Source organism: Diadema antillarum, unplaced genomic scaffold (genome assembly GCF_040938485.1).
Source record: "Diadema antillarum isolate AM-2024a unplaced genomic scaffold, OU_Dant_1.0 seq00000100_RagTag, whole genome shotgun sequence".
Classification (NCBI taxonomy): Eukaryota; Metazoa; Echinodermata; class Echinoidea; order Diadematoida; family Diadematidae; genus Diadema; species Diadema antillarum.
The window spans coordinates 730,890-851,456 of record NW_027271188.1 but is presented as its reverse complement, the minus strand read 5'-3'; the positions used below and the strand labels follow the sequence as shown (position 1 = coordinate 851,456).

Below are 120,567 nucleotides of genomic sequence, written 5' to 3'. Positions count from 1 at the left end.
ATTTTTGAACAGTACTGATGCTCAAGATATCCATGCTACAGAGTGTGGGTGTGATGGCCACTGTGTTTTTTTAGGGGCATGATCAAACATCGAAATTTGATTTGAAGTAATACCATCATGAAAGAAGTATGGATGAATGCTTAAGTGATTTTGAACAGAAGCGTTACCACCAATCTCTACTTCAGTCTGAAATAGTGGCCTCTTGTAGTGATCAAGGAGTTATTTATAGAATTGTGAAGTCAGCATCTGTACTCAATAATATATTCAAAACATTGTCAGTACTATAGGTCAGTGTGGTATGATTAGTAATTACTGTTTTTGTAGTACATGTTTTTAATCAATGGTGAAGCTGCTACTACCTTTCCTGTCATATGTACAACTGTAACCCCCCCCCCAAAAAAAAAAAAAAAAAAAATGCAGTACAAACTACCCATTTTTTTTTTTCAAACTGAAATATGTTTTGCCACAATATTTTTACATTTAGGCTTTTTTTTATTGCAAGGTATATATATATGTATAGAGAGGTATCACAGTTGTATTTAAGAGGCTTTATGAGATATAAGATCATTCTTCTTGAGATGTGTTGATTTGAATCACATAAAAAGTTTTACCAAAGTAAAACTCTATAGAAAAATCTGTAGTATCAAATGCTTTGCAGGGGAAGTTTCAGGTTTGATTGATATGAATGAAGTTAAGCCTGGCATTGCAAAAACAACTCTTCAGTGCAGATGCAGTAAAGTTTAAAATCTCGCAACTTAACAACTCGATAGACTTTTTTTTGGGGGGGGGGGATAGTAATTGTGAGAATAATCTGACAAAGATGATACTTTGAGTAAAAAGTAAACAAAGAATAGAATTGTCACAACCATGACATTATCAATGCTCTGATATTTCCTAGTTTAGAGGTCAACATACATGTCCCATAGCAAAATATTCATCTTGACTGTCTCTGTGCAGCTGTATTAAAAGAGAACAGCAAGAGTCCTTCACTGTAATTTTCCTTCTTTTTTCTTTATTGCCTAAGGTTTAAGGCTTATTTGTAACTGGCACCAGAATTTTAAGTATTTTGTTTGAGATACAGCTTTTTGCCATTTCCTTGATTGCAGTGAGTGAAATCTTGTGCTCACTGATAGTGTAGAATGGCACATACCTAGATCACTGACAGAAAACGTTAAAATGCAATGCCCCATGGTATTGAAGTTGGGTTAACAAGTAGAATAAAATCTAACCAGCAAAATGACAGCAGTGCCAGAAAATTAGACCTGAGTATGAGAGCTATGGAAATTTGAAATTGCTTGTTTTCATGAAACAGTGATAGAAGGAACAACCAAATTGCAAATTACACAAGATAATGATGTAGTAGTCTCCAAATTTCCCTGTCGACCTATACAAATCTTCACCAGGATTTCTTGTTCACCATGAAATCAAAAGTTAAAGTATACCTATGCTTCATATCATCTTGTATTTGTTGTTTTGCAATAACCTTGCAGTCATGTCCTGTGCGGGGAGAAGGGCCATAGTTGTTATATTCATAATCATTGATGAAAAACATGATTTCTTATCCAAGGGAGAGTTATGAGTTGCTGATACAGTATGGAATGACACTTAAGTTTGCAAGAGATGTAAACCTCATACAATGTGTGATGAATTATAAAGTCCCACAGACTTGGTTACCTAGGGATTGGACTTTAGTCAAGGAATAAAAATGTGTTCAACTGTACTTTGATACAAGATTTGATGCAAGGTATTGTTGTGGTTAGAATGAAAGTCATAAATGCTGTGTGCTTATGAATAGAGATGGCCTTTATACGGTATGATATAGTGCACTCATGTTATAACGAACATGGCTATAATTACAAATTACAACGAAGTAAAAATTCAGGTCCCAAGATTATTGTCTTGGTCTTTTTATACTTTACATGTATTTGTTTGCCTTTAACAAAATTTTGATATAACGAAAGAAAACTGCCAGCCCCAAGGACTTCAAAATAATTAAAGTTGCCTGTAAAATGTGAGGAAAACAAATTGTTAGGGGTAATTTACAGAGAATTGTCATGTTGGATGTAAAGGAGAAGGACATTGTCATTACTTTTCCAGTATGTATTTCTGTTGTGCTGAAGTTGATACTCAGTTGACTATCTCCTTAACTGTATTCATTACTAACAAGACCAATGGCGTACTCGATATTGTAGAAATGTCAGGGTTGTCAGGCAGAGGTTTGTTTGTTTGTTTTTCCACTTTAAGAACACATTGTCATGCTCTTATCAAGTGTACAGTCTATCTGCAATGGAAGTTATGTAATAACTTGACACAACTTGCTGCTATGCATTCTTGCAAACATTTCTAACTAGATGAGAGGATATCTGACAGAATGAAGGTACAGTAAATAACTGTTATGAGATTTGTTATTTTGATTTGGATGTCAGCAATAGTTTTGGTTTATATACTCTTCCAGTGTGAACCCTTCTGTCTTCAAGGAACATGTCTTCAAACAGTTTGACTGACTGCTCACTTTAATTCACGTTCAGGTAATTAATGTGACTCTGCATCACAACCACCAAAAACTCGCCAGACATGGACTTTTAGGTACGGACAGATTCTGAAAGAACAGATTCCACGCTTTAAAATGATGTATTTTAAATGCAATGCAAATGGACTATCCTAACGTAACAGTCTGAAAGAATGTAGACATCCTTGAAAAGAGTTTGCTGAGAAAAAAGGCTCTCAAGTTTAGGGTCTTTTCAATGCTTAATCTCACCAAGCTGCGCTCCGTGCAATGAACGGAACAAAAGACAGGATGTAAAACTTTGGGGCAACCACAATGACGGGATTATCAGATTAAACTAAAATTTTGCACACTCTATTGGCACATTGTATTCATGACCATTACCAACTTTCAAAGCAATTTAATTTAAAGTGAAGAGCGTGTAAATGGTTTCTAAAAAATGAAACAGACCTTCCGAGATGTACCTTATCACATTTCTGCAAATTAAAGGTGTTCTTGGGAAACTGCAAAAAAAAAAAAAAAAAAAAAAAAAAAACGACAACTTCCCATTAGTCTTTATGGTCTGCAACGTGGATATATGTAGAAGAAAGATTTGTCTTTAAGAAAATACCCCACTAGAAATTGAATAGGTTCACCCATTTGACCTATTTTGAGTCCTCACATAAAGTCTTGGGGTGTGACTTTTTGTTGGTTTTGTGATGTACAGTCACAGATGTTCCTGTAAATCAGAGAGTGAGCTGTGCTTTTCATGTTATGTTTCATGTTATGGAGAAAAACAACAAATCAAATGTATGACCATTTTTTTTTATTGATAATATTGTGTGTGTGTGTGTGTGTGTGTGTGTGTGTGTGTGTGTGTGTGGATGGATGTGTGTGTGTGTGTGTGTGTGTGCATATGCATAACTCTATGTTTGTAACTCTCAACATGTATATGTATAGACAAACAACTCTTGTGAGTATTCTGGCGACTTTTAATAACAGGTGCTTTGTAGAGGCAGGTGTCCTCTTACTATTCCATGAATCTTGTTAACACTTTTTATTTTAATAAGCATATGAATGTATAAAAGTTTAGCTGTTATATTGAATAGACTGATATTCAAACATGTTTGGGAAAAGGTCATCTTAAGCCAATACATATACTGTCTGTGTCAAATGCCTGCAATATTTTGCATGCTATGGCTGCTAGCTTCAAATGTGCTAAAGATTTAGTCAGTGAAAATAATATCTGCTAAAACAGTGCCCGCTTTAAAAAGCTTACGTATGTGTAATTTCATTCTTACGCTGGAATACAGGTGTTCTTACTGTTTATACTATACTCCTGTGATTGAAATTAAAGTGCATAAGTGTCTTTCATTTGCATTTGTATTACAAGTTTGTAATGTACCTGTATTATGTATTGTAGTAATGGAATGGTGGTACATGTATCTACAATGTATATTCAGTGGTGATACAGTATATCTCAAGATGTTTTTCAACATCCCTGTTGCCAACTATGGTGCAATCTAATGTCAATCTTTTTCATTACTGTAATATTCATTCCTGTTGGATAGGTGTATTTTGATAAATTGGAATTTGTCCAATACCATCGTTCATGATATTTGAATAAAACCTGATATGGCTTTGCTACAGACATGGTTGTCACTTGATTTCTACTTTGCACTTCCTAACAATTTTTGTTCCAGACATTTATTTTGATGGAGGAATGTTATTCAGAAAAACACTTTTAATCACCTTTAATCCATGATTTGAAGCAAGACATGGATGATTACTGCAGTACACTCCTCATTGCATGATATTTTACATTGTTTATTTTGATACATGAGTAGTATAGTCCGAAAACTACTTTATCTTTCATATCCCCCTTTTTCCAGTCCATGAAATGGATCACTCCTGTCATGACCAGGACCAGTTCACCACTTGGATATGTAGGACCTAACACAAAAGGTTCTTTTAAAAAGATATGATAATAATACAAATCCTGGTAACCAGTACAGTAGTGGCATTGATTGGGGGTATCATTTGCCCCCTCCCCCATAAATAGTACATGACAAATTGTTAACAAATGCAGGGACGCCAAGTTCAAAATGTTTTTATGAGTGAGATTTTCATGACTCGGCATCTCGGCGAGCGAATGTGTGCGCAAGCAAGGGTGTTGGAGGATTCTCCAATCCAGAGTGCGTCAATTTCAGCACTTGAATTTTTCAAAATCTGACACATATGCTCTAAATTGGTTTCCAGATATGTGTAGATTTTAATAGCTCCCTCTTTCTTTGTCAAGATGCACCTCGATTTCGGAATCTTAAAGGCCATCAGAAAGGGGGGGGGTGGGGGGGGGGGGGACGCAAACCATCAGATGTTCGACACTAAGTAGTTTCCAAAACATTAAAGTTTAAAGGGATGGTACAGTATTGGTGGAGGCGAGGACACCAAGACACCACTTATGAAGTAGTACAGAGCATCACATTCTAGACAAATAAAATTATATTTGATGAAAATCGGTTTTGGAATGACTGAAACATCCAAAAACATAGTAAAATAAAGCAATCGTAATAAAAGGTGGGTCCCACCTTTTATTAGCCTTAGGATTACTTTGTTTTGGGTATCTCAGCAAAACCAATTTTCATCAAATAAATGTTGAATTCCTAGTGGAATTACATGATCCTTCATATTTCATAGGAAGTTTCTCATTATCTCACTCAAAAATGTTAGAAAAGTTAGAAAAGTGAAGTTAGGTCTCAACCAAAACTATACGATCCCTTAAACGCGCCGCCAGGGCGCTAGGCAGGGAGACGAACCGCCGGCCGCCGGGCGACGGGACACTGCGTTCGTGGTGCTGTTCCGTGGGTGCTGGCTCGCAGGTGATCGAATGGCTTGGCGTATATTGATATGCCTTATTGGTAGGAACGGCGTCTGGTCAAGCTAGGTAACAATGATGAGTGAATCATGTTTTAAAGTTTAAAGGTGATCTTGACTGTACAAATCATAAACGTTTTTGGAAAGGTTAACACTCAAACCTAGGGACTTTACGAGAGTACAGCATGTGTTTGTGTGTGTGTGTAATTCAAGTTTTCTTTATCTATTTCCCCTACAATGTGTTCATAGTCCCATGTCTGTGAATATGTGTAAGCACACCACGTATCGACTCTCCAGGGCACCACAGGGCCACATGTTTATGTTCTGCCTCCTGACTCGAGTTGAGAGTATGGTGGATGTGCTTTGCTTGATAATTTTTGCATTCTATATTTTGTATCGCCACTCCATTCACTGCCGTTTATTTCGTCGGCGCATGCAAGTGGTGACATTCGATTCATTCCCAGCTCCACCACAGACTTTCTAGTACTTTGTACTAACAAGTAACATTAAATTAAAATTGTAGAGACACCATTCTGATTTAAAAACATTAATTAGACTCCATATTTGAGAGAGGTGACACAACAGGGATTGAGCCATAATTCCCCTTGTATATTAGACTCTATCATATGTGGAAAATCACAAAGTGGGGCAGCCACCTTCAGTCTTTCATTATGTTACCTACTTTTTTTCTGAAAACTTTCTCATCAGGGTAAAAGAAAGAAAAACCTCATTTTAAGTTTAGATGTTCTCCGGATAAACAAGACGGTCTGCAGTGCAGAGTAGTCTGAACAGTTGTGATCCAGATGGCCAGCTCAACAAACATCAGACACATTTTCTTGACTGGCCCACCAGGTATGATGTAGAAGTATGTAATGTATATGTGATGGAAAGATGAATTGTGGCAGATTCATAATTGTACGCATACTGTATTTATATACAAAAATAAAGTTGATATGATATTGATTGTACTGTTATAACGGGTCTAGGGCAATTATCCCCTGGGCAATTACCCGTACCCTTCCCCTGACCCTAACCCTAATTTTAATCCTGAACCTAACCCTTACCCTAATTTTAGTCCTGAACCCAACCCTAACCCTAACCCTAACCCAAACTCTATACCCTAAACCTAACCTTAACCCTAACCTTTACTCTAACCTTATCACAAGGCAGAATTTAGCCGGGGAGTAATTGCCCTCGGGGAGTAATTGCCCTGATACGGACATAACTTGTAGTTGTACTGTCCCATAAGGTGTACCATGCTGATACGAGCTGGTATAACGTCAAAATTGCTCTTAGTTTCCTCTTAAAGGAAATATTTCTGTCACTGGTTACATGATCTATGATGAATTAGTGTAGAGGTGCAAAACCTCAACATAAAACACAGAAACAAAAAAAAAACACAAACAAGATAACTGTCTAAATATGTTTCTTTTTTTTTTCTTTTTTTGAGGGGGGGGGGGGTTGGGGCTGTTGACTTGCTTATGGCAACAAGGAAATTCTGGGGCCTGTCTTATAAAGACTTGTGATAGAAATCAATCACAAGTTTTGTGAGAGCTGCAATGCAAGTTGCGATTGATTTGGGGACTTGTGATTGATTTGAAGGCTTTATAAGAGTGATTGATTTGAAGGCTTTATAAGACGGGGCCAAGACTGTTCACTGATGGCCATAGTTTCCTTTCAATATGTTCTCAGGTTGATGTGTTTCTGTCATATGTTACTGGTACCCGTAGTTTATTTGTTTGTTTGTTTGTTTGTTGTTGGGTTTTTTTTTTTTTTGTCTGTGAATGACTGGCAGAGTGCCTTTATTAACATTTGTTGCAGGCATTGGCAAAACAACCCTTGTGAGGAAGGCATGCTCAGAACTAGGTGCCAAGTCTATTCCCACCCAGGGATTTTACACTGAAGAGGTCAGAGCGGGAGGCAAGAGAATCGGCTTTGATGTCGTGACACTTGACGGGCAGAGGGGGACACTGGCCAAAGTAGGGTTAGTCTTTTTTTTCCCCCTTGCTTCAGATAGCACCCATACACTATTTGCTGTTGCCATGGCTACAGCTTGACAGTACAGCCGACAAGTTGCAAGAACTCTAGTTGTTGTCATGAATGCTGTAACTACATTGCACTTTATTTAACTTATTATTATTATTTAAGCCAGTGATTAAGCAGATGTCCTCATGAAATAGTCAATTACAAATGATGCATTGTTAATGAGAGCGCTGCCAAAGCACTGCATGTCTGAATAGATGACTTTAAATGAATGAACAGAATTATTGACATCATTGCAGTACACTACATGCTAAATTCTTGCATTGTAGTATATAAATTTGTCATCCATTTTTGTTCCAACTTATGCCTCACAGTGACCACAAAGGGCCCAAGGTCGGTCAGTACACCGTTAATCTCCCGTCATTTGAACAGCTTGCGTTACCTGTAGTGTCTAGGAAGGTAAGATCTACTGATTTTTGTAGCTCTCATTTAGATGAGACATTCAATCATTGTGGTTTGGGCCAATAATTATAAGCAGAATAAGTTTCTGATATATATACAAAAAAGGTTCACAAGCCTCCAGGAAGAGCAATCTCTGTACTATCTTCTGATTCTGAGATATGTCTATGGTGCACATCACATGATACTAGAGGTTGTGAAATAGGCAAAGTGGAACATCTTCAGTTCAGAGGTGTATATCTTTACCTTTTTCATTTTGTAGTTTTGTAAACGATTTGTTGTAAGAACACTGTTTTACAAGCATACTGTGTTATCAATCTAAATACAGTGCACTCCCGTTATAACGAAGACGGTTATAACTAAATTTCGTTATAACGAAGTAAATCTTCTGGTCCCAAAATTATCACCATTAAAGTCTATGGTAAAAAATTCGCTTACAACGAACACGGTTATAGCGAAATTTCCGTTATAACGAAGTCTTTTCCGAGCGCCAGAGACAAAGAAAAACAAAAGAAATGTGCTCCGTTATAACGAAATGCGAATTGCTTTCGAAAATTCGTAGCGGAACAAGCATATATAGCTTCTCTGCATGGGTGAACGCTTCACACCACTGTGTGTTCGCTCTTTGTGTCACGCACAGTTTCTGAGGGGAACTTGCGTTTATTATTGTAATACAGTTATCCCATCACATTTCACATAGCTTTCCAGTGTATGACGAGTATTCAGCAAACAGAATATGATATATCTACGTGGTTTTCTTGTTTTCGTTATATATTGTATTTGTTCGGTTATAACGAAATTTCGTTATAACGAAATTTCGTTATAACGAAAGAAAATTGCCGGTCCCGAGCATTTCGTTGTAACGAGTAGATATTTGATGCAAAGGCTTTTTTTTCTCACGTCATTGTGGGTATTACAGCGGACTCCCGTTTTGTTTTTTGTTTCTTTTAATCAAATTTTTGTCATAACTTAACAAATAAACAATTAAAAACAAAGAGCCGGTAATGTCGCAGCCTGAATCTTTATTTCGTTGTAACCAGAATTTTGTTACTGCCGTGTTCATTATAACGGGAGTGCATTGTAGTAGATATTTGATGCAAAGGCTTTTTTTTCTCAAGAACAATGACATGAGACCTTCTGTGAGTAATCCATATGCCAGGCAATGTTATTTTGTTGCAAGTACAACATTGGTCTGTTCATTTAATCCACTGCTACATGTAGAAAGACTCTTCAGAGAAGCCCATCTTTGTGATAGACGAGGTGGGGAAAATGGAGCTCTTCAGCCAGGGTTTCATTCAGTCTGTTCGGAAGCTTCTGGACCAGCACTCCTCAACTGTTCTGGGCACTATACCCATACCCAAAGGGCGCCCCCTTGGCCTTGTTGAGGAAATCCGTAGCAGACCTGATGTGAAAGTTGTTACAGTGAGTCTATGTACAGTACCTCCATCTTGATGGAAAAACTAAGGCCTAGCTACACTGTTGTGACTATGATTTTATCGTATTCATTATCTTCCTTATTTTTTGGCCCATTTCTTTTGACACAAACATATATGCTCTCTACATGGTCCAATTTTAATATTATCCGTTTGCATACTTGCCAACATTTTGAAATCCTGAAGAGGTAGATTTTGCGAGGGAGCGAAGTGACCAAGCCCGAGCGCGCTTGCGCGTGAGGGGGGAGGGTGTGGGAGGGGGGTGTCCCCCTCCCGCGGTTTGGACTTTTTTTGTTTTTCAATATCAAAATATGAGATTTGGTGCATACTTTTTAACCTTTTTAAAGGGTTCTTGGTATTGATAAAAAAACATACAATCCATGTAAATCTATGAACTATTTTGTAGACTATGCATATAAAAATAAAATCAGACATATTGGTAAATAATTTTTGTAGGCTAAGCATATGTGAAAAAGTAATCAAACATATTGTTATCACAAGTTAGATATGAAAATACATGTACGTTTAATATAATCACGTACATACACGGCCAGCTGGGATCATGCCACACCGTATGCCGCATCGGCCGCACCACGCACACGTGAGCTACCAAAACATTACTATTATGCATGGTTCTATAGCTACACGTACACGTGTACAGTAAGTCTTGCACGCACGTAGATATGATGAGACTACTATAGTACGCCACTGCAGTGTGCATACATGTGTGCATATTAGAAGGCTGAATACGGCGTTTTTGAGGAACGAGTTCTTTGAAATTATTATTAGTATTCCAATAACTAGCTTATTTTAGGGAATCAACGCACAATGAAGGGAAAATATGACTTCTATTTCATTTCATTTTAGGTTTGCTACAAAATCGGTAGATCAGAAGAGAAAATCGGTAGCCGGTCAAAACCTCTAAAAAGCAGTAGTCTACCACCCAAATCGGTAGAGTTGGCAAGTATGCGTTTGTGTCATGATCAAATCAACACCTATACATTACACACTATTGGCATATGCCAAAACACATACAGGGATAGGTTTTGAATAAATTTTGTTGCCCTTACAGCAGTAGAAGTATAGCACATGCACATGTGTACCATACATTTAATTGTAAATTTGTCCCCCAGTTGATCTGCCGTCATTGCTCGAGTGTTGGGGAAAAAATTTATACCATTCTGCTCTTTTATTTAACAGATTTCTAAAGACAATAGAGATGCCATTCTTGGGGAAATTCTGGATTCTCTCCACCATGCCAGGAGCGGAGGACTTAGATGATGTATACCAGAAGTCTGTGCATTGGTCTATCAACAATGTCTTCTCAGAGACATCACTGGCACATGAAGCACTTGTGGGAATTATGTTATTTACTAAGACTTGTCTTCCACTGGACTTCAGATGTGTTAAATAATTGCAAATGTTACACCTTACAATGTCATGAACTTTGAGGTGCTTTTGTATGTGAGCAAAGAATGAGGTAGAGGTTTACATATGTACATCATTGGCACAGTGTGAAGTTGGAGGAAATTTTTGCATGTGAGTACAAGACTGCTTACATCACCAGCAATCAATCCTTAGAAGTCAATAGCGAGAAAGGGATATTAGATCTGTCGAATACATGAAAAACCTCAATATGGAAGTGGTTGTGTTTTTAACAGTGCAAGACTTCAAGCATGTGGGATCATCAAAGGTGTAAATGCATGAACTTGTGAAGATGTTGATAAGTTCTAATCCTGTGAATCTTCAGATTACAGCATAGAAGGTTGTAGCCCTCTCTTTCATGCCTTGCAGACCTGTTTCTAGGTTTTGTTTTAAAATGCCGTTTTTGTTTCATGACTGCATAAATACTTCAAAATATCAGCTTGTACTGCCAACATTTTAAGTGAGAGAAAAGTAACTCTAACATTTTATATTCTTCGCTTGCTAAAAGTTAGATACGCTCCTGGGAGAAGGGCGTTCTTCATTTTGTTTGTGAAATACAATGTAAAAGTAACAAATTAGGTAAAGTTTGAGCAGAATCAGACTGACAGTGAAAAAGTTATGACACTCGGAATGTCTGCACTATTATAAGTCATCGTCATGTTGAACAAAACTTAAACAAGGACCTATTAACCATGACAATGACGTTGTTATATCAGGTTTCTCATGATATCAGGGAACAAAAACAAAGAAATGTTAAGAGTTGAGACCTGCAATATGTTAAATGAGGGTCTTGTTATATCTAACCTCTTTATAACGAGGTTCCACTGTACATGTATTGAAATTGTGTAGAAATCCTGCTTTGTTGGATGTGCAAAGAAATTTGAATAGGACTTCTTCCTGAGTTTGCATGATAGCAACAACTTCTTGTTTCTATTTCTTCTTTCCTTCAAATGGCTATGATGTACTGTAAAAGTGGATATTTTTTCGCGACTAATTTTTCGCGCTTGGCCGGGTCAGAAGAGTTTTGCATGTTTTTAATTCCGCGGAATCAAGACATCACGCACAGGAACATATGGCATGCAAAAATATTCGCATGCTTTTATTTTCGTGCTAGTTTCTGGTTGCGCGAAATGCGCGAAAACTTCAACACCGCGAAAATTTCCACTTTTACAGTACATGTACATGCATCTTTTGTGTGGTCATGGTGACATCTTTCCTGTGAGAGGGAAAAGACTCGGTCTTGGCTCACTTAAAGGTGGGGTATACCCTGGTTGGTAATTTTGACTGCAAATGGAATATCATGATACATCTACCATTATGTGTTGTTATTCTAGTTTTCAATAACCAATCATTCCTGGTTGGGGAAACCCCCCAAATAAAACAGAATATTTGTCAAGGTCAATGATATGACCATATCTTAAGTACAGCATACCGATATTCAACATCCAGTAGTTGTAACCCCACAGTGTGAATAAAGGGCATCAACTGAATACATTGTACAGTGTACCAAACATTTGGCTTGAGGGTGAGCTAAACTGACTAAACAGTGCAGCTTGAACTTTTTCACTCATTGACTTGTCCGAATACTTCCCCTCATTCAAGTCATGTAAGATTGACTGCATTTTAATGCATGCTTATATATTAATGAAGTGCGAAATAACAAGAAAGACTTGAAGAAATAATGTATTGCAAAGTACTCAGAAGATTTTGAAATAAAGAGTGTTTGAAGAATATTTATTTTCCAAACAGTACAACCATATCATTGCATCCATGGCCATTCCAACTTATGCAAGAGCTGCTACAATTAATTGGCCACTGTACCACAGAACATGAAGAAAACAATATCCAGCATTCCCTGACCCATCATCAGCTTGATAATATCCAGGAACCCCAAAGGCATCTTTCTACAGATCATGGCCCCTCACTGTCTGCTATCACATTCTTCACCCAATCACATCTGTACATGTTGCTACGGAAATTGGCAGTACGTCACAATTTTTAAATTAAACTACCAGTAATTTGAAAATGAAAAATAACAGGCTCATGGAATTTCTCCTGCTAGGGAAAGGTTGGGGCAGGAGTACAATGTAGATGCAGGCTTGAGTGTTGCTTGATGCAAGTGTGTGAATCCTCCATTGATCATCACAGTGCTACCCAGTAGCAACGGGTACATCAGGTGTACAATGATACACTGCATGTTGTCAAATACAATGATGAATCATCACATGCATTCAAACATTAGCCTTCTAATGATTTACAGAAGAAGCTCATTAGGTCTACATTCAGGGTTATGCATTTCTCGAGTTCCATTCAAGACAATGATTGCTTGGATCTAACCCCTACCCTGGCATCACACACTGAGAGAGATATTAAAGTTAATTTAAAAAATGTTTGGACCTCTGCAATAAATGAAATAAATGTTTCACATACGGGCATGTTAAAAGTCATAAATAAGAGGTTCAGTCATAATATGCAGGACAAATATAAACTGTATGGTCTCGTTTCAGGACTACCAGTCTCCTAATTATACTTGTATACTGTAAAACCAGAAATGTTCGCGTGAATTTTAATTTTGCAATGTTAGTGAGAGCCAAGATTCAAGAAATTAAAATGCACAAAATTTTTGCCTACACTATACGCATTGAATGCCAGTGGCAATTTGCGAAAATTTAATGCTGCGAAACAGTTCTTACTTCACAGTATATACCAAATACATATGCATGTACAGTACATGTAATATCCAAAAGCCTCGAGTGAAGAAGCCTTTGTGCAATGAACGCCACACGATTCTTGTACTGTACCAACATTTTACTGCTTGTAACTTTAACATTGGGTCTTAATTTGTCCATCCCATTGTTGCATTTGTTGTCAATCTGCATTCAGTCATTGTGAAATGCTTCTCAGGGTACATTCAAAAATACAACAATTACACTTGATGATCTCGATCATTTCAGTCACAAAATAATGAATACACTCGAAGCTTCCATCAAGTGTAAAATTTCCAATTTCATTGTTGTGAACATTTTTATGTCTTCCCATTTTATACACAATTATTCCCTTCAAACTTGGAAGTAAATCGCCAGCAACTATCATCACTCCGTGTCTGCACAGATGAAATACCCCGATACACTTAAGACAATGCACACGACGAGAACATTACATATCAATTTGCCACCATAGCAAAGTTTGGATGATTTGCAGAAAGTTGTAACACTTATGAACACATATCCAGTGCCATTATGAGAGGGATGTATCAGAGAGGTACTGCACGATTGGGTAGGGAAACACGTGAAGAGAGGGTAAAGATAGACAGTAGAAGGGAAGACTAGACATGAGATGGCTGGAGAGGGATGGAACAAGGTTTACAAAGGTATTTTCATCCAAGGAAACTTCTCTGGAACATAGTAATTTGGACAGAATGCTCTCTCTCTCTCTACACCAAGCCCTCCACAGAGAGAGACTTTACAATGTACAACATGGATATTTGGTGGGCTTTTTTTTTATGGGGGGGGGGGGGAGGGGGATATATGCCAGCCATGGAGATGGAGACGCATATAAATCAGCAACGACCTGCTTTGGTCACCAAACAGGCATATTTTCCCTTTCTACATCTATTTCTAGTCCTACCTTTGGGAGCTTGAAGCTACTCGGGAGTTTCAATGTTCCACAGGTTTTTCAAACATTTTGGTGAGTACAAAGTACCATGGGTATTGACAAGTTCAAATTGAAAGTGGCAAAATGGTGACAGGATAGACAAAACCATTTTAAGGGCACTCATATGAGAGTTTTAAGGACTGATATGTAGGTCAAAGTAATTCTCACACCTGCTTTGACATTCCAAGCACTTTCTCCTTAGGGTTGATCTTCTAAATTCACCTAAACTTTCAACAACAACAAAAAACCCTGAGAAAAGAAATGGATATCATCTACTAGTATACTACTCATCATATGATAAGTACATTGTAACACAATGCAGCCACTTCCACTGCCAGCCACTCCCAAGTTTGTTTATATCTTCTGGCAGTCAGTTTCTTTACTGACATCCTAAAGACACTTTGTAATAAGATTTCTGTTTGTTTCCTCCTACCGAAGTACAAATTTGTACGAAAATACATGTATGCAGCTAACATGTAATATGTATATGTGTACAGGGGAGTCAAGCTATAGCCAGGTTGGATACACTAAGAATCCGCTTTCAATCCTCGCGTCCCAACTAACCTTTTTACATATCAACCTATTGGAATCAAAGTTTCTTCTAATGCAAGATAAATTTTAGGTCCCCCAAAACATAGAAAAATCAATGAAAAATTTTGTGCAGATAAAATAAAGAAAAGTTTTAGTACCAATCAAACAGCAAGCAATATCACACTCTCTATACAACTGCATTATTGATGTGTGCTTGCAGTATATAAAGTGATAACCCTTGGTGACGAGTGTCACATGCCTACACATGTGCTCCATATTACCTGAGCTCTGATTGGCCAATTGTATAAAAAAGAAACTTAAAAGGTAGGTCCTGTCTGTGACATGATTATTGTCAAATCTAAAACATGAAAATAAGCATCATGGCAGAAAGAGTTCATACAGTGAACATCAGTGGTTGTGTTCAAAGTGTATTGATGTGAGGGTCTGGATATAACAAGGTAAATTAGCCGGACGCAGCTACTTCATTATGGCGGGATTCCCCAGGATATCCATATACCTGTTTTGAACAACTCACTGCTGTACTTACATTCTATAACAGTCAGACACATGAACAACACAATATTACAAAACTGTCACTGCTTTTACATGTTTGAGCATTAAAAAAGATACCCTGGTACACAAGACATTGGGTCCTTATTAAATGGGATTTATGACAGGCCAGAGAATTTTGCAGATAATGAGGAGCACTTGCCGATAATGAGGAGCGCTTGCCGTTGGATTTGACTTCAATTTAATCAGCAAGGAATCTTCAAATGTGTAATGTTGCTCATGTAGAAATTCAAAGTCTACTGCATAAATCACACATTGTTGAAAATGGCATGTCTTTTCTCACATGGCATGATACAAAAATGTGTAATTGGGACAGCTATTAGCACTGCACATTATATCTCTGACAATATAGACCTACCAATTTAACACTCTATGTTTTAAAGAAAAGGACATTCCATACTGAAGGGTTTCTACTGTACAGCTGCTACTGTATAATCTTGCTCTAAAAATTTCTTCCTAATCTTACAGGGAAAGGGCACATGTGACATATATTTAATGCAGCATAAAAATCCACATTCAATATATTTGCTGTTGCTGGCACCAGTCCTTCATCCAATTCAAACTCCCCCAGCTTCTAACACCGTATAAGATTTATGTAGTCCATACCGGTACTCCCTTGCACCATTAACCCCAGTGAGGCAGCCATGTAACACTGCTAGAGTTCCATCGATACATGGCATGGCAGAGGTGATGACTGGTCGGGAGCATAACTTACATCAGCCTCTCGAGCTATGTACAGGACAGGCAACCACTGACCAGACCTAGAGCTAAAAGAGCACACCCACTGAATGTTGACAAGAGGATAGTGAGCTATTTTAATGAAGAGGCTAAAAGCTTGCTCTTCATTTACATCTGAAGAAAAAAACAAAACCCATGGCAGAAAGTGAGCTATTTTTGGTGGCATCTTCAACAGTGTGGCACAAGGCAGTTTGCAGGCATAACAGTTTTTAATCATTTCTGGTACTCTGGCCATATTTCTAGCTAAATTATGACCCATCTTCAATTTCCAAGCAACATCCTGCTGCCTTTAATCTTTACAAAACAGGCATAGAAGGTCCTAAAAATCTCAGCACAGTGTAAAATTCCACCCCTTTAGAGACAGCTATTGACAAAGTGATGAAGTATCTTCAAAAGAACATTTTATTGCAACTTGCTTTTCACTGTTTATCCATCATGATGTGGACACAGCATATTAAAGGACAAGTTCACCTTCATAAACATAAGGATTGAGAAAATGTAGCAATATTAGTAGAACACATCATTGAAAGTTTGAGGAAAATCAGACAATCCGTTCAAAAGTTATGAATTTTTGAAGTTTTTGTGCAGTACCCACTGGATGAGAAGACTACTGCAGTGTATGAATAACTTAGATGTCACATGCGTACAACAAAATAAGGAAAACATAAAGAGAATTTCACAAAATTCCATCTTTTGAAAAAAGTACACATTCCCCTGACTTGTTACCGACAAATGTTATGGGTAATATTATTCCCCCTGCCTTTAGAAAGAGGCATGTCAAGTGCTCTTTTATTATGCGAAAAAAGTGAAAATATGTTGAATTTTCTTTTACATTTTCTTTATACTGTTGTACGCATATGACTCAGAAGCTGTAGTAGTCTCCTCATCCAGCGGTTCCAACACAAAAATTTAAAAAATTCATAATTTCTGCATCGATTGTCCAATTTTCCTCAAACTTTCACTGATGTGTTCTACTAATATTGTTGCATTTTCTCAACCCACATGTTTATGAAGGTGAACTTGTCCTTTAAGGAGAGGAGGATACACAAACTTCAGTTTCTCAATGGCAGTTTCTTTCCCAGCATCAAACCCGTTAGCTTGATCAGGATGAACACAGAATTTCGAGTGAGCCACAAAAGTATTTCTTTAAATTTGCACTTATTTTAGTTTCTATTTTGGTCCCAACCCAGACATTTTCATGGTGTTCTGATCTATACATAGGTTCGACACTACTGTAAAAGTGGAAATTTTCGCGGTGTTGAAATTTTCGCGCATTTCGCGCAACCCGCAACGTGAATATTTTTGCTTGCCATATGTTCCAGTAGTTGATGTCTTGATTCCGCGGAATTAAAAACATGCAAAACTCTCCTTACCCCACAGATCCTAAAAAATTAGTCGCGCGAAAATATCCACTTTTACAGTATGTGAGTCTTTATGTCATTCATTCACTCTGATATCTGGAGGGACCGATCTTCCCTGGAGATACAGTTTCAACTCTTTATGTGCCATGCTGTAAACCCCGTGTGACACATTATTCTGAGACAGCAATGTTGTCGTGCTTAGGGAAAACTTTTATAGATTTTTGATACACTGGACATGTAATGAGCAAAGTTGCAGAGAAAATGCCAAGCTCCACATGATATAAATTGTATGACAAATCTGTGAGTGTTTTTGTGTCAAATGACCAGTAGCTGGATTATTGTAGAGGCATGATTTTGCACATAAGTGACAGAAACTGAAAATTTACTCACAAATCCAACAAGGAACACCGCATGATGATCAATCGCCACATAAAATGCCAGCTACATGTGACAGCATTACGATCACAAGAAATATTATTCTTTCATCGTACTGTGGCATTTGGCAATTTATTGATTGGTTAGGGCGGGTTTGTGCGTTTTAGCAGAATATGCGAACTTGGCATACCGTCGACTGATTCGGACGTGCGAACGTGGCACACTACTACTCCAGATTTTGCCTCAGTCCCAGGAAAAAAATGGAAGTGACAATGCATAGTTGTGTAACTCTATCTTGTAGAGTGAGTGGAGTCTGATACAACATACAAAGAAGGTGTAGTTGTATTACAGTAGCAGACATCATCTTTAGCATTTCACTTTTCACATTAGTTTTATAGGTTAATGCCCTCAGTTATTTAGAATGGTGAATATCTATCTCGACACAAACTGTCTTCCAGTTTTGAGGAAAAACAATAAAACTGGCCATTCCATTACTTGCATATGTTTTTGCAGACAAATTGTTACACTACTTTCCAGTCACACTTTAGATGAGGACACCTATTTATTCTGTGTGTGTATGTTCATGTGTGCATATGTGCATTTTGGGTATAAATATCTGATGTCGCCACATGAAAACTAGATACCCAAAAATGCCAAGGTACAGTGCGTTGATTACTGTGGCAGACCACCAGCAACCCTATTACATGCAGACAGCAGCTTCCAGCTCTATGATGCTTCACAGAGATCTCTTTGGAGCAAACTTATTTTTTGAGCGCACATCGTCTGGACATTTTCACTTTGCTTCCCACCCTCTATACAATACATCAATATGGTGGCCAGCAAAATCTTCCCAACTTCAATAGCACTGTCTGAACAGCTCAAGGCCCTCAATGAACAACACAAAACTCATCATCTGATCATAACATCCACAAACATCATGTACAAGCTGCAACTGGCAGACTTTCATCTATATATATCACAGGAGGGTCGTCAGCATTTCCTCAGTGCAGACGGGCGGACAGCCAGCCGAGCAAAGCATGGCCGCTGACACACTGAGTTTGGAAACAAAGACGCACACTGAATATAATCACATACACTGGTAGGCACGTTCACAGTCACGCTTGCATACAACAAACACACACACATACACACACACACACACACACATAGACATGCATACACCCCTCTCACACACCCACATACATGCAGACGCAAACGTTCAGCTATTATAGTCCTGAACCTCTGGTTATAGCCTTCATCACATGAATCCAAACATGGAGTTGGCATACGCCATCGGTCTCACATTGGGATGAGGCTGCGGACAAACAGGAAAAAGAAAGACACCAGTCAGTATTATCGCTGGACAACAGAACAAACAATAACTGCTCTGTGACTTACTTAAAGGGATACTTAAAAGGATGGTACAGTAGGCCTATTGGTGGAGATGAGAATTGGGCTTTTAACTTTTTGCGAGATACCAAGGAAACACTTATGAAATAGCACAGAGCATACCATTCTAAGAGGAATTCAAAATTTATTTGATGAAAATTGGGTTTGGAATGACTGAAACATCCAAAAACAAAGTAAAACAAAGCGATCGTAAAAAGTGTGGGTTCCACGCTTTATCAGAATCGCACTGTTATGGATATCTCAGCCATTTCAAAACCAATTTTCATCAAATAAACGATGAATTCCTCATGGAATCACAAGCTCTTTCATATTTCATAAGAGGTTTCTCATTATCTCACCAAAAAAAGTTAGAAACCCGAAATTAGGTCTCGACCAAAACTATACGATCCCTCTAAAAGATCCCACACTCTTGTTGACTTTAGATTCATTTTCTGCGGCCATCATAGAAGCAACTGATGCTTGTCAAAAACAAAGCAACCACATGACCTAGATATCTAAGTGCTCTGTGGAGGGCTAGGCAACATGACAGAAGTCTCATGCCTACAGATATGTCAAGATCAAGGGTATAACTGACGTCCAACGGCTCCTCATTCTGACTGCATTACTTGTATGTGATTCTACACAGATTCTTTGCATGAGAGTTCAGCTAAAAAGAAAACTCAATGTATGACTATGCACAGCTTTTAAAGGGGGAGGATTTCTCCCAACTACTTTCATGCAGCTATCAATGTTCCATTAATTCCTCCAAACCATACTATTTCACTTTGACACACATATGAATGCAAATTAAATACAAGACAGTCATGATGCACAATATAGAAGACTGCATTAGAGTTCCAGAGGCAACATTTGCTCTTCCATAAAAAAAGCTATGTGATACTCCATATTACATAATCTTTCTTAATAGGCATAGCACATGTAAGTAGGCTCTTTGCAAAACTAAGCAAAGTATGTGACACCTTGCACGACTATGTACAGTTTGAGACCACAAAACACTGCAGTAAAATATTGACAACATAATATGAACTTATTTGACTCAATAGAGATGCAGCAACCAAACAATAGTAAGTAATGCCATGATTTCAAGCAGATGGGCTTCTATTGGCCGCTGTATGAGCCGCCACAAACAGGAGGTCAGTAACACTGATTTTACACTACACATCATCACTACGATTTGCTGCAAATACTCACCACTGCTTCGTACGTCCTGAAATTGGGTTTGAGATCTGAGCCAAGATTGATGAAAGCCCCTTTATTGCCTATTTGGTCACTGTGAAAATGGCATAACAAAATAATGAAAGATAGATTTAAAATCCAGGTATACAATTATAGAATCAATGTCACGCCGTAACACTTGCTCTATGGTCAATCCGAGTCTGATGTGAAAGTAATGAAGAAAACAAATTTAATGTTTCATTTGATGCTTTTACGCGTTAGGACGTTATCTTCATGTAAGACTGAAAACATAGAATGGCTAATAATTGATGTTTTGTGAGAAATAATTTTTCTACAATAAAATCAACTCTCTGAGGCAAGGTATACTAGCAGAACACTGTCACATACAGCAAATGATTGTAAAGTTTATTCCCCTGCCCCCACCCCTGATCGTGATCACAGGATTCGCTTCTTGTGTTTACTCCAATTCATTTCAGTGGAAAGAGGATGTACTACAGTGCACTCCAGGACCTGTTATAATAAACATGGATGTAATGAAATTCCTGTAACAACAAAGTAAAAATTCAGGTCCCAAAATTATTATATATGTAGCTGCATATACTTCATTTGTTTGGTTATAACAAAATTTCAAAATAACAAAAGAAAACGGCCAATCCCGAAGCATTTGTTATAACAGGAGACGACTGTACAAGACTCACCAATAGTTTGGAGCCGAGAAGACGGTGATGCACTTGCCATCATGGGTGACCTCATAGCCCTCATTCTTGACCTCATGGCTGCGGACAATGTACTCAAGGCTGTTCTTCTCCAGAAACCTCTTGGTGATGTCCGGCCCAAACTGGATCCCCACCCCCCGTTTGCTCGGGGATCGGCCCGGCCGCAGCTGGGGGTCCGACCACAGCAGCTCACACATCGGTCCTGAAATCACAACCAGTGCTTTTCAGTTTCGGGAGAGGCTCAATGCTGCATGCATACAAAAGGCATCATCAGTAAAATAACGAACTAAAACACACTGCTTTCAAATATGAAACAACCATTCTTGGGAACACTACATTATGAACACTAGACTCCTGGCGATTGGGTGAAGGGATCAAATTTTCATTAAAATCTGTTACATTTGGCCTTATAACAGCATAGCGATCTATAAATCAGGGCTCGACACTAACGGTGGCCCGGTGGCCTGGGGCCACCAAAAACGCATGTCGGGCCACCAAAATTTCAGAAATGAAGATTTTGGTGGCCCGATCGGGCCACCAAAACGTCGGATGTTTGCCTTTACTTTTGGAAATGAACAGCGGTCTTTTGGAAATGAACAGCTGTAACAATCGGCTCCATAAGATGCTAAAATAAAGGTCAGATGTTTGCTTTTAATTTTGGAAATGAATAACGGTAATATTTGACTCCGTATGATACTAAAATAAATGTCGGATATTTGCTTATACTTTTGGATATGAATAACGGTAAGATTCAGCTCCGTATTACGGTGCTAGAATTAATGTCAGACATTTGATTTTGCGTTCGGAAATGAATAAGGATGACATTCGGCTCTGGAAGATGCTGAAATAAATGTTGAATGTTTGCTTTGACGTTCGGAAATGAATAATAATAATATTCAACTCCGTACGATGACAAAATAAATGCCGGATGTTTGCTTTTACGTTCGAAAGTACATAGTAATAACATTCCGCTCCGAAAGATGCTAAAGTAAATGCCGAATGATCCCTTTGACGTTTGGAAATGAATAACAATAATATCCAACTCCGTTCGATGATTAGATAAATGTTTGATGTTTGCTGGTACTTTCGAAAGTAAATAACAATAACATTCGGCTCCGGAAGATGCTAAAATAAATGTCAGATGATTGCTTTTACATTCGGAAGTGAATAGCAGAAATATTCTGCTCCGCACGATGCTAAAATAACTGTCGGATGTTTGCTTTGAAATTTCGAAATGAATAACAGTAACATTCAGCTGCGTTCGATGGTAAAATTAATGTTTGATGTTTGCTTTGACGTTCGGAAATGAATAACAATAGTATTCAACCCCAAACGATGATAAAATAAATGCCGGATGTTTGCTTTTTAAGTTCGAAAGTAAATAGCAATAACATTCAGCTCCGGAAGATGCTAAAATAAATGTCGAATGTTTGCTTTGGCGTTCGGAAATGAATAACAATAGTATTCAACTCCGTACGATGATAAAGCCGGATGTTTGCTTTTACGTTCGAAAGTAAATAGCATTAACATTCAGCTCCGGAAGATGCTAAAATAAACGTCGAATGATCCCTTTGACTTTCGGAAATGAATAACAATAATATTCAACGCCCTACGATGATAAAATAAATGTCTGATGTTTTCTTTTATGTTCGAATGTAAATAGCAATAACATTCAGCTCCGGAAGATGCTAAAATGAATGTCGGATATTTGCTTTGACGTTCGGAAATGAATAACAATAATATTCAACTCCGTACGATGATAAGATAAATGCCGGATGTTCGCTTTTACGTTCGAAAGTAAATAGCAATAACATTCAGCTACGGAAGATGCTAAAATAAATGTCGAATGATTCCTTGGACGTTCGGAAATGAATAACAATAATATTCAACTCCGTTCGATGATTAAATAAATGTTGGATGTTTGCCTTTACTTTCAAAAGTATAAATAGCAATAACATTCGGCTCCGGAAGATGCCAAAATAAATGTCAGATGATTGCTTTTACGTTTGGAAGTGAATAGCAGTAACATTCTGCTCCATATGATGCTAAAACAAGGAAAAGTAGAAATTACGCGGTGCGTAATATATGTCCCCGTCGGAAGTAGCATTTTGTAGCAAAATGTGCAATATAAGTCAACAATCAAGGTCAAAGGTCAAAGAAGTCAAAAGTCAAAATTCTGTGTAGAAGTTTTGAAGCCCTCACCTAGTGCCATCACATAAAGCAAACGGAATCGAAATCGGGTTAGAAATGGCGAAGGAGTAGCATTTTGTAGCAAAATGTACAAGCTAGGTCAAAAATCAAGGTCAAAGGTCAAAGAAGTCAAAGGTCAACATTCTGTGTAGAAGTTTTGAAGCCCTCACCTAGTGCCATCACATAAAGCAAACGGAATCGAAATCGGGTTAGAAATGGCGAAGGAGTAGCATTTTGCAGCAAAATGTACAATATAGGTCAAAAATCAAGGTCAAAGGTCAAAGAAGTCAAAAGTCAAAATTCTGTGCAGAAGTTTTGAAGCCCTCACCTAGTGCCATCATATAAAGCAAACAGAATCGAAATCGGGTTAGAAATGGCGAAGAAGTAGCATTTTGTAGCAAAATGTACAATATAGGTCAAAAATCAAGGTCAAAGGTCAAAGAAGTCAAAGGTCAAAATTCTGTGTAAAACTTTTGAAGCCCTCACCTAGTGCCATCACATAAAGCAAACGGAATCAAAATCGGGTTAGAAATGGCGAAGGAGTAGCATTTTGTAGCAAAATGTACAATATAGGTCAAAGGTCAAGGTCAAAGGTCACAACTGAAATTCTGTGTAGAAGTTTCAAAGCTCCCATGTAGTGCTATCATATAAAGCAAACAGAATCAAAATTGGCTCATAAATGACAGAGAAGTAGCAAATTGAACATTTTGATCACACACGGACGCACACACGGACGGACGCACGGACGGACGCACGGACGTATGGACGGACGCACGGACGGATGCACAGACACACACATGTACGGAGCCCGTTTCATAGTCCCCTGCTCGAACTCGTTCGGCAGGGACAATAACTGTCGGATATTTGCTATTACATTTTGAAATAAATAATAACAGTAACATTCAGTTGCATTTGATGGTAAAGTAAATGTCTGATGGCTGCCTTGTTCAAAAGACGTTCAAAAATGAAAAACATTAACATTCGGCTCCGTATGATGCTAAAATATTTGTCAGATGATTCATTTCACTTTCGGAAGTGAACAGCAGTAACATTCGGCTCTGTACCCCGTACGATAATGAAATAAATGTCGGATGTTTGCTTTTACAGTTGGAAATGAATAACGGTAATATTCTGCTCCATATGATGCTAAAATAAATAACAGATTGTTGCTTTACATTTGGAAATGATTAACAGTATCAATCGGATCTGTTAGATGCTAACATAGATAACGGATGTTTGCTTTCACGTTCGGAAATGAATAAGGATAACATTCAGCTCCGTAAGATGCTAAAATGAATGTCGGTTGTTTGCTTTTACATTTGAAAATGATTAACGGTAACATTACACTCCGTAAGGTGTTAAAATACTAGTAAATGTTGGATGATTGCTTTTATAATCAGAAATGAATAACGGTTACTTTCGGCTCTTTACAATGCTAAAACAAATGTCGGATGTTTACAAATGTCTGCAAATGCTCCCACTTTCTCATTTCAAACGGAAGTTTTGACCACCATAGGCATCAACTTTTATAACAATCTATAAGCCTATTTGCTAAATCTTAGAACTCAGAATAACGGTAAGCCGATTGAATTTTCTATTCATTTATTTTAGACATGGATACCTGTATCACTACAGTAATACTTAATATTTATTTTTCTATGTTTAGTAGGACCGATTTAGTTTTTCTTATGTTTTTCTTGATTTTCTTTTCGGGCCACCAGATTTTACTTTCGGGCCACCAGAAAATAAAAATCAATGATTTTGGTGGCCCGATCGGGCCATCAAAAATAAAAGTTAGTGTGGAGCCCTGTATATATGCATTTGTGACTCTCTTTCAGAATGGGGACAAAATGCTTGTGATGATTTGTGACAGTTCTGGGCAAGGAGTCGTTGCAAAGAAGGGTCAAATAACATATCCTACTCTCGGAGTGACTCCTGCAATCCATAAACACAGCATCAATGAGGTCTCAAATGACCTAGGTGGGTACTGATAATGATTAAAATGCTCAGACACAACGTAACAAGCATGCCTAAAAAAGACACATTTTGCTGCGTAAGGTGTTTTACCTGATTCTGGGGGCTGCATATTCCGCTTGATGGCTCGAAGGTCATCTAATGTGACATCATCCTGGCTGAATAATCCACCATGCATAACCTGCAACCAAATACAATGTATTATGGAATGTAATACAAATCATTAACTTCTGATTTAAACTGAGGATGAAATTGTCATGCTAAAATTTTCAAGGGTATCTCCCTCCTCAATCTACTCTACCCCCCAAAAAAAACCAAACAAACAAACAAATGAAATAGGACACTGCATTTAAGCAACTGCTCCACAAAATGCCCACCATGTGTTTATTTGAAAGTACTCATGAAATAGAACTCACCTACTAGTAAATGCTGCATTACAGCTTGAGTTGTATGTTTATTTTTGTTACAGCACTATGCATTTATTTCCTCTTTACAAGTCTATGCAGGGGTCTGTTTTCAAGATCCAGCAACATTGTCAAGATTAGTCACTGAAATGTTGCACTTTCATGCTAAAAAAATAAAATAAAATAATAATAATACAGTTAAACTCGCCTAAGTCGACATCGCATACGTCGAATAATCGCGCAAGTCGATGATTTTAAAAAGTCCTGATTTTTCCCCATTGAGTTACGTGTATTAATTCACTCACAAGTCGAATTTTTAAAGTCGAATACTCGCCTAAGTCAATGAAATTCCAAGAACACTTTCACGGAAAAACCATTAAATTCACTGTGCCTAAGTCGAATAAGATTTTATTGTGCAATAAATCACTGTCAAAATCAAGAGACTCAGTTTTTGTTTACATAAGAACTAGCCCGACCAGACAGGTGACAAAAAATGATCTAAAGTATCAAAATTCAAAGCGATCGCATGCGATTGTTGAACTCTCTTCGTGTTTGGAGGTCCGCTGGTACAGCCCTGTCGTGCTAGCACTACGTACGTACAGCGACTGGGCTGTGTAAACTGTAGTTGTGCGTACAGCGCAGTGACTGGGCTGTGTATAGTCTGTATATGTTTAATGCAGTCTGCGCTGTGCAGTGGATGGACGAAGCTGCAGAGTTTTCAAAGCGGAGGGTAGGGGGGCAGTTACGGGCACGGGTAAATCAGAATTACACCTCTACACGCATTTCAAACCACGGTATGGTAAACTGGAATCAATCACTGCTCAAATATCGTTCATATTCACTTCCCCAAGGTTTAACAAGGGTGTAAAGTAATCAGACCTGTGCCAATACTAATGCACTGTCCATGCAAAGTTAGCCGCGGCCCTGCCGGGCGACCCGTGCTGCTGCACACCTCTCCAGCTCTCGGCTCCAGAGTAGACAACATACATGTACATTTATACATAATGTACGTGTGGTGTAACTGTTGTTAAGTCGATTTTTTTCAACTTACGCACAAGTCGAAAATCGCCTAAGTCGATGTGTTTTGCTCAGTCCCGAGAAGATCGACTTATGCGAGTTTAACTGTAATAAGATAGGAGCCTCATTTGATGATATTCAAAAAAGTGAAGCAATAGAACATGAAGCTGCTGAGATGCATAGTATAAGATTCGTAATAGTTCAAATGAAATTTCAATACTTTTTAAATTCTGCATATATATATTATTCTGCTATTCATCACTCATCTCTGTGTCCGCGGGAAACTCAGTTTCCTATAGACAGTGGTTGTGTGTGACCCTATCATCAGCACCAGCACCTATGCTACATAAGATGTCCATGGTATGGGCAGAAATCAGTCATGAACAGGGGAATTAATCTCTCACCAGGACTTTGTTGTTGATGAGTTGTGCCAGCGGCAGCCAGTTGTACACCTCAGTGAACAGCTCCGCCATCACGGGCGTGTACTTTGACTTAACTTCACCATAGAAACCGTACATCTGGTTCATGGTATCACTCTCATGATTTCCTGCATCCAAGAAGTCGGTAACAAACAGAGCAGCTCTCTTTCAACAAATTTTTGGAACTTCCACAAACTTTAACCCACAATATTTCTCACCAGTTTCAGTCTAGATCAACTCAAGACCTCAAACTTGCACGATATTAATATTGTTAGGACAAAAGCAGCAAATGCTTTCACCAATCAATTCCATTAGAAACATGTATAGGATTGCTGTCTCATCTTGCTATTTATCTTGGAGTTATGAAAAGACCTACGAAATACAAACTTCAAAGTTCCATACCATTCCTCCTACGCAATTTGCTTCAATGTGATCTGAATGCATTAATTTTTTTTCCCCTTTCCCTTGGATTTTCGTCCAAATGTGTTTTCATACATATATGCACTACTTTACATGCAAATCAGTCTCCAACTGCAAAAATGCCCATAATTCGAGAAAATGGCAGAGACGTACTTGATTGTTGTACATTCCTATACTTTCACCATAATATGAATCAATCACTAATACCAGTACATTTAACCAGGTATATGTCTCGAAATGAGAAAACCTTGAAATACAATAAGATGAAAGAAAGAGACACCTTTGTTCGAATGATATAACTCCAGTAAGCTCACCACGTGAAGAAATTCTGCCACATTCACAGATATCACATCATTGCCACTAATTCATCTCTCACTTTGTAATATGCAGGTGTTTCTTCTAGAGCCTCCTTTGGTGATGCTGTAATAACTATAAGTGGCTCATTAACCCATTGAGGATGGGCTGATTTTGCTACAACACGCATTTTCCGTGGACACCTGCCATAGTATACTCGGGACTAGTCTATAATGGGTTAATCTGCAACCTTTAGGCAGGGTGTATTTTTTCTCACAGTAAGAGTCAGTGACTTACCTCTTGATAGGTGAAAGTGATCTGGATACAGCAGCTTGAAACCAAATAATGTGAAAATTACTTCTACAGAAAAGGATCCCCTGTCGACAAAGTCCCCATTGAAAAGCTGTGTGTTTCGGGTTAAGAAATGTTTGCAGCAGAATGACTATTAAACTTTCTATACTATTGGTCGAAACAAAATCCACTGGTGGTGATGCAGGTCTTGCTTATTTAGTATCAACATTACAATCATGCTGAAGCCTTGTTATGGAATACTTCCAGTTCCACTTTTTTTCTGTGTACCTTCAGAACTTGGTACATCTAGTATAATGGTATTAAAACAAAACATACTGTCATTGATATCTGGAGTGCAGTAGGCAAATGGTCACAATAAGAAAACTCTTGCCTAGATTCAGTTAGTCTTGATCCAAGACCTCATTATGAGTACATCCAGTTATGAGCCACATGCATATCCTGATCAAACCTTGAGAAAGGATACGTATGGATTGTCTTGTGAAGGCAATCCATTGATCTCAAATATATTGAGGAGATCGTAGAACTGGCCATGGATGTCGCCACATATCGTGAACTTGCTTCCTTCTGGTACAGTGATGTCACACAGAGATGGTAACTTCTTGAACACATCTAGGATTTGCATTAATATCTGGTGAGAGAAAATAAATAATCTTGATTGTATATTTGAGTCAAGAGATGTTGCACAAATATCACAGAGAACATAAAATGAATACTACCACATCTATTACGATCTTTATCATCATTATCACAATAACAATTTGTTGCCATCATTTCTATCACTACAATTTGAGTACAAAGATATGACATCAAGTCTCATCCTAATATTTCTATTCAGATTTTTGTAAAGCACCCTCATCTGAGGAAGTTGTCAGTTTTTGGGGTTTTTTTTTTTCATTCTATGTCATGGTTTCTGTCCTGAAAAGGGACCATCATCCAAAATAGAAGGTGAAATATGGTTTGCATGTGTGACCAAAAGGCCTAAATCAGAAAACATGTAGACAGAAACAGAAAATCGCAAAGATCCTGAAGTACAGGTAAGATACAGGTGGAACTCTACTGAAAACAAACAAACAAAGACACAACTAATATATCTGAATAGTGAAAGCATTTGATATTGCAAAGGAAAAAAGGAAAACACTGAATAAAAGACTAATAAAAGACTAAATATGTGTGTTCATTTACTTGCTATATGACTTACTGTGTAGGCATATCTCCTGTGTAGTATTTTCTGATTCTTGAAGTGATCCAACAGTTGCACCATGAAATCTTTTGTCACTTTGTCATTCTCCAGTGCAGGACCTGTGTACTCATCTTCAATGACTGGAAGACACACAATACCATTAATGTCCTTGAACATACGAAAATAACATCAAGCCTAGCCAACACATATCTACTTTGTGTAATCATTCTTCTTCCAGGAAGAAAATCTTGTTTCTATTTTGCAAGCCGCTATCCTAAAGTCTACCAAATTTTGTCCCCTGACACAATTCTTTTAACTCCTGCCTCTTTTACATTCCTATCTGATTATTTAGTTTTACCTTATCTCTTAACTGCTATACTAGTATTTTCTTTTTGTTCCCCTCATACAATACAGTTATAAATTTTCACCACTTTGCACTATGTTTTTAAAAAAGAATCTTATTCACAATATCTTAATTTTTGTATACATTGTAGTATTTCTTCACAAACTGCATAAACTGTGCTGCACTATACAGACCTGAAACACAGCTTACAGCTGATTGCAACAGTTGGTATACATTGATTTGATTTAAAATAAAGAAACCAATATAAATCACAAAACTATGAATTAAAAACAAACAAGAGGAATGGAATCTCTGCTTGAATTCTCAATAGTTGCTATTTTTATTTCTTTTCGTTCCTCTTCCTGAAAGAGAAATAAGGATCTTCCTTCAAGTTTGTTTTGATTATCTACCACCCATACCGAAAATTACAAATCAAAATAGGGTTATCCACTGAAAAATGAAGAATGTAACCAAAGCAAAATTGTCTCAATGTGTTGACAATGTCACTTGCACAAAGTATGTTGTTCAATGCACTATCATTTCATTTGACAATGATATACCCACTTCCAGAAATGCATGTATAGTTAACCTTCATGAACTCACTCATGTTATCCAGGTTAATTGCGTCCAAGATAGATTTCTTCTCATCAACCCGAATGGCTCTCTCAAAGGCCATCTGCTTTACAAGCTTGTTGCATTCGGTATACTTGGTCCGGGCGTCCTTGTCATTTGGCCGGTACTTGACAACCTTCCAGGTGAAAGATAGAAGGGTAAAATGAATGCAGAATGTTCCTTGAATGAAGAAATAATGATTTTCATGGGAAGAGTATCAGACTACTGATTGACTACTCCAAAGAAGACATTATTACTTACTATAAGAAATCATTTTCATCTTCTTCTTTTTTTTTTCAAAATTTGTAACCTTAGTACCTCTTTGAACAGCAGTCATGAGGTAAATTGATTTTTTCTTTCACTGTTCAAAAATGTCCCCTATTATCAGAATTCATGCCAAGTTGGATAGATATTTCAGAGATTTGTGTGTCACATAAAAGCATGCATGATGCACAGAGTATTACCGTTTAATTTCAAAATAACTGGTACACATTAAAATGTTATTTCTACTCTACTTGTTCCTCACTTGAATTTTACTTGAAATCATATGTTTAAAAAAATATCTTATTTTCTTCATACAGAAATGTGGTGATGAGAGGAAAATGTCTGAAAGCAAAATGAAAATTCTTACCGTTTCGTAGTCTTTGAGTGCTATCTTAAGCTTTCCAAGAGCCATGTTGGCTGTTGCTCTCCGGTAGTAGCCCTGTATTAAAGTCAATTTACAAACCCATGTAAAATTGTCATGCCAGATTATTATACCTCCATTCTTTTTAAAGGTCTCAACATATGTGGAGACCTACAACCCTTATAAGGAACTACACACTTTTTTCACATGAATAAAAGATGCAACATGTTTCAAGTAAAGCTCTTAAAGCATGAAAATTAAGTCAGTTATCTAAACAATGACATTTTTTTTTTTTTACGAAGGTGTACATGAAGCAAGGCTTCAAGCTATTTTAGTTAAAAAGGATATCCTTAAAAATCTAAAAACAGCCCCTTCCCCCCCCCCCCAAAAAAAAAAAACAAGACAAAAATCAACTTTTTGCATTGTGGAATAGAACTTACGTCAGAACTTGATAAAAACTGTGGTAGGCTAATGCACTTGCAGAACATGAAGAACTCTAAATAACACTTTTGTACCACTGCAACTATGCAGTTCTGCAACATGCATAGACAAGGTTACACATATGCTCTCTGAATTGTTTAAAATGAAAAATATAATAGTAACAAAAGATAGGCCCAGAAGTTTCTAGAACTTTGAAGCACCTTGATGTATGATTTGTCCAGCTCCAGAGCTTTACTGGCATCCTCAAGGGCAGAGCCAAAACATTCCGTCCTGAGATAAGCAAAGCTTCTGTTGCCATAGTAAGCTGCTACAGATGGATTTATCTCAATAGCTTCTGTGTAGAAGGTAATGGCTTCCTGGAAGTCTTGTGCTGCAAAAGGAAAGGAATGAGAACAGATACAATAACAATAAACAGTTTTAACAGAGCACAAATTACATACAGACACAATAACAACTAGAGAAGCACTCTAAGAGCGCAGACCTCCACCAAGCATGCAGCTCATTTCCACCACTGATCTTGTTCTTCCATAGAGATATCAGTGATTTCCACCCATACGTACTTATAGCATTGTGTGCCGAAAGCTGCCCGATTTCCCAATATAGAAGCCTTTGTTACGTCATAAATCCTCAGCTGCAACGCGCCTCGCCCTAGCAGAAACTAGAGCACGCACTTTAGTGCGCTCATGCAAATCTTAAATACGCGCAGCCTGAACTCCCAAGTTCATTGACCCTACCTGCCAAAATATCAAAAATCCTTCATAAATTCCCTAAAAATTCTCGGATCACTACCAAATGTTAATCGTTTGTTACTAGTGTCATTCTCAACCTTTCCTGCAAGTTTCATCCCAATCTGTTAACTAATTTTTTTAGTTATTTTGCAAACGGACAAACTATTACAAACGAACAAACGAACAAACAAACCAACGGTAACGAAAACATAACCTCCTCCCTTGGCGGAGGTAATAAAAAGTTTTTACAGAGCACAAATTACATTTAAGTCTTGTAAATGCTATTTACCAAGCTCCAGTCTTCTTCAATCATCTGATAAATAACAAAAAATATAACAGAATTGTTGTTGTTGTCTTTTTAATCCCACTAGTAAATACTGAAGTAGAATTCTCAAAACTAGAACCTTGATTGAATGATCTTCATAATACTAATACATAGCTTGTGACATGCCATGCATAGTAAATCTACAGTGGGATAGAGTCATACTAGACTTTAAAATGGTCTTTAATCATTGAAAGCAAACAACAGTGCAGTGAAGCAAAGTATACTATATACTTGACAGAGAAATTGGGCAGGAGATGACTAAATACATTTTTTTTTAAAGTAATTAACTATGAACGTTTGCACCAAAGTGCAAGTGTGACTCAGAATATGTCACAAGAACAAGCTAGAAGCCATTGGAATTGCATGAGAAGGAACTTTCTGTCAATAGTTCTAGTCTTCTAATCACTGATGAGATTTTGGATGACAAACCAAGTTTATGCCAAGACATACCCTAGTAAGAAATGATTTAATTTTGAGTCATACAATAATTGGAGATAGATGGATCATCATGGAGCCTGGTCATGACATTCACAGGTAAATTTATCCCTGAATATATCAGTATCACCATGATCACATTCACAAGATTCAAGAATTCTAGTTTGGATCTAAAATTTCAGCTTCTTTCAGGATTAAATTTTTGTGGAAAATATGAAAGTTTTGTTTTTTTTTTTTCAGTGCGAATTCTTACAACCCAAGCAAAATCACCACGTACAATAGAGATCTAATATGTTTGACTGCGTTATAACCATCTTAACTATAACTTAAACTAATGTTAGAGATGACGGGATAAAGTGCTGATGCTGGCTATGATGCAATTTCGCCTAGTCCCGTGCACGCTTAAAATTGTATGTCGTGCCTCACTTTCTCTAGCAAGATTTAGGAAATCGAATGGCAGTAACATGCACAATTAACAGCATTTCAGTGATACGTAGTATTAAGAGCAAAAATAATTTAGTTACCCTTGAAAAACGTGTTGGCCTTATCCTTAAGTGCTTCTGCCTTCTGTTTATCGTCCTCACTGATGGTGGCTTCATCGATTTTGATGTTGGGAATTACTCCCGTTGTTGTGGAATCGCCGGACTCGGCCATGGTAAATACTTGTACAATTTACTGATCCCACGTGATATGCGGAAATTACATGTTTATTCGTTGAGAGGGCGTACTACTGTTCACTTCCACAACACGTCCAAAGAGTCCCTTTCACCCTGGGTATTGCTTGCGGCCAGTTTGCGATCAGTTTGGATCCCTGCAGAATTACCGGATTTGCATTATCATCATTTTATTTATTCATTTTATTTATTCATTTTTTTATTTATTTTTATTTATCTATTTTTTGTTTATTTATTTTTCTTTTTTTTCTTTTTTCTTTTTTTTTTCTTTTTTCTTTTTTTTTTTTTGGGGGGGGGAAGGGTTCTTGTAGCTCGTAGGAAAAAGACAAGATGTACTACTTCCTGCTGGTATCCGACCGTTTTTTATTTCCAATTTGCAAAGTACAGCTAGAGATAAAACTTTTTTTTTAGGCCTATCTCATTTTTATGAATCCTAGATATGATTGGTCAAAGATGCCGTCAAAAGTTTTACTTATACACTTTTATGCCTCATTTGATGAAACCTCGATTCTGATTGGTCAGAGGTGCAGTTGATCAATAGTTTTCTTTAGTATACATCATTTAATGAATCCTCGATTCTGATTTAGTGGGACGCAAAGATCTCATGGTCTCTTTATAAATAAAAATAGACTTAGGGCCTATACATCTTGAAAAACAGACTGCTGGGCAGTAAAGTAGGCCTTGTATACAAAGTTACAAATATCGACTGCTTCGAGGGACATGGTTAGAAGTAATAGGCCTAGATCTTTTTTCTCTGACCGGTATCAGGACAATTTTATAATGCTTTAATCTGACATAACTTATCTTAGATCAAGTGAGATGCTTAACCCTATCTAGGCCGGGCTTTTTTTTTTCTTCTGTTCTGTGGCCGGGGAGGGTTCATGAATCATGAATCACCCCCCCCCCCCCCCCCCCATCCCGCCCTACCCCCCCCCCCCCCCCCCCCCCCCCCCCGATCTCGGCCGTCGATCGCGCAATCGCCATGAAAATTGGCATATAGTGAGAACCTGTGGGGTAATCTACCAAACTATTGGGGGAAAAAAGAAATTGAAATGTTCATCATATTAACTAATTATGCCAATATATGCATGAAAATATACATTTTGCTCTAAATCAGAAAATAAAGCTCCTAGAATCCAAATTTTTGGTGATAACATTCTTAGCGTTCCTAACAATGTATATCTATACTTGAAAAAAAAAAACTGGTATCAAAATTAATTTCTTACGTATAATATTTATGTTGTATTGGTTTATGGATTTCTTATGTATACCTCGACTACATTTCTATGTTTTTTGACCTTTTGTCTTATCATTTTCTCTCAAAATTTATGACAACCTATTTCAAGCATAATAATGCTAAAATTGATTGATTTCAGCCGATGAACATGAAAATAATCATATCTTTTTGAATAAGGTGCGAAAACTCCATTTGCACAGACTTTGTACACAAACCACGTTTTTGAGCCATTTTCGGTCTGACAAGCATGTACGGTGTATAGGTCGTGCAACGTTGTAACGGTACGCCCGATTTTCGCGAAAATGGTATCAAGATGTGCGAGACTTGAAAGTAAAAAGTCAGGGAGCGGCGCGGTCAAAAATTTCGCGCGGCGGAATAGTCGTGCAAAATGTCGAGGGGTTGATTCCTCCCCCCCCCCCCCCTCGACCGTTTTAGGGTTAAACAAATACCAACTGCTTCTTTTCTGGTCACTGTTAAAACTATTTGCCCTTAGTAGTGCATGTTGAAAATCACCTGAGGTTCTGGGCAATTATAGCTTTAACCGCGTGCCGATAGGCCCTATTCTTTGGTTTCATTATGGCCCCGGCAAGTTCAAAATCACGATGAAGTGAAGATGATAATGAAAAAGAAGAAGAAGGAGGAGGAGGAGGAGGAGGAGGAAGAAGAGGAGGAGGAGGAGGAGAAGAAGAAGAAGAAGAAGAAGAAGAAGAAGAAGAAGAAGAAGAAGAAGAAGAAGAAGAAGAAGAAGGAGAAATAATCGCATCCGGTGTATTCAGGATTCCGAGGATGCATACACAGCGTGTCTCCAGTCTAACAGTTTTATGAGGAGTTACCATTGACGAAACATTATAATGGAATCGTAATATTGGCGTCATCTGCAGTTTATTATCAGAGTACTGGTGTGTCGAATACGTTCAGGTCATTTCCTGCAACTAGAAAAATACTGTTAATGTTGTACATGTATGACACACTTTTTACACCTCATAATACTGTGCTACATCTTGGGCCAGTACCACAGAACGAATACATGAATAGATCGTTTAAATTTCAAAAACATGCAATAAGAATCATATTGAATTCTTCATGATTATCATGCTCATAATCAACCGATGTTTTCCTCTTTAAAAGCTTTGAATATTTATGATGTACAGATTTTCCAAATTGCTATTTCTATGTTTTTGAGTAAGCAGAACATTCTCCCTATAGGCCCTATTTCTTTGCAAGAATATTAGATTTGACTTTAAATCAGTCCATTCATATAATAATTTGACAAGAAATTCTTCTGATTACCATCTCCCTTCTGTACGAACCCCTATGCTCAAAAATTATGTTTTCTCTAGAGATCCCTTGATGTGGAACGACATGCCTCATGAAATAAAAACCATCTCTTCTTTAAATTAGTTTAAGAAGAGATTTAAGCTTTATTTATTAGAATCACTTACCTTGCTGTAATACTGCCACGTGTATTCCAAGCAATGTGTTAGCTTATAAAGTGTGAGTGTGTGTGGTGGTGTTTGTTTGTTTGTTTGTTTGCTTGCGTGTGTGTGTGTGTGTGTGTGTGTGTGTGTGTGTGTGTGTGTGTGTATGTGTGTACTAGTATTCTGAATGAATTATTTGTCATCAGGGCCTAACTTAAGGCAGTCTGCCTTCCTGTTGAGCCCTTATACAGTTTAATAATTCTCTTTCCATTATTTTTTTTTCTACCCTAATGGGAGGGTTGTGTCGTTGACAATGTGCCAATGTATTGTGTGTTTTTTTTTTGTTCATTTGTAGAGCCCTCATTATGTGTTGTTTTATGAAAGTTTTAGATAAAAGAACTTGAACTTGAACAGGAAGAAGATGGCGATAGCGATGGTAACGGATGAAATGATGTCAGGCCCTAAACATTGCTAAATGCAGATAATGATAGTCTTTAGTTTAAAAAATGACTTTAGAAAACCCTTTTGTTCCAATAGTAAGACCTTTTAATGTTTCTAACTTTATTCCACTGCATATATAGCTGGTTAATGATCTGACAAGCTAATAAAGTAATTGTTTGTCTTTCTTTGCTTTGTTTTGAAGGTCTTTTTTGAGGGGTCAAGGGTTACCACCCCCCTCCCCATGATGACAGGCCCTAAGATAATTACTATAGTGATGAATGATAATAACGATGCAGTAACTAATGATGGGGGAGGGGCGTTGCTGTCAAGTTGCACACCAAAATGGGCTGGCAAGCATGCAAGCAAGCAAGGTAGCAAAAAAATAAATAAAAAATAAAAATAAAAGATGGCTTAACATTTTCTGGTGCAACTTTCTCCGGGGTTAATATCGGCTGACAAGTTAGTCCCCGCCCCCCCCCCCCCAAAAAAAAAGAATGGTCTTTACATTTTTTGGGTGACACTTCTCTACTGGGTTCCATGACATTTGCTCCTGCGACACCGAAAGTAGCCCCCAAGAAATATCTGCACTCTAAGCCAAAGAAAAATTCTACCCACAAATATGCCCATAACCCTAATCCTATAATCCTAATCCTCACATCAAACTAAACCTAAAACCCTACATCAAAACCAACCCTAAATCCTTGGAGAATAAGACCGGAGCAATCGTTGCAGGGACAAATGTCGTGTAGCCCTCTATTGACATCGCCTGACAAGCAGAAAAACAAAGAAAAAACATCACCGTACATTTTTTTTTTCTGAAAAAAAAACCAAAACAACAGAAGTGGAGGAGGGCAAAAATTAAAACCCTAACTTCGTTCAATTACACACTGAGAAAAGGAATATTGAAATTAGACTTGCCTCACCCAAGAACGAATTTTAAGAAACGTAGTGTAACATATCGCGGAGCCAAACTATGGAATAATTTATCAGACGGTGTAAAACAAAGTGTATCTCTCTTTATATTTAAGAATAAGATAGATGAAATATATAGCAATTGTTTGCATTGAACTGTGACATTGTATGTCAATCAAATCTTTTTTTCAGTGTCTTAATTCCTATTTTTCCTTTTTAGTGATACGCATGATTTCGTATAACTTTGCTTTTGTGTGTGTGTCTGTTTATTTTTTCTTTCGTTTCCTAAATGTTGTATTTGTAACTGTATGATTTTTAAACTACACGTTCTCACAGGAAAAAAAATGGCTGAAGTGGCTTGACTCGTGGTGAAATAAAAATACTCAAATTCAACTCAAACTCAAACCTTGTTTTCATTGTTCTTGCATATTCCATGTGAGCTTTCCCCAGTTACTCGTTGCATTTGTTCTGAGCTTTGGCCTAGCTACGTAATATTGCTCGAATCCTCTGCTATGTCCCCGGGACTGTATATATTATACCGTCATCACTATGCCCAATTTGAGGACAGTAACTCGCTACTATAATAGCAAGTCAAAGAGAAAATTAGAACAAAATTAGGCCGTGTGGCGAGAAAAAACTATGGAGGAGCCACATTGGAGTTTTGGAAGAAAGAGGAGGAAGCGGAGGAGGAGGAGGAGGAGGAGGAGGAGGTGGTGGTGGTGGTGGTGGAGGAGGTGGTGGTGGAGGAGTGGTGGTGGAGGAGGAGGTGGAGGAGGCGAGCTATCTGGGAGGAGGAAACTAGAACGTGTAAAAGATGTAGGAGGAATAGGATGCGAAGGAAGATGGGAACAACGGACGACTGAGTGAAGGATATGTCATAGAACCCATGATATCATCCCATGACGACACCAACAAATCAATTTTGTAATGATTATCATAATTCTACTCTCTCCATCACTCCAAGCTCTGTCCATCACCACCCAACGGCAAGAACGCACAAATGTACCTGAAAGACCAAACAACAGACATACAGTCCTTTGAACCAGGGAGGTGAGCTCCCTGTTTGAACCCACATGTACACGCACAACGGGCATGCATTACTTGCGTGTACTCTACAAGTATAGTGTGTGTGTCCGCGTACTACGTAAATGTACATGCACAAACCGTAAAATGTTGCACTGCACTAACCCTATTAGCTCGCAGCAGTGGCCGCCTAAGCGCACCTCTCGTACTCGTTAGCTGTATTTGCCAGTAAATGCAAATTCTGCTCCAGAAAGACCATGAGTGCTGGAAGCAGTAGGCTGTCTGTAGCTTCACAATTTTTCCTAGACGATGACGGAGGAGATGGTCAAAGTATTTCTGATCAGGTATATCTCAACATGAGCATTCTTCCTCAAATCTTGAAATGTGACAGTACCGAGGGGCTTATAACAGTCCCATATGTTGATTTTTGCGTTACAATTAATAGAAGCCGATAGAATGGCACCACTGTCACACAGCACAATGTCAATGAACTTTATATTAGGCCTAGACTACGGCATGTCGTAAATTTACTCACAGATAAGCAAAATTGGGTAAGACTTGGCAAGACTAGAAAGACGCAATAATGATCGAACACATGGTTTAATAGATTAGTATCAGATCATGGTCAAGTACACAGAAGTAGGCAGCTAGCGCTAGATTAAAGGACAAGTTCACCTTCATAAACATAAGGATTGAGAGAATGTAGCAATATTAGTAGAACACATCATTGAAAGTTTGAGGAAAATCAGACAATCCGTTAAAAAGTTATGAATTTTTGAAGTTTTTGTGCAGTACCCGCTGGATGAGAAGACTACTGCAGTGTATGAATAACTTAGATGTCACATGCGTACAACAATATAAGGAAAATATAAAGAGAATTTCACAAAATTCCATCTTTTGAAAAAAGTACACATTCCCCTGACTCGTTACCGACAAATGTTATGGGTAATATTATTCCCTTTGCCTTTAGAAAGAGGCAAGTCAAATGCTCTTTTATTATGCGAAAGAAGTGAAAATATGTTGAATTTTCTTTTACATTTTCTTTATACTGTTGTACGCATATGACTCACAAGCTGTAGTAGTCTCCTCATCCAGCGGTTCCAACACAAAAATTTAAAAAATTCATAACTTCTGCATCGATTGTCCAATTTTCCTCAAACTTTCACTGATGTGTTCTACTAATATTGTTGCATTTTCTCAATCCTTATGTTTATGAAGGTGAACTTGTCCTTTAAAGAGGTTACTGCGACCAGCCCATACGCATTTGCGTATGTGATGGGGCTGCTGGTCGCACAGTTAGCCTAGAGGTTTTATTACAGTAGAGTAGATCGTAGATAGCACTTCACATACCTAGCTAAGGAAATATACATGAATAAACAAATCAGTTCTACAACCATGACCTTGAAATTCCAACAATATGACACAACACACAGCAGCATGCAGCAGCAGTGTCAGTGAACATGGAAAAAAAAAACCACCAACCTTTATACAAATGTCAAATGAAGTTCAACTTCAAAACAAAGATTGATAAATGGGCCTTTTGGCCTTGCGGTAGGCGCTATCAAGGTAAATTTATTTTTAATGTAAATTTTTAGAGCAGTAGTAAATGGTTATTGTCAAAACAGAGTGTAAATGAATAATTCATAATAAAATTTACACCCTATCATAGTAGTCCCTTAAATTTTAAGGATGGGATTAGGAGGGGGTGCTTCTCGTGAATCTTGATTCTAGAAATTAGAATTTGGGGTTGAACTTGCCTGTTGACTTTGTATGCTGGGAACGTGGAATTCTTTTATTTGTGCTATGACAAAAAAAAAAAATGTGTTTTATACAGTAGAAAATGCCTTTGCCCTTGATGCTTTTGTCATGATCAGAATTGGTTACCAATAGAAAGTTCTGCTCCCTCATATTGTAAATGTGAGCAGTGTGGAAAATATCATGCATGCTTGTACTTTTCTCGATGTGATTGCAGAACAAAGGTAAGTTAATACATACCAGTGTGTTTTAGTTCACTGTTTTGTTGAGGATGCCCTTTGAAATAATTTGAAATAACTACTAATGTGTTGACAGTTGGTTAAACTTAAATAAGCCATGAAAATTATCTTGGCTGTACATGAGTAATTTAGCCGGCAACATCTATTGCACAAGTTTTTTCAACTGTTGTACTTTGTTATTGTTTTTCTGATAAGGTTGTCGACCTGCTGCAGAAGACGCACTCTCTCCCAAAGGATTCACAGAAGATCACTCATCTCAGACATGTTCAAGAACTGATTGTCAACCGGGATCCGTCTCTCCTGGATAACTTTCTTGATGTGAGTGAAATATTGCTATCATTAAGTGATGTACAAGATCTGCAGTTTATCCAAGTTCATTGTACTGAAGAATGTGGTCAGAATTGTTTTGTCTTCAAAAAGGGGCTGTACGCATGTGAAGGATCGGTATAGAATCAACTTAAATCAGCAATCTGTTGGTCGGGAGGTACATGTAGCTCTACCAAGTTGATACTACTACATAAGGAGGCAGTAATGTTCACCCATGATATGTTGTGATGATGTTCATTTCTTTGATGTTGCTTGCAAGTCCTTCATTCTATTGAAAATATCAGCAGATTAAAAAAAAAAAAGAGATATGAGTATGGAATTACAACATGTTTCTTTTTACTGTTTTGGTTTCTTTGTCTTTTGACTGAGCATACTATTTTGGTTCTTTGTCTTTTGACCGAGCATACTTTTTTTTTTCATTTGATATTTCTATATCAAATTAATCAAGTTCAAAGTTTTATTTTCATTGTACTTGGCACAAACCAAATCAAAATATTACTGGGATTTTCCCATTAAAAAAAAATCAGATTACATCCTTTTACAAGTAACATATTTGTATTGTTTTTGTTTGGTCTGCATGGCTCTACTTATTACTGAATTCTTCAAAACAAAATTCCAATGACATTAATGAGTGTGATTTGGTTTGCTATTGATGATACTTTAGCAAGTGATGTGTTTCATCATTATTTCATAGACTATTTCAACAATGTATATTGCTCACATCATATTGGCTGGCTTTTGAAAAGGGATATGTATTTTTAAAAAAAGTAACCTAACTGTTATCCCACTCTTGAAACTAGGAGAATTGACAATGTTTATCAGTAAGAGTTTTCTTTTTCTTTGTTTTCCTGTGATGTTATCACTTGTTCATACCAGATTTCTGCATGGTACTTTTCCCCCTTATTACAGGAAGTACTGCAGTTCCAATTTGATCAGTCTGTTGAAGTCAGAAAATTTGTGGTCAGTTTTGCAGAGTATGCCTGGTGAGTACATCAGTAATTTAATGAATATTGAAGTGTCTTCTGTCACTAACAATTTCCAATGAAAGTTTAGATCGCCATTCTGTATCATTGTTGTAGTCTGGTCTCATGAATTGCAGGATCCACAATCTCAAGCGAAACAGTCAAGATTCACATGCAGGGAAGTAAGGGTGAAGGAATTTATTTCTTTCACAGCTTTGTGGAAGTCAAATGAACCCAGTCAGGAATTGGTCAGAAGACAGGATAAAAGCATGAAGTTTAGCTTCGCCTCGTGCAATTACTGTCACGAAGCTGTCCAAATTTCATGGTGCTCCACAGAGGTCCAGTGATCCCTGTTTTGGCAGTGATTGGATGAATTTGATGGCCGTTGTTGGTGTTGTTGGTATTACGAGTTAAACCAAAAGTGAGAAAGCAGATGACTGCTCATTTTGGTATATCCCACAAAACATTACAGGTAGATCATCGGTAAAGATTCATCTCAAGGGTCTGGCTACCTGGGCCAAAGACAAGAAAGCTCCTGCAGTCTCGTTTCAGGTGGCTTGAGTCTGTGCAGACTATATTGCACAGTCGGGTACAATAGGAGAGGGAAACATTTTCAGACTTCTGTGCATGCCTCATAAGTTTACATGGCCAGATGTAGTTTGTTATTGCAGTTGATAAAATAAGAGGGCCTTTAAACTGTTCCTGGACAGCACTTTGAAAGAGAGGCTTATGAGAGGTGTCCAGGAGAGACAGGTTCAACAAGAATTGAGGCGGGCAGCCCTTTTAGAAAGTGGTAAATCCTTCCTGTACATGCACAAGTCTGTCTTAGAGATACTCTAGGACAGGGACTTGGCATCTACCAAATTTGGAAGTCTAGGCATCTACCACATTTGGAATTATAGACTGTGAGTTTGAGATAGCACAGACATCTGTATCTAAGGGAGAAAAACATGTGTAGATCCTGACAATGTATGGGACCAGACGACAACTTTGTACAAAGTTCACCTGAAGAGACCACTGGGGCTAATCAGGGGTTCTCTTCTTGAGCACTAACCTTAATTAGAACAATGAATGCCTTTTGAAATTACTGCAAGTATCTACCACAGATATTGCTATATATATAACCCTTTTAAAATTCAGAATGTATTGATGGTATCACAAAATTTAAAGTTGTTAGGGCATCTATCAGTCTATCTATCTAGATAGAACAAATCAGTAAATCTATATGACTATGTATGTGGGTGTATATATGCATGTTAGGATTTGATCTGTATTCTGATTTGTCTTCCTGCAGTAAAAAGGACAGTGAGATCCTATGTACAGTCCTCCCTCGCCTCCACATGATGCTGACTGAGGAGAACCAGAATGTTGCTGTCTTGAAGAAGGTCATCCTTTGCTTCTCACAGCTCTTCAGAGTGACGCTTTTGGTAAGAGCATCACTGCTTTCCGCCCATTAGAAGAGATGGTGTTGGTTGCACAATGGCTTTTTTTTTTTAATGAAATGGTAAAAGATGTCATTGACAGCTTCTCTCCAAACGCAATCTATGTCACTGTATTTACATCATTCTTACAAAAATTAATAGTTATTGCAGAATGAAGTTATATGTACATTGTAAGCAGAGACTGTATACCTTTATCATTGCAGTTTTTAAGCGAGGAAGATATGTCTGATTAAAAAGACCTTATAATGATTGATTCTGCTTGGACTTTGCTTTAGGTTTGGGTCTTCATGGGGTACTGTATATCATATGGCAAATATTTCATGAGGTTTTTATTTTCGTAAATTTCGCAAGTCATGTGCTATTTGCAAATTTAAAAACGCACGAAAATATGAACTCTGATCCTGACATATGACGTACACACATACAATTCTCTGTTTAGTAGTAGGACCCTACTGTATACCACAATCGCAAATTTAACCACTCGCGAATGTGTCAGGAAATCCAGATTCGCAAAAAATTAGACTCGCTGAATATATGGCATATACAGTAATAGGTTGTGTTGAATTTTGTTTTTTATGTTTGTGATGTTGAAAGAATATTTGAGTCCATGCGACTGAATATGAAATGGTAGATCATTATCAAACAACATGATGACCATCAGTACTTGTTTCTAAGAGTGATATTAATGCGGAGTATACTTAGGTTTATTGGGATGCTGTGACTATTGTTATGTTCTCACCTGACAGTGGCTTACTGGAGTGAAGGTGATTAGAGAGGAGATGGAAGCAGGATGGGAGTCGCTGGTTTTGATGAAGAAGAAGATCTTGACTGAGCTACTTGATGATGACAATGATGGGTAAGATTAGAAATTCATGGAATGAAATTTCGTGTGATGTCCTTTCCATTTCACAGAAAAACTGATCTGGTCCTGCAAGTATTTGAAGTGGAGCTTGTAGATTATTTTATTCAAAGCAAATTTTCTGTCTAGATAAAATCAACTGAACACCTATTCTGCATCAATTAAATGTTTCGCAATCAGTATCTTCCATGAAGCACCATGCATATCAAATTATGATTCATACAGACAGGCTTAATAGTCTACCTGAAAAGAAAAACTCCTTTTCCATTTTGTTTCACATGCTATAAAGATATCATGTATGTCTCTTCTATTGCTGTCTTGTCGGATTGGTTATTCTCATCATACTGAATTGACAAGGTCCTCTGTTTCATGAGCTTAGTGACGTGTCCTATTCTCAATTTGTAATGGTGCTGGACCAAAACAAGTAACTAAAAGCAAAGACAGGGCAAGTTAGAGGATATTAGACTTCTCATCAAGTTACCTAGCATTGGCGGGGAATGCTTTAGACAAGCATTTCTTACAGTTTGTGCAGTATTTGATACAAGGTGAATGTGTGCTTGGTGTTCAGTATTTCTTCGTGGTGAGAATGCGATTTAGCAGACCTGACCTTAATGAGTTGGGCATTCCTCTTCTTTCCCTTTGCAGTGTGCGCACACATGCAATCAAGTGCGCAGAGTCTGTCATTGTCAGCCTGACGGAGCGGACCTCAGATTCAGAGGTACCTAAGCGAGCGGAGCATGAGATATCTCTCGATAAGGTGTGTACTTAAAAAAGAGTAATTAAAAGTTTTTGCTGTATTGACATAAGTTCAGCCTGCCATTAACATATGCAGCATTGTTTCAATTGATTTTTTTAAAAACTCTTTTCAGTACCAGTCATGTTCTCTTTTTGTTGATCTGTATAAATGCTGAAATATTTACAAGACACTCTTCATACAGTGGACTCCCATTATAACTAAGTGCTCGGGACCGGCCGTTTTCTTTCACTATATCGAAATTTTGTTATAACCGAACAAATGAACAATAGAAATACATAGAGCGGATAATGTTGCGGCCTGAATTTTATTTCGTTGTAACCAGAATTTTGTTATAATCGTGTTCATTATAACGGGAGTGCACTGTACCTGTTATATGATATAGACAGGGCTTGACACTAACTTTTCTCTCTTGTGTCTTCTCTGGAATCTTGAAATTTTAAATTTGAGTGACCTGAAAAAGAAATGTATTGTCCCGAAGTATAAGGAAACATAATTTATTTTTAAATTTAGATGCCCAATCAGGCCACCAAAATAAATATATTTTATTATATATTTTTTTTTTAAGGGGGGATTTGCTGGCCTGACAGCTATATTTTAGTAGCCCCAGGCCACCAGGCCACCACGTATGTATGGTGCTTTCAAAAGAAACATGTGTGAAGAATGATTAATTGAGAAGAGCTTCATTGTCGTGACCAAGCAAAGGATAATTGCTGTCGACCACAATTTGCTTCTTCTTCAGATCCCAGATGACCATTCCTTGCTTGTGAAGAAGAAACTCCTACACGAAGGCTGCCAGGCTCTGGATGCTCTTCTGCATATGCTTGTGACTGCCAGTATATCAAGGTAAGCTTGTTTTGTGCTTTGTGTTTTTTTGATGCCACCACACCACCCTCCAGTCGTCGTGGTGACCATTGTCTTTAGCATTGGCATTTTCATCATCATTATAATTTATTTTATTTTTTTCAATTTAGACTATCTTTAATACCTAACTTGGAATTTTCCTGTTGTTGAACATGCTCAGTAGTAGCAATGACTTGATGTGATTGTAACTCAGTACAATTGTCACTATCACAGCAACGGCTATTTAGCTTTCAGGATTTAAGAAATGGTGGCATATTGTAGTCTATTAGCATCAAATTAAGTCCTGCATACAGTGCATAGCTCAGGATGGACTTTTGAATTCAATGAAGTCTAAAGAATCTTTTCTTTATAAAATGGCTCTAATTTCATATCAGCATCAACTTGATGGTGTGTATGGGCTCCCTGAAATCCATTGCCAAGCAGCGACCAGAGTTCATGGGCAAGGTGATCCAGGCATTTGAAAATCTGCATGGTAAGTTCTCCTGCTTTATTTGTTTGTTTTGGTTTTGTTTTGGTTTTTTTTGCACTCCTTTTTCTTCTGTCTTGTAAATAGGCTTTAAGCACCAATCCTGTGTGGTTACTGTGAAATGATATTGCAAGGGAAGCCATGTTATAAATTTACAACCCCCATTTGAATTGCTTTGATGAGTATTTTGTAGTCGATGCTCTTGTGAAAGCATTTTCAAAAAGGTAAATATGTGTTTCATTATCCTTTTCAGTATGACAAAAATAGATTTTGCAAGGTAATAGTAGAGACAACAAGAAGCACAAGTAATGTTAAGACTTGCATTTGTTGTTGTTCTTGTTATGTTTTGGACGTGCTGTTCATTGACAGACTACCGGTATGTGCAAATATTTGTGGTAGTTTCAGTGAATGTGTGTAGTGAGGAATATGTGCACCTCTGGACATTCCGTTACCTACCCCATTCTTCATTGACACAAAGGCTGTATTCCCACATTTGCTCTCATGTACAGTGAATCTCCCACCCACGTTGTCCAAATCTCAAGTAAGCAGTGTCAGGAAAACATTGAAGGTAAGGCTATGAAGTGTCTGTAATCAGCACAACCTGTGTACACAGTATCCCAATGATCCATATACAGTAGATGATTTTTAAAATGGTGGACATGGTGCAGAAGGCTGTTTAAACAAAAAGACCACTGAAGTATCAATATTTGATTTATTTACTTCTCTTGTCTCAAATTGAAGTATCTTTTAGTGTGTGAGTGTATGTTTGTGTGTGTGTGTGTGTTTGTGGATGTTTATCATGTGAGGATAGTGATACATCAACTTCATTGACACAAGAAAGTCTTGCTCTCAATTCCAAGGCGAAGTAAATGTTTGATGGGTGAATTTTCATTTCAGTTGCAAGTAATTATTGTAATGCCACACCATGTTCAGGGTAACATGAGTAAATTGGGTAGCATCACCTGCGAAGAATGATGGAAGTTCCTTCAAAAATTGGGGTGAGAGAATTGATACCATAATGTAATGTTAGAGTTTTATGTTTCGATGAATAGTGAGATCAGTTATGACCCTCTTTATGCATGTAAGAAGAAGTAATAATGTCATCACCTTCCTACTCTCCCATTGGTTTGTCTACAAACAAATGTAAAGATCATGCATGTGGGTGATGAATTATCAATTTCAACCCCTGTCCACTTTAAAGTGCCACTAGGGTATTTCAAGACTGCAGTAGTTAGATAAAGAGAGCACAATATATCATTGTAGATTTCATGTAAAAAAAAAGAATTAATTTTTGTAAAAACTTATTTGCACGTCAGTGGCAGAATTCTGAGGTGGTGACATCATAACTCCCCACATTTGCATAAATGTGACCGTAACTGTCAATGTTTTTTGAAAACATGAGACAAGATTACATAACTACCTTAAGCCCCTGTTCCACTATGCCGTTCTCGCTACGATTTGACAATTTTCTCCGATCGGAAAGGATTGGGTAAAACCTGAGCCGATCTAGGCACAGTACGATGTTAGAACGCTCTAAGACCACAGCAGTTACGACTACCACGTGCTTGCTACGCTCTTGCTACGATGATCGGGAATGAGACATTAATGATCTCTGCCGCTGCAGTTACGCTTTAGAACGATGTAGCTACGCTGTCAGTGTGATGTTGCCGATGTTATCTGATCGACGCACACTGTATTTACGCACTGAACGATCTATACGATCTTATCATGCTGTTACCCCGTCCAGAGAGCTGAAAAGTGCCCAATGTGCAACGATTTCCCCCGATTCAATCGATCCTTGGTCAGTCAACTTATTATCATGCAGAACCAAAGAAATATACTGTGGACCTCGAAGAGGCTCCTCAACTCATGGTTCTTTTGCACCAATTCATTGTTAATCAAAGACGTGCTGATCTTCCCCAGGCTCTTCTTGATGTCCTTGCTTTTATAGTCCGTCTTCCTCCAGTTGTAGATGATTTCATATTCTTCAAAATTCTACTATGTCCTCTTGTTCCTCCTCTTTTAGCATCACGTGCAGTCTCTCTTTCTTCGCCTTTGTGTAGCTGTTTTGCTGCTTCTTCTCTTCTTTTTCTTCATTTCTTCTTCTTAGAAAATTTGAGCTCCTTCTTCATATTCTGCCTCGACAGGTGCAGCGACAATGTCCTCTTCGTCCTCAAAAGTCTTGCCTCTTGATCTCTTTGATCTTCTTCTAGCTGACATTTTGGCTGAGATTTTTCCATCGTATCAGCTGCGCCCCTTTTAGAGCAGCAAGAGCAGAAGATGTGATTAATTGAGTCTGGGAAGGGGAAGGAACAGCGTAGCTAAAGCAGAAACAGCATAGCTAAAGTGGAAACAGCATAGCTAAAGTGGAAACAGCGTAACTAAAGTGGGAATGAAGCGTACTGAGAGCGTCGTAGGAACGGGCCTTGATTATATACGAGAGTAGAGAACGTAGTGAGAGCGACGTTGAAGCAGGAAGATCGCGCTTTGATCAGGGAAGAGCGGCGCAGCAGCGGGACCACGTCGGTGTCTAAGTTTACTTCCTGTTCTTGTGCCGATGTTACTACGCTCAGAAAGATCTTGTTACGCTCATCCCGCAGTGTTTACGCTGTCACTACGCTCTCCTCGCTTGCTGTACGACTCAAAATAGGTCAATTTTGATCAGGGAGATGGGGAAGAAATTTTGAACAGGTTCAAATTTCTTCCCGATATAAGAAAATGCTCACTCCAACCCTGACTTCCAAACGCTGCTACTACGATGCTTCCGATCCCCGCACGCTTTTGCCACGCTTTTGCCACTCTCTTCCTGATCTGCTAGATCGGAACAGATTGGGGTCCAGATCGTGATAGTGGAACGGGGGCTTTATTAGGTACAAGTTTGAGGAAGTCTTAACCATAATGTTTGTCCATTTATCAAATCAGATCTGAACAAGCTGTAACCCTATGTCAGATTCACCCTGACAAATTAAGGAAGAGGAAAGATTAAAGGTGTTGCTAGAGCTGCTCAAGTCATTTTTGCTCCTTTGTAATCCACTGTGATTTATAGATGCAGCTGTTTGGTCTCCTGAGGCATCAGTCCTCTTTCGAGTTCCGTCGCAACATAGGAACCCTTCTGACTGACCTGGGTGCTTCAGATGTGGAGGTAATGAAAAACTCTTTACATGTATTTGGGTCGTGATCATGACACGTAGGATATTGCTGTTTGGTGCCTCTGCATCCAATCAAGATAGCATCTGTAAAAGGACCCTTGGAATCTGATCAAGTGTTGCACTAGTATGTTTTTTTTTCTTCTTTTTTTTTTTTGTAAAGCTGACTAGCTGGTAAAAAAAAACAAAAACAAACACAAGACATGGAAAGAGGTGGCAGATGTAGCACATTGGTTAATTCTTTATGCATCTGGTCATGTCCCTGAAAAATGAAGAACTTCTCTCAATGACTGGCAGTGCAGAGAACATCAAATCAGCTTGGTTATCAGAGGAGTGATTGCCCTAATGGCTTCATCTTGGGGAAAAATCTTTTAAATGAAAGTAAGGAATACATAGTAATTGAATTTCCTGACCTCAAATATAGAAATTTAACCAACAGTCAAGATATTGCAAATTTATCTAAAGATATCATTGTCAATATTGGTATGAAACTGCAAGGTCTGAGTAATGAACTAAACAAAAATGATTTACTTTAAGGTGATTTGGTAATATGTGCTGACTGATTTTATTGACTTACTTAAGAGTATGATTTTATACACAGACCATGTATTTCTATTTCAAAAAATATATCATTTAAAAGGGTCATGCAAATGTCATACACTGTGTGCAAATCCATGTTCTAGATTGCAAGAAATACTCCCAGAGTTGTGGAAAGACCTAAACGACCTCGCTCTGATGCTGGTAGTGAGCAGAGTAAACGCAAGAAGGCTAAGGTAAGAGTATGAACTCTTATAGGAAAAATTTCCATTGTCAATTATGTGAGGTAAAGACATTATAGTAATTGGTAATTGGAGAGTAGACAGTTTCAAGAGTGCCAGAAAGAATCATAGCTCATTAAATCATATTCTTTAATTGCTACATCTATATTTCAATCTTGAGTTTTTGTTCGTGAGAGACAGTGTTACTCTTCTTCTCACTTGTTTTCTCAGAAGAAAAGAGAAGTATGAATGATTTGTGAAATGTAGTATGAATGACTGTAGGTAATCTTTAATCTGATTTGCACATATATCCAGTGAAGAACATACATGTACATCACAGAAGGATTTCCTTGATTGCTCTCTGGAACCGTCATGAATTTGATGTCTGAATGATGGTGACCCTGCTTCTCTAGGGAACACCAGAACTACTTCAATTACGAGTGTTTTTGGCAAATCTGTTAATGTTGGATTGCTTGCAGGCAAATTTTTATACAAACATATATGGTGACAAGTGATCCTAACCTGAAATCTTAAATTGTATTTTTTTTTGTATTCAACCAGCCACAGGAAAATGCAATTTGAACGTTTCACCTCTGAGAGCCTACATTTTTCATGTATCCAATTACGTGACAAATTTACCTCTCATTAGCAGTGATATAATGCTCTGTGCGACTCGAAATACTTACCCATTGAGGACAAGCTGATTTTACTATAACACACGTTTTCCATAGACACCTATGTGGGAATATGCATGGGAGTGGTTTTCAATGAGTTTAAAAAAAATGTTCTTGAAGATAATATTTTTCCTACTTTTTTTTCTTCAAATTGGCAGATACTTGATGATGATGAGGACGATGAAAATGCAGAAAAGAAGAGTGCTGAGGCAGGGCCAAGCAAGAGGGTTACCAAGGCGACAGTGATTGACCTCCTGGCAGCAGAGATAGAGCCACTCCTGCGGAACCATGAGAATGTTGCCAATCTAGTGCTATTGAGCATGGTAGGTCGCTCAATTGTTGAATCCTCTCTTGCCCTTATGCGGTGTATACCAGTATCTGCTTTAGATGTGGAATACTGTAACAGTGGATATTTTCGCGCGACTAATTTTTTGCGTTTGGCCGGGCAAGAAGAGTTTTGCGTGTTTTTAATTCCGCGGAAGCAAGCCACCACACACAGAAACATACGGCAAGCAAAAATATTCACGTGCTTTTATTTTCGCGCTAGTTTCTAGTTGCGCGGAATGCACGAAAATTTTGACACCGCGAAAATTTCCACTTTTACAGTAATTTGTAGGGTTATTTTGTTTGTTTTTGCATGTGTATTTATTTACTGTGGTATGGGACCAACGCAAAGTGGATATAATGTGAATATTTTGGTCAGTTTATTACATGAAACAGAAAATTTGCATTGGCGAGTTATGTGTTGAATGTGCATTTGAGTTTGAAGTATGCCTTACCCAGTACCATAGGTAATCACACATTTACTACAGCTGGTTTATACAAGGGTGCTATTTGAATCTGATTTTCTTGTCCAGATTTGGGCTTACTTGCTTGATTTAAGCTTGAAATTTGTCTTGACTGTTCAACAAATTTAAACATGAAGTATTCATTGTACCTAGCTTATGTGTGGAAAGTTGTAGAAAACAAAATGCAGTCAGTTACCGTAAAAAATCTTTTGTTTTACATATCATATATAATCATGCATGATGAGTTGATGTAGAGAATGATAATACCTGCAGGATGCAATGTCATGAAGACACAGACTTGTCATATGCAGTATTAGGCTAGTTCGGTATTGACCACAGTGTGTGCAAGGTGCACATACCACATAGATTTTCCCCAACACAGAGTTTTTGCTTGCCTTCTCATCATGTGTGTTTATTTATATGTTATATCATATTATTGCTTTCTAATCAAACTCCTCCCCCTCCCCCTTCCCCCCCCCCCTCCCCCATACCGACAGGTGTCTCTCCCTGACAACATGCCCGCGACGTTTCAGGCCACCTACACACCCATCGCTGCAGCCGGCACAGACACGCAAATCTCTCACTTGGCGAGGATGATCAGTAACCAGCTGGCTGCCGCTGGTATGAAGCCCAGCAACTATCAGGTAGAGATCAAACAGACGTGAAGGATAAATAGATGAATCTGTAATGATATTTACGAGTGAATGGATACATAAAAACATAGATTACTATGTAGAGATGTAAATAAAAAGACAGTAAATTGGAGGTCCCTGTATGGTTAGCTAGGGTTATAAAATAATATTAAAACATAGAGTTGCACAGAGGTACAACCTACTTTGATCAAATTGTAAGATTTTTTGTTTTAATAAGAGAAATTTCCTTAACTTGATTATACAGATTCAGAGTTACAGTCTCATGTCTAAACCTTTGTTCTTGTTTAAAACACTCTACGTTGATCCCTTCACATATGCTTGAACATAAGATATTCTCCTTGTGAATTTGCAGGATGTGGAAGTGGAGGAAGAGGAGCAGAAAGAGGAAAAGATGGAGGAGGAATTCACCACCAAAGGTATCCCTGTCCTTGGGACCAGTGTCCAAGGTAAGAGGAACATGCACAGAAATGTAGTGAGGAGGGTGAGGCAGCTTCTGCTTCCCCCCCCCAAAAAAAAAAAAAAAGAAAGAAAGAAGAAAAACCACATCAGTTTTCTGTTTATTTCCTTTTGTGGTTTGTTTGTTCCATCTGAGAAGATGACTGTATAGCCCATATTCAGCTACAATAAACTAGTTTTCCGTGGGGTCCAGTTGGAAGTGAGGCGGGACCACTTCACTGGGTTAAACACCCTGCTCTGTGCGATGAATGAATGAAGCGGGATCTTTTACGTGCATGAGTTGTGGCTCTCTCACACACGGGACCTCCATTTTATGTCCTATTTGAGGTACAGAGTGTTTTGCCTCTTGCTAGAGGAGACGATATGATTACACACAACATTGCTCAGTGAGACTCGGGTATTGAACTCCGGTCACTTGGGTTGAAGACAGACGCGCTACCAACTGAGCCACCTTACTGTCCTTGTGATGTGGTCACAACATTTGAAATTTTCTCCTGCTGTTTAAGAGTCAGTGAGTTGTGGTCAAAGAATTCTTAGAGCACATCTGCAGAACATGGATCCAATGTCTAGACTGGAATTGCCCAGCTCTAGACTGGTAAAGATACCTCGACAGTGCTTACAGAAGGAAAGGGGGGGGGGGGGGCGGAATGGTGAGGGAGAGAAGAATTTAGAAATGGATGGACACAGGTTTAGATGGGAGAGAGAGAGGAAGAGATGTGGGCCTTGCATACAATATCAGTAGATTCAGTTCATGAAATTCTTCTGTCGAGATGTTTTTTTTTTTTATTTACGTCAATGATGGGCAATTTATAATCAGTTGCAATATAATTAGATAATTATTTAGATTCAGAAGAATTTTCTGGAAACAGCATCATCAAAATAATATCAAGCTTCAAGAAAGTGAAATACATTCGCGAGACATTTTCAGCTGAGGGATATAGTCATATGACAAAATTGCTGCTGTGGTATGAAAACTTTTTTCAAATTATTTCGTGAGTTCAGAGATGTGGTTCATGTCTGGTTGTGGACCCGATGCATACTCCCAAATACTCCCTGATATCTCTGTGTAAATTTGAAAATACCAAGAGTGGACGTACTTCTCATAGTCCTAATTTGCTGAAAGACTTGGATTTCTTCAAGTTACGCTATTGCAGCTTTTGCAGCAGCACTCATAAGCTTATCCAAGTTCTTGTTGCTTTGCTGTTGCCATGGTTTCTGTTATAATTTGCACTTATTGTAACTACGGAATCTTCATGAAATTGGAACTCTTATCTTACATTGTTGCCATTTGTGATGGTTTTGCCATGGCAATGGTCCAGCTAATGGAGACATCAATTAGTGGCCTATTTTTGGGGGGCATGATAACTATTTTAACCCGTTGAGGATGGTTTGATTTTGCTGCAACGCACATTTTCCATAGACACTTGCCCGAGTGTACTCGGGATTCGTCCTCAACAGGTTAAAGGCATTATTTACCATTTGCAGATGAAACAAAAACCCAGCTTTAGTGGTTGGTTCAAAATATTTCTAAAATGTAAGTTAGGGATAAAAACAACCAATTAAAAATGTTAATCGGTATAATCAATGTTAGGTATTGTTAAATAAAACAAAATGTGACCAATAGTGATAATGGAAAACGTTTTTAGACTAAACCGTTCACAATTATGGTTTATTGAGAAAACTAGTGATATTCCCGTATATTTTAGGCTTTATCACGAAATTTTTGTATAGTAGGATGTTTTGTGATATCACTGATCTACACATATGCATCAAATGTGATATCTTGAACATTTTTCAAAGCACTGCTCCCAATGGAACACAGGACCTTTAAGCAACAGGTTCTTTCATTTCTCCCTCTCTAGAGCAAGCCCCTCCCAAGGAGGAACCCAAGAAGAAGCCCCCACTGGTCATCGAACCTCCCGCCTCCAAGGGCGTCAAACGCCCCAAACAGTTTCGGCTGCGGGAGGTCACCAAGCTGCTAGGGACAGAGGAAGCCGACAAGCTGGCTGTTGGTGCCATCAGGAGGATCATGAATTCAGAGAGTATGCACCATTCTCATTTTCACCCTATCCCCACCCTCTCTCCCTCTCTTTCTCTTTTCATAGTCGCAACGATTGGGTTAATTATCCAATGATGTAGTTTGTATAATGAGTTACCATCCTTTAAATTACAGAATTGAAGCTAGAAATGTTATTCACTGCCTACCTCTCACTTTTGCTGCCAGATCTTGGACAGACTTCTATGACTCCGTATATTCGTGAAATGAAGACATTGTGGGCTGAACTTGAAATCGAGCCTTTGTATTTGTTCATGCATATTGCACAAGTCCACATATTAGATGATGTATCTTTCAAGATTCACAATATTGAGTTTGCCAAAAGAGCACATACATGGTAGCTAATTGATGGATAAGTCTGCTAGGGGAGAATGCATTTTGTGTAAACATTTATATATCAGTACATATTCATGTGTCAGTCACTCCCTCTATTCATTCATCCATGCATTCATCTCTTCTATTAGAATCTGTCCAACATGGGAGTGCAGTCAAGGCAAGAACCAAGATCCTGTCTGCGGTAGTTACACAGTTTGGTGGAAAACTATCATACCGTAAGTAAATGTTATATGCACAAAGGAAATTACCCTTTCATTATCTGTGATGAATTTTCACCAAACTTGGCAGGTACTGCCAGGTAGAATGCCTAGGGGGTTAGGATCTGGTGTTTGAATTAACTGTGGTCCTTGAGCAGAGAAACCAAAACTCTGAAAAACCCAAAACATGCTACACTGAACAAAGGAGATGACAAAGCAGGCTCACATATTCCAAAGATGCAACAATGTAATTCCATTACAACACCATGGGCTTAATAACTTCACCTATGCAGAATTTATGAATGCTTTCTTCTTTTGTTCTGCTTCCTTTGGCACTGAATAATGCATTGGAAAGCAGCAACGTCATATAATTCTTATTAATTTTTATTTGTTTTGAATTTTGAAACACTCTTATTCCTTATTTACTGGTCAGTTTTCTTCTGTTTGCATTTGTTTTTTTATTTTTATTGTATCCCCCGGCATGCATGCCGGAGGATACTTTGGATTCAGCAGCATTACGCCGCCGCCACCACCGTCTCCTCAACCATCGCCACGTCGTCACATTCTTGTGTGCACTCTAGCAGCCACAAATCTTGACGGATTTCTTTGAAATTTTGTATGGAGGTTCATATTGGTAATATCTCCACACCTATAACTTTGGGTGGTGCTGCCCCCAGTGTTCCATCTTTTATAGGGTAAAATGCCATATTTTTGTTTATAGTTTGTGTGCGCTCTAGAGGTCACATTTGTTAGCGGATTTTGTTCAAATTAATTCAAGTTAGTTCAAGTTAATTTCAGAAGCGAGCAACAATCCTTGTAGTAAGAGTTGTGCTTAATCTCTCAAACTTATTTTCATTTTTTATTTTTCACTCTACTTCTCCATAATGGTGATGATGATTGATGCTTTTGCAGTATTGGAGAGGCACATTCTGGAGGACCTTCGTAGCCGATGTGACCTCGCTCTGGCCTGGCTCTACCAGGAGTACGCCAACATCCAGGGATACATGCCACACACCCAAGGCCAAGACGTGACCACCCAGCGCTACGACAGCCTGCTCTGCAACCTACTCAAGAGTCTCCTCAACAGGACAGACCAACGAGATGGGTACGACTGATCTCGAGGGTGTCATGATGATGAGGATGAGGATGATGATGATGATGGTGATGATGATGATGATGATGATGATGACGACGATGATGATGACGAGGAGGAGGAGGAGGAGGAGGAGAATGTAGTGATAATTGAGATGTGGGCAATGATGGTTTTGGTGACTTACGGTAGTGGTGCTGATTGGGGTGATGATGGAAGTGATAAATATGATGGCAACTCCAGTGGTGATTTTGATCTTGAAGGTATCACAACAATTAATGACATGATGATGATGATAATGGCATGGTCTTGATTATGACAGTAGTAGTGATGGTGATGATTATTATCAGTAATACAGATGGGAGTGATGATGGTGGAAATGGTGTCTGTAGCTATGACAGTTGTAAATATGACAGTGATAGATCAATTAGTAAGGTAACATTTTTGGTATTGCTCGATCTAAGTGCTGCATTTGATACTATCGATCATGGGATATTAGTGAATATATTACATTCATCTTTTGGCATGAGTGAGTCTGTCTTTGCATGGATTGAGTCTTTTTAACAGACAGCAAAAGATTATGATAGAGGATGTAATGTCAAAGAATTTTGATGTTCCATACGGGGTGCCTCAGGGGTCACGCCTTGGGCCCCTTCTTTTTACACTTTATACAAGTAATCTGATCAAGGGTATTCAATGTCGTTTCCCAAATATTTCTTGTCATTGTTATGCTGACGATACACAGTTGTATATTTCCTTCAGTCCTGATGGTGAACAACACATTGATAGTATTTCAAACTTAGAATCCTGTATATGTTATGTCCGTTCTTGGATGTCCAAACATAAGTTAATGCTTAATGATGGGAAGATTGAGTTTCTTGTTGTTGAGACACCAAGACAAGTAGCAAAGCTGGATATTAGTAAGATATCAGTTGGAGATTTGGAAGTTTCAGCTCTGTGAAAAACCTGGGTGTATGGCTTGATTCTCGTTTAAACATGGAGAAGCATATATCAACCACATGCAAGTCTGCTTTTTATATGTTGCATAACTTGCGTCACATTCGTAGATATTTGAGCCAGGAAGATGCTGAAACTCTTGTTCACGCATTCATCAGCAATAGGCTTGATTATTGTAATGGGCTATTGTTTGGTTTACCAGATTCCTAGATAACCAAGCTTCGGCGTGTGCAGAATGCATGTGCGAGACTTGTGTCCAGTTCGTCAAAATTTTCACATATTACACCTGTTTTGAAGAAGTTACATTGGTTGCCAGTAAGACAGAGAATTGTATTTAAAATTTTGATACTTGTTTATAAAGTATTGCATGGTCAAGCACCTGGTTATTTATCAGAATTGATATCAATGAAATCACACTCATATTCTCATAATTTACGAAGTACACAGGATAAGTTGCTTCTAAAGCAATCTCACTTAAAAACGAAAGTAACTTCAGGGGATTGTGCCTTCAGCTGTGCTGCTCCAAAACTTTGGAATAAATTACCTGAGAAACTGAGGAAGGCATCATCACTTGTTGTCTTCAAATCTTTATTGAAGACTTATCTTTTTTCAGAAGCCTTTGATTAATTTGTTATCTATTTTTCATGTGTCTAATCAGTGACAGGAGCTCTGTTACATCACAGCGCAGTAGAGTATATTTACATAGTAGCAAATTTGTCTAATTATAGTAATTTTGCCATGGGGTGTATCATGACAATGATGAGAATAGGTAAGATGGCAGTGATTGTTGAAATGGTGTAGTGATGTGATGATTTGTTTGCGACTTTTTGAGTGACATCGGGGACACTGATAGGATGATGATGAGGAGGATATGCATTAAGGTTTTGAAAACTATGAAATGTTACAAAGCTGTGATCATTTTGGAGGTCAGTAATGTGAAAGAGTTATTGATAAATCCTTATTTATATAGTCACTCATGTGTAAGCATATGTAATGACTGTATAGAAATTAAGCTTAGACATGAAATGTGGGGTAATACAAAATAAACAAAAAAGTTGAGTTTTAAGTCAGCATCTGAAATGACAAGGGAGAGATGACCTGGTTCAATGCCTTTCTGTTTGATTGATGATACCATATTTGGATAAGTCGAAGGATAATAGCAATACTGATGCTTGCCTCTTTTTGTCTACTCAGCTTGTTCAACAGACTTGTCATGGAGGCCCCTGTGATTACGGATGATGCTCTGAAGGTCATCAGACAGTTCTGTGAAGACGAGGTGTGTAATTGGTAGAGTTTTCAAATGTAGCAATGTGCAGAGAGCCCGACCTATGGCTTCACAGTCTCCTGTAGAGATGCAGACATACATATTGTGTTATAGGGTTTGCATGGATTCATGTCCTGGTGCTGGAGATTCAACCCACAGTGTATTTTACTCTTCAGTCATTTCAAAAAATTAAACACAGGACCTTGCTGTTACTTTGTACATAATTTAATCCTTTACTTCTCAATTTTTTTTTTTTTTTTTTTACCCAAGGCCTACTTATGCTCTTGAAAATTTTTTGAGGTCCAGTTAGACCAACTACAAATATTTTTTAAATGTTTTGGAAGACATCTTGGCCCACCTGCAAGAGCTGTTTGTGCCTCACACTCTTTTTGATGTCAGTTAGCAACTAATCCTTTAGAGAAATGGTTTGAGTAGTAATCCACTTACATCTTTATCTGAATGATTTACTGGACGTCCAAACAAACAAGAAAACAGTGACTTACTGTATGTGATATGTTTTTGTGTGTGCTCAGACCCACTTCTACGCTGGTTTGCACTCGCTGCGAGAGCTGATCCTGAAGAAGCCGGCAGACCTGGAGAAGTATGTGAAAGAGCTTCTTGACCTGACCCAGCACGAGAGGACCGAGGTCAGGTCACAGGCCACTCAGTACATCAAGAGGTTCCACGAAAGGGCAGATCTGAAGCCCATCATCGAGGTAGGGTGAATCATTCAAATCTCTCTCTCGACTTAACCACATATTTGCTTGTGCTTTCTCTTTCGGCTGTGCTCTGCAGGTTTCCTGACTCCTTTATCTCATTTCCTCTTCCTCCTCATCATCATCCTCCATATCTCTCCCCTCCTCCCTTCTCCCCTCTCTCCTCCCTCTCCCCTCTCTCCTCATTATTGCTCCTCCATCCTTCTCCTCCTCCTCTTCGTCTTTCTCCCCTTCTGTCTCCTTTTTCTGCATCTGCCTCTGCATCATAGAAGAAGACAGTCAGTGTAGAGGATCATCTTGCAGTGATTGAAAAGACAATATGTGACCCGCTACAACAAAAGGATCCTAAAGTCGCTGACGGCTGAGCCGAGAAAATCGCATTTGAAGTCACGTCATCAAAATTGGTCAAAACAATCAGATTTCTGTTTCTGACATAATCTTGTAGTCTAATGTTTTGTCTATCATCTGCCGAAAATTTGAAGCTAAATGATAAAAAGGAAAGGCAAGAAATTAGCGTTTTTCTGGGCCATGATTTTCCGACTTTCAACTTAACAGAAACGTGTCCGAAGATTTGGATTTAGCGCCGCAGCTAGACTCCGCCCCTAGCAACGAGGGAGTGATCTTATTGGTCAGTGCGTGGCATCCTGATTACTGATTGGTCGTGCGCAGACCGCTGGCGCTAAGCTTGAATGAACATCGCGGAGGTCGCTAAGAGCATGCCCTCTATTGTCAAGCGGTGAAAACTGTCTCGCCTCCCCTTGATCATGATAGCGTCGGAAGGAAAACTTTGAAGGCATTTTTCTCTAGACTTTGATTTTCTCAACCACTTGACATGCGCTAATAAAAATCATCAATATCTCCGCAACCGAGTACTTTTATAAGTTGTGCTGTATATGAAATTAGAATAGAAGAGTAAGGGAATAATGTCATGCCATTTTCAGAAAATTGACCTCCCCCGACTTTCGGATCCTTTTGTTGTAGCGGATCACATATCTTCATTTAACCCATTGAGGACGAGTCCCAAGTATACTCGGGCAAGTGTCTATGGGAAATGCTTGTTGTAGCAAACTTAGTCCGTCCTCAACGGGTTATAACATAAGTTGATACATCAATGATTAATTTGCTGATTAGGGCATAGTGTCTAACGAGTCATTGACAGAAGATACCACCCTCTTAACCCGTTGAAGACGAGCTGATTTTGCTATAATGCTCATTTCCCATGGACACCTGCCCGAGTATACTTCGTACTACTCTTCAATGGGTTAAAGTGAGATCCGTTTGCTCTGATGTCTCTCCTGCAGGAGTTTGCCACGACCTTCCTTCGCAAGCTGCTGCTCCCCCGTCCTCCAGCCAATGTGGTGCTGCAGCTGAGCAGCAGCGAGCTGAAGGCGGCTGCCAGTAAGGGCTGGACGGAGGAGACGGCCAAGATGTGTCTCTACCTCTACCTGGCTCTGCTCCCTCTCAACCACAAACTCATCCATGAGTGAGTGATAGATCGGAAAACCACTAAACAATCCAAAAGAAGAAGGACAGGAGTGATATTCGTAGTGATAATGATGATTGTCGTGATGCTGTGATGGTAGTGGAGGTGGTAATAGTGATAAAGGTATTGATGATGATGATGATGCTGCTGCTGCTGCTGCTGCTGCTGCTGCTGCTGATGATGATGATGGTGGTCATGATGGTGATGATGGTGATGATGGTGATGATGATAATGATGATGATGATGATAGTGATAGTAATGTTGGAGAAGGTGGGCTTGATTGGTAATGTTGAAGATGGGATGGGGGTGCGATTGCACTGTTTGGCTCTGATCACAAACTACTGGTGTAGAAAACCTGATTGAAAATAGAAAACGTGCCAATACAACCAAACGGGATGATTTGAACTGAAATGAAAGGGAACATACCAACTGCAATCAAAGGTATTGTAATGATGAGGTTAATGATGAAGGCAGTGATCATTAGAATGATGAAGATGAGAATAATGCTGAGTGGTGAAGACAAAGCTGGTAGTATTAGTAATGATGTTTCTTGTGATGTTACCAATTATGGTGATGATTATTACAACTTTGGAGAGTGTCAGGATTAAGAATAGCGGTGAAAGTAACTTTGAAGTTCAGTTACGATGTATTGCTGTAACCATCCACAGTAATTGCATACTTGATATGGAATGCTGTCTTCCTGAGCTATGAGTAGTGCAGTAAAACATTTAGCCACCATAATGGCAATGATGTTTAACCCTAACTAGGCCGGGCTATTTAGGTAGTTGATAGAGCCGGGGGGGGGGGGCCTCCAAGGCCCCCCCTCCAGATCTCGGCCGTCGACCGCGCAATCGCGACGAAAATTGGCACACACATTGCCTATGATGTAATCTAAAATATCTTGAAGTTAATTTTTCAAAAAATTATCATTTGTGCTAAATTATGCTAATTTATGCATAATGATGCATGAAATCAGACTATTTGGTATAAATCACAAAATAAAGCTCAAAACAGGCACATTTTTTTGTGTAAATATTCTTTTTAGTGTCCTTAGCAAATGTAATAAAAAAAATGGTGATATCATAAAAAATTCTTAAGTATTTTATTGTTTTTTTGAATTTCTTATGTATTTCTTTGTGTTTTTCATTGTTTTTTCGATGAAATTTGTCCGCGACATCCGTCCGAACATGAAAATAATTCATGTTATTCATTGATTTTAATCAATAAAACACCAAAATAATCATGCTTTTATGAAATTTGCCTGTAAGCACAGTTTGCATTGAAATTGTACACAAATTCACGTTTTTTAGCAATTTTTGGTCTGACATGCATGTACATATTTATGCGTAACTTCGGAACCACGTGCCTGGGCGTCGCAAATTTGGTGTCAAAAGATGCGCGAGCCTCGAAAGAAAAAAGTCACAAAACGTCGCGGCGATAGCTTTTGGCGATTGCGATACATCGCGCGGAGCGTTGAGGGGGGGGGGGCCTCTGAGGCCCCCCCCCCCGGCCTAGTTAGGGTTAAAATGTTGATAGTAGTGATGATGAAGAGAATACAACTACCAAGGTACTCCAGTTTTTACCACTACTGCTTCTACAACTTCTGTTTGTAATAGTGACTATGCTAATAACAATAATTACATTGGTAATTATAATTATGATGATGGTAGGTATGACAATGATGTATACATGTAAAATCTAGGAGTGTTCAGAGTTCCTTTACTTTTGAATGCTGTAAAAAGAACAAAAAGAATATATGCCTTCCAAGATTTGATCTTGTAAATTATTTGTAGTGACCTGCTTGGGGACTAAAATAGCTAGTTCTTAAAAAAATGTATGACAGTGCTGTCTTTATACTTCCATTCTCTCAGACTTGCTAATGTGTACGTTGGTGCCACAGCAGACGTCAAGAGATCAGTCCTGAGGGTGCTTGAAACTCCGGTAATTTCATGATTTATATTAAAAAAGTGCACAATTTCTCTTAATACTTTGTAACCCTGGCCCAAGTAGTGGAAATTACATTGTGTTGTTTCATAATCATAAGTCCATTGTTGCATATTAATGTCATTGTAAGAATGAATATTGAAAATAATAGATGCTTTACCTGATTTAACTTGTACTCTCTCCCAAGTCCATCTTTCCCCTTAGTTTTCATTACAATGATTGACCCCCCCCCCCCCAAAAAAAAAAAGTTATAAGTCCACTGCATTTCTCAAAGAAGTTGCTATGATGGTAGCTCCCTACATTTGCAGTTATCTAATTTTACAATGAGAGGGTAAGTGCCTAATGCCAAATTAGTTGATTTTCCCTTTGTTTGTTACATTTATCAGATATGTCATGCAATAGGCCATGGGAACATATTCTATGTGATACGAAATAATGCATTTAAATGCACTTTGAGGACCACATATGGTGACAAAAGTGCTGTACAAACCAACTACCAGTACTGTTTACTGTCATGACAGTAATGAATTTGAGAAATTTGGCCTGTGCAGTAATTGAGAAATACCTCTGCCAATGTTTATGTGCAATGGTGAGGAGCACCATGACAATGCCCTGTAAGACATCACAAAGTGAGCTGTTCAAAAATGGAAAAAAAAAAGGGGAAAAAAATGGTACAAGTGCTATGGCACTGGATCCCTGTGGTATTTGTGACATGCCCTCTTTTTTATGCCTCCGCAACGAAGTGGCCGGAGGCATTATGTTTTCGGGTCGTCCGTCCGTCCGTCCGTCCGTCTGTCCGTCCGTCCGTCCGTCCGTCCGTCCGTCCGTCCGTCCGTCCGTCCGTCCGTACGTCCGTCCGTCCCGTTTTGTTTTTGTCGATATCTCAAGAACTGTGTGGTGGTTTTACATCAAACTTGGTATGAGGGTATATCCTTGGGGGATAATACTTTGTGTGGATTTTAGGGTCACAGGGTCAAAGGTCAAAGGTCACAGGTTTACTGTAAACGTCAATATTTTCGCGCGATTAATTTTTCGCGCTGAGCGGCTCGAAAACGTATTCGCGGGTTCTTAAATTCGCGCTCCGCAGCAGGTTACTTTACTGTAGTACACATTCACTGCTTTCATCCAAAGCCTCTGCTACATAGCTTGCTATGCCAGCGTACGACAAGCGACATAGCGAGCGGCTCGACTGCGAGTACAAGCACTCAAATACGTAGTACAGCTGTGACTGTAGTACCGTAGTCACGGGGGAATGTAGCATCGGTGCGCGCGGTGCACACTGCATGCTACAGTACACAGCAATCTATCGTCTCTTCGCACAGTACTAGTAGCGTAAACATGCCTGTACATTGTACTACGTAGCAGTATCATCGATGAAGCGCACACAATTCATCCCGTTCAAAATGTGCATAGAAAATTGTGAAGATATATTCGCGCGTTTTTGAATTCGCGCTAGCCGAACATAGCGCGAAATCCGCGAAAATTAATGTACCGCGAAAATTTCCACGTTTACAGTATTTTGTGAAAAAAAAATTGAAATTGCATGTTTTTCTCCATATCTCGCAAATGGTTCAAGGTATCTTCATGGAACTTAGTATATATGCTTGTACCGATGGGCAGTGATTATCTAGGGAAGTTGGGGGTCATGGGTCAAAGGTCAGGGGTCAAAGGTCAAGGTCAACTCCTCAAAATATCACTACTTTCCTTAAAATGCAATAGGCTGAAGGTTTTTTTTTTTTTTAACTTGATGTATGGCATGTATTACCCAATATATATTTTTGGGGAAGTTTCTTGCCAAAAGGTCAAAGGTCAAAAGGTCAAAGGTCAAGTGAAAGTGCTAAATTGCACTTTTTCCTCCATATCTCGAAAGTAACTCAAGGTATCATCATGAAACTTACATATTTATGCATGTTCAACCTAACAGTGATTCTCTTTGGAACTGTGAGGTCAAAGGTCAAAGGCCAGGTTTAGATAATGCTATTTTCCCATTTGATACTGATATTATACTTTTTCTCAATACCTTGAAAATTACTCAATGCATAAACTTATAAAACTATTAAAAGGGTCAAAAGTCAAGTAAAAATCATCAGTTCCCCAAATACCTGCACTCTGACATTTTAATCATTCATCCAATTGAACCTAGTTCTAGGAAAGTGAACATTCAGCACATTTGTGTCAAACCTGTCATTTTAATATTTTGCCAATTGTGTGAAACTGTCATCACACATTGTGAAGACATTGTACTATAGACCTATTAGGAGAACCATGCATTATGGCGGAGGCATATCAGTAGCCGTAGCGATATATCTAGTTTTTTTTTTTTTTTTTGAAAATCAATTGACGTCAAATCCATGTACCAAGTTTTAAGATCATTTATATTATGTGAGGTTGCTCAGAAATGCCAATAGTTTACATTGATCACTATAAATTGTAATCCAGAAACTAAAGAAAAAAAAAAAACTCTTCCTACTATGTTTGACATTGCCAATTTGATGATTGCCTTTAGGTGCGGGGAGTTGGGATGACATCCCCAGAGCTACTGCTCCTGGTAGAGACCTGTCCCAAGGGAGCAGAAACTCTCGTCACAAGGATGATGCACATCCTCACTGACAAGAGTAAGTTGTTGCCAATTTGAGCAATGTTTATTCAGGTTGTAGGAGAGAAAGCAGGTGTTGAGAATATACATGTAGATGTGACTCTCAGCCTCATCTTATACATAAATGAAACAAAATTTATTTTTATCCATCCAAAAACAAACAAACAAACAAACAAACAAACCAAATCTTTAAAAATGATACAAGTGAACGTGCACTGATGATCAATAACGATGAATGGTAAGCTAATCAAAATTCACTGGTTTCTATCTTCTTCCGGAACAAATATGAAAAACACGTGATTTAGTATTTTCTTTCCAAAGTGCTTAATAGGTTTTCCAGGTCAGCAGTTACATTTTGATGAACCAGTCTTGCTGTCATGAAACATGAGCAAAGTGCAAATTATATTTCACTACATTATTCATTAGTTTAAGCCTGTCATTTACCATATGTTACTTATTAGTGTCGTATATGAGTGACATATTACAGTTATAGTCTTGTGAAGGATACCTGGCAAGGTTTTGAGGCTTTGTATGAACTGTTCCCATTTGTTTGGTTCCCTGTACTTGCATTTCAGATTTGTTGGGTTTTTTTAAAATTCCAAATAGGCAACGTTTCTATCACCTCATATATAAAGTCCAGTTTATCATTTTATGTCCAATAAATCACATCAGTGTATTTGTATAGACTATAATGATATGATCTTTCATGTCACCTCAAGACTTGTTTCTCTGTTCAATGTAATCATCTGGTTGGTCTTGTATCTTTTCAGCGTCACCGTCGGTAGAGCTGGTGAAAAGGGTAAAGGACCTTTATCACAAGCGAGTGTCAGATGTGCGCTTCCTCATCCCTGTACTAACTGGGTTGGAAAAGGTCAGAACATTTTTTACAAGTCTTACCATAAATCACTGATTCGTGCTGAAAGGGTGTGTACAGTTCTGGTCGAGGTGAAGATTTAGCTTTTAACGTTTTGCGAGATATTCAGAAACCACTCTATGAGATGTCAAAGAGCATGCAGTTCTAAGGGGTGTCAAAAGTTTATTTGATGAAAATCGGTTTTGAAATGGCTGAGATATCCAAATACAAGGTGAAACAAAGTGATCCTAATAAAGTTGTGGCATGTCGCCTTTTATTATTAGCACTTTTTTGGATATCTCAGCCATTTGAAAACCAATTTTCATCAAATAAATGTTAAATCCTTCTTAAAATTACATGCTCTTTCATATTTCATAAGAGGCTTTTCATTATCTCACTTAGGAATGTTCAAAACATGGATCCCTATCTCAACCAGTACTGTACAGTCCCTTTATGATGTATTCACTCTAAGAGGGTAGTGATAACATCTACCTTACAAATTACTGGGATTATGTCAGCATCAAAGCCCTTATTTATTTTCAAGGGCTGCTTTAAGAATTGTTCAGTTATGTAGGCATTGGTTCTTCAGCAGACATCATAGAACACAGACATGTTGATGCCCTCAAGAATCTTCTACTAGTAGTAACTGAAGCCTAATGGCTTTTGTCCTTGCTGTGAGCACATCGTGAGCAGCTTTTTCAAAACATCATATCTGCTGTATGTTAATAGTCTTGCACATATATTGGATCATATGTTCATGTCAGTCAAGGTTAGAATTAACTGTTAGATGCTAATAGTGTCATCAATGATCACAGTATTCAGAGAAGAACATGCCCATTGTTGCATAATTCAGAAAGCAATTTTCCACTGATGATTGTATATGACATATTTTACAGTAGAGATAATTTTATGAATTTCTTCACAAATCAGCTTTCAGGTTTGAAATTTACATAACTGTCTGTATTACACCTGCAATAAGTGAAATATTGTATGATACGTCATATAGTCCTTGTTGCCCACCTGCAACCACGGAAACTGCATTCGTTTCGTGTTAAAATGATAGTACATTGTCTGATGAAACAGAATCTTGGAGAAATTGGCTACATGTTGACAATTTAACCTTTGCCAGAACAACACAGTTCATAGAACTGTTCACCCATCTGACATTCCCACTTTCATTTCTCACCTGCTTCCACCAACAGAAAGATGTGATAGCCGCCCTGCCCAAGCTGATCCGGCTGAACCCCATCGTAGTCAAGGAGGTGTTCCATCGGCTTCTGATGAGCCACCAGGCAGACAGCAGTGGTGGTCAGAGCCCACTGACCCCGGCCGAACTCCTCATAGCCCTACACAACATTGACCCCTCAAAGTGTGACATGAAGTCCATCATTAAAGGTATGCCGAGTATGCTGCATGTATTTACTGTAAGTTTGTTTTTTTATCATGTTCTTTTCTCTCTTTTTTTTTTTGGGGGGGGGGGGGAACTAGTGAGATGTACATAACATCAGCTGAGGACTAGAAGGGCACTATTGCCTTCAAGGATTTGAGCGTCGATGAAAATGAAATGATCAATTTTCATGATATAAAAAGATTATTTAATCAAAAATGGGTAGATTTATAAGCATTGTTCCAAATATAGGGTATAATAATGCCCTTGTGGTTTTGATTTTTAACGCTTTACTGAAAATGAAAAAAAAAAATTGTGATTAAGCCCTTCTGGTTCTTAGCCAATTATGATATTGCTAAATTTAAATTTGGCTATATAGAAGTTTACGTTGTGTCAAACAGATTAAGTTTGATTGACAGCATTATACATTACTCTTATCTTTCAATAGTATGCATTCACTTAACAGAGAAATGTCTGGTATATGAAATTTTTCAGCATTATCTGTTATTAGTATGCATTCACTGCTTTAAGTTAACAGAGAAATTTCTGGTACATGAAATTTTTCAGCATTATCTGTTTTTATATTTATTAAAGGACCAGTTCCCTATGCATGGCTTATGTTTTCAGTTCTTTTCATATTTTTTTTTTCTTTAAAGATGTGAAAGGTATGCCCATGCTCTTACTAATGCAAATACAACTAATGAATGCAAATTTTAAAAAGGATTAAGAATGAACTTGTTGCCATTCTCCTAAATTTTTCTTTTTGTTGTTGTCTGACAGCCACCAGCCTATGCTTCAATGAGAAATCCATCTACACAGGGGAGGTGCTGGCGGTGGTGATGCAGCAGCTGATGGAGCAGACCCCCTTGCCCACCCTCCTCCTGCGCACCATCATCCAGTCCCTGTCCATGTACCCCAAGCTGAAGGGCTTCATCATGAATCTTCTGCTGCGCCTCATCGGCAAGCAGGTTTGGAAGATGCCCAAGCTGTGGGAGGGCTTTGTCAAGTGCTGCGAGGTGAGCTGGAGGGCCGACTGACTGATTGGGGGGGGGGGGGGGGGGGGGGGGGGGAGTTGTGGTATTCATTGCACAGGTTGTGAGGCAGGATGGGGTTTGTCTTAAAGGGACACTTCACTTCCAGTTTTAAAGTGATAGAAATCGTATAAGTTTCAATTTGTTAAAAAAAAACAATGAGTAAAATTAAGCAGAGAGGAGATTGGAAAGCTCCACTGAATTAAACTGAAAATGTATGGCAGTTATAGGTATGGCATTACATAGTGCCATATGTTTTCAACAAATCTAGTTTGTGTATATACTTCAAATATTTCAGTGAGATATTCATATTTCATGTCATTGCTTCACTTTCCTGAATTTATGCTGCGTAAATGTTTTTTGATTTCACTGATGTAAATTTGCTGTGTTGCCTTGCCCAATTAATGTGTTGGTACGTACCTGATGTAGACAAATATTTGAATTGATTTTAATGACTTACATTTGGGAATAATGTGAATGAGATTTCCTGAATGGGTAAATAACTCGGTTGATTTTATTTCTCCATTGAAGTCTCCTTGTCTGGGTTTCTGGCAAGTCTTTGCAACTTTGCTTTCACAAAGTTGTATATCACCAGCACGACTGTGGACATGTGATGATAGTGTCCCTGCATCAGTTTTCTCACAAACCACTCTCCCGTTTCCCTGCCCCTCCTCCACCCCCTCCCCCCCCCCCCAAAAAAAGATAAAAGAATATACCAAGAACAGAACAAAGGCAGACTGAAGTAACGTTTACCCTCTGCTCGAAATTTAGGATAGCTTAATTTCAATGCTGATCGTGTAATCACTGATATATCCTGACCCACAGCGGACCACTCCTCAGTCCTTCCAAGTCTTGCTCCAACTGCCTCCACCCCAGCTCCTTGATGTCTTTGAGAAGAGCAAGGGAATGCGCCTCAGGCTCCTCGCTCATGTCGAGACCTTCACACCACATCAGGTATGTCTTCCCATATTGATGTTGTATCTCTCAAAGGGTGTTTGACTACAGGTATGTTATCTGGATCCAGTACTTGTGTCGTTCAACAAGACACCCTTGATCTGGCCCCATTGCATAATGATAGCAGAAGCATTCCTAATGCAACTACAACAGCATAGCTATGTAGCTTTCACGATTGCTTTTTGTCATATTTTAGACAAAGCACTATGTTTAATACAGTATTATGTCTTTCTTTCTTTTTTGCAATATATACAATGGGAATCAGTGAATATGCTTTTCTATATCTAATTGGTGTAGGTTGGTATTTAAAAGCATAATTTACCATTTGCAGATGAAACAAAAACCCAGCATTAGTGCTTTAGAATAGTTCTAAAATGTGAGTTTGGGATAGAAACAACTACTGTAAAAATTTGAATCCATTTAATCAATATTAAGTATTGTTACATACTCAAAATGTGAACAATAGTTATAATAAAAATGTTGTCAGGCTAAACCGTCTACAGTTACAATTTAATGAGAAATATACGGATATCTCCTTATATTTTAGGCTTTATTGCAAAAATTTTATATGGTAGGATGTTTTGTGATACAACAGACCTACACATATGCATCAAATGTGATATCTCAAACATTTTTAAAAACACTGTTCCCAAAGGTAAACAGGAACTTTAAAAACAGGCTGACAATGTCATGTTAGCAATGGAGATGCTGGATATTGCTGTTTAGACCTGCAATTTTTTGTAAACTTGGGATTATCTACTCCCAACATGCTTCCTCGGCTCATTTGAATCCATTTAAGAATTAACACAAAAGTGCCAACAGGTTAAACTGAGGAAGTAACACCCAACAGTGGAATACTTTCATTATGCATCCATGCCTTTCCCAAGACTTTTTTTATTTTACATGCAACTATGCCTGTGGTATTATGATATTTACAGCAAGCCCACATACCCAAATCGGTGATGAAGGTGCTGGAGACGGACCCAGTGAAAGAGAAGGAGGAGATGGAGAGGAAAGAGAGGGAGGAGAGGAAGAGGAAGGAAGAGGAGAAGAAGGTTCAGGAGAAGAAGGAGGCAGAGGAGAGACAGCAGCAGGAGAAGCTAAGACTTGAGGAGGAAGCCAAGGCTCGGGCCAAGGCCAAAGCTGAGGAGGAGAAGCAGGCCAAGGCCAGGCAGGAGAAGGAAGAGGAGGAGGCGAGATTGAAGGCGGAGCAAGAGAAGTTAGCCCTGGAGGAAGCCGAGAGAGCAAGGGCGGCCGAGAGAGCAAGGGCGGCCGAGAAGGAGAAAGCAAGGGCAGCTGAGAAGGAGAAAGCTGATGTCGCCATGGAAACCGCGGAAGATCGAGATGCGAAGGAAGAATCTGGTGCAGTGGAGGAGGTTAAAGAGGAGACAACTGAAACCAAGGATGAGGAGGTGTCAAATGAGGAGGAAGAGAAAGAGGATAGCAAGGCAGAGGTCTCTCAGCCTGCTGGAAGGGGTGGGAAGGGCAGGGGTAGGGGCAGAGGGGCAAAAGTAGCCTCCTCATCCCCTGCAGTCGGAGTGCGGCGCAGTTCAAGGAGAAAATAAGGACAGTGGAATCAATTCAGTGTAGGTGAAGGACACGATGATCTTTAAGTCTACCAACTGTCCTCTCCCTGTATCATTCTTACCTCATACAAAGTACTTCCTCTAACTTCAAGGAAAGAAACCATTGATAGCTTGTCTATTCATGGTTTTGTTAGCAGTATTCCCGACTTGTTTTGACATTCCACTGGGATTCATCAAAGCAGGAGAATCTTGATATGAAGTAATAAGTTTTTTGAGTGTAAGAGATGCTGACAGCCTTCTAAAGGTTGTTATGTATGTGAGATGAAATTAGTGTTTTCATGGATTATTGGTGTTTAAAATCTGGTCTTAAAATATTTGGGGCATATCAATAACGACCTGAGTGCAGTTATTTCATCAAAGTCCAAACCCTTCCCTAACTCTCCATCATTATGGAATCTTGCACTAATCAAAGAATCTGATCAAGCCCTCTACTCAAATCATGGTGAAAGATTCTTATTCCAAAGAAAATGCAAAAGAATCCAGAGTATCACATTCTGCTCCTGAATTCAGGTTAGATCCACAAGCCTACTTTGTGCAGCATTTTGGGGATAATCTTGCAGCATGGATGAGGAGGGGTCTTGTGTTGTTGTAGTCCATAAAACACACTTATCTAAAGGACGTTTTTCTCAGATGTGGTTGTGTTTTACAGCATGTATTCAGTGTGTTTGAACAATAAAGAAATTGTGCAGAGGAAAGGTGGAAAATGACACCAACAACCATAAATAGCCACTGTCATTGAAAAAAAAAAGTTGAAACTGATGCCAAAGAGCTTGCACGCTTGTCATACTTGCAACATGATCAATTTGAATTTTGATGTGGAGTGTAGCTTTGGGAGAATGGCTGTTTGATGCATAACAGTGTATTTATGTACATTGTAATTATGTACATGTGCTTACAGCGTTTGGAAATGTATAGTGCCATGAGTGCATTGTGGGCAGCATGCATATCCCTTTTGTCTGGTAGCACCATTACAAGGCCCAACGACAAAACCCTCCATTGTCGAACACGAAGAGATAGTGTGCAGGTGTGGATCCTACTTCCGTGACACATGGAGCCATAGATACTTGTATGATACACAAAATCATAAATGTCAAATGAAATATGTTGCTTTTGTATGTCTGAAGTCAAAGTGTTCAGATGCAGAGATGGAGGTATAATGCTGCATTAATATTAAGTTGCAGTTTGGAGTTGGCACTTGTTTTTCATCCATGTACATGTTTTACATTGTCATTAAACACATCCTCCTTTTAATTGACATTGAATATGCCAGGCACCAAACCCTGTCAGATACATAAATAGAAACTGCTTCTAGGACACCTGAGCTCTCAACAAATGCCCATAAAAACCCACACAAGGACACTTGCTTCCCTAGGTAAAGATCTCTTCAAATGAATTTCCCCCTGTTCCCCCCCCCCCCCCCCCCCCTGCAAAGAGCATTATACTCAAGGACAACTAACTTTATTGTAGTTGACTCCACATAAATCCCAATATGTAGATATGCTACATGAAACCATTGAGTCATTTTGCCAATCAATATCCATGGCAACAAGAGCTACAACAGCCAAGAGACAAATCGGGGGAGGGGGGGGGGGTACAATAGTTCATAGTATGGGAAAATTTGTCATTGCAACAAACCTTATTTGTTCTGCATTTTGAGATTTCACAATACATACAAAATCGTGACCATCGGCTCAATGCCACCCTACTGTGTAGTCCCATAAACTACGTCCTACTGTCTAATGGCATGTATTTTGGCTGTGCAATAGGCAAAATCTATCCAGGATTGGTTTGAATATATCCAGTGAAACCCTGTGGTTATTTCTATGGATCTAGTTACCATTTTTAGACATCAGTGATGGGAAATGGAATGTTTGTGCCAAAGTATGTCCCAATAAAGCAGTTATGTAGTTCACATTCAGCCATAAAAATACATGTAATACAAGAATGTTTGCTACATTGAATCTTATTGCATTTACACAGTTCCCAATTATCAGGTGAGCACTGTATCATTTGTGAATTAAGGATGGCTCTGCTGCCATCAGCCACTAATATTGCTTGAATTCAACGTCAACCAAGTTGCCTGTAATTGACTCGCACAATTTGTTTTTCCATTGTCAACTTTGCAATGTGCAGGTGTATTTATTTGGCACAGGTGCCTGAAAAGGCACAGCAAAAAGGAGACACTGATTAATGTCTAATGGAACCAGTGATGCATTCATTGTGATGTACAGTGTAAATAGACTTGCTGGTACTGCTCAGCAGGTATTTTTCCTATGTGAGAAATAAACCGATGGAGTAATGTAATTCATTGTTGTCATAGTGTGTGATGTACCGTAATTGTGTGACTGTGAGAAGGCGGCTAGTTTGTTCAGATGGCATTGTGTTTCTGTAACAATCAAGAAAACCGAGGGTTGAAGGCCCAATGAGAGTGAGTCAATGTGTAATGTGTTATAATGCCATCTTATCTTGTTTGGGATAATGCATACCATTACTGTCCCTCAGGCATCAGAAAAAACAACAACAAACAAACAAGCGAACAAACACAAAGAACATTAAGCCCCTCCCCCCTGGTACCATGCATTGGAATGTCACAACACGGGTGCAAGCCACCTAGAGATCCCACTTTATTTCTTCTTTGAGAAAGATGAATGCATGTAGCATTTGTTACACACACTGCAGGGTAATGAGTGAATGAAACTAACCCCCGACTCCCTCCTCCCCATCAAAAAAAAGAAAGAAAAAAACTTTAAAAAAAAAAGAGAAACTGGATGAATAGCATTCCCTAGAAACATTGTGATATACAAAAGTACATGTATGATGCAAGATGTGTGTGTGCTTTACTTTGTTGATTGCATAATCATAACTGGATGGTAAACTGTGCCAAATGTCCCAGACTCAAGATAATACAAAAAACTTCTTTAGTACAGAAGTACATGTACATGTACACTGTATTCATGGCAGGGACATCTTATGCGCATTACTCACTGCCAAGATGTCACAAACAAATTATTCAGAAAAGCCTAACGAACGCCTAAAAACCATTGCAATTACCTTGTCTCATTAGGTTTCTCACTGTACAAGGGTACAAAAAATAGAGAAATATTTAATAAATGAGTTGGGACACACAAAATCACCTCGTTAAGGAGGTGTTTTTTTTTTGGTTTTTTTTTTAATTTCTCCTCTCTTTTTAACAAGGTTCCTCTGTACTAAGAATGAGGTAAAATGTACCACCATGATGTAGCACAGATAAACATGCTCTTGACTCACAATTACATGCACTCTCAAAAAAGTAAACAAAGGAAAAACAAATAAACTAAAACAAATACCAAGGTAGTCATACAAGAGCATGCATGTGTTCAACATCAAGCAGCAGCAAGTTTTCTCTCAATAATTGTATCCCATTCCCCTACCAGCAGAATTCAGCCTAGAGCTTTGCTCACACTGTATCCATTCTTTCTCTCTCTCTCTCCGAGAATGAGAAATGTCTGGTCCTGCTACGTGCAAGGCATGTTTGCATATCCAGAGACTCCAACTCTCCCGTTTTCAGCGGGAGATCTCCCGCCGAAAACCCATTTTTGCAAAATCTCCCGTTCTCCCGCTTGAGATTTAATTTCTCCCGCCCTGGCTCTGTGTCTCCCGCTGGAAAGGATTTCTTACCTATTGCTATCGTATGTTGCAAAAATAAGCCTTAGATAGCACCAGAGAGCATATAGAAATCTAGGAATTTTGCGCTTCGTACACATCAACTTGGAGTCTCCTGTTTGCTAGGGGTTTCAGGCGGGAGAATCTCCACATCAGAAGGTGCTTTGGGTTGGAGTCTCTGCATATCTTTGAAACAGATTGCATCTTGGCACACTACAGACATCACCGTTTTACATTAGATTGTTTAAAATCGGAGCATTTCAGGATACATTGTATATGTATCTCTTTAAGTGAAACAGGATATTAAACCAGTTGTAGGAGTATGAATGCATAAATGCATATGGTGCACACACATAAACACACATTCAGGCACACACACACACACACACACACACACACACACACACACACAGACAAATGTCAGCCACAAATACATTTGTGTAATCATCTGGACTCCAAATACACTTAGTAGGGCAAATGAAAAAAAAAATGCTTTCATGAATGCTAAAAAATACTCATTGAAGAATGTATCTAAACAAAACATACGGTGTGTTAAACGAGCATATGTAACAGTTTACTAGAAAAAAAATAGATTCTTGTAATGTCGATGAACAAAGAATGGGAACAAATGCCATGAATCTTTCTGCTTGTCAATTTACCTGAACATGTATAGGCCTGTTCGGTTTGGGTAATATCTTTGTAATGTTAATGTCTATTTAAGCCTTAACAATAGTTAATCTTTGCTTTGACATAGCAATGCACCCTACTCATTGCAAAACCCATGATTGAATCATCTTTTCTTCTTATCTTGGAAGCCACGCAATTATGGACAACATGCCTGTAGGTTAACTGTCTTTTAAAACTGACTAGGTGTACATTTAATGCAAACACATCAATTCTAATATGAAAGCACTGGATATCACTTTGGTAAATACAATGTACACTAAATGCAGCATGATAGCCTCTCTTCAAGCAACCACACTTCAAAGACCATGATAGGTTTTGTGTACACTACATCACCCATACTGCACACAACATTTGAAAGGTACACAGACAGGAAAAAAGATACAAATGAAAATGCATGTTATCATCTATACAGGAAAGCAAATTTAATAAAATCTGATTATCATGTGGAACAGCTACCACATATCTGTATACATCTGTACAAGTAGCGTACGAAGGTAAGTCTTTTTTGGGTTATACATCAAAGATGATAATATGATAGTGTGTTTAACCTATCCATAGTCCAGCAAACCGATTACACGTGAAGGTAGCAATGTGAAATAGGACATGACATAATCTCTTGACACTTTCTACACATATAAACTCTTCATAAGTATCTGGATTCGTCTGGAATACATCTTTACACATATATCTCCACTTCAAATTTTACAAAATGTGACACAATAAACATAGTGATCTACAAAAATCTGAAAACAGGAAAATATTTCAACACATGCACAATTAATCACATCAAAAACATGCTCCCTAGATAGTGCTACTGAAAGGTGAAACACAAGACTCCGTCTACACAACATTCATAATATGTCTGTCTCAAGACTTAATTGAAAAATCCTACTTCACAAAGGAGCCATTCAATAATAAAGAGAAGAGAAGAAAACATACAGTCGTGGCATCAAATCTTTTGCTATTCAAGTGCTAATGTGAAAGTATTAAATATTGCTGCATGATCCAGAATCTTCATCCGTCCCGTATCTGCACAAGAGGTCCTGCCTAGCTGTTTTCAAACTGGTCTTTGTTCTTCAGGAGGTAGGATGCTAGGTACTCAATCGGGTTTGGAGGTCTGTTCACAGAAAAATGACATGAAAACCAGTACAAATTTTGCATTCTAGGGAATTGACTGTGCAGAAAAGACAAATCCAAGACAGTATAGGGCACTCCCACAATAAGTCTTTTTATTTCATTATCAAAAGATTTCTGTTAAAAGGAAACAAACAAAAGCATGATGAAAATGCATAACCTGTGTGTACATGTGCATAATTTGTAATAAGGATACAGTAAATTAAAATCATCGTTTTGTTATCAGGGCATGCAATCAATATGGAAAACATGTACAATCACATTTTCTTGAAACTTACGTTAAAACCTATCAGGGGATGAAAAACACATAGCAATAACAAAGGGGAACAATAGTAATTTTTAAACTTTTTTACCTTTGTAATTTTTGATAATAATGATAATAATAATAATACATAACATTCATATAATGCTTAATACTGATGTTTCTTAGAGCACTCTTATCTTAATCTTATTCAATTTGTTAAATTATTACTTTATTATTATTCTATTTTCAAATTGATTCAATTATCTACTGGCTTATATTTCTTTTTTAATTTTTCATTTCTTATTTCTTTTTTAATTTTATTGTCTATTGACTTACATTTCTTTTTAAAATTGTCATTCTTTATTTCTTGTTAATTTTCATTTTTATCCTATTTATTTGATGTCTTTTTATTGGGAGAGGGGGGGGGGGGGGGAGGGATAGCTGGGGAAGGTTCATGCTAGGCATGGATTCAAGGTAAGTGGCAGTCTACACTGTATACCTCTCCTTAGCCAAGGCTGACATGGCCTGCAGGAGGATGGGGACCACAGTAGTGTCCAAGTAGTTCCTGGTTGTCAGTGACTGGAGGTCAACCTTGGGTCTGCTCTGTTTCTCCACCTCCGCCTTCTCAGTTGAGATTATCTTCTGTACATTCTCTGTCAAGCCATGCTCAGCATGTGGGTTTTCTGCAGCAGCCACGACCGGCTGAAGAAAAAAAAAAGTAGTCCTTACACGTGAGGCATGCTTCTCACTCATATAAGGTGCTCTGCCTCATAAAGTTTTTATACTACAAAGCAGAAAATAGCAGCTGGACTTGATACAATCAAACATACATGCATGTAAATAAGAATTAAAAGTCTGCATGAAAGTGCACAGTATGGATGAATATTCTCTTTGACCTCAATGACCTTATTAAAAAGAACTACATGTAGGTCTGAACAAGATGAGTCTTGTAGCAAAAAATAATCAAACTTTAAACCCTAACTAGGTTGGAGGGAGGGAAGGCCTCCGAGGTCCTCCCCCCTCGACGTTCCATGCAATGCATTGCCATCGCAAAAAGCTATCGCCACGATGTTTCATGACTTTTTTCTTTTGAGTCTCCCGCAACTTTTGACACCAAATCTGCGATGCCCGGGAGCGAGGTTCCGAAGTTGCGCTTAAATATGTACATGCATGTCAGACCAAAAATCGCTCAAAAACGTGAATTTGTGTACAATTTCAATGCAAACTGTGCTTACAGGCAAATTTCATAAGAGCATGATTATTTGGGGGTTTTATGGATTAAAATCATTTAATAACATATTTTCTTGTTACGAACAATGTCACAGACAAATTTCATTGAAAAAACAATGAAAAACCAAAGAAATTAAAAAAACGATGAAATACGAAATTTTTCTGATGGCATAATTTTTCTCCTCTTACATTTGCTAAGGACACTAAAAAGAATATTTACACAAAAAATGTGCCTGTTTTGAGGTTTATTTAGTGATTTATATCAAATTGTCTGATTTCATGCATCATTATACATAAATTAGCATAATTAAGCATAAATGATAATTTTTTGGAAAAATTAACTTCATGGTACTTTAGATTCCATCATAGGTAATGTGTGTGCCAATTTTCGTCACGATCACGTGGTCGACGGCCGAGATCTGGAGGGGGCCTGGTAGGGCCCCCCCACGGCTCTATCATCTACCTAAATAGCCCGGCCTAGTTAGGGTTAAAGTTTAATTGAGCTACTGCTTGCAGTGAGTTTACTAGGTACCAACTGACATACATTCATTTTGAGTTTAAATCAAGTGCTTTTGGCAAAGCAGTCTTTTCTCATAGGCAAAAAACAGAGCTACTGCCACTGACAATTTAAAATCAGACATGCAGTGGGTGGAAAAATGCATGTAAACTTTACATTTTGATAGAATTCAACATACAGTAGGACTTTGATTATCCGACCATTGATTATCCGGATTCTCTGTTATCTGGACATTGACTGGCAGACATTTTGTTCATGTTTTCATGTATTTTCATTGCCAAATTTCACTCAAAACAACCACCGTGTTCAACCATACTAAAGTCACTACTGTATACGCTGTTATTTTCGCGTGCAGATATTTTCGCGAATGAGGAGGTCATCTGATATACATTTTTGTGAATTGTTGTTTTTGCGAATTGATGCCGATGCTAATGTACATGTAAATGCACTATTACTCGAGCGCATGGAGACATTTTCGTGTGTTGTTAAATCCATGATCCAACTGTGATTCTCGCGAAAATTAAACCCTCACGAAAATAACATTTTATACAGTACCATGCGAATACATGACGGGACATAGTCCAATCATCACAGCGGACTGTAACTTTTAAGACAGTTTGCAAGATGATGTCAATGACTGGTGCTGCGCTTGTCTCTGGCACTAAGTGCACAGCAGTGGTTACAGTTCAACGCAGTAGTATTTGATGAGTCGCAATATCTATCTCATGTACATGTAATGTTGGTTAATATCAATCAAAGAAACAATATATGAAGGGATATTTTACTTTGCTTAAGTTCCGTATTCCGTAGTTTATGAAGTATAAAACATGACAATGCCATGCAGATAATAATAATATTAATGAACTGGTAATAACATGAGTATACCCCTAGCATGATATGCTACAGTTTAAAAAGTGCTGCATTTGAGCACAACTCTCTTATCCGGTCAAATTGATTATCCGGACGCCCACCAGTCCCAGTGTGGCCAGATAATCGAGGTCCTTCTATACTTCATGATTATCATAGCCTAGATGAAGACGGACATCATGGGAGAAGAGGTAAATTTACTTTGAATTGCTTTATTTTCACATTATTCTTGCTCATTTTGTTGTTGTTGTTAAGTTAAGTAAACAGTATGGCCCTAAATGCATGAAAAACTGAGGGTAATGATAGAACAAGACTATTCTAGTAAAAAAAAAAAATGTGCTGAAGAAGCCTGAGTATCTTCCAGATACATTGTGTTTATCTGGAGGAACCCATGACAAGTCATGTTGATGTCACAAATCATCATTATATCAAATGTCTATAATGGCTTATGATGTTATGCTTTGTAACTTTTGGCTTTTCCAAATCAAGTACTTAGTAACTGCTCTCCTTAAAAAGCTATGTGACATAATCACAATTGAGCATATATACATATATATATATATATTTTTTTTTTTTGTGGGGGGGGGGGGGGGGGGATACTGTGAAGAGCACAGAAGTACCAAATGGGTTGGTCCACAGGTTTGGGTCATTTTTTCGTGACATACTAGAACTCAAAATCCAGGCATCATTAAAACCAAGCAAGTATATGAAAATAATGACCTCAGAAAGAAAATGGTCAAGCATCATGGGCATTGCAATTTCAGACTGCAGAATTCATTGCCAATGTTACATAAATGTGATGTCCATGTAACGGACATCAGAAAATTAACTTGCTGTACAGCAAATCCATGAAAGATTTCTGACTTAAACAGGCAACACTATAGCAGGGGCCAAAGTTCATACTGACACGGCAAAACTTAACCACATTTGTGATCATTTTCATTGTGAAATAGCAGAATGGATACCTCCGTTACATGGGCATCATGCATTTTTGTTGACCCAACCTGATAGACTGATTCAAATGCTCACAATGTGATGAAATATTAAGATACAAAACCAGGTATACTAATACTTACATTGCCACACCAAGTAAACGAAAAGCCTGCATGAAGAATTAAATAGCCAACAATTAGGGACGTGGTAACTGACAGTAAAACTGAATATCAAAAAAATATCCCCTATTCATAGAAGAGAAATCTGTCCAAAGAGCTGGCAACAATACTTACAGCAGGTTCTTGAGATAGCACTGGTGTCTCTGCTACTTGAGGAGCTTGCTCTCCTGTACAAACCAAAAGAAAAGAAACACATATCAGGCATCTACATGTACAGCTGTACAGGTAGTTCACATGATGTTGCATACAATGCATATTGGGATACACTGTACATGGAAGGAGATTTGATTTGAACGAGAGAGAGAGAAAAAAAAAAAACCCTTTCAAATATGAAGCATAAAAGAGACAGTGAAGGCACTAATGACATCGTAAACGCTTGAGAAATCAGGCAGTCTGAAGATGCAATAAAAACTACACTCATTTGGTTAAGAATTCCTTTATTACCCTCCCTCCCCCCCCCAAAAAAAAAACCAAACATTGGCATTATTTAGCATATATAACTAGAGAAGCACTCTGAGAGCGCAGACCTCCGCCAAGCAGCTAATTTCCATCAACGATCTTCTTCTTCCATAGAGATCATAAGTGAAATCTGCCCATATGTAGGCTATGCATGCTAAAAATTGCCCGAATTCACAATATAGAAGCCTTTTGTTACGTCATCAACCCTCAGCTGCACGGCGCGCCTCGCAGTAGAGCATGCACTTTAGTGCGCGTATGAAAACCAAAAAAAAAAAAAAAATGCACAGCTTGAACTCTCAAGTTCATTGGCCCTACCTGCCAAAATATTGAAAATCCATCATAAAATCCATAAAAGTTTCCAGATCACTACCAAAAGTTAATCATATGTTCCTTGTGTCATTCTCAATCTTTCCTGCAAGTTTCATCTAAATCCGTTCACAACTTTCAGAGTTATTTTGCACACAGACAAATAAACAAATGGTAACAAAAACATAACCTCCTCCCTTGGCGGAGGTAATTAACATTATTAGCATGTTGCCTACTGCCATATATGGAACCTATTGTATGTTCAGATGTTCAGTATTTGCTACTGTATACGCTATAATTTTCGCGTACATAAATTTTCGCGAATTGCTGCTGTCACACATTTTCGCGAGTGGTTAAATTCGCGATTGGGGGACCAGAGAAAATATGAAGTGGCAAAGAAAGTGTGAATTTTCAACTTACTAGCAAATAAGAATGATACTAGTTATACACAGTCACTGTATGAAAAAGACTTGCCAAACTCTGCGAACTAAAAAGTAAAGTTAGAATTCAACATTTTTGAAGTGGTTAAGTCCATCGCGCTAGCCGCTAGATTTCTGACGAGTGGTCCCCTTGCGATAGTGGATTGGCTCTCTACAGTATTCGTAACTACAGGTAAGTAGACGTGGACGTGCGTAAACAAGCTTAGCCAGTATGGTCTGTTCGGTAAGCCGTGACATGGTATACTAGTACCGAAATGTTCATATCATCAAGGCAAGGGATTCATTTTGGAAGGTAATATTTTCGCGTGTTGTTAATTTCGCGAATAGCTCCCGACTCGCGAAATTCGCGAAAATAAAACCCCTGCAAAATATATAGCGTATACAGTATTTAGATCATTCCATACGATCCAGACCATTAGCTGGCAGCTTTTGCTCACTAGCACAAGCGGGTTACACACTGCTGATTGCGTCAAGAAGTCAAGCAGGGTCAAGTCTGCTCCTGCAATATTTGATTCATTCATTTCTCTTCTTTCCATTTAACTGTTTGTAGGTCTACTGCTCACCATTACCAAAAGAATGCAGGTAAAGGATGGAGAGAGGGGTGGAAAGAGAAAGAGAGAGATGGAGAGCCAATAGGAATGTTTGTTTTTTTATTTGATTTTTTTTTCTCTCCAAGTTTCAAGTTTCTTTATTTCACCAAAGCAAGGAACATATTAAAAACAAATACATACAAACATCAATATTTGGATACAATTACAAATATATCAGTAAGACGGTGAAAAGAAAAAAAGATGCAAAAATAGAATGACAATTATACATACAATTGTACATAGGTTAACAGTTATGCTTTGGTAGTAGCAGCCTAGCCAGAAAGGAAATGTCCCTTATTTTCAGCTGACCTAAAATTATTAATTCAATTTCAATTATCTATAATATGTTCAAATGGAAGTAAAACGTAGGAACAGGACAAGACAAAGACAAAACAAAACACACAAGGACAATAATAAAATACAGGATGTCTCGAAACATAAACGGATGAAAGATTATACTCTTGACCTTAATGAGTTTGGGTGTAATTATAGAGAACTCCATCTCTATTCTACACCAGTACATAATCTAACAAGATACACATGAGCGGCCCCACATACTATTACTATACCTTGGTAACCCGAGGGCCAAGAAACAACATCACTCGCATAAAATCCCTTCTGACTGTTTCACACAGCACAGCACAGATGACATGTCATGTCTCTCATTCTACATACGGCCACGGTACATATTAACACAGACAGTCATCAAAGTGCAAATGGGAAAATGGTTAAATATATATACTCGACAGTTGTCATTGAACATTAAATAGGAAAGTAGAGGGACCATTTTGGATTTTTGAGATTTTCCCGGGTTACATTCTAGTCATATTTCTACTCTGTACTCGACTCGAGCTCGGGCGCTATCTATTGTACACTGCAATACTCCATGTCCTACAGAAATGTTTGTGAATGGGACTGTCCGCCGCGACCTAGCAACACACAGACCACCGCACAGTGCATCAGCGACGGATAGCTTTGGGCTCTACAAATCCACCTAAAACTCAGTCCTCATATACTTTAAAGCATGTACACAGAATCAAGATTCAAAATAAACGATTCCAGGTGTTGCAGTATCACAAATCAGGGTGAAACAAGAAAAAAGTTCGATGATATCGCCGCAATATTTACCTTCGGCCATGTTGTCGACGGTAGGCAATAGTAAGGTCAAACGACGAACGTAGAGGGCAGTATTGCTGGCGCGGCTACAGTGCACAGAACTCTTAAGAGTTCTGTGCTACAGTGCCGTATATTAAGAGAGTCTGGCCAACTCATAATTTGGACGCCATGTCGTTACCCAGCGTACAGTGCGCTTATGGTTTTAGCGTGTGCGCTTAGAGGGTTAAGTGTGTACGCGCAGGCTTTTCTTTCTCTTAGAGAGAGAGAGAGAGAGGGGGGGGGGGGGGGGGGGGGGGGAGAAAGGGGGTAGGTTGAGGGAGGGACATTCTTTCATTCCATCCATGTTGAACAAAGCCAGCAATCAATCATTTTTACACATTCAAATAGACACAAGCTCACAAGTATACCGTATAAATAATAGGGAAGCTGTCTAAAGGACATAATTCCTGAATATATATGCTGTGAAAATAAAGGAAGAATTCACAGTAAGTCGTATCGTAAACTTTCACTAGACTGTATGCTATGTTTATTGTATTTAGCAAGTTGTCCAGGGAACCAGAATATTGCATAACAACATGATATATAAATTTACAATTCTAGCTGTGCAGAGGATAGAGGAATTCCACAGTAATTACTGTTTCGCACGTTAATACATAGCAATCATCAATTACCATCCTATTTAGTCCCATATATGTATGAAACTGACATGAAGGCCGATTAGTATGTAATTCAAAAGGAATACACCTATGTACAATGTACAACATGAAAAAAGTGACGTCACCGATATTAAGGTATGTAAAATGATCTAAAATTGTTTAAAAATGATATTTACAAAAAGACATGTTGAACGAAAGCACAATTACTTTACCTGGATAACATAATAATGAGGGATATCCTCAGTGACATCTGTACCAAATAATAATTTAAAAAACCCACACAAATAAAGATGTCCTAATGGCGACCGGTATTCCTCCGCCATATTACATTGTTCTCTTAGCAGGTGTAGAGTACGTCTTGACAATGTTACACGACAGTTTCACATAATTGGCAGAAAAAATGCCAAATTTGTCACTAAATTTAATGCGTCGAATGTTTACTCTCCGTGAACTAGGTATGAATGGATGTCTTTTATTATTTAAGAGAGCAAATATTAAGGAATTTGAGCATTTTTACTTTTGCTTACTTCTTCTCACTACTTTTTACTTACTACTATTTTCAGGGCAATACTTTCAATGGTTATTTTAAAAACATATAGAAAATTCTGTCATTTCAGTATTTTCACCTACCTTTGACCATCATGGTCAAAATCTTTCCCTATCACGCGTCATTGTGTAGTAATGATGGCATGCAAATACGTATATACCATATTTTGGTTTTAAGTTTGTGAATTGGGTAATTTCCAAGGTATTTAGGAACTGCATGGGTAATAGTATTTTAACAATAGAGAGTAGAATTTTAACATTACATTTTACCTGACATTGATCCTTGACCCTTACCCCCCTCCCATACCCCCGCCCCCCCCCCCCCCCCCCCCCCCCCACAAAAAAAATAAAATAAAATAAAATAAAATCACGAGAAAACGAAAATCACGGTCAGGCAGTAAGTTTCGTTTGGAAATACCTGTACTTATACCTCCAGGGGGGAAATAGTGATATTTTAAGAATTTAACCATTATATACATGATTTTGACCTTTCACTTTGAGCGTGTTTACACAAAAGTTTAGGCCCTATAAGCTAAAAACAAAACTTCGTCCACTCACACAAGCATACACGTCAAGTTCCATTACCTCAAACGGTGTCCACAATATTGATTGCGATATGAAGGACAGACGAAAGGACGGACGGACGACCAAAACAAATGCCTCAGGCGACACTTTCGTATGTTATGGCGGAGACATACGAATGTGAATAAAAACTTGGATAGTCTGAAAGACACCGCGAGGAATCCAAAGAAAACAAATCAGATATATATTTTCCCGTCGCACTCTGATTTCCCGCTTTTTCCTTTGTTTTGGATCTGTCGGAAAGCGGTGCATCATTACACTAAGAGCCAGGTCGGTTCGCGCAACGCCATGCTACGCAGGAAGGCATGACGAATCTTCAGTTTATGGCAATAAGATATCAAAATATCTTTCGTGTTGTACCTTCTACTTCAATAAAGTTGACAACCTTACGGCAATGACATATCCCCACTGCACCATGACTGATATTCAGGGGAAGTCCCCAAGGCAAGCAATATTAGCGCGTAGCTGCGCGTAATGAACAATGGGCACTGCGTATGAGCTCTGCTCGCGCCCGCGTGAATGACTTTGGTAACGACATGGCGCCTGTAGGTCACGGGACCAGCTTTTGACCAATCACAGGCTTCAAAACACCTAAGCCGAAAACCGAGTTGGCCAGACTCTCTTAATATACGGCACTGCGCGGCTACCTCACCGACCGCCAGCCACCGAACTGAAAGACGTGTTTTTACACTCGGTGCCGCCAGCCCTTGTTTGTCCCATCGCCATCGCACGCCGAGCCTAAACCCCGCGACTGGCGAGCCGAGCCAGCACCGGCGGCACCGGTCGCGGTACTGACATTACCGCTAGCTACTAGTACTACTGATGAGACAACCTCGCTGGAGCTTTGTTCACATCACACATGTCCTTTTATTCATGTGCGGATGCTGCACTGCTCAGTAATTAACAATAAACATCGCCAACAGTGTAACGTTAGTGTTGTTGCAGTGGTTCCTCTTATTAAGACTGAAAGTGATCCATCTTGTGGAGAAATCAACATGCATGAACAGCAAATCACTGAAGAGGAAGCAGAACTGTATGATAGACAGATACGACTGTGGGGACTAGATGCACAAAAACGGTTTGTATGGCCCAAGTGGCCCAAGCCAATGCTAAGGCCAAGTTATTCCCTATTGACAGTGGCATTATAAGCTGGCAGGAACACAAATGTATAGTAAATCTAATTTTTATTTCTAGATGTGTATGAAAATATGATAACGTATGACCCAGAGCTAGGTATATTTTATAAATTATGTGTGTTTACTTATCAGGAAAACTCTTAACGTTTAGACTTTGTATAGCCTGACCAGACCGCTGTGGCGCACAGCGCTTCGCGACAGCGGCTGCGTGTAGTTATACTTAGTATAGATCCTAAAGGCTAAAACCAAAGCAAAGGGGTAAAGAAGTCCTAATATTCAACGTTGATTATTAATGACCCAGAGTAAAAAGGCAGAGATCAACCATGTACAGGTCACATAAATTGAATTACTTCAAAAGATATTCCTAATTAAAGTAATTAACAGAATAACAACACCAAAATGCACGAGGTACAAAATTGGTATACAATGTAGATCTAATGTGAACTGTGAAGGGTTGTAAGGGCCTATCAAATCAGTGCACTCCCATTATTACGTACATGGTTATAATAGAATTCTGGGTACAACGAAGTAAAAAATTCAGGCCGCAACATTATCCACTCTTTGTATTTATATTCTTTGTAATAATGTTCGGTTATAACGAAATTTCAATATAACAATAGAAAATTGCCGGTCCTGAGGACTACGTTATAACGGGAGTCCACTGTAGTATATTGTAATGATAATGAATGTGAAACATACCATCATATACATATCTTATCAGATAGGAATTCCCTAGGAATATTCATATATCATTTTGAAGTCATTATGGTTATTGCGGCGGTAGTGCAGTTTCATGCCTTAATTACAGTAGCGCCGTGGTTGTAGTTGATACCTTGACTCTTGAGGCTGTAAATTTTGTTTGTGTGGGTGTTTACATTGCATCATGTACAGCTATAAATCCCTGGCAACCAGAACTATCTCGGCCATTTTGAAAGGGAGAGAAAACAGAATGTTGAATTGAATACTTTACAAAGTGACAGCACAGCATGCTTTCATTTATTGCCTACCATTTTTATGTGGTAAGATATAAACGTTTTGGTAATTCAATCCAGATATAGACTCTATATCTTTGCCTATACCTGATCTAATGCATTGTGATTTTGGCTTATAGCTACAATTATTGTTTAGAAATGATGGATGCCCTGCATTGAACACAAGATTGCTTTTTCTTTGCCATAGGTTGAGGGCCAGCAGTATACTTCTTGTTGGCTTGGGAGGTCTTGGAGCAGAGGTATGCAAGAATGTTGTCCTTGCTGGCATCAAGTCTGTCACACTCATGGATTCTGAGGTTCTATCCAAAAATGATTCCAGCTCACAGTTTCTTGCCTCCAGAGAAGACTGCGGCAAAAATGTAAGCTTTTCAAAATTTTTTTTTTTGATATTATCTTCTCTTTTCTTCTTAAAAACAAAAAGAGCTGTTGTTTGTTCATGACTTTGTGGATTATCTGTTTTATATCATATTTGCCTTCAATGTCAAAGTCTTTTTGTGTATTGGATCTCAGCAAAGTTTTTCCCCCATGATTTTGTGGAAGCAATAGCTTTAGGCAAAGAAAGAAATGGTAGAGGAAATTACATTTAGTTGATTAGATCTAGTATAATACTAAATCTTACAATATGCTTTTGAAAGGATTGTATTTGTCATTTTATTCTAGCTGCATTCTTTTTCTTGTATTAAAGAGACCTTTTTTTCTTTTTTTTTTCTTTTTTAAGAGAGAGAAAGCTGTTTTCTTTATGCATCTTTGAAGAAAGTCAATGTGAATCAGATAATGTCAATATATGTGTATATCCTGTTGAAATTTCATCTGTAGAGGGCAGTTGCCTCCAGACAGAGAGCCCAGAACCTCAATCCCAATGTGGATGTGCAGGTGGAAGTTGGAGACGTAATGGAGAAGCCTGAAGAATTCTTCAAACAGTTTGACATCGTGTGCCTGACCTGCTGCAGCCCTACAACCATGATGAGGATCAATGATATTTGCCACAGAAGCAACATCAAGTTCTTTGCTGGGGATGTCTATGGCTTCTATGGATTCTCATTTACTGATCTGAACCATCACAGCTTTGTGGAGTGAGTTGATTGCATAAACCGGAGTAATTTTTTTTTTTTTTTTTTAAATCACTATGTCTAAGATTCATTCATATACCTCAGAATGCTTCTCGTTGGGTAACATTGGAAATTAAGTGTTTTATTGATGTTTTAGTGTACCAATGTATAAATGTACATGGAGTGTGAGTATGCATACATATTTATGATAAAAATAAGTTGATTTGTTTTTTTCAACGTGCAAATGAATCACTCAGAAAGCCTGCTTTTTCCCTCTCGCATGATTTAGATGTGCAAGAAGATTCATATAGTCTTCCTTCAAGCTGTTCCAGCTGTTCCATACTTTCAACTACAAGACAGGAGTGAACATTTCTTGCTTGTCTTTTCCCCTCAAGCTAATTGCACACTAGTGTGGTGATTAGCTGTATTGTAAAAGCTATGATTTTCATGAAGATTTTATTTTTTGTGCAAATTGCCTGAATCAACGTTGGGCTGTAAATTCGACAACACAGGAAAATATTGTAAATGGACAGGCATACGTGCACTTACGATAGCGTCCCTGCGAAATCGCAAAAACAAAACTACATTTCACAAAAATTTCAGTGCTCTCCTCATGAAATGAAAATATCTGTGCAAGAAAATAACTGCTTTTACAGTTTTCCAACATTCATCATATAATAAATGATAATTTCTTTTCTTTCTTTTTTTGTTCCCAGAGAGAAAGTCAAAAAAGTGAAGGGAAGCAGTGCCACAGACAGCCAAGCGAAGAAACTCAAGGCTGACCCGACAGAAACAGTGTTTGTCAAGAAAACCATGACATTCCATCGCCTAAAGGAGGCTTTTGAGAAGGACTGGTCAGGTCTGTCTGAGAAGCAACTCAAGAGGGCACCCTACATATTCTTCATTTTGAGAGGTGGGTGCACAGTGTTCATTGACATAAGTAAAAATCTCATTTCTGTGTGTACCAGTACATGGTATTTGATGCCTTTCTTACAGACAAAATGAGTTTTAGTATTAATTTCTACAGTATTAATGTCAGGACAGTGTTATTGTTGTATACTCTCTTCAAAAGGAAGTGATAATATGCCTAGATTATCAATCCTCTGGAGGCAAAAGAATGATATTATACTTTGTCCTTAAAAATTAGAATTGTTTGACCCTTCACTATCTAATACTAATGTGTGTGATACTGAATGTAATTTTAGGGCAATAAATCTCACAATCTGCCCATTGCAAGTGAATAGCAAGTTATATGCTGCTGTGACATTCTGCCTTGGGTTTGGATTGCCATTGGAAAATTGTAAACTCAAAGCATGATGAAGGGAGTATCTCAGATTTGACCTCTCTATTGATGCATGTCAAGAAAACCAGAATTTCTATACTTTTTATTGCATTTATTCTTGTGGCTTATCAAATAGTAAAGGATATCTGTATAGTCAGCATTGGAAGTTTACACATTAATATAACATTGCATTTTATAACAATGTTAACACATTCACAATGTATCATTTTAGCACCTTGGGTGTAGTAGCTATTACAGATAAATTTGCAGGAATATGTATATGCAGTTTAGCCAGAAATTTGCTGAGAACTTCAGTACTTTTAGTTTCGTTCCATGCTGACAGACATTATAAGACTATATAACTAATTCATTCTTTGATTTCAGCCCTTTTCATGTTTCACAGCAAGTTTGGGCGAAAGCTGCAACCAGTGAGTGCAGAAAACGACAGAACTGAATTGCAGCGATTGCACAATGAGGCCTTCAATGAGATGGGACTGAAGAGTGATTTAATAACCATGGATTACACTGAGTAAGATGACATGTTTTACTTGACCTCAGTGACAACCTGAAAAAATAATAGTGGCTGCAACACCCTGCAGGGCAGAAGCATTGAAAAAAAAAAAGAAGAAGAACATAAATAATTCATAAGAACCATTAATATACCTGAAGTGCATTCTTAAATGGTGACCAGACTACTGTCATATGAGATATATGACAACTGTCACATAAGATATATGATAACTTTGTATGTATTTTCAAACAAAGAAGAAATGTTTTCCCAATCATAGAGTGTGAAATATACAATATTGACAAAGAAGTTGTCAAGTTATGTAGTTGTTATTGTCTCAGGTCCACATGTCATAATGCTGATTTTGACATGTGAGTAAATCTTCCTTTGCCATAAATTTTTCCTTAAAGGACAAGTTCACCTTCATAAACATAAGGATTGAGAGAATGTAGCAATATTAGTAGAACACATCATTGAAAGTTTGAGGAAAATCGGACAATCCGTTCAAAAGTTATGAATTTTTGAAGTTTTTGTGCAGTAACCGCTGGATGAGAAGACTACTGCAGTGTATGAAAAACTTAGATGTCACATGCGTACAACAATATAAGGAAAATATAAAGAGATTTTCACAAAATTTCTTCTTTTGAAAAAAGTACACATTCCCTTGACTCGTTACCGACATATGTTATGGGTAATATCATTCCCCCTGCCCTTTAGAAAAGGGCAAGTCAAGTGCTCTTTTATTATGCGAAAAAAGTGAAAATATGTTAAATTTTCTTTACATTTTCTTTATACTGTTGTACGCATATGACTCATAAGCTATAGTAGTCTCCTCATACAGCGGTTCCAACACAAAAATTTGAAAAATTCATAACTTTTGCATCGATTGTCCAATTTTCCTCAAACTTTCACTGATGTGTTCTACTAATATTGCTGCATTCTCTCAATCCTTATGTTTATAAGGGTGAACTTGTCCTTTAATAGCAAAACAAAGAAGAATCATTTCTGTCATGGAGCGCAAAATTCTTTTGGTATTGAAAAATTAGCAGTTTCTAAAGTTACTTTATGTTTTGCTTGTTGTCTTACCACATAATGTTACTTTTAGCTTGTGAGTAACTTTTATTTTTGGCCATAAATCTTACCTTGACAGATACTGTACTGGAGAGTTAGGACCCACTTGTGCCATCGTGGGTGGGATCATTGGGCAAGAAATGATCAAGGTAAGATCTGAAGGACTCCTGTAATCCATCCTTAATTTGCTAGAAAACATGTAGACTTTTCTATGACATTTTACCAGATACACTGTAAATCTGAAGTCTGTCACGTGTAATGATTATTGCTTGTGTACCCAACTTTATCACGTATTCTGCTACTATTTGAAAGATGGATGTTTACTCCACCTTCATTTGTTTTATGGCTATTATGCCTTAAATGTTTGCATGAAAATCAGGTGTATTTATTTTGTTCCAAACTCAAAAGTTTCTCATTTATGACTGCCCAGCTCAAAACCAACAAAAATTGTGTATTAGGATTCTGTGTTATGGACTGAAATATGTCATCTGGGTTGACCTGCTCAAATTTTAATAGCTTTTCTTACCTAAGAGAGTACTCATTTCCCTACCTTCTGTCAAAATTTGGCAGCTTAAAACAAAATAGAAATCAAATACTGTGTAGTAGTTTTTCTGAACCATTATGATATCTTTTTCGGACAGGTGCTGTTTTCACTGTGAAATAGAACATGTTTTCATTGATACTCCTTCACAGCATGCTTGAGTGACCCAAGTCATTACATCTGCTTTTCTCCATTTTCTATGAAACTGCTCCTCATAAATGTCCCTTATTTCAATCACTTTTTTTTAATGTGTTAGGATGCCTGATGGGCCAATATTAACAAGTTATACATCATTTTAAAGCTCAGAGCTCATTTGTTCAAACTGTGTAGAAAAGTGGAAATTAATTTTGTCCTCCTCTCTGTTGGCTTTGAACTGGGTGGTCACATATGGTTAATCAGTAATGGACATTTGTGACAATGATAATTTATGCTGTGTTTTTTGTTTTTTGTTATTTTTGTGTTATTTTCAGGCGGCATCAGGAAGGGATGCACCACTGAATAATTTCTTCCTCTACGATGGAGTTGAGAGTGTTGGAATGGTGGACTCCATCACTGCTGCTTGACCTTGCGATGATGTCCTTTCATCTGTGGAAAACATTTTAGGATGTGGAGAGGCCCATGGAAAGAGTTAACAACAAGAGCTGATGAAGATACACTGTAGTTGGCAGAAATTTCAGTGAAAGAGACGAACTGTGCTGCCTGTGGTGTTGTTTGCCATGAACTCTGATAACTCTTGCCACTTTCATCGTGTGTTCTTAGCTTCAAGCACAGTTTAGTTGAAAGATGATGAAAGAAGAATAGAAATTGAAGCTGTTCGTATGAATGCATGAAAAGAAGAAAAAAAGAAGGGATGCAGATTCAGTGCCATATTGACCTTTATTGCACGAAATGAGTTGGATGGCTAACTGCAATATCCAGGCTGTCTCTGAACAAAATACAATGCACATGTATTAATAACTTTGTAGTTCTGAGCAATCCAAGCTCAATTTGTATGTAAAATAGACCAAAAATTATTTTTTGCATGAGAAAGAGGATTGCAATCTTGATGGAACTTTCCTTGTTTTTGTTTTGTTTTTTATTTTCATGATCAATGTTAATAAACTGGGTTTAATCTACGTGTATGTGCAAATACTAATTAAAGGCTACACCTTTCACTTTTAATGTCACATTCACGAATGAAATGAATGAAACAGGTGTCTGTCTGGCACTACAGACATCCTATGAATAAGTTTATGACATACATGTATGCAACAGTGGGCTTCATTTTAGTGCACAGTTTTTGGTGGTGTCTAAATGAGCACACAATTTCGTGAAAAAGGCAGTCTTGAAGTTTAAGTACAATAAAAAGGAATATTATGGGTGTGTAGAACTGCATTCTATCCCACCTCCTCCAGCTTTGGAAGGAGGCATACTTGTATTATGTATAGGGTGCACTGCTGTTATAATGAACACAGTTATATCAGCATTTTATATAGCGAAGTAAAAATGTGAGTCCCAAAGTTATCGCCATTGAAGTCTATGGAACAACATCTGTTTATAATGAACAGGTATTTAGCGAACTTTTTGTTATTACGAAGTAATTTCCAAACGCCATTGACAAAGAAAAAGAAAAGACATGTGCTTCGTTATAATGAAGTAGGGATCGCTTACGAAAATCCAGAGCAGGACAAACATTTACAGAGGGTCTCTGCATGGGCGAATGCTTCACATTCCAGTGTTCAGCGTTTGCTTCCTACATGTGTCATGCACCATTTCCATGGAGAACTTGCCATATTATGTAGTTTAACGACCTTAGGGATAATTAAACTTCTGTTGTGTAGCAGTGAATCAGTAGGATTGGTTTGGAATTCTGAATTTTGAGACCACTTGCAGCAGATTTACACCAGCATAAATTTGTTCCAACTTCAGGTCAACCTGTAGATTAGTGCAAAAAGGTGTTTCGGAAAACTTAAAAATGCTGACTTTCAAAATATTTGAACATTGAATTTTTGTTAAAAAGTAATGAATATAAGAGAACAAGAAAAACTTAATGAATTTTAGTCTTGGTAGTTGTCACCTAAATCAAATTTTGCACTTTTTCTGTTCTCAGGTCTATGACGTTATTATAGGGTTACTTGATGAGTCATAATATGTATGTTGCATATGTTTGTGTACATATTCTTTTTTTAGTTGATCATCTCTTGAATCCACTGTGCAACAGCTGTGCATGAATTGTCTGCCAGCATACTGTACAATGTAAATGTACGCTCTACGTGTATTATGATGATGGATTTCGTACTAAAGTCGTCATTTTATACCAAGCATGCCATCTTGAGGTTTTTTGGGTTTTTTTATTGCAGTAGTTTGTGGTTGTTGGAGGTCATTGGCTCTGAGAAATTGTGACATGATTTTGTTGTTGTTGTTGCTGGAAGTACACAAATGTGACTAGAAACTGATTATATTCACTCAAATAACTGTTTGATAGGTATTGCTTTGTACATCTTTAAACTCTTGAATTAAAGAAATAAGGTCTGCAGTGGCGGATCCAGAGGGGGGCGCAACCGGCGCACGCCCCCCTTTATTTTTCGTAAAAAACAAAAGAAAGAAAAAGACAAAAATGAAATGAAATCCGGAAGTGGCACCAGAAATATTAGTCACCCCCCCTTTACAGAATTCCTGGATTCGCCCCTGGTTTGGTCTGGATAAGTAGTTTGAGGAAGTTTATAGACTTCAAAACTTGACTAGAAATAATTTGTGTATTGGACTTTGTTCATTACCGGGTAAAATCACAAAGTTACATACTGCTATAGTGTCCAATTAAGATACCATAATTGTTGTCTGTGTTTAAGAACTGTCACAATTGCTCCATCATAGGCAAAATCAACAATTTACATGGTGTGCAAAAATTTAACTCTGGTCTTGATTCACATGAAATAGGACATATAACAAGGGGAATAAACATATTGCTCAACTTGTCTATTTTCCTTACTATCACATAGGTTGCAAAAGCCCAGTCACTAAAATTGAGTAAGAATGATATGTAGTACATATATCAGTGCAAGTATATTCCAGCCTCCTGTTGATTAATTGAGGTGGGATTTGCATACTAGTACATGTACATGTACCGGTATTATGATTTCCCTATCATTGATCACCTGTAACTTATATAAGTGAGGAAACTTTCCTCCCATATTTTCCAAAATGACATTCGTCATATATACTACAATGTATTTTTTAAGTGAATCAAAATAACTGTTAGTCCTGAAATCCGTTGAATTTCCGAGTTTTAGACCTACATAGCCTTTGCTACTACAGGTGTACATATATAATTTTGCATTCGTGAAGAAAGGGTGGGGGGGGGGGGGGGGGGGGGGGCCTCAAACATTACCAACGGACAAAATTGTACGTATTGTACGTCGACGTCGGGAATGGCATTTATTGTGTGTCGCGTCAGTGAACTCGTGGCCCTTGTAGCCTGCGGTACGCTGCTCAGCTGCTAAGTCTTCGTGATAAATCTCGGGCGACACTGCCACCCTGAAGCCTCAAATTGGGATATTTTTGGCGACTTACAATAAGCTACATAGCTTCTTGTGCTTGATTAGTTTTTGACAAGTATTAATTGCCCACTTTATAAATCAGATAAAGAACAAGACAAGAACATACTACGTAGTCCCATGCAATTGATTTTGCGTTTGTGACGTTGAGACTACTGAAGCGCGAACCACGCACTGCATGCACGCACTGCACTGCTGCATAAATTTACTGCTGGTTCGTTGCATTGTGTCATCAGTGACGGTTAAGTCATTCATTTATCAGGTGTCAACATGGTGCTTCTCGACAATGATGCTGTAAGTAACTCTCTCCTTGTTGACAATTTACACACGAGGTTGCCACAATGCCAACGACATGATTATGAACACCAGTGGCAGTGCAGTGGCAGTGCTCACCAGTCTGAATGAATGAGCTATAGAACCTAGTTCTAGTTATAACGTTAGGTGCCTAATTATAAAATAAGTATTCAGAAGGATACCGGGATAGGTCCCACTGAAATGTCATTCAGTTGTCCACATTGATTGTACAACTAAAAGGAGCAACTGTGAGTGTAGTAATGCCAAACTTTACCCCGGTGTAATGTTATTCCATTGTTTTACTTTTATGTTTCTGTCAAGACTTTGCTGAACAGATGTGTTGACTGTTAAGTAATCAATTCAAGGAAAGTTTCAAATGTACCATCTCAATCTGCGTCCTGGCATCCGCGATCTGCCACACCATCCATTGAAATTAATTGTTAATTGTTGCCAAGTTGTTCAATTTTATAGACAAAGTCCCTCAGCTCTGTTCTACCGATCTTTCATATACACCCATCTTTCATTTTATATACACAGCATAAAATTTTGATGTATTTTTTTTCCTTTTAGGTCAGTTTCCTTCTTTTGATAATTTAGTTGTGTGGAAGGTACTCATGCATTGGAATTGGATGCAAGAAACTGTTGCTCAATTCAGTTCAGTTCATTCTTTCATCTAAATTTTGGAAAGTTCTAGACTACTGAAGATCTTTTTGCATCCTCAGGGTGGTCCACAACTTGAAATTTGAGCATTTTACAAGCTCTGACTGATGATATTGTGAAATTTGTTATGTCTTACTCTTAGGAGCTAGGACAGGAGTGCACATTTAGAGTGTACACATATACACATGTCGTACATAGCACGAAATATTTCGCAAATTATTTCTAGTTGTGCTGCTTATTATGTTCATTGTTCTGACTCGTGTTTTGCACACAAATTTTCGAAGTGGTTTGATGTTTATCAAGTTTTGCACATGTTTTTTTTCCATGTTTGAATACATTTTATTTTTAGCATGTTGCCAATTCTTGAGGATATTGCACAAGAATTTGAGAATGTTGCAGCGACATGCCCAAATCCTTTGGGGACCACCCTGCATCCTTTTGTATCATGGCAAAATCAAACTAGTGTACACTAAGAAATAGAAGTACCATGATACATCATGTATTTTCCTTTTAATAGGTTACCATGTACGTCACTCATGGTTTCATATGTACATGTAAATGTTTTAAATTTATATTAAAAGCATGGTGAGTAATGAGATTGTGTAACCTGTTTTGTGTGAAAATATAAGTACATGATAGATGAATCTATTCCATGTATATAAGGATATAAGTACTGTATTGAGATACATGTGTAAACAAGTAGTGCATGACCCTGCTATCGAGATATTTAGATTAGGTGAAACATTTAAGCAGTATGGTCTCTACTTAAATGTAGACCCTACATGTTCAGTGAGAAGTTTTTTTTTTGTTTTTGTTTCTTTTTCAAGTCCATCTGACTTGTCTGACTCAGACTAATAAACCAGAGCTCATAGCATCATGTTCAAATACAAAATAAATTTTACATTCCTTCATTAAACGTAGTCAAGGTAAATTAATATTTAGGGTTGCTGTGGTCCACAAAATGAAGAGTATCCGCCCATATGACATTTTAGTCTTTAATTACATACAGTGTAGGATGCAGAACATTTAATTACAGATTTAGTCACCTTTAATCTCTGTTTAAAGAGATTATATCTTGCATTCTATTGTAAATACAGTACTGCAGTCATTATTGTCCATGTGGTTCATATCAATCTGATGGGACTGCTCATGAGGATGATGGTGGAAATTATCATTCCCGAGGTGCTTTTCATACCGACCCTTCTATCACCCCGAGGCGTTAGCCGAGGGGTGATGGAAGGGTCGGTATGAAAAGCACCTCGGGAATGATAATTTCCACCATCATCCTCATGAGCAGTCAATATTTGTTTTATATACCTCATCGTTTAAGACTTAACCAAGATCTAGGGCTAGGCAAATACGAAGTAAATTCTAACTGTTACGCCTAAACGTTAGCCCTAAAATCAGGCCACAGCCTGCGCTTGCTTGCATGGTTTTCGTGCATTTCGTACACTGTCCAGTACGCACGGTACATTGTACTCACTCACACGGCCTTCGGCGAGCTCCTGCATAAAATCTTGGCAGAAGATTACAGTATACATCCAGTTTCCCGTCGCTCGTGTTTTAATTCAATATTTCCGACATGCTGAGATTTGTCTCTGCTTCGGGATCCTAAGAAATTCTAATTGCAAAGTGTACGATCTTTGATCCAGCTCACTTCAAATCACGAAGGAGCGCTCGATCACCATGCCACGTTGAAACATGCCTGCTGTGCGCTAGTGCGATGATTTTGCATGTGTTTATACGATGCGCGTATAGTGAACGTCCTTGGGTAAACGGTGGAGGGGTTAAGGACACCGCGCGCGAAGTCTAGTGTACTTGTTATGTGTACAAAAGTCGCGGAGGGTTTACGAATTCTATCACGAGGGTTTTGCCTTTCTATCACGAGGGGTTTGCCTTTCTATCACGAGGGTTTTGCCTTTCTATCACTTACATGAAAACCCTAAGGCAAGATAGCCGGGACTACACCTTGTCACGTGATATACTTTTGACCAATCAGTGATACGAATCTCACTTATGAGGTATATAAAAAAGAATGAATACAATCCAATAAATATTAGATTTGCTATGGCAACTAAAAGGGCTGGTTAGTAACGTTACGAAAAAAGGACATGACAAAAAAATCAATGTCTTGTAACAAAAAGTGTGCAAAATTTCAAGTTACTTCAAACAAAGTGTTGCATTAATTTCAATTATTGCATCATGGCAAATGTCCACACAAATATTTTTAGCAGTTCGACAGATAATTTATTAGCTAGACCCCCAAATGCATGGTTAGTAACGTTACGGTTAGTAACGTTACATTTGTCCGGAGTAATTCCGCAGGTCATTTCACCCTTTTGTAATTGACAAAATGTCACATGACTTCTGGTGTATTTAAATGTATTCATCTTTTACCTTTTAGCAAAAATTTGAGGAAAAAATTTCAAAGCAACCCACTGTAATTTGCATTTAAGTGAATTTCAGCATCCCCAGTCCCACATGTACATTTTAAATGATGGTTTTAGATTTCGCAAAATCAATAAATACGAAAAATAAAATCTACTGAATTTGAAAGACCTTAGTGATTGGTGAACATCCATGGCATTAGTTGATACCTAAATTAAAGAGTAAGATAAAGAGGCACATTTCTTTTATCCATGTCATGTCCACCTAACTGCGGAATTGCCCTGATGGTATTTGTAATTAATGCTCATTGCTGTTAAAGTGTGTGTACAGTTCTGGTCGAGGTGAGGATTTGGCTTTTAACATTTTGTGAGATATTCAGAAACCACTCTATGAGATGTCAAAGAGCATGCAATTCTAAAGGGTATCAAAAGTTTATTTGATGAAAATCGGTTTTGAAATGGCTGAGATATCCAAAAACAAGGTGAAACAAAGAGATCCTAATAAAGTTGTGGCATGTCGCCTTTTATTATTATCACTTTTTTTGGATATCTCAGCCATTTCAAAACCAATTTTCATCAAATAAACATTGAATCCTTCTTAAAATCAAATCACATGCTCTTTCATATTTCATAAGAGGTTTCTCATTATCTCACTTAGAAATGTTCAAAACATGAATCCCTCACCTCAACCAGTACTGTACAGTCCCTTTAAGATTTCAACTGGCAATACATGTAGATCGTGCTCATAAATAAGCTACATTGAAGTGTTAATCTGAAAGCTGCTATTGCTGAATGTCACAACATGAAACTCTAAATTGAGCATTTATTTGATGGAAATACCATTATGCTCTTTACATGTAGAGCTTCCCTAAGTTGATGGACACACTGCTCTTTCATACCTGGACAATGCTCTCCATAACATACACTACAGTATTTATATCTTTGGGAGAAAGTTTCCTATGAAGAAGCCATTAGGAGTAAACGTTGCTCCCAGTAAGTTGTGTACAGCTGTAATTGTAAGATTTTAAGAAAGCTCACATTTCACCCAAAATATGTGAACAGATTATGACTTGCTTTACTCACATGTGGGAACCTGTGGGATTCAAAAAGCATTATGACCAAGTAGGCCTACATATAAATGACTTTGTACATTCTATGTCATTCCTTGCGATTAATTGAAGGGGAACAAAATGTGAAAAAAATTTTTAAGTACATTGAAACAATATTTTGTATTTAAGATAGGGATATATTATACATGTAATCTGTGAACTTGTAAAATTCAATTTGATAGAGATTTCACTTGAGAAATGTTTGTGTGGGAGTATGCAATTGTACAATGTATTTTGATATTGTTGTCACATGACCACCGGATTCACTGGTGACACACAGCTTGACATTACCTCCGCCAAGGAATGAGGAGGTTAAGTGATCATCACAAAATAACTAACAAAAGTTGTTGACTGATTTGAATGAAACTTGCAGTAAAAGTTGATAATGACTTAATGAACAGATGATTCAAGTTTGGTAGTGATTCAGGAATTTTTATAGATTTTTAAATGATTTGGTTATCTTTTTGTAGATAGTGTCAATGAACTGGGAGTATACAATGTACTTTAAGCATATTTGAGGTTGGCATACATGCTCTAAAGTATGTGCTCTGCTCTTTCCCCTAAATCAGTAAATGTGCTTTCAGTTAGCTGATGACTCAAGGGGAATAGTAGATAGGCTGAATTAACAGTTACTTGTGCCCCCCCCCCCCCCAACTGATATTTGGTTATTGTTGATTGCAAGTATTAATCAGTGTTGTTATGAACGATGATATAATTTACTCCTTCATTTCTAATAGTATTTCAACGTTTCTTATTTTATGTTATTTCAATCAGTTCCTGGCTGAGCTGACGCGTCTCTTTCAGAAGACACGGACTTCAGGAACAGTCTACATTACAATGAAGCAATGTAAGTGTATTTCTACTGTACAAATTTAATTGAAATTAAATAAATGAAATTAAAAAAATTTCACTGAAGTCATTATAGCCATTTTTAAGATGTTATATATTCCTTTGGTAAGTTTTTTTTTTTAAAGCAAAAACAGGTATTAAAAAAGCCTTCTCAGCCTAGAGGTCCCCTTTAAAGGGATGGTACAGTATTGGTGGAGATGAGAATTGGGCTTTGAACTTTTTGCGAGATACCAAGAAAACACATAGGAAATAGTACAGAGCATACCATTTTACGAGGAATTCAAAGTTTATTTGATGAAAATTTGGTTTGGAATGACTGAAACATCAAAAAACAAAGTAAAACAAAGCGATTGTAATAAAAGGTGGGTCCAACACTCTCTTAGAATCGCTCTGTTTTGGATATCTCAGCCATTTCAAAACCAATTTTCATCAAATAAACATTGAATTCCTCATGGAACTACATGCTCTTCCCTATTTCATAAGAAGTTTCTCATTATCTCACCAAAAAATGTTAGAAACCTGAAATTAGGTCTCAACCAAAACTATACGATCCCTTTAAGGCCAAGAAGACACTCTTGCACTTTAGAGAGGCCAGGTTACATTTTTATTTTGTCAAAAACATTTTTTAATTTACGTTTCTCCCAACTTGTGTACTCCTTATACATGTATGAGGCATCATCTTTGATAGTGAAGGCATAGCAGTGTAAACTTTGTGTTTCATCATCATATCTGTCTTAGCATTAACACATATAAAAAAAAAAGAAACTGGCCCAACAACCATCAATTATTTTCTCTAAAGGTGGTTTCCAAGGAGCAGAAGAACCATGACAAAGCAAATCTACACAGAGTAATCGTCTGATTTCTGACACTGAATAAAGATAGTCCTGGTTCTAAGTGAAATATTTAATTTCTAATACCTATACTGTACCTTTATCCTTGGTGTAATTTCCATTTAGCTCTGCTGTTTTCTTGAGCTTTGGGAAAAACTTTTTACCCCAATTACTCTGCTTCATGTCAATAGACCTTACTGTCTCTTAACTTTAGAAGATCTGCTGCTAATACCCCTTTATACTGTGATCAAAATGTTGAGTCTCTGCAAACAGTTTTGAAAACACTTGAAAAAAAAAAAAAGATCTCTTGTCTGTTTATCGAAACTGCTTGTTCAGATTTTGCCTGAACAGGTCCTGACTGGCTCCATTCTCATTGTTACCAAGATTCCCTCTAATAAATGGCACACAATTTCAATACTACATGTACGTCCGCATGGTAACATGAACGTTGTTCACTTTAGCTTCATGGTTTATTCATTGTCGGTCACATATTTGAGCGATGAATTGCAGCTTGATTAACTTATGGGTCACTATTGGAGGCTCTGAAACTGTGCCCCTGCATTTGAATTCAGAGCCTGATTGGATTGAACACCTTTGCTAAGACTGTATATCGATATTCTATCTGCTTTATACAGACTTTATATACTGAGCTAAAACCCTGCACAAGGCTGCTCAATGAGGCTTCAGAAACTTACATTATTTAGCACTCGCCTCATAAATAGGGTAGACTGTACAAGCTGTTATTTATGCGAGGGTTTAATTTTTGGTGGATTTGGTTGGATGACGAATTTGACAACACATGAAAATGTCGCCATGCCCTGGTGTAATTGTGCACTTGATGACAGCTTCTGTGTCTATTCGGGAGAACAACAGCTCGCAAAAGTGTTGATGACCTCCGCATTCACAAAAATATCTGTACGCGAAAATTACAGCTTATACAGTATGGTAACGTTAATGAGACTGTGGCTATCTACCTGGCCTGGTGCATTTCCCAGTCTGGTTTTTCCATGTCACTGTTTTGGTAGCTGGATGTGTTTTGTTGCACATATTAGGTAAACCCTGAAAGGATTGTCAAACTCTGGTCACCAATTGTGAAATCTACTTCCAAACAGATTTTATTCTTGTTCACAGTTCTACTAACTCTGAAATAGGGACTTTTTCCCGAGCAAATGGGCGAACAGCAATGTGGTGTCAAAAGAAGTACATAAGGCTTATCTGGATTAAAGCCAAAACGTAGTTCTGGTACGCCTGCAAAAGTTGTCAAATTTCGCTCCCATACAGTATGTGAACGTATGCCTAGGAAATGTGCGGAATAACACTGTAATAACAAGATATTCAATGGGTAACGACGAAAATGCGAAATATTAACCAAAAAGGTTCAGTCTCAGAACTTACCCAAACGGGGTCAGGCTAAACTCGGACTCGGGATAACTCGGCCTCACTTTGACGGCGGGCTGAATTGGTTGTCCCTCTGGATTGTATACATTGTAGTCCTGAGGTGACTTGATAGGTGCTCTGGATATGTTCACAGTTCATAATAAAAACCATAAGGCCAGACACACGTAACTGAGTTATGATGTTTTTACATTATTGTTTTATATTTTTTGCAGAATTGTTAATACCACAATACAACTGTAGTTATCATTCATTTGGCTTTTGTATGTGTACTTATTTCTAAAAGTCAAGGGCATCATAATTTAACTATTATGTGAGCACAACTGGTTTTTATTTTTCTCTGTTGTAATATTGGTGTAACCTGGAAATTATTAAAGAGTGTCAGTATAGCCAATGAACAATGTCAGTTCAAACTGTCACAGTCAATTAAAAATGTTGTATTTGTAAATTCCAAATAGGACCTACTGTGACCTATACACCCACTCCTAATGATATACAAATACATGTCATGCATAGATTGTAATCTTGCATAATCATTATAATGGTATGTGTTCAAATATGATGTGCTTGTTTGTATTACAAGTGTGTGATAGAGTACATGTATGTATACTAGCACTGTATGGACTCGACATCTTTTTATTCAATGTTTTCACCATCTGGGACTTGCATAATATCAGCAACTCCTCTTTTTTATTGATTAGTGCAGTGAATGAGAGTAAATTGTAAATTACTACACTGTGACCAGATTCTCTATTTACAGCACCGGTAATTCGTAACAATACATGGCATCCACATGCTATTCACAGGATCTCGACCTTCACGCGAATCGTTTTTGTTTGTATGTTTGTTTCTTTTTTGCTCGGGTGATGCCTTAAAGTGCAGTGTTGCGATTTCTGTTGCTGATTGACTGACAAGTTCTAGACAAACTGCACAGATCTGTTAAAACAGCATGTACTGTACAGTGTATACCTGAAAGAAGAGATGAAAATATTTTGATAAGTGTACTACGAATAGTGTCATGACAGATGTCACAATGATAAGAATCAAATCATCTCCATGAACCACAAACTCCTCTAAAATTTCCAGTCTGTCTTATCAGATGATAATGCTGACATTTCAGTCTCAACTTGGACGTAAGAGTGCACTTGCATTTTTTATTTTCATCTGTAGATTATGGCCAGACCAAACCCAAGCCTCGTTCGGCCAAGGGTGACAGGACATCAGTGTCCGATCAGTCAGAGCACAAGTGTTTGTTCAGAGCAACGAATGGCAAGAAGAAGATTTCCACTGTGGTAAGAGAAGATTATTGAAAGGAGTGGTCCTCATCTGCTGACCTTAATTTCATCTCCCATAAACCAGCTGTCAGTTTCTGCCCACTCATGTCAGTCACACAACTTTCAGTTCAACAATACAAAAGAAAAGCAATCAAACCTTTGAAAAGAAAATGTTTGGCAGCGCACAGATGAATTACATTTGATTGAGGATGGTGCCTTGAAGTTGCAATGCATAAAATATATTGCACTTTTACATTCTGAGCAAAGAAGTTGACAATGGAATACAAACTGTGCACAAAATTTAGCATCAGAGTTATGGCCACAATATTGTAACATACAAGAGTTTAGAACAAATATCTACATTATGTTTGTATTTTGAATTTTTCATTTCATGTGTGTGAAGCAATGCACTCATATTGTTTAGTCTTTAAGTTTGATGCTGCTTGCTTCAATAACACGTTCAAAAGAAATGCGCAGATCTTCCAATGCCATTGTCAAAAATGATCCTTTTACACAAGTACTTAATGCCATCATTAAGAACAAATATCTTTTTAGTGGTTGCACAACTTCTGTGACTGATACTGGCAAAAATTGTCCAGAAAGCTACAAACTAATTGTGTAACACTGAAAAAATAATTTGTGTCAAATATTTGTAATAAATGATGCGGTCATGAATAAAACATTTTCTCTCTTTTTTGCTTTTCAGATAAGCTCGAAAGATGTCACAAAATTTCAAATGGTAAGTGAAGAGGGAATGAATGTAGGTATTTTGGGTGGTATTCTGAAAATCTTCCTAAGTTTCTTCCTAAGTTTCTTCCTAAGTCAGAAACTTAGGAAGTGCCTAGGAAAGACAGAATTGGTATTCTGAAATTTCTTCCTAGGCACTTCTTAATGCAAATTAGGCCATCCTTATCCTCGCCCACGTCCTTTCTTAAGCCAATATGAAATGCCGTATCATAAGAAATGCCGTGTCATGACGTAGGGTTAAATACACGTGTGCGCGGCATGTTCCCTTTCTCATGCCCAATTCGCGCATCAGAGTACATGTTGCGTGCAGTGAATGACATGCGCCTATCACGATGTTTTGCAACTTGCTATATATTAACAACGTACATGTACTTAGGACAGGGGTGGAGCTTTCCTAAATATCTTCTGAAAATTCTTCTTTCCTAAGTGCATTCTAGAATAATAATAATAACTATTTCTTATTGAGCGCTTTTACAGGACCTGATCAAAGCGCTGTACATACATCAACAAACAGCATTCACAAAGCATAGGAACATACTTAGTAGTTACAATTGAAATAGTTCAGTCTTGAGTTTCCTTCTAAACATTTCCTCTGAATCACATAGACGGAGTTGTTTTGGTAGAGTGTTCCAGACAACAGATCCAGCATATGAAAATGTACGTTCGAAAGCTTTGGTTTTTGCTTGTGGGATTTGTAAGACTGTCTTATCATTTTGTGACCGGAGTTGATATCTGGTGGCTGTAGGGGTGGTTAGTAGGTTGGATAGGTATTGAGGAGCGGTATTCATCATGCATTTATAGACAAGAAGGGCTAGTTTGAAATCGATACGCTCTTTGATGGGGAGCCAGTGTAACTGCTTCAGTAAAGGAGCACTCGGGGATCTTCTCTTTACACCAAGCACCAGGCGAGCCGCTCGATTTTGGACTTTTTGGGGTCTTTTCACATCACTGACATTCATATTTGTCAGCAGAGAATTTCCATAATCAAGCCTGCTCAGAACTAGAGAGCGCACTGCATGGTTACATGCATCTTCTGTAAGATACTTTCGAACATGAGATATGTTTCTCAGATGGAGGTTTGCTGTACCAACTTCTTCCTAAGTCAGAAATTTGCATACTCCCGCCCCCTTCCTAAATTTCTTCCTAAGTTTAGGGAAAAAACGTAGGAACAGACTTAGGAAGAAACTTGAGAAGATTTTCAGAATACCACTTAGGAAAATATCCTGACTTAGGAAGAAATTTCTTCCTAGGAAGGATTTCAGAATACCACCCTTGATTTCTTGGTGAGACATCAATTGATATACAAAGCTCAGTAGAATTGAACAAGTACAAGTATTTCAAAAGAAAACAACAATTTGGTTTGAATGGGTTATGATAGGGTAACAAATCTGCTTTGATACCTAGGATTGAACAGAATAATTCAAGGCACAAAAATGTAAGTCAACAAAATTGAAATACTCGCAAAGTATCAAAACTTTAAGATATGGTTTATCACAAGCAAATCATGTCGACTGCCTACTGTGGGTTATATCATTTTAGGAAATTCAAACTAATGTTTGAACTTTCAGTCACCTCATTGCTAATCAATTTTACTGAAGATGCCATGTTTCAAGAAACTTATCTTCACCTGCCTGTTATGCCATGACTAAGAGAATAGTTTATTAACTAATATAGATTACTTGTCATATTATTACATTTTAACATGCATACATGAGTGTTTTGTTGTGAAGTGACATGATGCTGTGAGTATGTGTACTTGAGGGAAATGATGAAGATATCTTTAAAAAAAAAAGTATTCACTGATCAAAGCAAACTGGGTATAAATTTCATTACAAATTGTACACTTTCTAAATCTCATGACTCTCAATATATACCATGTGAAGATTGCATTAGGAATACTGATTGATGAAGGTTGGTAAAATGTCCTCGATGGCTAGTGAAATAGCTCCCTCTAAAGGTGTACTTTTTCCATTGATGTAGGCAGGAATTTATGGGCTACTGGTATTGCATGTACTTGAGTTACTGTGTCAGTGGACTGAGTGTGGGGAACACCATTTGATTAACCCTCTGTTTGATTGAACAGTCTCATGAAAACACAAACAAGCACTTATTGAGGTTTGGGGTTTTTTTTACCTTTGTAGTACATCTTTAACAAGTTCTGAGTGGATGTGTGTGTGTGTGTGTGTGTGTGTGTGTTGATGCTTCAATAAGTCCCCTACACTCTTTGGCATGTGTCCATCATGATATTTAGATACAAGCTTGGAGAAAGTGTGATGGACTTCAAATGGGACAGAAAGGGGAAAGAAAACAAACACGGATGGCAAGCAATTGTTATCTTTGCTGGCAAAAGACAATTCTCTCAGGCTTTTCCTGAAGGTTGTAATTAAAGTCTCTCACTACTGGCCCAATTTGAAGGTAGTAGTCTCAGGAGGTCAAAGAGAGGTCATGTTAACATGACCAATAGATAATATGTAGTACATGTATAGGAGCCTTATTGCACCCTTTACCTTACCAAGAAGACCTAGGCCAAAGCAAAATTTGAGGGAAAGTTGAGTTTGATGAATGCAACACACTCTGTTTAAGAAGTGTTTGAGAAGTGTTACAGTAAAAAACAAAAATATTTTGAATCAGTTGAATATATGTTTAAGGCAAGAATACTGTATACGCCGAATATTTCACGAGGTTTTTTTTTCGCGAATTTCGCTAGTCGGGTGCTATTCGCGAAATTGAAGACACAAGAAAATATTGACTCTGATTCCCGAAGTGAATGTGACGTATGCGTGTACTCTTCTCCGTTCAGTACAGGACTCCACAATCGTGAATTTAACCACTCGCGAAATCGTCAGGAATTCTCGATACTTCCCGATTTCCAAAAATTTAGACTCGCGAAATACATGGCATATACAGTATTTCAGATATTATACAAAAAGAAGAAGAAAAATACACGCTATTCAGTTCAAATGATGCATCGTGTACCAGTAAAGAAATGAAGTAAAATGTCCTTGGAAGTAAACTGAAAGGATATTTTTTCCTTTTAAAATTTTGTTAGTAAAAACAGTGTGACATCACTCAAATTTTGTATGATGATTGAGCAAATTATTGCTGTTGATTAGGGATATCAGTCAAGTCATGCATGTCAGTCAAATGCGTCAGTCCCATGATTTGAAATTGTTTTGATATTATGGCATATTCTCTTGTAACATCCTTGAGCAAGATATCTTTATTCTGTCCACCATGGGTAATGCAGATTGTTACAACTTATTTTGCATGGTGTATTGGCTGGCAGCTGTGAATGAAATCCTTTGTGACTGCTATGATGGCCATAATCCATTAGAAGACTGATTTAACTGAGCCTTTTTTGAGCTACTTCTTTTTTTTTTTTACTGAGCAGTTTTTGCTATTTTTGTTCTTTTAACTGAGACCTTTTTAGCTGCTTTTTTTTCACTTTTCAAACCCTTCTTGAGCTACTTTTTCTTTTAACTCACTGCTGATGTAAAGCTTTTTACAGTTTTTAGACAGCCCTGAAGGACAGGTTGAATAAAGTGAGAGAGTCCATTTTGTGTAGTGCACTCGGTCCTTAACCCCAGGCCTGTCATCCTGCGATGCACTTGAAAATTGGTGAATGGAAGACAAAATCTTAATGAAAGTGGGTCTCCAACTAACCCTTGGTGAGAAGTAGGTCATTTGTCACTTTGATCCTCAGCTCTAATGAGCTGCGGTATTGCATGTATAGCACTGTGAAGATGTTGCCAGTGCTTCGCTGAGCAGTTGAAGTGAGCGTTAAAGAAAGCTTGTATTCAAAGAGAGACAAGTGTGTGAAGAAAGATTGTAAGAGATTTATAAAACACATGAGAGACAAAGTTTGAGGAGGCCCTCTACGTGTACATGAGTGTATGCATGACATGTTCAAAGTTTGATGTTTGAAGAGTTATGTTGTGAGTGTGTAGACTACTGTATCGGGGCTTCACAGGGTCTGTGTCATTAACTTTTTTGTCAAATTTCCTTCACCCTCTGAATGCTTACAGTGAACAAAAATTAAAAACAACAATAAAAGCAACAATAACAACAACAATAACAACAACAAACAAATAAACTAAAAACAGACAAATACCAAATCACAACTGATACAGTTACATTCCCAAAAAATGAATTTGAATCACACGGTTAAAGTGATATTTCAGTGATGATGGAGGTTATATTGATGATTATGATGTCAGTAATTGTCATGATTATAAATTGTGGATATGATAAATCTGTGATACTTGTACTAAAAACAGCGCTATTGATGAACATGCTCAGTAGATTATTAACAGTTATCCGCAATAATGACATTGAAATACTTTCATCATTATTGATATTGTATTAATTGTCAGCATCATCATCATTATCATTTTGTAGCAAATGGATTTATGCTCAAGGGTAAATTCCTTGCCATATATCATTCCAAAATGTGCCCATCCTTTATTTTGTTTTTTGTCTCCCTTACAGGCCTATGCCAATGTCATGAAGGGTAACATGGATGGCCTGAAGAAGAGAGACAAGAGATCTGCAAAGAGCAAAAGCAAAACAAACAAAGCAACATAGTTTTCTTTGGACCGCAGCAGCCCCAGAGACTCAAGCTGTACCTCTTTCCAAGTGCAAATTACTTGTGTTGTGCGTGGTCATGACTCACATCTTTATAGGGGTGCGTGGAGAAAAGGAAAAGAGACATGGATGTACCTTATTGTATCAACGGTATATATGCCAGTCCTGTTGGAAAGAAATTGTCCTTTTACTGACATGAGAATGGAGGAGTGGGACTAATGTGGCTTGTCAAATTAATTTGCAACAGTGGATTGAATTTGCCAACCTGTATCTGTTGACCAGTGTCTTGCTACAGAGGTGCCAACTGCCAACTGTTTCTTCTTTTTTCTTTTCTTTTCTTTTTTTTTCCATGATATACATGTATTTGCAGTTGTATAGGAAATACTGTTTTTCCCAATGTACATGTATATTGCAGGAAAGGTAAAAGTCCTGTTTTTCCACCAAAAATGCGCCTTTTCAGCCCTCAGAAGACTGCAGTGCTATTTGCAAGTTTGGCATTCCTGTTGCTACTGTGTTGGAATTGCAATATACAAGTATTTTTTTTTCATTGGTTTCTGACAATGTTACCTGTATTTCATGTTCACAATTAATAGTGCTGTTTTCTGTGATTTATGAAAATGATCTTCCATATACAATGTAACTCTTTGTGTCAAACTGTGTCAGAATGTACATTGTTATTGACTTTGTTGACTGTGTACTCTATGAAATCGATGTGGCAAATGTAGTTTTGAGATCTATCAATTTGGACTAGGTTTCTCTGGTTAAATTTATTCATTCATATTTCTGTATTTTGATAAGACAGAGCACATTTCATATATATACCTTCGATGGACATTCAATTGAAAATTGACTTCAGCAAGACTGCTGCATGTTTGCCATGGGATACAAATGCCCACGGGTATTCTCCTTGTAATTATTTGACTGTGGCATCACATCCGTCAATCTTGACAGCTTGTGTGTGCAAGTATATGATCGACAGCAAGATATGAATATTTGATTTGCCCTGAAACGGGTGATAAGCTAATGCTACAAGCATTGAACACCAAGTGCAGGCGTAAACCAGTAATGCATGTAAATGCAGGTTTCACTGTTAAAGTCTATCTACTCCAGTGTAGTCTGCATCATTGATGGACATTTTCCTGTTAAGGTGGAGACTCGCCATTATAAGGCACCAGGGAATTGGAAATTCAGGGACTAGTACATGTAGTTTATTATACATGTATATCAGTAGCATGAACTAGGAAAGACAAACTTGTGAATTTTGTTTCCATTTGTAATGCAACAATTCATGGTAAATTTGAAACTTGGCATAGGATGGTCCTTTGGGACCTTGAAATTTTGTCTTCGGGTTGGAGTCCCGCGGTTCCTTTTTTTCCAACATGTTTGTGAAATTACTGATCAGCAGTTGCGATCTTACAAATTTCATTTGTAGAGGGAGACAAATGGAAGAAAATTCACACCTCAATTTTGTCTTCATAAATCAGGTATCTCGTGATATTATCTGCAAATGCTGAAAGATAAATGAAACCGTAATTGCTGTGTACATCATATATGCAACTTGAACAATTGTACTTCTGTTCTAGTGGAAACTCAGCATACAAAGATCTTTGAGACTGAATGGTTTTCTACCATGTATCAGGTACTTTGCTATATATCAGCAGCTAAAATGTTGAAATATAAAGGAAGTTATTCCATTGGCCTTAAAGAAAGGTACATGTATTGATTTTACAATGCTAGAGGTTTTTTCTTATATCATATTAGATCTCTTTACACTGAGTTACCACTGAATATCTGAGAAGTGAGGGACAGCACATGCTAAGTTGACTTGTTATGTTGTACAAAAATGTCAGTGGAAGATTTTTGGTTAGAAATGGATAAAATTTAGGGATAATTAATCTTTAACTCAATGAATGAATTTAACGAATGAATTTGATTTTTATTTTCACTCCTACCTATCCCATGTTTTGACAGTTTTGCCAGTCACTGCAACAGACAATGCACTCACAGGTGTTATAAATCAAATGGAAATGTGCTTGTACTCACGTTATAGCATTTGCCAAGAAGGCTTCTGTTGTCTATATAACACGTGTAGTCATTTATGTGAATATGAATAACCCCGGTTTTGTGTACACATTAAATGATGACGGTACTCATTTGATCTGGATCAACAGAAATTAGTGAGATCGTCGAAAGTTGAACTCAGTGCTTGAATTTTGAGCCTCCGACTTATTTATATAAAAAGCCTCCAAATTGAATACTGTTAATACTTTGCTAAGCAATGGTACTTGTACTGTTTCCACTACTTACTACCTTTTTATGATAAGAAACAGGTATGTTTTATACACGTTTGCCCACTGAATGATTACCAGCCAACACATCGAGGTATGAAAGGGTTTACACATATCATATGACAACTATACACAATGTATCTTGAATTGCAACACATACACGTAATGGAATCTCTTATGAGTCATTTTCAATTTTTATGCCTTTGCCACGAAGTGTCTCTGGAGGCATTGTTTATGTTTTCGGGTTGTCCGTCCTTCCGTCCGTCCTTTTGTTCGTCCGTAATGAATTTTGTGGACGCGTAACTAAAAAAACGTTTAAGGTATCCTAATGAGACTTGGTATGTGCATGAGTGGACGAAGTTGTGCCTATCATCTTTTGGGCACACATGCTCAAGGTCAAAGGTCAAGGTCAAATGCTCAAAATTTCACTTTTTCCCCCATATCTGTGCACTGCCTGGAGGTTTTTCTTGAAACTTTGTGTATACATGTAATACCAAATAAAGATTCTCCAGAGAGAGTTTCGAGTCATGAGGTCAAAGGTCAGAGGTCAAGTGAAAATGTTTAACTTTTTTCTCCATATCTTGGAAATGGTTCAAGTTATCTTCATGGAACTATAGTACATATGCATGTACTGACTAGCAGTGATTATCTAGGGAATGTGGGGGTCATGGGTCAAAGGTCATGGGTCAAAGGTCACGGTCAACTCATAATTTCACTTTCTCCCTCTTATTCAAATACAATACTTGCCGGATTTTTCTTGAAGCTTGATATATACATTTATAACTCAAGAGATTCTCTGGGAAGTTTCTTGCCCAAAGGTCAAAGGTCAAGTGAAAGTGCTAACTTTCATTTCTTCGTCCATATCTCAAAAGTGACTCAAGGTATCGTCATGAAACTTAGTACATATCTGTACAGTATGTACTAAGTTGCATGTTCTACCTGACAGTGATTTTCTTGGGAATTTTAGGGTCATAGGATCAAAGGTCCAGGGTCAAAGGCCAAGTTAAAATGCAAAAATTTTACCACGTATTTGATAGTTTAATTAGGTGATCCGAGTATCCTCTCGGATCACCTTCTGTTTCTGTACGGATTCTTTCTTCTTCGTCTTTTTCTTCTTATTTCTCCCCAAAAGTTGTGCATCGATTAGCTCAGAAAGTCCTCTTCTATCAATTTCAAACTTATACCATATATGTATCGTCTCCCAAAGACGGCAATCGAACTAAAATCAAAGTGATCAGTCGACCGTGACGTCACTATGACGTCATTATATGAAAACACTTTCTCAGTCATATCTCATTAATGGAATGGAATTTTTAAATGAAATTTACGTCACATATATTTCAAGTTATGCGCATTCTACTCATATTCTCAAAATTCATATTTTCTCTTAAAACGCGCGCGTTGAAATATTTGTATGCTCAAATCGAGCTCAAATTTTTTTTGCACACGTTTCAGACCATTTGGAGCATTTTTTGAAAAATTGAAAAAATCGGACGGACGCGTACGCGTGCGCACTTATACGCATGCACAGCTCATATGCAACTGAAATTTCCCGTTTTTTTACGTTTATCGGATGCCTGAAATGTCAAGGAATATTTCTACCAAGTTTCAAGTCAATCCCACTCAATATGACGTTATACGGGCCCGTCAAAGTTGAAATTCCGCGCGCGCGTCAATGGCGGTATACAGTGCAACAATGCCAAAAAACCGCCAATTTTAAATCTGATATTTCTCGTCAGGATGGACGGTGACCCCCCATTTTCTTTTTATATTCTGAAAGCTGATGAGTTGTACATGTCATTTCATGGGTTGGCGATACTGAAAACATGATTAAAAGATATCACATTTCTTAATAAAGTAAAAAGAGTAAATTCTAAATGACGTCATCAAGTTTCAAGTTCACTCGAGCGTATCGCACTAATCCTTTGCCAATTTTCACCCAGATTTCAGTATGATGTAGCTTATTAAATACTCTTTCATTAATGTAATAACAACATTTTGATTGGATGACGGCATTACCTCGTAAAAATGGATTGAAAGTAATCTTGTCAAATTTGACCAGTTTACGTGTTATCTCTATGGGAGTGCAGTTTTTCTGGAAATGAAAATTGACATGACTATCTTTATCGAGCACTAGCTCCCTTATGCTTCGGTGAATTTCTCCCAGATTTTAATATGTTGTAGCTGAGACTTTGGGCTATCGTTATTGTGCCCTCCATTTTTTCATTTGATGTCGGGATCACGTCCAAAAACTTGGTTGAAATTAAAGCTTATCTTCGCTGTATTGAGATATTCCTTTCTTTTTGCAACTTTCTTTGTAATAACTCAAGAAAAACAAGCTCTATAAGCATAATATTTTGCACACGTTTAGTTCATGTCACGTACATTATTTCATAAAATAACAACTACTTGATCAGACACCATCTTGGGTATGTAAATTAGGGTCAAAGGTCATAAATGTTTTATCTTGTATCTTGGTGAATACATGTCCTATCTTTACCATATTTTGCACACGCAAAGACCATGTTACAAGAATCATTTAACAAAATAACCACTTTTTGCTCAGATGCCATCTTGTCTGTGCAAAGTGGGGTCAAAGGTCATATGTACTTTTTTCCTCTATCTTCGTTATGACGTATTATCTCTATGGGAGGGAATTTTTCTAGATGTGAAAATTGACATGGTTGTCTTTATCGAGAACTAGCTCACTTACCCTTCTGTGAATTTCTCCCAGATTTTTATATGTTGTAGCTGAGAGTTTGGGCTATCGTAATGTGCAATTCGTTTCTTCATACAACGTCGGCATCATGTCAAAAAACTTGGTTGAAATTAAAGCTTATTTTTGATGTTTTATGATATTTTTTTTCTGAAACTTTCTTTGCAATACCTCAAGAAAAACAGCCTTTATCACCCCCATATTTTGCACATGTTTAATTCATGTCACGTACATTATTTCATAAAATAACAACTACTTGATCGGACACCATCTTGGGTAGGTAAATTAGGGTCAAAGGTCACAAATTGTTCATCCTGTATCTTGGTGAATACATGTCCTGTCTTTCCCATATTTTGCACACGCAAAGGGCATGTTACAATAATCACTTCACTAAATAACCACTTTTTGCTCAGATGCCATCTTGGGTGTGCAAAGTGGGGTCAAAGGTCAAATATACTTCATTCTGTATCTTCGTTAGTGGATACGGAATTCGGTACCAAAGATGGCAAGTCTGACTTCCTTTTCTAAATGAGAATCCAAACATCACACGGCCAATGTCTCCTCGACACAAATGAAACCGGTATGGTCATGCCTATTGGGATCAGGACTCAAATCATTGATTTTCGAAGAGATCGGATCACCTAATTTGTCAGTGTTGACAAATTCCGGTTCTAGTTACACTTTTTCTCCATACCTTGAAAGTTAATCAATGCATAGACTTGTAAAAAAAGAGTCAAAAGTGAAGTAAAAATCCTCAAATCCCCAAATACCTGTGCTCTTAGGCAGTATAGCCATCCATCCAATTAAACCTAGTTCAAGGAAAGTGAACACTCAACACATTTGTGACAAACCTGTCGTTTTGATATTTTACCATTTATGTGAAACTCATCACACATTGTCAAGACATTGTAGTATAGACTTATTAGGAGAACCATGCATTAAGGCGGAGGCATACCAGTCGCCATAGCGATATTTCTAGTTACCATTTGGTATGATATCACATGTCGATTCAGTATTGCTCATTTTCCTTTTCTTTTCCAACGTTTTAGAAGATATTGATCATTAGCATTGCTTTCTTTATACATGTTTAAACAATGTGAATTAGGATTTTACTTTATTTCTGTGTGTGTCCAACAGATATAGTCTTCTTTCATAGTTTTTGTGGTTAAAATGTATCCAGTCATAAACAGGACGTTTGTCATAGTAACTCACATGAATGACATGTTGAATGGTACAAAGTACAATGAAATGCTCAGGATGTCACTGAGTTCCATTTCATTTTAAGTGCATACCTTATAAGGGATGATTTTCTTGCAGTTTTTATGTTCACTATGTTTTTCGTTAGGTACTCTCTGTGGAAATTTGTCATAGTTTTGCATGTCAGTTTACATGGATTCTGACTCATTCTTTTGTTTTGTTCAGCACATTGTAGTGCTTTACCAAGTGTTATTAAAGAGACTATCACATATTCAGTTTCGTGTCGGTGGTGGAGAATATTTTTATGTCTTTGTTTAACCCTAAAAGGACTGTGCTTTAGCAGATTCAAAAGACGGTGAAGGGGGCATGATGACCCACAAGGTCTTGCAAACTGTTCACCTGATCACCAAAATGTTTGCATGCGCATAGTATCTGACATGCTTTTAAAGAATGCATATTGAAGACAGTCATATGATAAATTATTTCTTTGATTACAGCTCATCGATTACGCAAATATGTTGACTTTTATGTGCATTCTGTATGTTTATTCAGTTAGTTTAGCTTCTAACCCGTTTCCACAGGGCGTGTAAGGTGATTTATATGATAACTTATTTTAGATTTTAGCTACATGATGCTAAGAATAACTTTTAATAGACTTAACTCGTCACTGTTGGTGAATTAGGTGATCTGTAACTCTTCACAGCCCTGTCGCTGTACACAACGCGACAGGCTGTGTACAGCGACAGGGCTGTGTATAGTTAGGTGATCTGCAGCAATCTAAAGTTAATGGCAAAGAATGATGACCATAAGAAATGTCATCTTCAGTCCTAAGAAGCAAAATATAAATGAAGTATGAATTACATGAACTTCCTGAAATGATTTTGGTGGCCTGTCCTAAATGAATACAAAATTTGACAGCATTTACGGGCTATACATCCCAGGACCAAGTCAATGATATTTTGACCTTTGATTGCCATTTACATAGTCAAGATCTGATCATCTGATCAAGAGGTTTTAGTTATGGAATGATCAATGTACATGTACAATGTATATCATGGTTTTATATGTAAAAAATGTAGGGGTGATAGGGCATGTATGATTTGCAAACGTAAAGGAATACAAAATTCTAAGATACAGAAGTAAATATTTTTCAACTTTTACCCTTATTTTCAAAGTCAAGATCTCAACTGATAGGAAAGTTGTTGTTTTATGAAATGATCCATCATGTAACATATGGTCTATATGACGTGCACTGTGCAAAATGTGGGGCGATAGGTCATTAACCATACCATACAGCAAAAGTCATTTGACCTTTGACTCTAATTTGCGAAGCCAGTATGGCGCCTGATGAAGAAGTCTTTACTTTATGAAATGATCCGTTTAACATGGTTTATTAATGTGTGCGAAATATGGGGGGTAGGACGGACATGTGTTTCCTAAGATACAGAAATTCAATCGTTTGATCTTTGACCCTAATTTGTATAGGTAAGACAGTGTCTAAATTAGACAATTTATTATGCCTCCGCCACGAAGTGGTGCCGGAGGCATTATGTTTTCGGGTTGTCCGTCCGTCCGTACGTCCGTACGTACGTCTGTACGTCCGTACGTCCGTCCGTCCGCTTTCGTTTACGCGATAACTTCAGTAATATTTACTGGAATTTTACCAAACTTGGTTCAAGTATGAAGTATGATGGGGCAATTATTTGATTAGGTTTTGGGTGAAATCAGCTAAAGGTCAAAGGTCAAAGGTCAAGGTCAGATCATGAAATTGTATCCGTTTAGGCGATAACTCAAGACTGTATGGAGCAAATTTCACCAAACTTTGTTGGAGGATGATGTATGATGGGACAATTACTTGATTAGTTTTTCAGTGAAATCGGACAGAGGTCAAAGGTCAAAGATCAGGGTCAAATCCTGAAATGTATCTGTTTACGTGATAACTCAAAACTGGATGAAGTAGCTTTCACCAAACTTGGTCCAAGGATGATGTATGATGGAACAATTAGTTGAGTAGATTTTAGTGACATTGGCAAGAGGTCAAAGGTCAAAAGGTCAAGGTCAAATGCTACAAATGTTGCAATTTCCCCCATATCTATGCAATGCCCAAAGGTATTTTCTTGAAACTTGGTTTGGACATGTACTACTGCGTAAAGATTCTCCAGAGAGAGTTTAATGTCATAAGGTCAAAGGTCAAAAGGTCAAAGGTTAGGTGAAAATGTTGCAATATCACTTTTCTCGCAAATGGTTCAATGTATCTTCGTGGAACTTGGTACATACGCATGTACTGACTGGCAGGGATTATCTAGGGAATTTAGGGGTCATGGGTCAATAGTCAGGAGTCAAAGGTCAAGGTCAACTCCTCAAAATTTTACTATTTCCCTCATATACTAGTATATGCAATGCTTGCATTATTAGTTTCAAAACTTAATACAATCATACATTACCTAATGGAGATTCTCTGGGAAATTTCCAGCCTGAAGGTCAAAGGTCAAAGGTTAAGGGTCAAAGGCCAGGTTTCAATGCCCCCCCCCAAAAAAAAAAATGAAAATAAATAGATAAAAATAAAAATCTATTTTGTGCTGTCATTACACCCTTTCTTCATACCTTGGAAATTACTCAATGCATAAACTTATAAAAAGGTCTGTTAGAATTCAAGTAAAAATTCTCAATTCCCCAAATATGTATACCTGCACTCTTAGAAAATTATAGCAAACCCAGTTCAAGACATTTCTGACAAACCTGTCATTTCAATATTTTGCCAGTTATTTGAAACTGTCATGGATCACACATTGTGAAGACATTGCACTATACGCCTATTGGGAGAATCATGCATTATGGTGGAGGCATCAGTCGCCATAGCGACATTTCTAGTTTTTAATATGAAATGATCCGTTTGACGTGGTTTAATGTATGCTTAATATGGGGGCGATAGGGCGTGTATTTCTAAAGATATTTAAATGAATTGTGACCTTTGACCCTAATTTGCAAAATTTGTAATTTCTTTCGAGAATTAGAGGTCATTAATTGGAACAAGTTAAAATTTCGGCGCGCGCAGACGCGTGTGTCATGCTGCACACACGGACAGTGATGGAACAGTTTGTTGACTCATAACCGAAAGTTTGTGTACACCAAATTTAGGTGATAAATGACGTATGGTCATGAAGATAATGATTGATAATGTCACTTCACAAAATGACATCTAAATGACTTTTGAGTGATTGCACTGGCAAGGGGAAATTCTCTTTTCCTGTGCCGATGGGTATAAATACATGTAGTGACTACATGTAAAATGAAAATAAAGCGAAGCTGTTTTGATTTGGCGTTATTGAGATATTCTGATTACAAGAATTAAAATCGTACAGAGAGAAAGAATAAACAAGAATTTCGACAAAATAGTAGGATGTCTCCCAATCTTTTTGAGGGTTTAAGATCGAAAATTTTGATATCTTACACCGGTATATGTAATGACTCTCCAGCCAGATACCCTAATTTCTTGTCAGTGTTGCAGAATTATTTCCTTTACTTAAATTCCCGAGTCAACGACTCTCACAATTGAATTGACACAATGCAAATGGAGCAATCGTATTCGATCTCCGACATTTTCGTGTGCCATACATTTTTCGAACGGTTATCCGCTGCTGATCTGTTGGCTGTGTGTACACGGTGGAAATTGAGAGTTCGATGCGGATTATACAGTTTGTCTTGACATGATGGATGAAGATGCTGTCTTAATTCAGGAAGTTATTCGCCCTACGAATGCAAACAGTGGGCACTACACACACACATGCATTCATATATCCAGGGAAAGACGCCAGTAATGGATGCTCTATCATGCGGACAACAGTAACTGTTCAGTACATGCTCTGTATCACTCTATAAATGTGATCAATGATTAACATCTGCAGTCTTTGAACTTAAAAAAGAATGAAAACATGCTAAATGAATGCACACTACAAGCGCAAAGTTTTGAACGCTCCTATAGCTTACACTCTGCATGGTAATCGTGACACAGGTCGGTAATGCCTGTGTGCGTGATGTGTAGATCATGCGCTTGTATGTACCTACATGTGTATATCTATACATCTACATGTGCATTATATCCTATATATCAGTTGATATAGGCCTACGTGTTATTTATTTTTAAAGCAGCAAAGCATATTATGGAAAGTAGTGTTCTTCGCTAGCATCAGCAGAGAGTCTCGTTCTGCGGAAACTGCGTTTTGTCCAAAGTTAAAAAATCCAGTGTATCCAACATGACCTATTTCAGAATACACTGTACAAGAGTTTGAATTTTGATTGCACCTCTTATTGAGCAGACCATGAGATCCAAACCCAACTAACCGATATACTCTGATCAACAAAGCGAATGAACCACACAATAATTATTGTAGCCACTCGCCCTAGCCACCCAAGCCCCTAGTGACCAACCAACCAACCGCCTCAGCAGTCCGTTCAGCTGTCCAGTCAACCCAAACTAACCGATCGCAAAACTACCATCATTTCACGCACCATCTAATTGGCTGACCACAATATCATCAATAAATCATCCATCCGACAGTCACCAAGCCACCATCTGTCCCATATATACGAAATACCAAGTAGAGCAATGATATCCAACCAATCAAAATCCTTCAGTAAACGGTTAAATCAACCTAACCCATCAACCGTTCAACCAATCAACCATCCGACCAAGTTGTATTCATCGACCAATTACCCGACCATCCAACCAACCGATGAACCAATCATCTAACGGATCAACAAATCAACCAATCATCCATACAACTGATTAG

The 120,567-nt window shown here is 37.9% G+C and overlaps 6 protein-coding genes across 6 annotated transcripts; 4 read left to right on the top strand and 2 right to left on the bottom strand.

The window, feature by feature from the left end:
- Positions 1-5,410: 5,410 nt before the first annotated feature.
- Positions 5,411-10,910, top strand: LOC139726822 (cancer-related nucleoside-triphosphatase homolog). The gene is made up of 7 exons (XM_071637816.1): positions 5,411-5,429; positions 6,068-6,211; positions 7,181-7,343; positions 7,717-7,801; positions 7,919-7,939; positions 9,041-9,223; positions 10,435-10,910. The coding sequence occupies exons 2-7, from the start codon at positions 6,163-6,165 to the stop codon at positions 10,513-10,515; spliced, it is 582 nt and encodes a 193-aa protein (XP_071493917.1). The 5' UTR covers positions 5,411-5,429; positions 6,068-6,162; the 3' UTR covers positions 10,516-10,910.
- A 10,258-nt stretch (positions 10,911-21,168) lies between these two features.
- LOC139726804 (serine/threonine-protein phosphatase 5-like) lies at positions 21,169-33,563 on the bottom strand. The gene is made up of 10 exons (XM_071637795.1): positions 33,434-33,563; positions 31,622-31,791; positions 30,987-31,058; positions 30,347-30,491; positions 29,419-29,540; positions 28,684-28,848; positions 28,206-28,311; positions 27,180-27,322; positions 25,448-25,535; positions 21,169-21,392 (listed from the first exon to the last, which is right to left on the bottom strand). Exons 1-10 carry the CDS (start codon positions 33,561-33,563, stop codon positions 21,169-21,171), a joined length of 1,365 nt encoding a protein of 454 aa, XP_071493896.1.
- A 5,247-nt stretch (positions 33,564-38,810) lies between these two features.
- LOC139726838 (symplekin-like) lies at positions 38,811-71,923 on the top strand. The gene is made up of 27 exons (XM_071637831.1): positions 38,811-38,958; positions 40,804-40,926; positions 41,845-41,918; positions 43,192-43,324; positions 44,086-44,195; positions 44,844-44,955; positions 45,695-45,798; positions 46,191-46,288; positions 46,792-46,850; positions 49,329-49,424; positions 50,112-50,201; positions 51,019-51,183; positions 52,146-52,292; positions 52,654-52,747; positions 54,620-54,799; positions 55,278-55,364; positions 56,259-56,451; positions 58,588-58,669; positions 59,191-59,373; positions 60,675-60,856; positions 62,728-62,797; positions 65,307-65,415; positions 66,167-66,267; positions 67,452-67,644; positions 68,417-68,652; positions 69,493-69,621; positions 70,560-71,923. Exons 1-27 carry the CDS (start codon positions 38,872-38,874, stop codon positions 71,184-71,186), a joined length of 3,864 nt encoding a protein of 1,287 aa, XP_071493932.1. The 5' UTR covers positions 38,811-38,871; the 3' UTR covers positions 71,187-71,923.
- Positions 71,924-75,933: 4,010 nt separating this feature from the next.
- LOC139726821 (protein dpy-30 homolog) lies at positions 75,934-83,577 on the bottom strand. The gene is made up of 4 exons (XM_071637815.1): positions 83,564-83,577; positions 80,755-80,807; positions 77,414-77,616; positions 75,934-76,653 (listed from the first exon to the last, which is right to left on the bottom strand). Exons 1-4 carry the CDS (start codon positions 83,571-83,573, stop codon positions 76,584-76,586), a joined length of 336 nt encoding a protein of 111 aa, XP_071493916.1. The 5' UTR covers positions 83,574-83,577; the 3' UTR covers positions 75,934-76,583.
- A 2,600-nt stretch (positions 83,578-86,177) lies between these two features.
- On the top strand, positions 86,178-92,640 carry LOC139726820 (SUMO-activating enzyme subunit 1-like). Its single transcript, XM_071637814.1, has 7 exons — positions 86,178-86,413; positions 87,651-87,822; positions 88,280-88,536; positions 89,229-89,425; positions 90,179-90,323; positions 91,453-91,522; positions 92,385-92,640. Exons 1-7 carry the CDS (start codon positions 86,217-86,219, stop codon positions 92,475-92,477), a joined length of 1,131 nt encoding a protein of 376 aa, XP_071493915.1. The 5' UTR covers positions 86,178-86,216; the 3' UTR covers positions 92,478-92,640.
- A 2,739-nt stretch (positions 92,641-95,379) lies between these two features.
- LOC139726819 (signal recognition particle 14 kDa protein-like) lies at positions 95,380-109,663 on the top strand. The gene is made up of 5 exons (XM_071637813.1): positions 95,380-95,741; positions 100,672-100,744; positions 104,142-104,263; positions 104,952-104,984; positions 109,481-109,663. Exons 1-5 carry the CDS (start codon positions 95,718-95,720, stop codon positions 109,574-109,576), a joined length of 348 nt encoding a protein of 115 aa, XP_071493914.1. The 5' UTR covers positions 95,380-95,717; the 3' UTR covers positions 109,577-109,663.
- Positions 109,664-120,567: the final 10,904 nt, after the last annotated feature.

Excerpts from the sequence above, each read along its gene's own strand:
- LOC139726822 (XM_071637816.1), top strand. The coding sequence starts at position 6,163 with ATGGCCAGCTCAACAAACATCAGACACATTTTCTTGACTGGCCCACCA. Across the intron at positions 7,802-7,918 it reads TACCTGTAGTGTCTAGGAAG|CCTCCAGGAAGAGCAATCTC; the intron begins GTAAGATCTACT and ends AAGGTTCACAAG. Across the intron at positions 7,940-9,040 it reads CTCCAGGAAGAGCAATCTCT|CCCATCTTTGTGATAGACGA; the intron begins GTACTATCTTCT and ends TCTTCAGAGAAG.
- LOC139726804 (XM_071637795.1), bottom strand. The coding sequence starts at position 33,563 with ATGGCCGAGTCCGGCGATTCCACAACAACGGGAGTAATTCCCAACATC. Across the intron at positions 28,312-28,683 it reads CTTCACAAGACAATCCATAC|CTTTTCAATGGGGACTTTGT; the intron begins GTATCCTTTCTC and ends CGAAACACACAG. Across the intron at positions 27,323-28,205 it reads TCACTTTCACCTATCAAGAG|GAAATCATGAGAGTGATACC; the intron begins GTAAGTCACTGA and ends TCTTGGATGCAG.
- LOC139726838 (XM_071637831.1), top strand. The coding sequence starts at position 38,872 with ATGAGTGCTGGAAGCAGTAGGCTGTCTGTAGCTTCACAATTTTTCCTA. Across the intron at positions 46,851-49,328 it reads GTGTCAGGAAAACATTGAAG|ATGCAGCTGTTTGGTCTCCT; the intron begins GTAAGGCTATGA and ends TGTGATTTATAG. Across the intron at positions 52,748-54,619 it reads CCTTGGGACCAGTGTCCAAG|AGCAAGCCCCTCCCAAGGAG; the intron begins GTAAGAGGAACA and ends CTCCCTCTCTAG.
- LOC139726821 (XM_071637815.1), bottom strand. Across the intron at positions 77,617-80,754 it reads TGCTATCTCAAGAACCTGCT|CCGGTCGTGGCTGCTGCAGA; the intron begins GTAAGTATTGTT and ends TTTTTTCTTCAG. Across the intron at positions 76,654-77,413 it reads TCAGCCTTGGCTAAGGAGAG|ACCTCCAAACCCGATTGAGT; the intron begins GTATACAGTGTA and ends TTCTGTGAACAG.
- LOC139726820 (XM_071637814.1), top strand. The coding sequence starts at position 86,217 with ATGCTGCACTGCTCAGTAATTAACAATAAACATCGCCAACAGTGTAAC. Across the intron at positions 86,414-87,650 it reads GGACTAGATGCACAAAAACG|GTTGAGGGCCAGCAGTATAC; the intron begins GTTTGTATGGCC and ends TCTTTGCCATAG. Across the intron at positions 89,426-90,178 it reads CATATTCTTCATTTTGAGAG|CCCTTTTCATGTTTCACAGC; the intron begins GTGGGTGCACAG and ends CTTTGATTTCAG.
- LOC139726819 (XM_071637813.1), top strand. The coding sequence starts at position 95,718 with ATGGTGCTTCTCGACAATGATGCT. Across the intron at positions 104,264-104,951 it reads AGAAGAAGATTTCCACTGTG|ATAAGCTCGAAAGATGTCAC; the intron begins GTAAGAGAAGAT and ends TTTGCTTTTCAG. Across the intron at positions 104,985-109,480 it reads ATGTCACAAAATTTCAAATG|GCCTATGCCAATGTCATGAA; the intron begins GTAAGTGAAGAG and ends TCTCCCTTACAG.